Source organism: Chelon labrosus (genome assembly GCF_963514085.1).
Source record: "Chelon labrosus genome assembly, chromosome: 22".
Taxonomy (NCBI): domain Eukaryota; kingdom Metazoa; phylum Chordata; class Actinopteri; order Mugiliformes; family Mugilidae; genus Chelon; species Chelon labrosus.
In genome coordinates this window covers 11,252,504-11,362,600 of record NC_140355.1, presented here as the reverse complement: position 1 = coordinate 11,362,600, position 110,097 = coordinate 11,252,504, and the positions used below count along the sequence as shown (strand labels likewise).

Genomic DNA, 110,097 nt, shown 5'->3' with positions numbered 1-110,097 from the left:
AAGTTTAACACTCTTTGTCACGTAAACGTAATGTTATTCCCTAAAACTCACGACATTTTGTGGACATTTTAGTCGGCTGTTCATCATCGATATTAATTGTTAAGACTACATTTATTTCAACTGGACTTAGACCAAGGAGGCTTATTTTGCATCTGTGCAGTAAACGCCGAGATCAAGCAAAACTAGTGCAGTAATGTGAATGTGAAGCAAATTGAATATGCATATTCAATTTGTGAATAAAAAAATACTACTATAAATACTTGTTGCACTTTCATCGGAAGTGTCCATTAATGTGAGGCTCCAGAGAGATACCAAGAGTTATAAACTCTAAAAATGTTTAATATTTATTTGAGAAAGTGAAACATGGTGAAACATGGACAGGAATTGAAGCTACTTGGATGAGTGGCAAAACATCTTGGTAAAAAAAAAAAAACCTAAAAGTCTAGCAGTCCTTGTTTCAGTTTCTGTTTTGATTACTATGACCTGGATGACTGAAAACCTTCATGGACAATTTATTGTCTTGACTTTTTTTTATTTTTTCTGTGTAAGGCCAAATAAGCAAAAGGGGTCCCAAAGTGTCTATGTTAATTTAGAGACAGATGGTGGTAATTTGTTGTTTCATTAGTTAGCATAAGTCTCCAATCTGCTTATGACATCTCATATACATACATTAAGTCAGCCTCCTCACTGCAATATAACAGGTTTTGTCATTAACATAGTTTTGTGCCTCTGCTCCTGTCAGCCTCAAGCAGATGTGTCTCCCCATTTCATCTGGGTTATGCTCAAGGTTCCTTCCTGTTAAAATCTGGCCAAATATCTAATGTTTGTGTTAATTCAGGGTTAAATGAATCTTTACTTGAAATGTGGAAACAAGACACAAACTAAAAACATGTCAATTATTCTATCACATACTCAAAAAACCATCATTTTATTGTGTAAACGAGCTAAAATTACACTTTTAAGTAATATACACTTTTGCATTCATGACCTGCTACTGAATATTAAACTATTCTCTTTATAGAGTAACTATGCAGTAAACAGCTTATCCACTAGATGTCGCTGTCCTGACATTTACTGCCTACATTCTTTGTTGCCTATAAAGTGGAATTATAGTGCTGGTTGAGTCACAACTTAATATAAAAGGGACCACGCCTTGGCCAAGCAGCCTAACCTACAGAAGGAGCAGCCGTCTGTGTCGCTCTGTCTCATTTTGCTTTCATTGATTGCGTGGGCAGAAATTCTCAAAATTACCTTATTTAAAAGATGCTGCTCAGAGTAGACCTTCACAGTCTCGTTTTAAAGATACACGCTGAATGGAGTGAAAGAAGTTATTAGTTTGTCATAAGTTAGACACAATTTACTGGAAAACTGGAAAATTTGATTCTACGTCTTGAATCGATCATTATGGTGTGACTCACAGACAGTGAGGTACCCTATGATGCATTATCTCATCTTACCAAATGTTATCAGCATTACAGCTTCACAGCTCAGACATGTTCTTGCCTGCACTGATAGGTTTCATGGTAGTGCTGTTGCAACATTGGCCCATAACATCAGCATGACTTGTTTGACTAGCTGAGTTTCTCAACTTAATTTTAAGATACGAAACGACTATGCACTTTAAGGCCAGGTAGCACGTGATGGGAAGTGCTTCACACCTTAAACAAACACTTCAATAATATTTCCGGTTGATTTGGAGGAGTTTTGTCTTAGTTGCATTGTGGGTAATATACTTGTGAATAGTAATGGAAAGGACAAAAATAAGAATAGCTCACTGTTAACTGAACTGATGTTGTCCTTTAAAGTCCATCAGCTTTATATGGGATATGAAACACACTCCAATCCAGTACAAGAGCTATGTCTGATATTTTAACTTAACTATTACCGATGTTGAAGATGGCATTGTTGTTGTTTGTTTTGTCAACAGATGGGGTAAAACCTTGGAAAGATGCAGTTCAGCTCAACACTAGAGTTATAACTGTTTTGTATCTTTCATTTTAATTCCATTTAAGTTTACAATCAGTTAGTTTTCAGAGTGGGTTTCATCAGAATTTATTGTTTAAAAAATTTTCACTTGTTTGGTTTTTATTATTAGCTTTTAGGTATTTTAATATATTTTTGTTCTATTTTATTTATTTTAAACTACATGACCAATTTTAACTATACAGAAGGGTTTACAATTGTCTAAACTAGTTACTATGGGGGAGTTTAAATCGAAGGATTTTGAAGGATTGAGAAAGTAGCACTGTCAGTCAGTGTGACTTCTGCTAGATTTTTACTGTAATTGTTTATGAAATTGTACATGTTTTGTCTTCGGTCTTTACAGTATTTTGTATATGAACTTTGTCTTCACTTATTTGCATTGTGTGAGAGTTTTCTGCTGTTTGTATTGTTTGTGGTTATTATAATAACAATGTCATCAAATGCTTGCTACTCTCTTGGTCATCCCAGTGATCTCAGTGAGACCTTTACCTAATTGTTTAAATAATAAAAAATACTGTAATATTTATAATAGTGGTCTTCCTTCTCTTACGTGTTGCTTTGACATATTTGACTAAAACAAAAGACATTTACTGTTACAATTTATGTTAAAGACAAAAGTGTCTCTGTTATTTAGCCCAGCCCACTGACTAACACGTGTTGCTACAATACAATACAATTCAATAGTACTACAAATGACATCCTCCAAAATGAAAACACAGTTGAATTAACAGCTCGCTCAGGTATTTTAAACAAATGCTGAACACAGAATTAGCGCAGAACTGTTATACTAACATGAATTCGTTTTCACTAGCATACCCAATGAAATGGCAAATGCAAATACACAAAGTTCACACCTGGTTTTAGTTTTTCTATAATAACTTTATTATACTCCACTGCAAAAAAGTTAAAATCTATTGTTAGTTGTAGTTGGACCAACACCATCAGAGGGGTATTTAGACAAAGATTTATGGCTTAACGAGAAGCTAACGGCTAGGTAGCAATGTGTTTTGGTAGGAGTTGGTTGGTCATGGGAGTAAAGTGGTCTGGTGATAAATATTCTGAAATAATTACAAAAGGTATAAAATAAGTACCGGTAAGTATAAAGTAGGACTCAAATACTCAAAGATAAGTAAAAAGAAGTCTGCTATAGTTGCTAGCTCAAACAATGAATAGCCACTGCACAATTTGCACAGATATCACACTTTTATGGCACAGTAAAGTGATCGAGTTCTGGTGCGTGTGCTCTGCTAGGAGTAGGCTTGATCAAAGGCGTACCACGACTGAAAGTTATTATGTCTTAAACATTTATGGCTTAACCACAAACTAAGCACTAGCTTAGCAATATATTTTGATAAGGGAGTCATGGGAGTCAGGTTAAGTGGTCTGGTGAACTGTAACCTGAGACAATTACGTAACAGTAAATATCAAGCAGGACGCAAATACTTCCTACTATATAAGGAATAAAAAGTAGTCTGTTATAGCTGCTATAGCTCAAACAATGAGTGGTCACTGCACAGTTTACACTGTTTACACTGTGCCACAGGTATTGCACAGTAAAGATATTGAACATGAAATAAAATGATTGAGTTCTGCTGTGTGTGTGTTGTACCAAGAGTAGACTTGGTTAGAGAGGTTATATAAAAAAGAAAAAGAAATGTTTAACTGAACTACATCCTTGTGTGTTTTATTTTGTGGGGAGTATCCCTTTAACCTGAACATGAATGGGGCTCAGCGGAGAACAGAGGAGGGCTCGCTCACCGCGGTCACGAGAGCTCTGGCAGAGTGACGTCACTTTCCTGAACCGGGCAGCAGCGGCAGCAGCCGTTGAGCGTTGAGTCCAGAGAGAGGAGCAGGAGTCCACGAACGGACCAACTTTTTAATGTATGCGGGTCCCGGAGAGCCGCCGTGTAGCGCCGCACTGCTTTCTCCCCTCTTTATGCATCCCCCCGGTCGACTTCGCGTGGCTCCTTCCTCACTTGTTCGGTAGCTCGTCTGTTTTTTTGGCTCAAGAAGAAGAAGAAGAACAAGAGCGGTTTTTTTTTTTGTAGTCCTCCTGAGTTCCAAAATAGAACCGGGTAAGTTGGTCCACTCATTTTAAATCATGTAAGTTGTTTTGGTTGAAAGTATGCTTGTTTTTTAAAATTTATTTTAAGTATGAGTCTCACAACTTACTGTTTTGAGCCTTAGTGGTGAACTGAATAAGCACAGCTCCCAGCGGCGCAGCTACAGAGCGAATCAATCTGATTATGTTTGTTGTACAATGATGCACGTCGCCTGCATTTGAGCTGCAGCTTCACCTAAAATTTTGTTCACATATTCACTGGCTTCATGCAAAACTGCCCGAGGAGCAATATGCAAAGGGTTTGTAATTGATACAGCCAAGTATGAACCACACGGTGCAGCGATTCCTGCAACGGTAAGAGTTTGACAATGGATCCAGTTGTAAAGTTTGCTCTCCTTAAGGGTAGACAACACATTTTTATGATATTTCTTTTTGCAAACGAGTTCCTGACAAGCAAGAGGTTATACACACACTTAAAACTCAAGATCTGTTGAACTCTTTCTAACAGAAGTCCTTAAATAGTCTCAAAAACAAAGTAAACTAAACTGAGGGCAGCTAAAATTAAGTTGGTTCAACAGGAACTCAAACAAGTCCAGTTGCCTTTGTGTTAGCTTTGTATTTTGGATGACTATTTCCAACTTTTTTTTGTCTGCAAAGCCTTTATGAAAGCACACACTTTACAATGTTATTCTTTCAGACCAGATTGCCAGTGATCATTACACAGAGTCTCAAATTGCTTACGTGGTGCTCTCATTTAAAATACAAGTAAAGACACAGAGACCCTGGTAAAAACAATGAAGTAAGTAAGAAGCCTAACTTTGGCTGGAATGCTCCAAAGGATATTTTGCGGTTAAATCATCTACAAGGTCATTTCAGGTATGAGAGACTGGAAATTGCTTGGGGCACATAGGGTTCAAAAATACAGTCTCCAGACCCTCCCTAAGGGCTCTGTGGTGATTTATAGCATCCTTGTAGGAAATAATAAAGAGCCAGATACCAGTTATAACAACGGGCTTGAATTAGAACTGCATGCAACCCAAAAATACTCATTAATTCAAGATTGAAGTGGAATGTAGTTGAAGTATTGAACAGTTACTGTTTTAGTAGAAGTCTGCTTAATGAGGCTTTAATAAACACCGTATTCTTAGGATTATTAGTTGGGAAAATGGCGATTTACTCAGGCTGCAGACTGTTGCCACTGTAAATCCCTGCAAAAGCACTCAATGATTACAAGTCACATTGACTGGAACTTGTGTGGATAAAACGATATAACAAAATACTTCTTAAGTCAAGCAGTTCCGTCTTGAGAAACACTAAATCACATTTGAAATGGGAGATAACATTACAGAGGCTAAATTTAAACGTGTGTTTTTTTTTCCTTCACAGTCTCAACTGAGCGATTGATTGAGTGACTGCATGGCTCAGACTGAACATGAAGAGCCTCAAAGCCAAGTTTAGGAAAACCGATGTAAGTAGTGTAACGTGTTCACGACTATGTAGATTGTGTGTTCAAGACATGTGTGTACGTCTGCATGGATGAGTCGCTGTCTGTGCATGTGGGGCCTGAGCAGTTGTGAATGATTTCTGGCTTGAGTTTGGCGTCAGCAGCACCCGGTAGCTTGTTATATTTCCTCAGGAAAAACATAAATAGGTTTGAAAAATAAAACAAATAGCATTTACTGAAAACAGATAAAGTATGCCTGATTTCACAAGCATGACGGCTCTTAATGTGTGTGTCATGAGAATTTGAGGACCTGAATAAGAGGTCATAACACAACGAAACTATTATTTATGTTCTTAGCAATATGACAGGGACTTTTATAAAGACAGGCGGGAACAGAAACTAAACATTTCATACCGAATCACTTGCTCCAGATGAGGATTCAATCCTGCTGACAATGAATCAGTCTTTAGGGAGTAATTTCTCCATATTGTTTCACAGTCAGTCATTTGGTCACAGTCTGAGATGCTCCGCACTCACAGGAAGTGAGGCGTCTCCACAGCGTCTGACTCATCTGTTGTCACGGTGACCCTAATGACACAGAGCCAACCGGCAGACAGGAAAAGTCTGGAGGGTTTTTCGTGATGAATGAGTTTTAGGGAGGGCGTGTGAAAAGTCAGAAGTAGAGAAGTTGGCGAATGGGGTGCAGAACGCTGAGTAAATGAGACACTTGGCTTATGCAGACAGTTTCCGTGAGATTAAGAGTGTGCGGTGGGGCAGGATGGTGAGCTCTGGTTAAATGGTATGTTTGCCGTGTGAGAAAGAGGGAGAATTATGGGTGCCATTATTCAATTACACCCAAAACATACCAAAAGGGGTCTGCTAAGGGTACATGAACATCTAGGAAAACATTAAAACATGCTCTTAAAATTATAATAATAGCAAATCATGAACCAACTGCCTTTTACATGCCCCTACTGCCTAATATTGGTAAATTATTACAAATTCTCTGAGCTATGTGGAGGAGTACAATAGTGGCCATTGTTCTGGAAAATGTTGAATCCAGCACTGGGCTGCGAGGTCAAATAGCTCCTCCTTAGTGAGTAAAGCGGACGGTGTCTTGTCTCACCTTTACCGGGTGTTTTCCAGTCAGAACCATTAATATAGACTCACTTGCCACTACATTAGGTACACTAGTGAACATGAATGCATTGTAATATAACAGTCCTGCACTAAATCTTATCTTTATAAAGGTTATGGTATTCAGCATTTGTGTTAAATAACTGATATAGATGTTGCTTTAACTTTGTTTTAATTTGGGAGGCTGCAGTAGTACTATTATTGTATTCATTATGTTCACAACTCCATTTTAGTCAGATGTCTGGGTAAATAATAGAAACACTTTAATGTTTTATTCAATGTAGTTTAACAGCACCACAAACTACATCCTCCAAAATATTCATACAGGTGAATGGTTGCATTGTTTCAACACAAACAGTCACTGAGTCTGTTACAGGGAGATAACATGGAAAATTAGTGCAGGACTCTTGTATCAGAATGTGTTTGTTTTCATTAGTGTACCTAACGTTTTGACAAGTGAGAATACAGGACCAGTTTGAAACAGTTTTGATTTGCTTTGGGAATGAAATGCTCATCCTCGCTGAAATAGCGCGTCGTAGGCGGCATGAGAGAAGAAAGGGAAGAGCAGTGGATGTGAATGTTGCTTAGAAACACAACTGATGCCATTTGCCGTCATGCATTCCTTTGCAGACCTCCCACCCACATACAGTACATTGTCGCTCTTTGATCGCCTGGGTACTTGTTCTGTTTGTCTCCTGTTTTATATAATAATTCCCCATTTTCATACCTGTATGTTGATATAATACAGTAGTTTGGAACAGAAAAATAACCTCACCATTTTATTTACTGGTCATTAACAAACAAGACAGCATTTTCTGTCTTGCATTCTGTACAATTATATGATCAAAGGATGTTATTGTTTGGCTTAAGAGTATTGCATAATTTAACATTTCTGACTCCAAAAGCATCTTTATTTCTGCATATTTTGGGTTTCATGCAATGCCCTGCATGTCATCCAAGCCAATACAACAGCCTCAGTGTATGTGTGCCACGCATGTTTCCATTGATTATACTGTTCTATATTCAGAAAACATTGTTTCTGCTTTGTTGCATCCTGGAAAAGTACAGCATACGTAGCCAACTGTATTCTGAACATAGACTTCCAGTGAAATACACAGTCAGTTTTGTGCAGTGGAGCCCTTGGTGAAACGTCGATAGTATTGTAGCCCACACTTTGTTAAAATGAACGGTCATGATCCAGGTATGCAGTAAAATGAAAAGTTTCACAGGCCGACATGTTTATCCTAGCCAATAGTCATTCCACAACTTTTTATAGAAACCCTGAACAACCGTAATAGAAAGAAAATATCTCTTTGGTTCTATTTTAGGGAGTGTGTGTGTCAGTGACAGATTACCCAGGAATGTTTCTCCCCAAAAACCAGCCCTGCATTTCTTTCAACAAAATAACAGAAACTTGGTGCTTTTGTAAAAAGCTTTTTTTTTTTTTTTGAAAGACATTCCCAGATAATGTGCAATGGAATCTGTGGTTCAGTGTGAAGTCTTTACTAAATGCTTCTCTTTAAGTGTCCTTGTCCAGCATAGTGAACTGAATGCATCAGTCAGCCGAAGCTTTACTGAAACACCTCAAAAACACGCTGACGCCTAAATAAGGTAGACATGTGAAAAGACCTGGGAGGTGGTTGCAGCAGCCTAGCAGTGGTGTTCATGACTCACAGTGAACAGCCAGCGTTTTGTGTGCTCAACTTTTCATGTCGAATGCTACCGTCACATGCTATTGTGTTTACCGTGTTCACAAGTAAAGTCCACATCCGCAGTCCGCAGCAGTGTTCTCATGATTTGCGGCTGATGCTACCGCTTGAACGCCAAGCTTTTGGTGTACACGTCTTCCCATGTTGTAACCACATCATTTTAAAGCAGCAGTAATCATAAACTCACGGGTTCCAATGCCAGAACCCCGAAAACGCTAGACAGCACTCAAAAACACTAGTTATTACGCCTGTGCTTGCCCTGCTCTGAAAAGTTGTTCAAGAGAACATTTTCCCATCACAGCAAACACATAATCACATTAATTCATTTCACGTGCTTAAATCCATGTGGCTTAGACAGGGATCATTATCACGAAGCTCAGTGCAGACACACAGTTGAATTCTGAATCGTATTTCACATCGTGAGAAATATTTCGCGCTGAGCTGTAGAAATTGTGCAACACACGGCATGTAGAACCTTCTATTTAAAGCAGCCATAAATGATATCTTGAGTTTGAACAGTCATTAGGCAGGAGATAAGTAATGTGCACCAAGCCTGATTGGCCTTTATGCCATTGTGATAAACTCATCCTGTATACCTGTAAACATGCAACTTTATGGTTATAGACTATTTTAGGCCAAGAGGCGTATTTATCACTTTGGCTTATGCTACAATTCATGTTGTGAAGTGCCGAAAGAAAAAAGTCTTGATTGCCTAAGACACATACTGTGTCATTTCTTTTTATCCTTGCAGGAGATTACTGGCTCAGTAGGTGCAAATGTCACGATGAAATAAATCAAACATTACTGGCACATAAAGCTGCGTTTGAATGAGAGGCCATATCCCATCATTACTTGAGTCAACATTCGTTGGTCTCCACCATGGCTCTACTAAATTGATGTCAGAACAGACTTTTCTTCTTCCCACACAATGTTTGGTTAATGCTTTTTTACATTAGCTTTAACTACTTTTTCTGACCTGGCAGCATGTTTGATTATTGAGAAATACATCTGAATGTAGAAAGATGGAGCAAGCTAGCTTAAAGCTGCACAGCCAGGCACACTCAGCAGAATGTGTCACCAGGTTAAGTAGATCAGCTTTCTCCAATGTTGCGCTGTGAAAGCTCTGTGCAGCTAAGTAGTGTGAAAACGCCGCCTACGCTTAAAGTGCTCATGAATTTCCAAGTTTAATATCAAACAGCGTTAATGCTGCACTAGAGATTAACTGAGAAGACAACTAAATGTGTTATATCTTCATGGATTACAACGGCAGCAGTTAATTTCTGCTCTGGTACCATCATTGCCGTGTTTTGGGCATACCAGTGCGAAATAGGGAGCAGCACCAGTGTTGCTTTATCACAGTCTGTGAGCATCTGTGTAGTTTTGCGAGGTTAAAGTGAATCAGAGGAAATCTTGCAAGTGTTTGTGTGTCCATGTATGTTTGCGTGTCTGTCTGGTAGACTCTGTGTCTGCATTGGAGTATATCTTTTGGATATATTATTGACATTTTGGGATTTGTTTGTGGATCATTTCTGCAATGAACTATTAAGACAAACAAACAGAATAATAAGGGAGTTCCTGTGTGTATGTGCGGGTTGAAGAACAGTGTTTGAGGCAAGCAGACAGCATAATCTCTGGGAATGGGTTTGGCCAACAGCCACACCAAGACTTAGAGGCTTTCTGCTTCTGCCATGTCTGAACAGTCAGCTGTCAGAAATGACCTATGACCTGCAAGAATTATTCTCTTTGTAAAGGTAATATTTAAAAAAAAAGCCTTGATTAAATCTGAAATTAAATATCAATTTATTTTGTCTCTTAAATCCCACAATCTTTTGTAAAATAAAGTGATGTCAAAATGTGAGTGATGATGAGGCTTTCAGCTTATTAATAGCAATTTATACCCATTTCTAAACATTAGGTAAACTAGTGAAAACGAATGCATCCTAATATAACACTCCTGCACTAGATCTTAGCTTTGAGGTGTAAGAAAGGTAGTAATTCAACTGCATGATCATTTAGCCTGCTGACTAAAATGGGGTTGTCAAAATAATGTGTTGATACAGGCCTGTTTTATTAGAATGCATTCATTTTCACTAGTGTCCCTAATGTACAACATTTTTATTAGGTTTAGATGAAATAACACTGAGACATTGCTTAGTTCAGTTGCAATACCAAAATACTGCTTTTCTTGAACTGTAATTTGTGAAATATAAACATGGTTTTCTACAAACTTGTGCTTTTGTTTAACAAAAGGAGGATAAATCTCTAGTTTATACCCAGGCATCCGTAAGAGCCCAAAAATATAGTCAAAAACTGGCCAAACTCTGATTACATGGAATTTGACTACAAATCAGAACAAACATTCAGTTCCAGCTTTCAGTACTTGGTGCTATGAGCACATTTAGGTCTTAGAAAAACAGATACGTGTAATTAGCTTGAGAAATCTTAATTGAGTCTTGTAGTGTGCGTCGACCCTTTGAGACCACATTAACAGCTCCGTGCCTGCTGTTTGAGCAGAGCTTCTCGAAATGACTTAATTAGCTTTGATTATTATCTTACTCTCAGCCCGTTACTACCATCCCCCAGGCGCATTATTTCCAAGCTGCGCTGTTGCAAACGCACACACACGCACACACACACACCAAATCAGTGCATGTTATTGTCTGTGTACTCCATTGTTGACAGTAGTATCGAACGCTCACCCGACCCATCATACTGTCACACTGCTTAAAACTTCTCCCCCCAGCTGCTAGACTAATCGGGATTACTCAAGGCTTACACACACATGCATTCACATCCGTGTGCGTGGATCCACAACAGACGGACACACACACACACCCACCCTCCTCTTATCATCCCACCGTCTCTGTGTCTAATTGATGTGTGGATTATTCTGTCTCCTTTCACTCCACATCTGTTTCATAGCTTCTATTCATGTGAGCAACACGAGACTGGAGACTAAACTGCACATTTACCGTTTGCTGTATTTTTGGCAGCTTTGAAATGTATGAAGTCTGAATTGAGCTTTACCAATACGGGAGGAATGGAGCCCCTCTTATCAGGAGTTATGAAATGTGTCTGGTGTGCTAACTGGAGCAGAACTGCAAAGAAAAATCACATGATAAACATTTTTAAAAAATGCTTTGTGCAATGTGTGGTTGAATAAACCACAATATGACCCAGCATTCAAGGAAAATATAGCCCATTAGAGAAAAATGTTGCGCCCTACTTTTTCCAAAAAAGAGAAAACATAATACATTTGCAAAAAAATGTCATTATACTGCTGCAGTCCTACAATTATAAGAAGGTTTCTTTTTAACAGAACCACAGCCTGAAGTATCCCCTCTTGGCTGTGTTTGATTTGGCCCAGTCCGACTTGGTTTGGCATGTAATGGTTTGCTCTGGAGGGGTGTAGGGAAAGGGTATTAGTACTAGGAGTGACAGTAAAACCTCAGAGACAGCCTGGCATTAATCTGGGAGATGAGGTGGAGGAAGGGTGTGTGTGGCTGTCTATGTGTTGTCAATTGTTGGCAGGAAATAGAAGAGCAGAGATTACTATGACTCTTTTCACACTCACAACAAACAGTTTAAGATTGAATATTAACTTAATACCGATGCAAAAACCTGTAAAACCTGTCAATTTAATCATGACAGTCAGGAGCCTTAATGATCCAGCTGCCTACCAGCCCTTGAGCTGCTTAATCGGCTATTTGATGTAATGAAAGAAAGTCATCTATCTTTCCATCTAGACAATGTTGTTTTAGCTTAGGGGGCTTTCATGCTTATATTTTGTTCTGATTCAGAAAATGGTTTGGAGCATCAGCATTGAATGTGGACACTGGTATTTGTTGCTGTTTCGTGGTTCATGTACCTGTGCTCCGTATATGAAAAACACGTTTAGTTTGTTCGAGCATCTGTATGCTGAGACCCCTGAGGGAGAAGATGCCCTCTGGACGCATACAACAACCTATTCACCCAACATTTACATCAGTTAAACTGCTTAGCTATATAATTAAAACTTTATTATTATTAAATAATTATTCTAACATGATTTCTCACTGGGAAGCGATTGTAAGCAGGTTGAGACCATCCTCGATAACTGTTCTCAGCTCAGTTGATCTGTCTCAGTGCGATGTTCACACCATCCCAAACGAACCAACCTGCCGGGTAAATGCTCCTGGTTTCGGAACAACCCAGATGTGAAAGCACCGTCAGATAGTCTCATGAAAGTAAATCTCCGGAGTCTTTTCAATGTATTTTCTTGCTTACAGCAACTTATCATGCATGTCATGTCCAGCCCATCTATGCGGTTACTTTAGTCACCATAATTTAATTGCACTAGCGCCGGCTCTCATTATGCTAAAGTTTCACTCTTTTTTTTTCCATAATTATGCAAACAAATGTTAAAAACACAATTACAGACCTGACCAGTTTAAAGTCACAGAAAGTCAGGGGGAAATAGCTTAGGGTCTGTTTAAATGAGGATCCAATTAAAGCGGGAACTGCCCATGGGATCTCTTTATTCCTTATCGCCTGTGAACATGGACTATGGACACACAGCCAGGAAACCTGCTCGTCGTCAAATATAAAAAAACACTGAGTATGCTGAGAGAAGGCGGGTATGATCCTGGTGCCTGCATGTGTTTGCATGCTCATTTATGTGTGGGTGTGTGTTTGTGCTCGGGCTAGTTTGCTGTCTGATGTGGATTTGAAGACACAGTATTTCACACCTCTGTGTGGAAATCACAATAAACGTGAGTCTTCATGTATGTGACAGTTAGTTTGTGGAGATTTATTTATTAGTGAGTTCTTTAGAAAACTATATGCACTACATGCAGTATAGCATGACTCGCCAGACTGACACGAGTTGACCTTGCTCTGCACATGCAGATGAAGTAATGGTGTAAGACATAACTAATCACTGATAAAAACAGACAGAGTCAGATAAGGTGAGTGAGGGGAGTTCAGTTGAAAGGTTGAGGAGAAGGGGGATGAGCTGTAAGTAATAATGATAGAAGAGAGACACTGATGAAAAAATAATAAGGAAGAACTGGATAAAGGATGAGAAGATGAACAGATAATGATAAAGGAGGAGAGAGTGCAGATGATTGGGAAGTAAGTGTGCAAGAGAGGAACCCTGTTTGAGTGCTAAGAGCAGTCAAGGCTCCCCGCCCCCAGCTTGGTTCAGACGGGTTGTTTAGTTTGGCCTACTCTGAACAACTGGAACAATATTCATGCTAGGAGATGGATGGAGGGAGGGTTAGACTCAGTTCACCTGAAAAAAAACTACTCCTTTATAAGAGACTTTTGGTATTGTGGTACTTGATTTGCAACTTACTTCTGAGAACTGTTTTCACTTGCAAATGTTTGTGTTTTTAGTTTTGTCTAATGATTTAAAGTTTATGGATTCAACTTTAGAGAGCCAGTTTCCCGTTAGATGTCCGTTGTTCATGAGGCTATGTATGTCATGTTTTTCTTTTTTAATTTGACTCTACACTACTTTGAATTTTCGTACACAGTCTATGTGTGTTTGAACTGCCTTTCCTGTCTTGACTAAACGGAGTGATACAGTGTACCACCCCCTTGCACCACTGACTTTATGAGCATCCCTTGAGCGTAATGAGGCTGGTTGCTTTCCAGCTCCAACAGTGTTTATTTATAGGGCAGGAAAGGCTATTTGTGTCAGGAGGAAGTGTTGCACGAGAGCTATTTTTTACTGGAGGTCTTCTTGCACCCAAAAAGGTCCCTTGCCGGACATCTGCACCCGTCCTTCAGTTCTAAAATAGTCTATGAATACATTTAAAGGATTAAACCGTGTTTTTAAAGCGCTCCAGCTGTAAGATAATCTACTTGCTGGAGGTCTTTAATGCACTTGGGGCTTTACAGTCTAGTGCATATAATGTCTAAAAGTCTTTTCGCATTTAGCTAACGTTTGTATTCACAACATATGTGACTGAGTGCTCATCAGAGTCATGGTGGTCTCATAGTACTCCTGTAACTACACAAGTTGTTTATGAGAGGAACACTGTAAAGTGAAGTGAAGCTGTAAAATAAAAGGTAAACTAATTAGAGGTCAACTAATTTCAGTTGGGAGTTATTCACGAGTCAATGGCGAAGTCAAGAGAAGGAGCAGATGGTGTACTTTGTTTAATGGAAATACTGAGAAACAATATGATCTCATCCTGTCGTTAATTTATTAGTTAAAACGCATGAAGTAATAGTGCAGTTTTGGAAATACTGTGAAGAGTTAAGAATGAGCATAGTGCCATACTTGGCATGACGTCTTTTTAGGAACACTTCTCCCTTACTTAGATTTTATAGGAGTGTTAAATGTGCTATAAATACTGAATGACTGTTGGGTTTAGTAACACAAATGAAGGAAGGCTAAAAATAAGTTAAGCAAGGACAAAATGCTGCTTAATAATTTCTTATCGCATCCAAGACATAAATATTCTCCTTGGCAGTCTTGGTTCTTGGCAAAGTTGGCGCAAAAAAACTCCCTTGGCAGTCATTGGTGGTTAAAGCAGTGCCAGTTTAACTTGGTTCTCATTGGTGTATTCAAAGGGAAACATCTTAAGTCTGTGAACAGGTCTTGGGGAGCACTATGGCATATGTGAAAAAAATGAGTTGTTACAAGATTTATTAAAAAAAAAAAAAAACAATAATAATCTGTAGGTGTTATGTTAGAAAGAATTGCTCTTGCTTGCCATGAGGAACCAGATCATCGTATCTGCTTGATTCTCTCTAGGCTAAACACAGGCTTGGGAGCTTCTGGTTACCACATGTGTACTGCTAACATGAACTGGAAGTCACAAGAAACGAACTGCCAGGGAATGATTTTTGTTTAGAAGACGCCCGAGACTAACGGTTAGCAAGCTGGCGACCGTGTAATTAAATGTAGGAAATGCAAAGGTGTAATGAAAGCATGAGATTGCTGGGAATGGGTTGTTTCCTCAGACACATTCTTACGAAGAAGAGTCATTATGACTAAATTACAGCATGTTTACTTTCTATCTAGTCTCAATTTCAGAAAATGCAAACACCTCAAAAGACCTCTGACCTTTCCTGAAATTTTCCAAATCAAGAGAGGACAGTTGTGAAATTGTGGTTACTAGTCATATCTACAAAAACGCTTGGTTTATATATTAACATCGAAAGTAAGTCCTGAGAAGACTGCTGCTAGGCAACTGCTGGCATCAGGCTAAGCAGTTGTGCAAGCTTACAACTGGGTTACTAAATGTAGGAAACACAGTGACAACAGGAAGTAATTTTACTCATATATGTTATAAACACACAAAGAATCTACCATACAACTAAATTGCAATATGAATATGAAAACCTCAGTGTCATGTCACAACAACAGACTGTAGGAAAAGTGGACAACATGACAGCTCCTCAAAAGTGAAGCCAAAGCAAGTAGAGCTCCCCCTGGTCGCATAAGCTCCACCTTTCTCATGTTCGTGGATGGGACTTAGGCCAAACTAAAACACTAACATACTAACAATACACTAACAATTTTTATGTTTTTGCTTTTTAATTCAAAATCTGACCCAATTGTCAGTAGCTGAGTTGCATTGTGGGTAGTGGCACCGGGTCTTCACGATGCACATGTGTGATTGTGCTGCAATTGATTTTAAAACAATTTTGAATCTTGAATCTGACAAGGCTGTAGGAGGGCAAAGCTGGTACTCTTTAATTACTCTGTTGTAAAAGTGTAACTCTCATAATGTAAATTTGTCTCATTATCTAAACATGCAGTCCACATCAGGCAATATTGTGAAATACATGGCAGCATCTTTCATTTTAAGAGCAACCATCTGGTCTTTGTTTAACAGTTCTGTATACTAACTCTTTTAGTCTTGGTTTCAGAGTCTAGTAAACCATTGTGGCGTGTGTGTGTGTGGGTGTGTGTGTGTGCGTGTGTGTGTGTGTGTGTGCTGCAGAGGGCAGTAAGCGGTCTCAGCTGTGGCCCGAGAGAAAGGATGTATTGTTTGAGGATATTTGAGCATCTGCTTTGTTGCAGATAAGGGGTTTGAAGTTAACAGCGACTGCTGATCAAAGGGCAGAGATATTGTAGATGTGTCAATCTCTGTCTTCTGTTTCTCTTCCTTTCATTCTGTACATTGTTCACTCGTCCATCCTCTCCTCTGCTTCCTGCCTGTACCGCTCTCCTCTGTCTCTCAGCTACTCCTGAACAAAGAATATTCTTTGAACTTGTGTCGATGTTATTCCCCTCTGGAGTCAAATCTAGTTGTGTTCATGTCTGTCCTCCCATCTAGCCTACTTTCCTTTTGCATTTATTTAGCTTTATCGTTCATCTCTGCATGTAATCCCATAGACAACACAATTCCTATTCAGACAAAAGACAAATCTGCTTGAGTTGACTTCCTTTTTAGCGTTTTGGTAAGGCAATCTTTCTGTTGAACATCTATATTTACGTATTTCACTCACGTTCTCTCGTCACAACAAACTTTTTTTTTTTTTTTTTTCCTTGCCCGGCCAACATTTCAGCCTCGGTCTGGCAGTCTCTCCAACACTTCAGTCCAGAGCACGATTTCCTGACAGTTACAGGCCAGATCACCATGAAATTAGTTCGGGTATTTTTTTTCATCCCCACAGTATTATTAGCATGGATTTTGGTGCCACCGTCAGGTCAAATTTCCCTTTATTCCATGACAAGGCATCTGGAAAAGTAATTCCTGAACTTCCATGAAATTTGCCATGGATATGCAGTAGACTTGGGGGAGACCTGGGAATATGTTTTTTTTATTTTTCAAATGTACAGATCATGGAGGACTTTGCGTGTCTTCGCTTATCAGGTCAATTTTAATGTGGAACTAAACCAGTTTCATTGAAAAATCCGGCAGAGTTTCCCTCTTAAGGTTTTTAGGGCTTTCAGCCATAGTGAAAGTAAACAGGAGCACATAGAAAATGAAAGAAGAACAAACACATTTTGATCTGCAGATCAACAAAAATGTTATTTTGCCATTTTAGGAGGGAAGTACCAAAGCTTTTCTAAAGTAAATGTTTATCTGTGAAACTTCAGCTGCTCTTAGCAGTTAAACTTTCTAAACACGCAGAATATGATGTAGGATTTACTATTTCCTGAGCTTAGTTTGTTTTTCTGTCTGAGGGTTCAGAGAAACAGAAATGTTCATACGTCAGTCATTAGGTTGCTGGATATCTGTACAGTTTTTTGTGTATCGGTAGTAAAGACTGAATGCTAGAAGCTGCAGTTCTATAATTTGTTTCCAAGACTTAACAGTGAGTCCAGTCAAGAAGAGGGGATAGAAGGAAAGAGGTTAAGGAAGAATGAGTGTCTAAAATGTAGGCAGAGTTTATACCTCTGCGGGACATGGACGCCGTAACCTACGCCGGTGTGAGCCATTTATACTTGTGGGCTCATCAGTCTGGCTCGCCCTATATAAACACCACCTAAACGCTAATCGGTGCGGTGTCTTTTTTTGCCAGTCGGGTTCATTTTTGTTTCTACTTCCTGCTTCACTTTCAACAATGGCCAACCTCCTTAGTTAACCTTTCCTTGATGTGTTCCAACTTTACTGATCCAAAACAATCAATTCGAAAACTGCAAAGATGGAGAAGTAGCTGGAAATACTAAAGCTGAAATACGCTACTACCAAGCGGACAAATCACAGATTTTGCGCTCTGCGTCGCAGCAGTGCGTGGTTACATTTCTGAGGAGGTGCACATCAGTTACGCCGCTAAGCTCTGTTGGTGGTCTGGTCTGTCTTGTCGCCGTAGCCTCTGCGCCAACTTAACACAGAAATATAAATATAAACCGCCTGTAACTTTAAAGCAATACACAAGATATAATGCAAGTCATAAAAAGTCAGATTTATACCGCCCTCTCAACACGTCTTTCACGGTTAATTAATTTCTTTTACCTCTTTACTTCTTTCACATGGTGGCTCCTTGCTCTCTAGTCCTTGTCGCCAGCCTCGGGCCTGGACAAACAGGAAACTCTTAGTGTTATCAGCTCACTCTTTGTGTGTCTTAATGAGTGTCAGGCTAAAGACAGAGAAAGAACACACACCCTGATCTCACTGTAAACACACTTACTTACTGCAGCCAAAGAAACAGAAAGAGCAGGAGAACCTGAAGGGGAGGCAGGGGGACAAGAAAGAGCTGGAGGAAACTCAACTGAAAACAGCACTTCCTGGTGATACAAACAGAACCCCAGTGGTCTTACTGGTTTATAATCTCAGGATTTGTGACCCATGACCTCTGTGTTGGCAAAGCCTGCCGTACTCACTACCTGTAGATATGGTCCAAAAGTATTCCCGATTAAAGTGTTGTGCAACGATTTAACGGTGAAATGCAGTTGTTTCCCTGCTTGAACCTTACAGAATGAACTAAACAATTAAATTATTATTTTTCTTTGATTTGATTAGTCATTTGGTGTATAAAATCTATGGAAATCTTGTCCAAAACTCAGTTATTCGGTTTATAATCACATAACTGAAAGGAAAACCACAAAACCTTTATTTTCTCTCAACTTATTGATTTAGCTTAGTTGAGCAGACTGGAGACCAGGACTGGCCTGGTATTATAGATAAGATTTTATATTATGATAAATAATTCTGTCTGCGCATTTATTGGAATTGGTATTCTTGATTTAATCTAAATAACATTTTCCTGTATTGTGCTCTTTTTATTTTTGTGGTAGAAAACCTTTAAATATACTCTGAGTCTCGCCACCTTTTGTTGGCTCTGTGGTCTGTGCTGATTTAGCACCATCTCTGCAGGCGCATGATTATTTGATCAGCCTCCCCGCGATAACACTAGTTTTGTATGCGGCTGAAACTGGAGCAGTGCATTCCGCTCCACTTAAACCTGTCCAGCACAATGTAGTCGAATGCTATCGGTATCATGCTACTCTGTCACGACTGCCCTTCACTTTGTGTTCAGCCTGTTAAAATCACAGAGGTCATTAGGCTTGATCATGCTATAGAGCACATCAGCGTTTCACCCTCAAACTCTTTCCGTCAGTGCTCGTAGAGGGTATTTATTTTGGCAGGGCTCCAGTCTAGTTATTCCCCTGCATGCAGTCCTTGCTAATAAGCAATCACTGTTGACAGCATTTGGACAGGATGTTTTTTACTTTTATATAAGTTTGAAGAGTCAGAGTAAGAATGATCCACAAACCAAAACTTGCCGCCTGGTGTTTAATCAGTTATTTCCCTTTTGGTTGTTGCTGCTGTGGAGCGAGACGAATGTGATGCTTCAGTGTACAAAGAGGAAGTCCTGCTCAATATGAGTCAAACAAAATTAATCAGGAACACTGGGGCTGTGCACATGTTGATGGACTTGTTTTTCAGTCTTCCAAACCCTTGTGATAAACAGTAGCAGGGTATATTTCTGTTTGATATAGAAAGAGGGTGTTGACTCTGTTGACGCTGTAGATATAGTGGTGGTTCGGATGAGGTGATCAGAGTGAAACCTATGTCAACCAGGCAGCTGTTAAAAGAAATACTGTAGTGGACCTTCATTCCCTTTTCTTTGCCCTAAATGTTCTGCAGCTTCTTGAAACAAACAACAAGCGACAGCATGAACAAATCTCTACTGAAGCGAGCGTACAGAGAACCGGTAGTCTGGTGTTATTAGTGGTCTACTAGTAACAGTGAAAAGTTCTGAACCAAGAAACTTTGTTCTGGTTTTCTTGGAGTGTCCTCTGACGTTAACGTGACTCACTCACTTTGATCTCTCTCCTTAACGTCTGTAGATCCATTTCCCTTCTCATACCGCCAAAAAAATGTTTTTTCTCAATATCAGTACCATACTGTATCATCTGTGACATACTCTATTTGCTATTTGACCATGTCTGAATATTATGTTATTATATACCAGGTGTTAACATTTGCTGCTTGAGTGAAACCTGGATGCTGAGATGGCCAGATTCATGATGGTAATACATCATATTTTGCTCCTGCTGGATGCTCGTGTGCAGAAAAAGTCTCTCAGTGAAGCACAATGCAGTGTACTTATAAGAAATATTAAAAATTATATAAAACAGGATTTTAACATGGACTTAAGCATGAATGCAGCTACTCATCAACAGCAAGCACTGGATGAAAATCAACTTGACAAATGCCTGGTAAATCATTGGGTTTCACATAAAAAGGCAACGTAGGGGTTATGTTCAGGTTTTGATGAGATGAAAATGAGGAGATCAAATTATTACTGTACAAATTCCTGCAGCATCAAGGGAGCTCATAATTTTTTAATTTACCAAACTACTCCAATGCATATTAGAAAAGTTAGGCGTAAATTAAAGCGAATTAACTGGTAACAGTCACCATCCTCAAGATCTGACGGCTTCTGTTATTCAGTCGGCATCTGTAGGGCCGGGTTTGTTGTGCTGCTGTTTCCGGATCACAGAGGCACTCAATTACAGCAGTAGGTTCTGCCCTTCCTGGTATCCACACAACAAGATAAGAAGAGTGCTGCCCGCTGTTAAACAAGAACTGCCTCTGTTTCATTTAAACGTGCTCAACAAAGTAAACAAATTCCTGATGTTGCTTTTACGTTCTGTTTGAACGGTTTGCTGTGTTCACATGTATACACACAGTACGTCATGCCCTGTAGTGGTGTGTACTTCAACAATCTGTGAAGTGGAACTTCTGTAAGTTTAGTATTTGATTGCTTTAGCGCTCTGCCCACTGATTAAACAACTCATGAAAATCATGAGACTTTCCATACTGAGAGACAAATCCAGCCCAGCTCTGGGAAAAAAACAAAAAAAGGAAAGAAATCCTAACCACTACACCATATGGGATGTGTCTTTTATAATTCCAGCTATCTCCTACTGTGTCGTGTTTCACTGCACACCAACCATAGCGACAGACTCTCGCACTTCCTCTGCAGTTGCTACGTAAAACAGTTTCTGTACTCCTTTCTCCCGACAAGTTTGAGTTTTATTTTGTAAAAGTAGTTTCAGGTGAGGTTGCCGACAAATGCTATAAAATCTAAAATCTCAGTCTTCTGGTGGAAATGGAAGAAAAATTGTGCACATAATGAATCCAAGTGATGCATGACCACATATGTCTGTTGCAGATCTGATTGCATGATATGCTGTGAGAATAAAAGGTGGCCGTGAGTCCTCAAAGCACTGCACCTTCAACTACATTTAATGAATAGTTTGCCGTCTTGTCCTAATCGTGTGGTTTTATTGTGCGTTGCTACTTGTACTTTAACGTAACTTGCTGAAATCTTAGCACTGTGCATGCATGCAGTGTGGATGCTTTCCTGATCGCCTCGGTGAAGTATTTTTAGAGCACCTTGTAGATTTTCTATATCTTGTCACATGAATCTGTCAGTGTTCAGCTGTAAGCTCTTCTAACCAGTTTGTTTCTTCCAATCTGAGAGGACTTTCTCGCCTTACACCAACCTCTTACCTCTTGCTGTGTTGCTTTGAAGCCTGGATCACAGGGACTCACATATATTGTGTGCATGTGTGGGCATTGGTTTTCAGCTGGATAAGAATCTATTTTCTAGATCTCTCTGTGAGGAAAGCAAGAACACTATTCTCAGTCGTCTCAAGACTTTTAAGACACCAACAATGAAGTGTTTCTCACTTCCTCACCGATCCATGTTAATGACCCCGTGGCTTATGCTGCAGAGCTCAGTGGTCTTCCTAGCTGTCAGTGACAGAGTGGATTTTTATAGCCCTGCATGTTTCTACCAGCTGTGCAAAATGTATTGCAGTGGTTGCATTTGGGGGTTTGCCACCGAGGCTATGTACACCCTGTATAGCTATGCTGGTTTAAAAATAGGACGCAATTTGCCACCACTCCGAGTGTTTATGGAGTCAAAGAGTTCACCTCCTTATCACGTGTAGGTCACTAGGCTATCAGGTCAAATCTAATACTGTACTGCATCCTAATATGAACAGGTGTTTGCAGGGAGAGCTGACTAATGACCTCGTGTTGCCAACATGTTGGGGGTGGGGTGGGCGGTCGGTTTAGTTCTTTCCCTCACTCAGATTAAGGAAACATTTACGGCCTTTTCCTTTAACTAACACTTTTTATTTTGTCTTAAATTCTGTAAGTTCTCTTGGAAATGATATACCATATGTTTTTGGCCAGTTCACAGAGTTGGTCCGCTCTTCAGGCTTTCTGTTCAGTGTCTTGTACCAATGAGACTGCTGTGTAGCAAGATAGTCTCAGTATGAGATCATCCTCGAAGCTTTCCAAATGCTGACTTCTCTCTATCTGAACAGCTTGTCAGTGATGCAAATGTAAGGCCATTTGGTTTGTTTATGAGTGTGTCAGTGAGCATGTTGATGCTGTGTGTGTGTGTGTGCGTGCGTGTGTGTGTGTACCATGGCAGATCCAAAAACACTCTCCCCCTCTTAGAACTCTCTCTCTTAGAAACATTACTCACATTTAGGGCATCTCAGGCCATTTTGACTGCAAAGTAAGGTTTGCTCATGTGCCTTAATTTGCATCTAATGACACCATTAGATGTAAATTTTATTATGAGATCAAAGGTAAATGCAATGCATCATATTTTCATAGAACTCAAATTTATGAATAAAAAGCTTGTAAAACGCCCCTCCCCCATTCCAACCTACTTTCAGTATTATCTTTTGATATACATCTTCCTCGTTTTGTTCTTCTCCCTCATCCTCCCTCTTTATCTCTTTTCCGAACAAATCCAACAGGTCAACGAGTGGAACAAAAATGACGAACGCCTGCTTGCTGCGGTGGAGCATGGCGAGGTGGAGAAAGTGGCGGCGCTCCTCGCCAAGAAAGGTGCCAATGCCGTGAAGTTGGACAGCGAGGGGAAATCAGCGTAAGTCTACTTAGCATTAACTACTAGAGATAAGATCATTGTATAATCTTCTGCATGAATCCCAGAAGACTACCAGACCCAATTTACCCATGAGGGCCATAGAGTAAAGTCACAACAAAGCTTCTCCAGATAAATTACTACTTACAAGGCAGCAAAACTAAAAGCCAAATGAGAATGTAATATGGAGATCACCACAGTTTAGTCCAATGTGGACAGAAGTGGAAGAAAAGGGCAACATTTATTTAAGTAACAAAAGCTTGTGAGACCGAATGTTTTGGTGGTTAGACAATGAGAGGTGACATCATGGAAGAGCGTCTCAGTTGAAGGTAGCAGGGATAGGACGTAGGGAAAACAAGAAAAGAGTTGAATGTTAACGAGAGAAAGTTGAAAAGAGAGAATGGAGCAGCAGAAATGGCTCAAATTGATGGAACTTGTGAACAGATCCTCCTTGTTGAACCTTCATCTAAGCTGCATTCATATCTGACAAGCTCGTACACAATAAACGTGTGTAAAATGTTGGTGATTTTTTCAGTTTTCCTCTCAGTATAAAGGATTACACATACCTCTGCAGTGTATGCTCTGATTCTTAACTCTGGCGCTTATGAAACTACTTTCATGCTCCGCAGCACAGTGTTAAAAATGAATGGCCAATCTAAAAATACAGCTGTTTTCCTCAGCTCTTGACATTTTGCTGCCATTCTCTCGGTCTCCGCCATGACATTCGGGGTTTTGAGAGCCAGAGGCGGCTGTGGTGCTCCTCGTAAGCCTCACCGGTTGAGATTGTTGATAGCACAGAGGCTCAGTGTTAATATTTGACCTCTTTCTTTCTCTGAAACACAACACCCGCCGACCTGAATGTGTTCAGTAGCGCACACAAGAGCCAGGAAGATCAAAACATGTATGCAGATTCTCACACACCGAAACAAACACCGGGACTTTAGTAGTAGTAGTTCGCATCCTTGACCTTTTCTCCGAGTGAACACAAACACACACACAGATGCACACGCACGGGCTTTGTAAATCATCATGAATGTGATGGTTTGGGATCACAATGCTCCAATCTTTTCAGGACGCACAAAGGAGGAGTCTACAGTATCTCTATGGTGATAAAACCTGATTGAAAGGCATGTGGGCATAGTTGTGCGTGATCTATGCTGGGTGGGCATGTGTTGGGGTTTGTTTTTTTTTTCATTCTGCTCACTGAGCTGGAAAGGGGTTGTATTTATCTCCTGCAGCATACATATGCACAAACAATTCAGACAAGAGCTTTTTTATTTGCATACTAATGACGTATGACATTCCTGCATGCAAGGCAGTGCTTTACCTTTTATAGTCTAAATAATGTTGTGTGGTTTAAAATCTGAAAACTGTTAGTATACTGCTCTGTTTGATGGTTCCCAGACTGAGGAGTCCCTTTAATTGTTGTTAATTTTGTGAAACACACTGATTTCCTTTCTTGTGTAGAAGATCACAGGCTTCCACCCACCTTAAGTAACTGTACTGCTTACATTTTCAGTTTGACGTGTATAATTACACACTCATTGCTGACATACAGCTGATGCAGTTTACATGGATCAGCCACAACATTATGGCCACTGACAAGAGAAGTAAACAGCATTTCTCCATCTTGTGATAATACAATGTTGTGCTGGGAAACTTTTGGACCTGGCATTCATGGGGAAGTTACTTAGACATGTAGCACCCACCTAGACCAGACCGGGCACCCCCGCCCCATAGCAGTGACACTCTTTGATGGCAGCAGCCATCCCCAGCAGGACACAAAAAAACAGTTAAGGAACAACTCAAAAAAACATAAAGAACAGCGCAAGGTGTTGACCTGACCTCCAAATTCACTAGATCCCAAACTGATCAAGTATCTGTGGGATGATCCACAGAGGCCCCTCCCCTCAACCCATAGAACCCAAAGGCCTCCACTAAGGAACATGTTGCCTTACTGTGCGTATGACAGTGAACACTTTGAATCTTGAAGCTACAGCCAGCAGCCTATTAGTTTAGCTTAGCATAAAGACTGACCCTGTTTAGACTTGGTTTTAAAATTTGTTTTAGTGATCTGAACACAATGTGATGGCTGAGACACAATGCTGTTCACACCTGTGCGTCCATTTTTTCTAGATTTTGTTGTTACCTACATCATTTCTGAAGTTCAAGGGCTCCAAACACAGATACTAGGTGACTCTGTTACATATAGGGATGTACTAATACGCACGTACAGGCTATGCCACTATATATCTTTATCTTTTTGAGTGCTGATGCACTGTCACCAAAACGACCACCACTCCTCGGACTGATGACGTATTTTTCTGTCACGTCCTCGTCAGGAACGTCATCAAACTACAGCAGTATTGTGGTCAAAGGCGTCCTAGATCACCTTGACAAGTGGTGTGAATGTGTCTTGGTGGTTGTTGTCAAGTCGTCCAGTTGTGACACTAACACTTAAGTGTAAACAGGGCAGAGGGAAATGACTGGCCTGGCTCCTTCCAAAGGTTACACAATCTACCTTTAATTAACACCAGGAAATGAACGGTGACTATAGGAAGTGGCTGAGATGGCAAACAATTAATCCCTTGTAAAAATGCAAACACAAATTTTGTCACACTTTGGTTCTTGTGGGGATTAAAAAAGGGGAAGTAGAGGTTTTACATTCAGCAGAGTGTACAGTAATCTAAGGCAAGAGAGCAAATAACCGCAAATCTTTTATTCTAATGTCAGCTAGACAGTACAGTTTCAATCTTTATTGAAATGACAAATTTGTTGAATTGTTTAAAAATTGTGATTAACAATTAATAAATGTACTGTGTTCTCTAATTTGTTCTTTGGATTTGTGTTCAGTCTTCATGTAGCAGCTGCTCGTGGTCTCACAGACTGTCTGTCCCTCATCTTGGCTCATGGAGCTGACCTGTCAATCACTGACGCTGCTGGTATGTACTGCTGATGCAGGATACATGAGAAGTGTTTGAACTCTCCTGCATTTATTTGTAAATGTGAGCTTTCGTCTCTGTAAAGACTGTAAACAGAAACATATACTGCTTGTTTGTCACTAAAATCTTTAATTTAATGAAGGTCTTTACTTATGTTCAGGTTTTAGTCCGTTACACCTGGCTGCCAAAAACAATCATATCGAATGCTGCAGAAAGCTCATTCAGGTAAGCTTTAATCATGGAGGGGGATTTGATAAGTTTTGATTTTAATAACCTGTGCTACCAACACACAGTAAATGGACTGAACTAAACATTTTAGCTCTAGTGAAATGTTTTCAACAGAAAGTGCTAGAATATGAAAGTAAGAGTGTGTCAGTGTCACACAAGGATTCATTCTTGGATGTTAACGTGTGAAAACAGGAAAATGAAACCTATATTCTGGTATTGCCTGAAACAAGACTCTTTCACTGCTTCATTTCTTCTGTCTGCTGATTGTGTGAGGAGATCAGCAGATCATAGCGGGACCGACGCTATGATCTGCTCTGATCTGCTGACTGAACTCATGACAGTCTGCCCGGTCAGTTAGTTGTTGTCTGCTAGCTTCTTCTCCTTTTTTTTTTTTTTTTGGAAAAATCCCCATCAATATTAAATACTGCTTCTCAAAACATTTCAAACTGGTCATTACCGTTTGTAAACTATGTAGCATACAGAACAAGAGCATGTAAATACATAAACATACGCATGCCAAACCATAGAAAAGGAACTAAAAATCAAAGAACTACCGGCAGCCAAAAGCCAACTGTGACATTGCCTCACATCACCTGCAGTCTTGGTGGAAAAACTGTTTTGTCTACGGCTTGTTCTCTTTTTGATTTCATTAGGGGAAAGTGGTATTTACACTAATATTATGACAAATACTTAAAACCAAAATTAAATACAGGTACATTTTGATTTACCCATTTGGGGTATTTCAGGGAAATGTGGGAATTTACTAGATTTAATGGCACCGACAGCTGATCCTAGTGCTTTGAACTGTTGTACTTAATAAAAGTATGTGTTCTCTTTCACAATCCTGCAGTGTAAATGTCCCATCGATGCTGTAGACAGCTCAGGAAAGACCGCTCTCCATCATGCTGGTAAGTGTCTCTTAATTATGTAAAAGGGCTCAGAATATATTCCAAGATTAAGTTTAAGCTCTAAATGTATTCGGATACAATCCTCCATATTTGGAAATGACTGATTTCAGCCCAGTTAGTCTCAATCAAACATGCTTTCCTTCACTGTCTGATTTTTGTTTTATTTAATCCTCAGCTGCCAGCGGCAACATCCAGATTGTCCAACTGCTGTGTGAACAGAAAAGTCCCGTCAACCTGAAAGATGCAGTATGTGCTTTCATTCTTACTTCCACGCTATCCTCTCCAGACTTATTTTTCCTGGCATGACAGACAGAGGGTCTGAAACAGAGTCAAGACCACAAAAATGCTCCATTAAGTCTTGTTCTCATCACTTTCTGCTGTCATACTTCCAGAGGAGGAATTTCACTGTACACAGCAGACAAGATTTACTTGTCTGTTGAATATCTGCTGGCAGATATCTCATTCTGCTGATTTTAGTTTTGGCTGCATCTCTTGCTAAATGAACTGCAGTTATTTGTCACAATGGTTACAGTATGAAGGATCTTCATTAACTGACATTTCCTCTCCTCTTTTAAGATTGATCAGTGCTGTGTGTGTGTGTGTGAGGTAGAAGGTCAATGTGCTGTGGGAACTCTGTTCTCAGGCTGCTGCAGACATGTGGTCTCCATTGCCGTTACACACCATGCCTGTGGTTTTTACCCAGCCGGAGTGTGCGAGCATGAAATTGTGTGTGTTGAAGAAAAATGAGAGAAAAGAAATCAAGATTTTGCCCATTTATGTCCTTTTTGTTATTATGATGCCAGAGCTGGGCTGTAGGAGATCAACACTTAAAGGTGTCCTGACCTACATATAAATATATTGTTTCTAATGAACATTAATTTCTGTCTGTGCAAGTTAAATGTTCTGTCTTTTGGCTGTTAGGACTTTAAGGTTTAAAACCAGGTGCAGTCACAGCAGATCTCTGCAGACATGAATGTTTAGTTTTCCTGTGACATTTTCTTGTTGTCTTCAGATAATTCATTCATCTCAATCCAGAAATGATCAACCCAAATAATTACTTGTCTGGTCTTTTGGGAAACTCTAAGCAGCACAATTATGCACTTCACTCTGAATATGTGGGTTTTTTTTTACATTTACACAGTTTAACATTTACAGTGAATGTAAGAAAAGGCTGAGAAAGTCCGATGTCGCTTTCATGTAACAGCATTTACTGTTCCGACCATAATCATCTGCAAATGTGTAAGTGAGGTCTGAGCAGCTCTGTCTCCGGTTAGTGGACATATAGGCTGCCAACCTCAAAGTGGTCTGGAACATATTGCTGTTTCTGACGCGTTTCTACGCATGCCAGCTTGTTAGCCTCCAGCGTGTACATCATGGCTGTAACATATATCTGTACCTGCTCTATATTTGACTTAAATAAACACAATTTCTGGACAGAAATAGAGAAACATCTGCCAGGTCGAACGAATATCGGACAAAGAATGTTTATAGATAATCAAGTAAATGTAAACTTTAATTCTGCTCAGAGGCACAGTCAGGGATATGGACTATGAAATATTTCTGAGCAACTGCAAAAAGGCTTTGACTTGATAGAAATCAGAGACGCATTAATGAGTTGAAAACTCTTGGAAGACTGTGAAATATGCAGTGAAGGAATGTTACTGCACCACAGTGAAATACTGCCCCGCTATTACTCCACATAATACAACAGCCGACTGCCCAATACTACAACTGCATTGTATAGTATTAGTATATAGTTGGCACCACCTTTTCTTTTTTACTATACATACTTAACATACTTAAGTAACATTTATAAGTACAGGACTTTTACTTCTTTGGTAGCCATACATCTGAAGTTGGTTTATTTGTGTTTGTGAAGGGTTTTGCATTGTGGAAAACACACTCTGACTGTAAGCCATAACCCTATGACGTGTATTCCAGCCAGTACGTTCATAATTTAAGTATGAGTCAGTTATAAGCAGACACAGTGGACATCTATATACTTTAGTTTGGGGACAACAACCACTTCAATCACCTATCCTGTCATTTTCCAAGAGTAAGAGGAGACAAGAAAAAAAAACTTTCTAAAGTTGTCCGTCACGTTGCTGGACATATGAATTATTGGTTCACAAGCACAGACTTCATCTGTGTCTGAGTAGGAAAAGGAGAACTGAGAGCAACTGAGAAATCCTCTGGTTTTCTTAGGACCAATCTTATCTAATAGAATTTATTAAATCAGCAGGAAATTATATATTTGGCATTTCCACTGCTGTCCAACAGCAGCAAAAAGAAGGTAAAACAACAACAACCAGCTCACTAGATGCTGCTTAGTTTTAAGATCCAGCTGTTCATATGGTAGATGCTGAATCTAACAGACATTAGGGCATAGGATTTAAGGTCAGATGTGTGTGAAATGTGTGCAGTATTAACAATATTATGCTAAAAATAAAGCATTAATCTTAAAACAGGGGCAGCTTTATATGTATTTGTCCTGATAGTCAAGCCTCTCAGTTTTTAAACACTTGGTCATGATGAATGCTGCTTGCTCACCGCACTTCAGCTCTGCTCAGACTTTACACTGCTGTCCACATTAGAGCTTCAAACAGGGTGACAGCAAGTCGTAAACATAAGTAACACATGCGAGAAATAAGTAGTAATACACCTGCAGACATGCATACTGGATCTATTACCCAGAGAAGAATGAAATAATTCTTGTCTCTCAGATTCCAGAGAAGTAGAGGAACAGACTGAGCAGAGCAGAGCAGGGCTGGTAAAGTCTTCAGCTGAGCTCGGAGGAACCCAGAACATAGTTTTGTTCTCTGTGGTGCGTGGAGGCAGCAGCCTTGTAATAGAAAACACACAGCTATGCTGTTTCTTTTACTTTTTCCAGTTGGACGGGGCTTCAGAGTTTTTTTTTTTTATTTAACTTCATGTTTCACTGTTAATGTAAATGGTCTGTATAATGTCTGTTCATACAGTTTAATAATGCGTTCTTTATCGAAACCATGTCTTTATGCTTAAGTCGCAATTATTATTTCCTAACTTAATCTTGGCCCAGATGACATGGCTGGACGGAGCCTTCTCGTCTGGACACCGCCCTCCACAATTTTAGCCAATCAGCTGTTTAGGTTGGTCATGGGAGGCTAGGGTTAGGTTAAGGGTCATATTTGGGGTTAGGATCTATCAACCCTGGTTAAAAATGTGGCGTGTCTTATGAAATACCGTTCCAATAAACTCTAGAGACTATTCATTTAGAACAGTTACTGTATATAATTTGAGGGATTTTCCCTTGCTCATATGTCTGTCCTCTTAAAACATACAGCTCTGCGGGAAGCTAAACGGTGTTGCCCTTTCTGTTTATCTGCTGGAAAATTCACTGACAGTAGGAGACATTCACTCAGTTTTCACATGGATCTGAGATATCTCTCACCACACAAATAGCTGCCATAAGTCGAGACCCATGTCATGAGTTATATAGGTGTGTGTGTGTGTGTGTGTGTCCATATAAATCTGTTTTCATAGTGTGTGTTTGTTCCACAGGACGGCCTCACAGCCTTGCTGCTGTCAGCCAAACACAGTCAGCCTGAAGTCTGCAGCACTTTGCTGGACTGCAGTGCTGAAATCAACACTCCAGACAACAGTGGCAGGTAAAAACACAGTCAACCCAGAAAATTCACAAATGGCTTGCTGGACACATTCTTGAACATTAGTTATATGTCGAGTTGGTGTTCAGTGTACGTTTATGCATATGTACCTGGCTCCTCCGTTGTGTAGGACAGCCTTGATGCTTGCAGCCGAGTCCAGCGCAGTGTCAGTTGTTGAAGTGTTGGTTCAGCGAGGAGCAGACCTGTCAGCTGTCGATTCAGAAGGCCACGATGTCTTACATTACGTCAGGATGTCAGGAAACTCTGAAGCAAAAACTGCTCTCATGGTGGCTCTGAACCAACATCCTGTCTCAGGTGAGAGTGAAAAACACAGAAAACACGTGAGACATACACACATATACTTGTTTCATCTGTTTATTATTTCACCCCTTCTTTAAACCATGTCTGTCTATATCTGACCTCAGTCCAACCCTAACAAAACACCTAAACAGTTAATAGTTGATACTCGTTGCCTCTCACACAAAGGTATGGTCTCTGAGGGGTGTGTGAGATTTGTACCGCCATGATTTCGAGACAAAGTCAACACTGCCCTCTGCAGTAGAGCTCCTGCTACTTCTTCTGTTTAACATTATACTGTATGAATGTCTGCTGAGGTTAATATTTAAAGAGAAGTCTGAAATGATTACAACATTATCTTTAACATGCTTTCTACTGTTGTTTCCTGTTTCCTTCACCAGATACCAAATCTCTTCGAAGTCCTCAGGTGAGAAAATAAATCTCCTTTTCATCTCCTTTCACAAACAAAACTCAAAAACTTACAAATCAATCAATTATAAATTAAAGTGTAAATTTACAATTAATAATTTTAACATAGTATTTTTTAGAAAATGATGCTGCAAGAGCAAAAAATGATGACTAAAAGTAAAATTTTATTACTTTGTTTCTCAGCATTAGCTTCTCCAATCATGTCATTTTTGAAAAAGAAATCTTTTAGTTTTTGAAAACTTAATACTTACTGTAGCAATCACTGATCGACTCTCCTTTTACTAACCAGCACTGAATCCCACCTTTCCATTTCTCTTTCTCTCTGCCTCTTCCGCTGGCTCCTCAGCATGATCAAGTAGCTAAGCTAAGTGATGAACGGATCACAACTCCCAAAAAAAGAAAAGCACCTCCACCTCCCATTAGCCCACTGCAGGTAAATGCATGTCTCTCTGTTGGCTTGTATCAGTGTGCCACTCTATATTAATATGAATGCATGTCTGCAGTGTATTCATCAAGTAAGTACAGTTTGTGTGTTTATATATATACTATATCATCTGTTATGTCAGTGTTTTCTCAACAGAAATCAGGACATGACACCAACAGTGTCGGGCAGTTTCACATCCAGCTGGGCAGTTTTGAATTTTATTTAGTGGGTAAAAATAGAGTTGGGTGGGAATTGTTGCTGTATGATTTACATTTTTTTATGATAGGCTACACTAGTGTAAGCCATCTAGGTTGTCATAGCACTAAACAAAATCTTGGTTTGATATTTTCGGTGTGTTTTGTTGGCTTTTGAAGAACCTTCGAGCTGGGAATCATCAGCTCTATTTGGCCACACTGGTTATTAACGTGTGCCATTCGTGTACGATTTTAATTTATGTACTAATGTGTTTTGTTTTTCAAATTTTAAGATATAAAACTGTTCTCAGTGCAAACATCTAGGCCAGTACTAACTCTGCATAAGCTACTCACTGGTTTTTAACGTTAAAGTGTTTTAAAGATCAAGAAATAATCTTGTTATTTTTAAGACACGATGAGATATTATGAGGAAAATAAATTCAAACACTATCAACTCAATTCTTCTTCAGAGCTCTGGACCCTCCTCTCCTTCTGTCATGACATCTGCTGGGACTCCTGCATCCAACAAAAGTGACACTCCCAAGAGATTCAACTACAAGGTAATAGGAAAAACCTCCTAACTAAATAAAACTACATTATCTAGTATTTTCCATCTAGGTTTGTAGTTGTGTATATCATATACCAGTTAGCTAAATTCTCTCCTTCAGCCTTCATATGCTGTTCCCTCTCTCATCTGTTTTTCCTCTTCCCGCCACCCCTCGTTCCTTTCTCCTCCCCTCGTTTTAAAGGAGGATGAGATTAGAGGAACAGCACTGAAAGAGGAGTTGGAGAAGCTCCATGTGGAGAGAATCATGTTGCTGGAGACGATCGAAGACCTGAAGCAGACGGTGGAAACAGTGGCGGGTACTGAGCTGGAAACAAAGGTGACAATGACGCTGTGGTGACTCATTTATATTACGTAGGGACGGATTTTAAACCAGGTGCGTTGACTGAACGTACAGACTGAATTCTTTTCATCCAGTTGAAAAAGAAAATTGCTGTTTGAGTAAGCCAGTTACACACCTATATGGTGGGATTTTTAAACTCCTGATTCATCTTAAACTCTTTTCCTTTGTTTAGTAAGTTTACAAAAAGTCATTCTAGTTATGTTTTACTCAAACATTCCCAGCTTAGTGCTATTCTCTGACAACAGCTGAACTTTTTCACCTTCGGCATTCTTGGAGGTCTACCCAAAGCTTTAGACGTGTCAAGACTTGTGTTGTTTTTCAGCAGGTAGCTAGTGGTCCTTAACATTATCTTTATGCCTCTGTGTGGCATGTGAATGTATGTGTGTGTGTGTTCAGGAAGAGCACAACTTTACAGCATCTGCAGCTCTGGTTTCTGCCCTGCAAGCCAAGATCACAGCTCTGACTCTGGAGAATCAGCAACTTGCAAGTAAACTGAAGGTATGTAGCCCAATCATTCACACTGAACAAATGACTGAACATACTCAAAGTAATGGCAACCGAGTAAATGCGGCACGTTTTCAAATGAGAGGCAAATATAATAAAAAGTACAGCAAAACTTACAAATGACCTAACCGTGTGATGAGAGATATCGCATAAATAATAAAATATGATCCATAAAACAGAGCTTTAAAGTCAAAGGTTGTTTCAGATGTGGTTTCAGATCCGTCTCAACTTGAACAATTTGAAAAAATGCAAATCTATTATAATTTGATTAATTGCAGCTAGTGACTGGATGTACTGTTGATCTGCCAAATAGTTTTCTTTCATGAAAGGATTCACTGACAATGAATAAAATGACGAGATATTGATTTAGACTGTTTGTTGCAGCTGTGATGTCATGTAACTAGAAGTTTGGGTGTACCATCCTAAGTGTCTCTCCTAACTCTAAACCTCATAACCTTTCACTCACAGAAGCATCCGTCCCACCAAGGAAATGAGGACCTGAAGGAGGACAGTCGCCCAAACAGCATGACTTCCAACTCCTCCTTCCACTCCACCCAAGACGAGTTTGATCCACAAGTCCTTTCCACTGTCCAAGTAGAAGGGGAAGACCGTCCAGGAGTCGCTTCTGTCAGACTGGAGGAACAGGAAGACAGTGAAGGAGGAGGAGGAGGAGGAAGCAAAGAGGAGATCAGGCTGTTGATGCAGGCGCTAGAGAGCGTTCAAATAAAACTTCTTGAAACCAGGAAAGAAAACCGCTCGCTCCAGGCCCAGCTGAAACCTGAGCGAGGCAGAGAAAGAGAGGAGGATGAAAACGTGAGAGAGAAAGAGTTGGTGGAGAGTCTAGCAGAGTTGCAGGCCAAGCTGACAGACACTCAGGAGAGATACCACCAAGCTGTGGAAGAAGTGGAGAATCTGAGAGCACAGATGGGAAGAGGAGAAGGTGAACTGATGGATAAAGAAGAGGTCCAGAGACGGACGTCCTCCACGCTTGAACATGAAGTAAAACAGCTGAAGGCCCAGCTGGTCCAATCGGGAGCTGAGCAAGATAAAGCAGATCAACAAATCAGACACCTGGAAGAGGAGCTGAGGAGGATGGAGGAGGAGAGACGGATCATCAAGGAGAAAGAACAGAGGACTGCACGGATCGAGGAGCTGTACAAGGAGGCACAAGAGGAAGTCAGGATGCTGCAGGTAAATATAGGATCCTTCTTTTCTTTGAACATCTGGATGTCTGAAGAGGGGATACTCATACATCTTTCATGCCATTCATTCATTCCTTCCTTCTTGTCTTTTAGGAGGCTCTCAGAGGCACAGTGCCTGTTGAGGCTGCAGCCAAAGACTTTGAAGAGATGAAGGCCGAGCTCAACGAGGTAATTGCCGGGCTGCAGCGCCGCTTACTGGAACTCTCACACTCCTACAGCGAAACCAAGAGTCAGCTGAGTGCTGCTCAGAAACATCTGGCTGAGGCCCAAACCGAGAGCAGCGCAGCCTCATCCCCATCCTCAGAACAACAACAACAACAAGTCCAGCAGCTGAGCAGTAAGGTGGAGGAGCTGCAGACGCTGTTAGCCGAGGCTGAGAAGAAACACTCAGCCACTCAAGAGGAGATTTCACTACTGAGACAGGAGGCAGAGGCTCAGGCACAGAGCTCCGTGGCCCTCGCTGACCACATGCAGGTAATGTCCTCTCTGGGAAACGCCATCAAAGAGCTGGAAAGTGAGACAGAAGCCCTGAGAGAGCAGCTACGTCAGAAGACCATGCAGATGGAGGCGCTTCAGAACAGGTGAGGAGAGAATGAAAAATTTCACATGTGTGTTTCCACAACATTACTTTTACTAGGTTATTTTTCCATATTAGCAGAGGAGGTTTTAGTTAGTGAAATGTAAAAACAAACCTTGGATAACTATGACAGTGAGATCCAGCCTGCCGCAGTAAACAAACTAATTTGCCAGCTTGAATAAAATGTTCTCATCTGCTAGAATAAAATAAACTTCAGCTTCAGTTGCCATAATGTCCTTGTGTCTCTTCCACAAACAGACTGACAACAGAAAAAGACGTCACCTCAGATGACTCCGTGTCCCGTCTGGAGCACGACACCATGAAGGAGCAGCTGGAGGGCGAGGTGACCCATCTGACGCAGCTCCTCCAGGGGGCCCTCAGGAAGCAGGATGAGATGGCTCTGGAGGCTGCTGATGCATGGCAGAAGGTGGGAGGACAGTGGAAGAAAGGACATTTAAATGCTCTGTGTTATGTAGAAAAATGTGTATTTTATTTTACTTATTCATACCTTCATCCATCCACCACAAGGCACGGGACAACGGAGCAGAGCGGGAGGCCCTGCAGGAGCTGGTGATGTCGAGGGAGAAGGAGAACCACACGCTGACGTCCAGACTGGAGGAGTCCCAGGACGCTGTGTGTCAGCTCAAACAGCTGGTGGAGAATCACGTTGCCTCTGAGAGAGAGAAGAACAAAAGGGTAAGAAATAACCTATTATCATTCACTTCTGTAGTATCGTGTTTATTTATACATTCGGTCTAATCACAGCTTTTTTACATTCTCATCAAACTGTTTTATTTTACATTTTCCCTTTCAGATAGATGACCTGTCTCGGGAGGTGGGGAAACTAAAGGAGGCGTTAAACAGCCTATCACAGCTCTCCTACAGCTCATGTTCCCCCTCCAAGAGACAGCAGCAGCAAAACCAGCAGCTGGAGACGATGCAGCAACAAATCAAACAGCTGCAGTACCAGCTAGCTGTAAGATCACTTCAGATGCTACTCCTGCTACCTTTGATATCTATGACAGGGATAAGACGTCATATTTACAGCATGTTGTCTTTACAGGAGTCAAAGAAGCAGCACAATGAAATAGTGTCCGTCTATAGGATGCACCTCCTCTACGCTGTTCAGGTAAACCCATACGTTAGTTTATGTCTCTTATTCAGCTCCATCTCCTAAATGTTAACTTTTAATGGCTCATTATAAAAGAGATGATTTTATGTCTTAATCTTCAGGTATCAGGTTTTTTTAGTGGACTAGGATTCAAATAATTGATGTGATTTGTATAATCTTTAACTAACTAACCCTGCGCTGTGTGGCTTAAAGGGTCAGATGGACGAGGACGTGCAGAAAGCCTTGAAGCAGATCCTGATGATGTGCAAGATGCCAAGCCAAGCCAAGGAGGCCTGCTGAGACTTAGTGGGAACGGTTTGAAACTGGTTACAAGAAAGCCCACCACATGGTGCCTCTGGATGAACCTTGAGTATTTGTTTATCAAGAACTGGTTTACAGTCACGTTTTCATTACTTTTTCCTAATGTCATTTTGACCTGTTAAGATACAATATGTATACCTTGTATTAATGAGCAATCTGTTGAGCTGTGTCAAGTTGAAAAGAAGTTCAAAGGTCACCTGGATCCACTTCTAACTACCTTTCTAATTAAAGCAAGTATCAACCGTAAAAGCCCATAAAGATGAACTGCTCCCTTTGATGTTTGTTGGGAACTCGTCCATATCTCACCAAGTAACAACTTGAGGTTGGATTAAATCACAGGCACAATCACGACGAGAGCAATGAATCCAGATACAGATGGCGTGATCACACCAGGTGTAAATGGGGCACAAAGGTCATCACTGGCTACCATTATACGGACGACATTTTTTTTTCATTTCATTTCCTGCTTCATCATTTCAAACACTTGTTTAAAACTCATTGTTTTCTGTCCATCCTGGAAACTTGTCATGTCAGCTAATGTTTATGTTTGTTTTTAAGAATGGATTTATTCTAACCAGAGAGGAACAATCATATCAAGGGTTTACATAGTTACTTGGCACTTATACACAAGGTATGCACTGTGCTAAGAAAACGCGCCAGCTTTGGTAGAAATTGGAAAAATGACTAATCTTTCACCAGTTTTCAGTGTTGTTATTTCCTCCGCTGTAAACACACACACACTTGTTGTTTATGTTTTTCACATTTCTTTGACTAAGTTTCCAGTGTTCCTCTGCATTGAGATTGATTATCTAACCTAGCAACAGTAACATAGGAAATTGGGAACAGACAAAGGGTCGGTTCCCTCCGATTGGTGATCAGCAGACCAGTCAGTTCAGGCTGAGGTGGTTACATGAGGATTTTTTTACTCGGGACTCATTGGATGAATACTAGCGTCCGTGTAAACGAAGCCAGTGCTAAGATAGAAGATGTTTTTGTGAAACCTCTGCCCAGCGTACAGATATATATCAGCTACAGATCAGCCACGCATCCATTCAGATGACTCTTCTTCATCTTGTGCGTACCAGCCAAATGTACGATCTCAAAAATGTGCACATTAACAACACTACACCGAAACTGTGCAGTAAGTTTAACTCACATGCAGCCGCACGAGTGTGATAACTCGAACTTTATGTGCGTACTTATCAAAAAAAAGATTCTGTTACAGCGTGCACGTAAAAGAAATAAAAGGCTCGGTTTCTGTTTATAGTATCCGTTTTATGATACGACAGTGTTAGTGTTATTTGAAGTCCTCTCTAAATGTTTCATCCGTGTGACATTTTCCTGATACAATCTAAATTATTTGTGCCCTCTGAACAACGCATGTGCTCGACCCCAGCCCGAAAAATAAACGTTTCTTCCCGGCCGTTCGTCTTTGAAGAAAAAAAGCAACACCGTTTCTATGGATATTTTACCATTTGGCAAAAATGTGTGAAAATATATCTGACTGAACTGTATTGCCATGTTTTTTTTTTAAGTTACTGTATGTTAATGAAGAGCTGTGTTTTTGATGGCCTTGTTTTGTGTGAGTTTTGTGTGAATGAGAAGCTTTTTCCTCGAGTATAACGACGCACTATTTTTGCTCTAGTAGTGACACATGAATTAGTTTATTTTCCTGTTCATATTATTCATATTTTACATATAAGTGGTTGTTTAATGTAGTAAAACAACAAAACAGTACGGCCTCAATTTTTTTGTCTGGTTGACAGAGAGTTCTTACATTTCCTCTGGTCTTCTCCTACAGTCTGATCGTTTTTTTTTTTTGTGTACCACTTCTTGTGAAATACTTTGGCTGAAATCAAAAGTTTTACATAAAATAAGAGTGGTCTTGTGCCTGTAATCAGACAGTGTTCTCTCTGGCTCTACAGTAAACGTCACCATCTTATTAATTTATTTAAATTTTTACATTTATTAGGAATGTTTTTCCGGGAATATCTCATCTGTTCTGTGTAGGTACAAAAATACATTTCTTTTGAACTTGTCTTCGAGAGACTTCTGAACTGTTGTCACACCACACTCCTTTGCCTTAGCACTGTACCTAGAGCCATGCGCCCGTAGAGATCACCTTTCTACTGAACAGCGTTGGAGATGGTTCAAAATACAACAACTAACACTGTTTAACTGGAGTCAGATTATTTGAACTTGTATCTGAGTGACTCACCCTCATTCTCACTGAGGAGCAGGTTTTTTGTGTATTGTTTTTTTGTTTTTTACACCTGACTGACACTTGTTGGACCCCGAGTAGTGTCTTTGCACGTCTTCTTTATGTGTTGTAGTAAACGACATCCTTCTTCTTCTTCCTAGGCCTTGAATGAAATGTTTTTGTACTAAGAAAGGGAAAACGAAGAAACAGCTTTTCTGTTGGTTGTTTCAGTTTTGTAGTGACAAGAAAAATAAAATGCTTGATTCCCAACTGCATTTTGTCCACATTAATACATTTCCAAGACACTGTACCGTCACCTGTGTGTCATGACCATCAGTTATAAACCAAAATGTCTAAAACTGACCTGATTATAGCTAAAAGGTGATGTTATCCTATTTGGTTTACTATTGTCATGCATAAAGATTTAGTTTTCTCAAGTGTCTGCAAGCTCTGAGATGACCATGATTCCAAGTCAGAAAAACACGTACACAGTTGTAAAACAACAAAACAACACTGATACCTCCAAAAAGTAGTGTATTCACTTGAGAATTAAATATTTGCCCCGTTTTTCTGAATGAAAACATTATGTCGTCATTCTGAGAAGTTGTCATGAACACAAATCTGTGAATTAAAGAGAAGGAATGTCATAATTTTCCATTGATGGTCTCTCCGTGTAAACAATATCTAAATACTGATAAAATAAAAGCCCCTTCTACGTTATTTAAAGTTTATCCCAGTGTCTCAGACTCAGAACAAAATGAAACTACACTAAAAAAAAAAAACGCTGGGACATTGTTTGCTGTCAGGAATCAAACTCTCAAATAGCTTCTCTTGAGGTTTTGAAGATTTTAGTTAATTCAGAAAAACCAAACACACAGCTTTCATCTGTTTTCTACCTAAATATTTTCTTCATCTGCCAACTTCAATATCCTGAGGAAAAATACCAGCTCTCAACTACTAGTCTTTCTGGACAAATGAGTAGCAACACATGATTCAGATGGAGACAGTAACAACAAACGGGCACGTCCGTCAGCACTGACAGAATCTGCCAAGTTTCTTTGTTCATCATGGAGTCAGAGAGACACATTTACTCAAACGTACTTGTGACTGTTGGACTGGCGATACATGTCCACCAGATGGCATCCTTTGCCAACGTTGGGTTTCTTTTCTCTCTATGCGGTGGTCCCCACTCACATGTTTTACACATGTGAAATAATTACAAGAAAAAGTTAAATAAATGACCGGAGAAATATACACAAGGGGATATATTTTGGACGCTTTATCACTCTAGACTTACAACATTCACGACAAGTTGCACTGAAGCTGTTTCAGTAGCTCATTGTGACTCAACGTTAGATAAATTAAAAATCTTTCTGCACATGCATTTCCTTGACAGTCCTCCAAAATCGGGCAGGGTTCACGCTTCGGAGATTAAAATACTCTGCGAATAAAAAAAAAAAACATCAGATGAATTTGTTTTCCTGTTGGGTTAGGCACACCATCCTACATGTCAACACTCTGTCCTCCCTCAATGTCCACTCAGCTCCGGCTCTCAGAAGTCCTGCCAGCCCGACTCAGAGTAATTTATCTGCCGTTCTGTTTCCTCTAACCGGTGGCACAACCACTTCGTTTCCTGCCCTGGCCCTGTGTTCTGCCCGCTGGGCAAACACACACGTGTGCACGGAAGAAAACACACATACACACCTCTGCCTTTACCCAACGACTTCCTGTCAATCTTGCTTTCCCACACGGTCTGCCCTTGGCCTCGGGGTTTAGTGGAGAGAGATCTAGGGCTGTGATCCTAATCCAGTTAGGGCCTGTATTTGTCAAGCATCCTGGGATGCAGTAAAATATCAAAGTCTGGAGAATGTGAGTGGCAGGATGAAATCCGCTCGGCCACACTGAAATGTTTAATGTGATCAGATTTGACGAGGGCGGTCAAACATGGGACCTTTCTTTTTTCTTTTTGTTGTAATTTTAATTATTAATTGACATTTCACTGTTATTAATCAGGATTATGTTTCTTCAGGAAAACAAGTGTTACACGCAAGTATCACATTTTTTTTTTTTTTTTTTTAAATCTGCTTGTTTGATTAACTGTACAGCTGAGTATCCAAATGGATCACTCAGCGGGTTAACAGAATATTCATCTGTTAAATTTCAAATAATTTGCTGGCAAAAAGACTTCCCCTGATATTATCTATATACACAAAACTGCTGTTTCATTATGTCTCCCATGAAAGTAAACAGAATATTTTTATGTTTAAAAAAAATCATTTATTTATTGGAAACCTGCAGATTAATTTATGGTGAAAATAATTAACAGTGACTGGCCTAGTTCAAAGCAAAGATGTCTTTAAGTATTCAAAACCAGAAAACCCGAATTTAGAAAGGAGGCATTGTAATAAAAGCTTTAATAAAAGTAACATGGTAAAGTTTAGGGCGTTAATCTGAAGTAATGCCAAAAAATGGTAAATTATGAGGGGCCCCAGGAATGAACCCTGGGGAACACCAAAGCATAAATCAGGTATACTGTGGCTGGATACTCCACCAAAAGGAACACACAGCTTGCAGCACAGGAATCCAAAAAGCATTTGAAGTGATTTCCAAAAAATAAATGCTAATTACGTACAATAATTAAAAAAAAAAAAAAAAAAAGGTTAGCAGACAGTTTAGACGACGCAGAGGAGTCATACCAGAAGGTCAAAGCCCGGGAGAGGAAGACTGTGGCTGAAGCAGAACATTTGGGGAGGAAATGAGAGGAGGCTGAGGCCAAGAGAAAAATCACAGAGAAGCTGGAGTAGCAGAACAGGAGAGAGGGACAAGTGTATATGTTGAATCACTGGAAGGATGACTAATCCGCCACCGAGAAACTCTTCTGAAGTAGCATACAAACTCGAATCAGCTGCCAAGAGCTTGGAAGGAGCAGGTTGAGGAGAGGAAGCTGCTGATGAAGAGGTCAGCGTTTTAGTCTAGTTTTCTGGACAATCGTGTCTCTCTTGCGATTTAAAAACGGCACCAGGAAAGTAGCACAGTCTCAGCTGCCACCTCGCTACTGTTAGAACATTTTTTAAACGCTCTATCCGTGTCTTTGCTCACTATTTGTTTAGGCAGTGTATTCCCGACTAATCAGGGTTTGTGTGCTCAGTAAATATTATTGAATGGCTTCTTGCTAACGTGCGTCACAGGCGGTGTGCTTGCTCTCAGCGAGCTTGCCTCTGATATCTGCTGAAGTATTAGTACTTGAATCTGCCAATAGTGCGTATGTGTTTCTGTTGTTGTGTTAATTAGGAGTTTCCGAATATTTTTGGCTGGTAATAAAGACATCTGGTCCGGAATTCCTTTAGGTAACTGTGGCTCGTTTCTAGACGGATGTATCGACATACATTGTTGTGTTTGTTAGCAGGTGCGAGACAGAACCGACTGCAGCAACTCAAACCGGAAACCGGCAAAGCTTGGAGGTTCTTCCGCCTGCTGTCAGCTGAAACGCTGCAGCTGATCAAGCTGTGGTTAGTTTTACCCACAGTAAAATGTTCTATCAAAAAGACCAAACATCGCTCTGCTGACTGTGGTTCGCTTTTCCCAGCCGCCATGGGAACTATACAGATTGTCATCTGTACATGAAAAGACTTGTACACAGCAACACATGTGTCACTGCACTGAATGTTTGTGATTTTACAAGGCTTCAAACTTTTTCTTTTAGTTAATGTGTGTGTAGGGTTGCACAGCACGTCAGTACTATATCACAATAACAACAGCCAATGATATTGGTATAAATAAAAGATCCTATTGAGTAGGACTGTAGATCTTTTGGTACTTTTGGTAGAAAACTTGATTGTTCTGAACCACTGACGTCTAGTACAGCACAAACCTTTTGATTGAAGTCACACGTTGATCAGCAAGCCTCATGTTTGAAATAAAATCCAATTCCTTTTTTTTTAGCTGCTATCATTTTGTGATTTGTGGTCTGAACCTGAGTCACCTGGACTGGTTTATGTTAATCAAGACAAGGAATACGAATATGTCAGCTGCAAACCAGAAAACAGCGAAAATTTGAACATGGGGGAAGGAATACAGATCGTAGAGCGTCCCCATGACATCCTACAACAGCTACGGATATGTGCCACTCACTATTAGAACAGCGGAGGGGCTGTGAGTGACTCTCTTAGGTCCAGCTTCAGCAGCAGAACTTCATTCACAGCTGGAGAAAACTGCGCTGTGGAGGCTGTTAGAGCGGCATACTAATGTTTATGGTTTAAAGTAAGATTTTAACAACCACATAATGGTGTGGTGCTAAATTGTCCGCTTATTTTTGGACACATACTGTAAATACACCAATGAGCCACAACATTAAAACGAGAAAGAAGAAGTAAATAACGTTGCCCATTTTATGACAATACAAGGTTCTGCTGGGAAACTTTTGGACCTGGCATTCATGTGGATGTTACTTAGACATGTAGCACCCACCTAGACCAGACCAGACACCCCCACCCCATAGCAATGACGCTCCTTGATGGCAGCAGCCATCCCCAGCAGGATGCAGCCTGACACAGACACACACACAAAAACGGTTTAGGAACAACTAAAAAAACATAAAAGGTGTTGACCTGGCCTCCAAATTCACTAGATCCCAAACTGATCAAGTATCTGTGAGATGTACTGGAACAAGCCTGATCAACAGAGGCCCCCACTAACGACACTCTGTTGCCAGACACCACAGGACACCCTCAGAAGACCCATGTCCATTCTCTGATGAGTCACAACTGTTCTGGAGGCACACGGGAGACCTACACAATATTAGGAAGGTGGTCATAATGTTATGTCTGATGGGTGTGTGTTTTTGAGTCAGACACAATATCAAAACACAAACACCTGGTAATCCATAACCACTCAGGTGATTTAATCTGAGACCAGATTTAAATTTGGCAAAGACTGGTAAACAAGGTAATCTACTGAGTTTAACTGGCAGCTCCTCACAGGTAGAATAACTGACTCTACTGCGGCCATCGTCTACTTGCAGTGAGGAGATTGCTTCACACCAGTTTCCACTACGAAACTCAGTCCTTCTCGGTACACTCGCTGTCTCCATAAACAACACTTATGTGACTCTGCGTCTCCCACCGATGATTTGTTTGTTGATAATCTGATGAGTTCAGTTAAAATAATTCAGTAATTGTGACATTTAGTTGTGCCTCTCAGTAATGCTAGGGACAATTGGCATTTGGCATCCAGGCTCCTATAAACAGTTAAAGGTATGTCAGTAATTTCGTTCATGGTAACGACCTCCAAGTCGTGTTGTCATCAGAGTGATTGTCACTGACCCGTGGATCTCTCTTTTCTTAATTCACGTATCTGTTTTTCCACCTCCTCTCCTTTTGCTTCCTTCGGCTTCACGTCTCATTTGTCAACATTTGTAATGTGCCAATATTCTCTAATACAACCACATTTTATTGTCAAATAATTATCTGATGTGTGCAACATGTTGTTGCTGTGTTCAGCCACCAAGCCATCAAATGTTCTCAGTTTGTCTAATGCAGGCTGGCCTTGAAATAAGACCCTGCAGTAGACGAATGGAGGGGCGTAGGAGACGCATGCAGCTTAATTGCTGCAAGATGTAACCTCGCTCGCAGCCTACTGTGGCCCACAAACACACTCACACACATTCATGCATGAGAAAGCGCGCGCACATAGACACAAACACGCCAACACGTGCACACGTAGTATGCAAAGTAAAGGAAACACAAACTATTCTAAGTGTGGTACTAAATTGCAGCGTGCTCCGGGGTTTCGCCTGATACATTTTTGTGTTTGTTTTCTGGTGAAAAACAAGATTTTAATTCGACAACAACGCTGTCCTTTGATGGAGAACATTCAAAAGTATTTCTCTGTGAAGCAAACCAAATGGAATCAAACCAAATAAAACTGATGCAAAAACTTCGAGCTATTTCCTTAAGGCCTCGTAAGACGTGCTTTGAAGCAAAGTTTAATGGATAAAAGATGATGTTAATGCAAAGATGCCTCGGCATTACTGGAAAGAAATGATGACGGGGGTGAGATTGTAAGAAGACAGGATGGAGACCTGATTTGATCTTTAGTATGAGAAGCGCAGTGAGCTCCACCGAACCGCACCATCACAATATAAAATTTCCGCGTCTGCCGACTTCATAGACGACGTGAACATTTCAGAAACGATAAAAGACTCTGTGACCGGCTCAACGGTCCATAGAGAATCAATTGAGAAAGTTGGAAAAGCAGCATGTTGGAACATTTCCTTTGAGAAAACAAATATTTTACACCACTAAACGACTGCAAACATTTTTACAAAATCCTGCCTCGTCTTGATCGTCGCTCCAGGTGGTACGCCAGGATTACATCACAGATTACGGCTTTTCGGCTCTCTAGTTTCTCACACTGGATGAAAACAGAATTGGGTCCTTTGGAAAAAAAAAAGAGGAGATCTGATGGCGATACGCAGTGATGATAGCAGATGTGGTTCGTTAAATTGCGTGGTATTCCCCCTACGACCGCTGCACCATCCCTGGGCATGCTGATGATATTCCCTGACATCATAGCGCAGACTGCGGCGGTTGCCCAGGTCACCGAGATACAGTTACACTCATGACTGTGAAGACCGCAACACAGCAAACCACAGGAGAGCTTCAGCTGCAACGTCCTGCACTGAACTACTGGAAGTAGAGTGAACGATCATAAAAGCCATGGTCATATTCATCTCAGTTTAAATACTTGTGCGTCTGTCAGTCGTGATTTAAAATAAAAGCCACAAGATGTATCATCAGTTTTACAGCAAATATAAGGAGTTGGTGCATGTATGATCGCCTATTATCAATGTGCTGAATCACAGATCCAACATGTTGCTTTCCTCAGTAATAGATGTGGGATAGTTGGACGAGATCCCCGATCTGAAAGAGTTTTGGCTGCAGATCCAAACCCTAGAGATGTTTATTCCTGCATCTGATTTAGCGAAGAATGATTGCAGCAATACGGTCTGGAGGTGGGGTAATAACAGTGGGTAGGGCGAGGGCTTTGATCTGCCTGTTTTCTTGTTTATGTTTTACATTAAAGCATCTTGCAAATATGTTAATAGGGCCGCTGACTAACTTGTGTCCCAGGGCCTCTACACTTTAAAACCCAAACCAATCATTCAAGACAACATAATTACATGATCATTTGTATGTTGTTAAAAATATGCGCAAGCAAACATGAAAAAAGGAAAAGAAAAAAGAAACGTTTTGTACAGTGCGTTGATATTAAATCATGCGGAAGTGGTTAGGATACCAACTCTGACTTATTATTGTGCCAGCAGGAGAATGACTATTTGAGGCTGGAGCTATCTTTTTTTTCCCATGGGTCCGTTTTTATCCCTAACATACATTTTGAATTTTAATGTATCACTTAAGTGTATAACTGTGCACTGAAATAGCGGAGACCCTGTGATTTAATTACCTTGCCCTGTGCCGCCGTTCCCACTCTAGGCCAGGCTTCCCAGTTCCAGTCCCTCTCGTTCGCTCCGGCCTCCCCACATCAGGTTCTGATGAGCCTAACTGGAAACACGTGCTCCACGCTGGCTCCCCCGACAGATGGGACAATATCATATTATTAATGACAGAAAGAGAGAGATGGAGGGAGAGAGAGAAGGAAAATCCTCCCTCCTCAAAGGCCTGCTGGTCTTAAATAGCTCAACACTGAGCTGCCGACGCTTCTGAGGAAGTTTCTATAGGAAAACAGCACGCCTGTGTTTGCATATGGAAGATCCTCTCAATCTAACTCAATAGCCAGCAGGCTTAGCCCCATGTCACTCCTCTTAAAGCTGCTGAACTCTGAACCTTGATGCACACATTTAACTGGGGAAAAGATGTACACTTTATACCTGAACGTATGTAACCTTGTGTGTATTGTTGGCCTGGGGCTGGTCTGTTTTTAGTGTATTTTACCCAGAATGCAAAGCATTCCTATTAATTAGTCGAGCACTCAGGCACCGAGAAATGACACTGGACTGTGCAGGGATCATGAAGCACAACCGTAACTTTTGAATTCATCGTGTGATGCCTATTGAAAAGCTAAAGTTAAATATATTTTTCCGGGCATCAAAACAGAAATGATTCATTTCATTATCTGAATTTGATCTATTCCATTTCCACTTGGAAAGTCTAGCAGAGCCGTAAGATCAAGATTATTTTATCCCTTTCATGTGTGCAGAGAAGCAACAGGAAGTGAGTCGGCTGGGTCAGCGGAAGTCTTGCACGCGACTGCTGTCACCTGGGTTGACTGGAGAAGGAAGCTTATGCAAAAGCTCTATGGGCTCATAGTGGGGGATAAATTTTCGTATGCGATCTCTGAACGAAGCATCCCATTCGTAATAAACAAGGTAGCTTGGTCGAACAGAAGATTTTCTATCTGAAGTTTGAATATTAGTTGGATCTAAACCATAGTCAAAGTCTAGGTTTGTGAAACCGGGACCTGGATGTAACAGCCGACATTAGTATTCAACCTAATAAATGCCAAATGGGACAAAGTGTTATTTCAGATGTAGTCATTTTGGTTTTGAATGCCTCATTTTTAACAGTTTACCTTGTTTTGTTTTTGTTCTCATCTCTCTCTCGTCATCAGGTAATGCACTGTGCAAAGAAGTTAAGATGCAGGGTCTCCCATACAACGCTAACACTATGGTGGCCTGCCAGGGTCTAACTTACTCCGCTACTACTCCGCCATGGTCTCATAAGGAATCGGAAAAAGTTTTTCACGTTTCAAACAACATCGTGCTTGCGTTAGTTTTCCTATTGCTCCCGAAAAGCGTTTGTCCCTCCCTCCCCTCCCCAAAGCCATCTCCCCCCAGACCCTCCACACACACCGGTCGCTCACCTGTTCTGTAATGAATTTAAAATGACAGAGAAAAAGACACGTACAACTCATGTATTTATGTTGTTGTATCTCCCCTTTTTAAAACTCGACGTTGGTGCTTTTGATTTTTTACACCATGGAGATTTAGTTGAAGAGATTTGTTGAAAACCTGGAAGACGATGTAACTAGCTAAACTTTATAAGCGCTAACAAGCCAAGTTAAATTGAAAATCTATGAATTAGATTTATCCACTGATACTTTATCTAAACTTACATACATACGTCCATAGAATACCACGTATCAACAGCCTAATGTTTAATATTCCTATACATGAACTGATAAAATGCACAGACTGCTGCTATTTGTCGCTAAATCCAATTTGCGCATTATTACGGTAATTTAAAGACGGACAAAACGCATGCTCATATTTTGTGTCATATACTGCATAAATAGTTGGTGTAGCATCACAATTAGAAACAGTAGAAAGAACCTACCCCCTCACGCCCCCACACGCCCCCATACCCACAAACAAAAAACCAAAACGCCAGGGTCTCATGTAATTTTGTGGGAAACACTGGGATGCCTTAGAAAGCAATGTAGTGCCTCATATGTTTGCACAACACTGTGCATCACTTCAGTGCCCTGATTTTAGGATTACGAAGGAAGCATCCTTGTACTATAGGCTGAGTCACAAAGGCCAGATTCACCTGCACTGAATTACTCAAGGAGCCTAAGGCGACATATACAGCCAGTACAGGAAACACTGACTATGTACAGATCGCGGCGGCATGGGGGCAAAGCTCAGGAGAATGGACACGACCTCTTTCCTTTCAAGAAGCTAAGCTGAGCTCTTGTGGCTGAAAAGGAGCAAATCTCCGCAGGTTTTAAAGTCTTGTGGACAGCAGACGTTAGGAGAGAGCATCCTGTTGTAGCAGAATATTTGATTTGTGATAAGGTTGGTGCGTCCACACACATTTTTGTGTTCTGGTGAACTTAACTGCACCAAAAGCACATGCGGAGCGACAATTAGGTGGTCTACTGCCTTAATGGCTTCTTTTACCCCCAGTCACCACTGATTCACTCTGAATCAAAGCACCGGAAACAACATTAACACTGAGTCAAACCACCAGAAACCAGCTCTGCCTCGTTCTCACAAACACACACTTACAGTACCGCTGCGTATACACAGGAAGGGGTCTCCGAGTTTGCAGGCAAGTGACAAAGAATTTACAGGCGTGTTGTAAGGACCTGTAGATCTAAGTGGGTGTGTGTGTGACAGAGTGTGTGAGAGAGAAAGAAAGAAAAAAGATCTGACACTTGTCTATGAGTGCCTTATTAAAAAGGTGAGAAGTGAGTGCAGTGTCTGGAGGAGGGGGTTAATTGTGCTCTTAAAAGAGGACTTCAAAGGGAGGCTGGTGTCAGGGCTGAGGGGCATGGGAGCGAGAAAGGATGAAGAGGAAGAGGAGGAGGAGGAGAAGGAGGAGAAAAAAAGATACTGTAACTGATGTTGGGGGGTTAGGGGAATAGGCCAGGAAAGGACAGGAATCAGTGGAAGACTGAACATTTTGAGAAAAGTCTACTTCAAAATATATTTTTGTTGCATTTTTTATGTATATATATATATATATATATATATATATATATATATATGCTAAAATATTTCTAAAAGGATCTTAAAAAATAAGAACAAAGATAGCAAGAAGCACACAGTCTGAGCTTATGACCAAATCAAAGTTATAAAAAAAGAAACTAAGATTATACATTTAAGTTTTAATGAGGCCTTTTTTAAAAAAAAACATCCTGTTTTAGAAATAAATTCTCTGGTCATACTAACACAACTGAGATTGCATGACATGACCACTGATGAACAGCACACTGGACAGCGTTGGTTGCCTAGTTGTTGAAAATGCTACGGGGGAAAAGCAAACAGTAATGGAAAAAGATTTAGTCGCTTGGACCAAAAGCGAGTTGGAACCGATAACGCTGCCAGAGTTTTGGAGGTTTTTTCTTGCACCAGCTGAAACTTTTTGGACAGCTCTTCAGATGACAAAATCTGAAGGCCATCAGTGTACACAAATATTTTCACAGAATGAATAAACTAACTCACCAGCTTGATTCGGGGGAGACTCTTTCTCGCTAGTGCTAGGTTTTCTGGTGGTTCTTTTTGAATGACGATGAGTTATTTTTCTTCCTTTTGTGCCATCTAGCCACCGGCTGTAGTAGCGTGGTGAGTTCAAGTGCGGCGCAGTGTTGCCCAGAGACAGGTAACGTGAGGCGATGCCTTCTTTGCCGGTATTTTTTTTAATGTCTGTTTGGTGAGACCAGGCCTTAAAAAGCAAATCTAGCTTTTTAAAATCTAAAATTTCAGAACAACAGAAATGTGAAGAACTGACGTTTGATATTTCAGAGAATGTCTGACTTTGCAGATTTGTTTCTATTTGCTATAAGTTATAAAAGAGAAAGCTACTCAACCACTCATTTATCTCTCTGACAGCAACAGATCCTCTCATGAGCTTTGAGTCCTCATGCTCTCTGACCTCCTGATTGGTTCTGTTAGATGTTAGCTTAATGTAGCATAGATGATTGGACATTATCATTGTTCTAATTAGAGCCTCTGACAGGCAGCTGTAAAGCAGATGGTGGATTGCAGCTCTCAGACTAAACACTCCACAGCCAGAGGAGACGGGATTCACATTCTCTGATATCAGCGCTGCAGGCTGAAAACCTCGCAACTAAACTTACTGTACATTTACAGCCAGCTCCCTTGTTTGTTTGTTTTTTTTTTTTTACCATAATTCCAATAGAAATATTAAATTTTTCCTGGTTAAGATTTTACACATGAAATGTAGCAACAGCTAATAAAATCTATCACAAACTAAGGTACAATCTTATTGTAAAACAGTATGCAGTCTATCTACTTGGATTGGCAAAAATAGAAATGTTTCAGTAATGTACATTTATGAAGTAGGGATGTCTCGATCGGTATGGAGACATCAGCATCAAGGGCGATCTAGGCATTTATTTATTTTTTTAGATCAAATCAGATTGGTATCAGGCTTCACACAGGCCAGATCATTTGTAGTTATCAATTTAATATCTGCCATAAATCAAAACCATGGTCCCTGTAGCGTCGCGTCTTCATCCTCCTCTGTTTTAACTGCGGTTGGCCGGTGTCAAAGCTGCCAAAAAATTATCAAATCACAAGGAGAGGACTTAAAAGATCGGTATTGGATCAGGGGGCAAAAAACTTCGATCCTATTATGAAGACACGGTCATTATAAACGCGTATTTTTACTCTTCAGATCTGCAATAGCGGTCTACAAAAACAAAATGTAATGTAACCATTGCATTTCCCAGTGACACACCCAGCAGTTACAGAGCAATATTTTTAGCTATTAGAAGAACATTAACTCATCATTTGGCTCTCTATCTTTGGTCTCTAACAAATCCTAAATACCTTTCTAAAATCTCCTCCGTGTTTACAACCCTGTCATTAATTTTCTGTCTGTCTACTGTTTGTTGATAGGCAAGCAGTGTGCAGTCTATCTTTAGATCTTTTTTAACCGAAAACAGACGCCTAATGCATTTGGAAACTACGCTGATGAGAGCAGAGAGGGAGAAACAAAACAGTTAAGTTATGGGCCAGAAAACCAACACAGTGAGCTCCGTGGGGACTAAAAAAAAAAAATCCACAGAGCTGAGGGGAACTGCAGTGACATTTCTCAAATGGTTGAGATTTTAGATGCAAGACTTTTGACATTGTGGTGTCATTTCCATGTGACCAAAGTGGTGATTTCACATTTATTCATGTGTCCATGAATAAATGTGAAATCACCTTGAATAAAACCCTGTACGGGAGAGACACAGGCTCAAATGACTGAAGGTGTTTTAACATCTCAAGAAAGCAGCACACAGTGACAGGTGACATACCGAAATACCAAAAGTGGAGTCACAACAGAAACAACAAAGACGTTATCAGAATCAGAATCAGAATCAGAATACTTTATTAATCCTTCAAGGAAATTGTTTTGTTGCTGTTGCTCCCATAAAGTGACAGTTGCTAGTTGAATAAAGGTAATACAATCCTGAAAAACAACATTTTCTGTGCGGCAACTTCATACAAGCCGACTGAACCGCTGCTTAAAATTCAGAGTTCAGATTAGATCAGTTTCTAATCAGCTTTTGTATTTTTCCCCATGATTCACGGCTCATCCATGTTATTTCTCCTGACACTGATTAGTCTCCTCTTGGACAAATGCTTTCGCAGCAGTTGCGTTTTAACCAACCACAGCACCAAAAATTAAAAACATAATTTGGAGCCGATTCAACTTGGCCAGTGTCACTTGCGTTCCTTTTGAATAAGTATTCCAGCTTATATGTTACCAGGTAGGCCATCAAATATCTAAAGACGTTCATGGAGCGCCGACCACATAGTTGAGATAATTACAGCTTGCATGAATTCAAAATAATCTGTACTTGCATGACACCTGTGCTGAGGGCACTTCACCACCTAAGCGACGTTATTTTAATTCTCCATACGCACACAGCTGGCTCTGAAACTAAAGCAATGCCCATGTTTACATGACTTTATAATGTTGGCCTCCGAGGTACTCCCTCCCAGCACCCGTCTGACAATAATTACAATGATTCATTTACTTTTATTATAGAACAGACATCTCTCTTTGTGTGTGTCTTGGCCTGGGGAGGCCTAAGTGTCACTAAATGACAGGTCTTTAATTCCAAGAACAAACAAACGACACCACGTACATGTGTTCTGGTTTACTGTAATGAGGGAGACACCAGCACGAAAATAATGTTGTCATCGTACAAAGGATTACCGAGGCAGAGATATCAAATTCTCCGTCTTATCCCCCGTCTTGTTGTAAAAAGTAATCATCATTACTGTAAGTCTGGTAATCCAATCTGTTGATACTTTGATCCGCTGATGTCGATGAGGCCATGAATCTACATGTGCGTTCAGTAATGAATCAGATCTAGAGTATCTGGCCCTTAGATTCACTTCTCATCAGAGCCTTCCAGCAGTTTAACCATGTGTTTCTGATCACTTAAATTAATCACCGTTTATCTGGGCTAAGGTTAATTTCTCAGTGGGAAAAAGACAACACGCTTCAGATTCGTTTTTTTTTTTGTGTGTGTGTCCACACTGCGCTCTCTGTCTCTGTCACCTGCTGGAGCTCTGCTTGTCAAATGTTCCTTCGCAGAGAGGGGTTGAATTACAAACCAAACTTGGTCCGCGAGCAGCAGTCAGGTAACAGGCCAAAAGAGCATGAGAGCGGCAGGCACACATGTACTAAGTGGTGTTATCGTTGCTCTGTACGTGCCTGTGTAAATCTTATTTCTGTTGCACGTACGTGTGTGTGTGCGCAGCCCGACGAGTGTATGCAACCAGAAACAACAGGCGGCGTGAGTAATGCCTTAGCCTTTGGATGTCTCTCATAAGAGGCGACGTCAGAGCCGGTTAGTAAATGATTAATCAGCGATGTTATTTGGGCTAATGCTGTCTGATAGCATTTTTTCCTGGAAGCTCTGGAATTTGTCTTCACAGCTGGACTTTTACAAGATCTCCCTGCTCTGTGAAGGGAGTGACAAATGAAGAAATGCTTGAGCGCCACGGTGTTGCAACACTTGGACACCAAGAATAAGCTGATACTTAATCTATCAAAAAAAAACGGAGTTTAATCTCAGATCTCGAAACTCTGCACAGCACCGGAGAGCAACCGCCATTAATCAGAATGATAAAACAGTAACAAGAGAAACAAACTGAAAGTATAACGTTTTGACAAAGCTTGGATTTTCTACCTCGCCGACAAAGAACTAATACCGTCTGGAGGGTATCCTATAATGTATCCCAGTGGTGATGTATTTGTTGCATTTGCCCTCCCTCTCTATTTTTCTCTCTCCATCTTTCTTAGATAACAGCTTCACCACTTCTCTTTATCTCCCAGACAAATTGTTGTCCTGACATCGGAGGTTGTTTCATATATCATAGCCCACCCACCCATCTCAATACTCCCCCTTTTAACGCACGGTGCCCTGAGAGCTGACATCCCTAAAAGCTTTAGCTCATTGATTAGTTTGCAGCCAGCAGCCTTCAACATTTTTTTTTCCCTCTTCTCTGTTTTCTACTACACTTCAGGAGGATCCCTGCAGTATTCAAAGGTAAGATCTAAAAAAAAAAATCTAAAGACTTGTTTGTGTGATTTAAAAGCAACAATCTGAACTAAGGTGGTTTGAGTGGTAAGAATTGGCAAAGTAAAACTGCTGTTACTTTGTGAAAAGCAGTCTTCACAATGACTGCTCGAGTACAGAAATATCTACAGAAAAGTAGGAGATAGTTTTCCTCAGGTAAAGACGTGAAGGCACAGGAAATGTCTCATCATCTCCTAATTACATAATCTGTTATGTATACACCAGGGCAACATTCACAGCAATCTGTATCTCTCAAATGTGATCAAAACACTGACTAGTACATACATTATATGAATTAAGTACTGATAAGAAGACAGTTGTTGAAATTATGTACTTTGTTTGTTGTCACTGGTGGGGAGTCTTTTATAACCGAAGATACCACTTGTTTTAGTGGTGAAAAGTCTTCAAGAACTCAAACTACTCCAGTGGCTTTTGTTTTAAACGACGTGAAGGAATGTATCTTGGTTTACCGGCCATAACTGGGGCAAAAGAAGCAAAATCAGAATTGTATATCCTCTGAACTTTTTTTCCACCAACATCAAGAGGACTCCTCTTGATTTCACGCTTTTGGCTGGCTATGCTAGATGTGTGGGACGGACGTATATAACGTCAGACGTATTGACAGATTTACCACCAAGAGGATCACTGCATCTGTCGGGTTAATGCTGGAACAAATGCTGGGAAGTAGAGTTTTCGAGTCATTTCTAATTATTCAACACCAACTGGTGAAACTAGATTACAGTTTTCAGCAACGTGAAAGAAATGAAAAGTTAGCTAGCTGTAGGTTACCTTTCCTACAAAAAGGATATAGGTATAACCCTCTCTACTTACATGCTGAAATGAGTTGACATACAGATTCCAGATGGCTACACCAAACTGTTTATTAATTTTAATCAAAAAATATATTTAAGGCTTTACAGCTGATTTGAAATTCACTTCAGCCGTCTCTAAAAAACAGTACCTTTTAAAAGTGAAATATTCGTGAAGAAGCTGCATAATATTGCATCCTTCTCAAAAAGTAAATCTCATAATTACTGTGAGATGGGACACCTAATATATCAATGAACATTTGTCCCTGAGCTACAGGTGGTTGTCAGGTGGGTTAGCGCTCAATCCCCAGCTCATCTTGTCTACATATTATTAGGTAATTTTTAGACATTGAACCCTATATTACTCCTTTGTATTTACCAAGAGGAGGCTGGATTTGTGATTCCCATGTAATAAAATCATCTGGAGACACTGAATGTGAATAGGATAAGCCTAAACTATAGTCTCAACAACAGCCGACCTTTTGGCTGTGTTGAGATATGGGTGAGCATGTCTTTTGGTTTAAAGCAACAGATGTTTAAAATTCAAAATCAAGTCATGCTGCGTAATTTGTTCTAATATATATGCACATTACATTTTACAGTTCCCACTGCTCCCCCTTTACAGCTAATGGACATGACTCTATTTGGGCTAATTATTACAGACCCTACGGAGTTGTGTCTTCGATATCAACATTTTATTTTGTGGAGTTTTCTCGACTGATGTTGGGATATCTTTTTGGAGGACGGCTTCACAACATTCAGTGACAGGAAGGATGAAGTGACTTTTCAAGATTGGCCCTCAGGCACGATTCAGTAACAAATCTTTTAGCCCTTTTGCTGCACAGCAAACAAAAACAAACCTTAAATGATGGTGTGTTGCTGCATCTAGGAACACAACTGACAGGTTAGATTATTGAATATTTGATGTAAATGTGCAGCATTTTGTGCAGGTGTGGTGTTAGAGGAAAGCTCTCTAGAGCCTTCTCTGTTTCAATCTCCCTCCATGAATGCCCCATTTGAATGATCGCCATCTGGGATTGTAAACAGTTATACAGTGTTCAATCTAAATGTAATGCTATTAATAAATTTCACATGCGTGTTACGTGAATAAATCCAATCAGAAGCACAGCTGTCCGTCATCTTCGAGAGGTGAAAGAAGTCTGAAATGTGAGAACTCTGTTATGGATGAAGTTTCAGTGGACCGTTTTCCAGGTCCCTACTGTGTCAGCGGATGTCTTGTCTTGGCGCAGTGGACCGGTCAATGTCAGGTACAAGATTACACCCATAACCAGACACGATATAGTGAGGTTTCAAATCAGCAACCCACGGGACAGGGTACCGTAATCCGCGTCAGTGAAAAGGCTGAGTAGTCACTGAATCACGCGTGTTTGTTTTAGGCTCAGCGGGAAAACGACTAACTGTTCCAGTAATTTTATTTCTTAGATTATGTTGTTGCCTCTTGAAAAGCAAATGTTATCCATCAATGTTCATTATTCAGCTACCAATCGTATAAAAGACTAAGAGTTAATAAAATCGGTTAACAGTAAACACATGCCTTCTAGATGTAAAAGATCATGCATGGGAAATAAAATCTAATGTCTGCTAGAGTTCAAATAATTAATTTCCAGCGTGTTCTGTGTTCCCTATTTAGATGAATGAAAACCAGAGAGGAAGACAGCTCACGAACAGACAAAAAAAAGATCAAAAAGGAGTGAGGGAATGATGTTTCTACATGTGTGTAATATAGCTCTGGTTCGGAAAGAAGAATTAGGTGTTGAGAGGAAGAAACCAGCTGCATTAAAGACGTAGGTAGATTGGGAAAGCTTGTGAAGACTGAATCCAACACTAAGACCTCGCTCTGTGGAGCTTCTTCTGTTCAAAGACTTGTTGGTTTTTCTTTCAAATCATTCAATAAATTATATTAAATATTTATTTCATCATATCAACAGGTCATTGGGAAAATAAACCTGCATTAAAACATCTTGGAACAAAAGTTCAAACATTTTGGGGACACACATCTCGTATCATGCGAAACAGCAAAGTTGGACTGGTGAATATTTCTTTCTACAGGTCGGAAGTTGTAAATAAAGCACTCCTGAGATGATGCAACTTCAAGCATGAGGGTGGTATTAGAAGTGAAAATGTGGTAATTGTAAAACCTGGAAGGCCCAACCTTTTGGCAGTGACGGTAATTACATAAACACTGTTACGTGTGCGTATGACGTAAATCTTCAGTTCTCCAGTCTTTTCTCTTCTCTCACCGCTCCACAAAGTAGATAACAGCCGCACTGACATTAATCTATGTGTATCCCTGGCATAAATCCTTCCTTTTTAGACTGTATTTCTTCCTCATTTTATCTGAAGTATCTGAAACTTTACTCCTAAACCTTTATATAATAATCCTAGTTGCCGTACCTCAATCGTCATGGTTAATCACCAACTTAGCTCTGGCTAAACAAGTCTGGCTGACGCGAAATGCATTGATACTTTTGAACATACACCGTTTGAACTAATTTGGCAAGAGCCTACATGTAATGCGAAGTCACGTTTATATAAAAGTTCCACGCAGTCCTGCACAATAATGAGGCACGTGGCCAAGCCAGGCTAGAAGGCAAATTTTTGACCCACCACAACATTCACCTCCACCTGACTCCACACAACTTCCCTCCTCAGGTGAATGCGTATAAGGACAAATGTCTTGAAGGTAGGAAGACTGTAAGTTTGGTTAAACTCTATTTCTTATTTAAGGAAGCAGCTGACATTAGTTTCTATTTAGTTTTTCTGCTCCAATAACAATCACATCAAAAAGAACCCAAGTGACTGAAATCTATCCAGTAAGTCTGTTCTTTTTTATGTTGTTAGTGCAAACTTTAATGCAGAATTCAATAACAAAACCAAAGCAAACACTTACCCGTGCACATGCAAGCACTTTTACGCAATTTGTACGCGTTTCTCACAGCTTGCTCATGCATTTACAGGAAACACTGCCTTCCCTAGAGGCCGGCTATATAACTGTGAAAATGCAAAGTCTCAAGGCAGCAGGATTACAAGGGTTCCTGTTGAGTCAGCTGAGCTGCTGGAAAATTACACAACAGAGTAGAAAATGAAGGAAACCACTTCTGCAGAGTGTGTTGGGTGAATATAAGACCTGTCCATAACAGCAGCAGGTGGTTAATGGTGACACAGTTTAACTTCGTAGCTGGCTCAGCTGGCTCAGTCACTCAGTCGCATGACTAAAAAAGATGTGAAGCCAATGCTGGCTTGTTGGTCTACTGATGATATGCCTTACTTACAGCAGATGCTGGACAGATCACATCAAAGATACACCGCTGACTGCATCCAGCCTGCGTTGCTTTATTGTTATCTTGCCACATCTTAACAGAATGTGTGGAGCTGATGTAGGGGATTGAGGAAGCGGTATGCTATTTCCTCCATTATCTGCTTGAGGCTGATTTTTAAGGGTCGAGAATATATGTTGTAGTCGCCTGCTTTCTTCTCAATCCTGTACAATCCACAGAGAAAAGAGGAATACATTGAGGGAATCTGATTATTGCAGCAACTGCCCTAGTCTAAAAAGTAGATGTTGGAAGGTCCTCTGCTATTTCAACTGTAATTTCTACAAAGCTGTAAAAATGATGATACCAGTGATATGACATGCAATCTACAGACGTTTTGTGGACGAGAGGAAAACTTCAGATTACTAAATAAAAATATAAATGGATGAATGAATACAAGTACTTAGTTTTGACAGTGCTTAAGGAACAGACAGAGGCAAACGGGAAAGAACCTGAACTCAAGAAGTTACACAATAAGTAACGTGGCCTATTACTTCCAACCAGGATTCATACGACATGTACGCAACACACAAATACATAAATACAAGCTCCACAACACCGCGCCGTTTCTCTCTCTGGATGCTCCCAACTTTTCTCGTCACCCGTCAGAATCGCAGACACAACCGACAAACCAAACCACTAAACAAACAAATGCAACACAACATGTTTGTCTGTCGTGCAGAAGGTTCATGACCCGCACTGCAGCGATTCTTGTTAATCCTTTTCTATTCTATAAGGCATTAATCATCTCTTTGGGAAACATGTGGACTGAGTCGGGTCTGCATCCAAAACATCAAAGATCTCATTGTGTTGTTGCCTCCATATGAGGGAGTTGGCCTTGGCACAGCAGACACTTCTTTTTTTCCTTTTTCTTTTCTACAAACTGCAAAAGACTCTTGCCGACTGAGTGTGTGTGTGTGTGTGAGGGAGAAAGGCGGACAGACGGACAGACAATCCAGCAACCACAGTGTCAAATATGTTTTGTTGCCTCCATATGAGTAACTTGGCCAAAGTTGACATATATTTATAGTGACGATAGGGAAATTAACATGCCAGTTGCACTGGCCACCATATGAAAAGCCCCTTTGATATTCACACATAGCTCCAAACACTGTATGTCACTGTCATATCTGGACGAGAACATCCAGATCTGAAATAGCTTAGGGTATGGTATTATTAAAGGAATACCCTTTCGTACCATTTCCTTAGGTCAGAATAGACTATTCCTTCACAGACAACAGATGTGGTCGAGTTAGAGTCTAACCTACAGACTACAACTTTTCATAACTATGTAGGGTGCTGACAGCTTGATAGATGTAGTCACACATTTAAGTAAGTAAAGTGTGTATTTGTTGGAGATTTCCAGCAGTGTATATAGTATAATCACAAAATAAACGACACACTAGGGCTGAGTTAAGAAAGATTTTCCACTTCCAAATTTACTAGACTACTCTAGTGTAAGCAACCAGGGTGGTCAAAGTACTAATCAAAATACCGATCTAATACTTTGGATGGTTTTGTGTGCGTTTTGGCGGTTTTTTAACAGCTTTTAGGTTGGAAAACCATCCGTTGTATCTGGCACCACTGTGTGAGGGAGATCCAAAACATGAAAGAAGCTCCAACCATGAGAGCGCTCATGCTGATTGGATCTGTAGCTCGGAAAGCTGATTGAATCTAAAAAGTATGACAACGGGGAAAAAGAACTGGACAAAGGCAAAGCAGGATGTGCCAATTAGAGGCAAACTATTGTAGAAATACCACAAATGGTTAAAAATATAGCTCTACGGCACAAAGGAATACTACACAACTATATTTGGACGGACAAAAAGGGTAAGAAGGATCACTTCATTCTAAGTTTTGGTATTTCCGTGGGTTTAATTGACAATAAAAAATAGTGAAACCTGTATTTGATGCATTGTATGTGTGCACTATGATGTATATCTCAATGAGCAACGGTACCCAACATTTGTGTCTTGTGTTACACTTTAAAACAAAGCCTAATACTAATTATACTAACCCTGGAAAATCCACATTACTTTATTTTCCAATGTATTTCATCTACTTTTCTAATTTAGCATTCATCTCTGGACCCTTCAGATTTTATTTTTGGGCACTTTTGGTGCTCTTGAAACAGGGTATTGTGGGATTCACCTGCAGTCAGAGCATGTGAGGGACAACACCAATCCATGAGTCAAGACATCAGCAGCTAGACAAGGGGAAGCCCAGCCTCACTCCCTCCTCATTAGAAGCAACAGACCACTGTGATGATGAAGCGCGATGACTCCTTTTATGTGAGACCAAGTCTCATGTCTAATGGCCCTATCATTACTGGAGAGTGTAAACAGGAGAAAATACTACATACAGACATGGAATTAGTCCTGGAGTAAGTGTTTGTTGTGGTTTTAAAAAAACCGCAGGTTCATATGTGTGTTTTCTGTGTGTGCTGCTTCTTCTGACTGCTGTAGATGCATTTGCTGTCGTGAGCCTCAGTGTGGAATCAAAGTGACTTTGAGCACATGATCACAGGTGTTCACATTAGCTTTGTAAAAACTTGCAAGACAGTTAATTAAGACAAACGGTGAACCTATGTGATCTATTAGCCGTGAGTGAGGGACAATACAGTACAGATGTTAATGTGAATGTCTAAACAGATCATGTGTCTACCAAAGAAAGAGAAATGATATTTTGACTGTAGGGTTTTTTTGTAGATTACACACTATGCTACATGCTACAGTAGTTCTGTGATCAAATAATCACAAATTCTATGTTTAAGCATTTTCTATATACATCTTGCACCCTATTCGCATGTAGGGTGCAATGTTTTGTGGGTGTTGTTAACTGTATTTAGTAAACTTCTCAAAGACGATAAAAAAATATTAATGATTCATCCTGCAGGTACAATTGAGAGGCTGTCTGGAGTCTCCAAATGGCCAATTTTGGAAATGTCTTGACATATCTTTGATAAACACGTTTAAAATAATAGCTATATCTATATCAAATTTGACGGGGATTGACGTAAGGCTTAATGCCATGGTCCTGTAGTTTTTTCCAGGTTCCAGCCACAGTTATCTACAGGCATCTCTATAAAAAAACACATTAAGGCAGAAATTAAAGCCTTCGATTGTAGTCTATTCAAACATTCAGGGTATCCTTCTTTCGTTTTGGATCAGCAGCCACAGAGTAATGATGATCAGTTGCTCCTTTGTACATTGCTCCAGCAACTCTTCAGGGGGAGATTGAATGAATTCTCGTACACTGTTATCCATTACCAACAAAATCTGGCAACCTAGATAACAAAATTGTGGTTAACTTTACAAAAAAGAATGGTATCTCCCCATCCTGTACTACCTAGTATTAACCAACTGGCTAAACACAACCCTAGTGTTCGGACAGATCCTTGTGATTTATATTTATTCACTGTAATCCGGCGCCACTGGAAGGCAACTGCATACAAGCAGCGAACCCCAGGAAACCTTGGATGTGATCCCGAGCCAAATGCTCTAAACACTTTTCTCCGTCCCACCAACAAGCCTTTACAACAGACTCCCTAAAAGAATCTGCTGCTACACCTCACCGGGGACGCCACAAACATTTTTAGTCTAGCCTGTTTACCTCAAAACAAGAGCGTGTCCGCAAAAAAAAGGAAGAAAAAAAAAGAAAAATCTAAATAATGCTCTCTCAACAATAAGTTACTAATCATGTGTCACACTCCACTAACAGATACTATCACAAAACAAATACAAATACTATCACAGCCCAAGCGGACGAACACCCATTTTGTCACGACCCAATCAGTAGCAGTTACAATAACATAAAATGCTTGGATGGACCAACCAAATGAAAATTATGAATTTTCCGGAAATACTGTGGTGACTCAACCATAAAACACCCTGAATTCACTTACCGTAAATTCCGGACTATAAGCCGCTACTTTTGTCACTTGCTTTGGACCCTGCGGCTTATACAACGGCGGATGGATTTTTACAGCTAACGGTCACCAGGGGCGCACTATCATGTCATAGACGATGACACGAGGATTAAGAACTGACATTTCTGGTACAGTAGGCTGGATATTTTGATACAGTAAACCGTGTTACTGCACCTTTACTGCTGTGTTGGCTGTTTTGGAAAAAGATGCTGGTTATTTTGTTGAGCAGCCGGGTTACTGCACTTTTGCTGCCGTGTTACAGGCAAGCACTTTTAAAAACGAATTAAATTTAGCCATTTAACGTTATTGCCTCGTCAAGCGTTGTAAGCTTTGTTTTTTGTTATACTGCACTACTACGGTACTATGACTGCAGGAAGTGCGCTAGGAGTGCACCGTTGTATTATTTGTGCACTGCACGAATGCTGTTTGTAATGTCAAAGATGTGAAAGTTTGATCGATTGATTTTTTGTTTGATTGATCGAAAGATTTATGTTTGTCAAATGTAAATAAATGGGACGCTTTGCGTTTCCAAACAGTCATTTCTGTCCCGACAATCCCCTCCGTGGTAGAAGAAACTCTTACGGTAATTAAACATTAAAACACCAGCGGTTTATAGTTGGGTGCGGCTTATAGTCGGGTGCGGCTTATATATGGAACAATCTGTAGTTTCCCCAAAATTTTGCTGCTGCGGCTTATATTCAGGTGCGCCTTATAGTCTGGAAAATACGGTAAGTATTATTTTTAAAAGGATTATAATATTCATACTACTAGCTAGCAGATATTAATTGCCACACAAGTACGTAATAACCGTATGCTATGTTGTACGCTTTTAGCAAATTTTACATGAATGAACAGAAGGAAAACCGCTCCGGGCTTGGAGTTGTCTCTGCGCCTGGGAAAACAGAGAGTACGTCTTTAAAAACACACTCTATACACAAAAGAGAACTGTAAAACAATCTTGCTTGATTGATCTTGAAAGTAGAGTGCTCACTACACAGACAAGTACTTAACATGTTAATTCAAGTGCATTTCAAGTTCTTCAAAGTACTTTCAAAACATCTTCAGCTTAACATTTTTTTTATTTTTTTTTTTTGTTCTTGTCTTAACCTACTAAGGAATGTCTTCATCTTCTCTGTATGGACTCTTTTTGCTTTGGTTTGTTCGCGTGTCTAGACAGAATGCATTTCGCAGGGCTTTGAATTGGCTCTCTATTGTCTACCTGTGTACCTGGGGATGGCTGGATGGCTTCACCACATCACAGGGTTTTGTCTGCCCCAGTTTGTTCTCTCATCAGAGACCAGACAGAACTGCCTTTCAACTGCTGTCACATCTCTCCATACTCGCTAACGTGTTATACAGGCGAGGTGGGTCGTCTCCACCCGCCATACTTTCTTATATGTAGAGGATAAAGCTACAGGTACACTGGCCACGGGTACACTGGCCACCTGCTGACTGAGTGTGTGCAGAGAGGTTAAAAAAAAGGGAGAGAGGAGGGTGGTTGGTGGCTCATTTAAACCTGACACCTGAAATCCTACCTTGGCACATGGAACAAGACAGGTGTCTGGTTCCAACTATGGCCAAAGTAATGGACGAGAGTGGCGGAGGGGTGTGTGTGTGTTACACCCTGGTGTGGGAGGTTACAAAATCCTCTGTAACACTAGGAAGGAGCTGATGAACTTCCCATGTCTCACTCTTTCCTCTGACGTCTCACCCTCATCTGACCTTTACACAAAGGTGTGTTTATGCGTCAGTCAGTGTAGAGGGTAGGAGATGCGTGCATTTTTTTTGAAAGCATCAAGGTAAAAATAAAACACAGTGTTGTCTAAAGCGGGAGATTCCTCCCGTGTTTGAAAGGTCTGGGAGCATTTTGGGCAAATAACACTTGAACACACAAACACACACACACACACCTGGCCTCCATTTTACCTCCTGCCTGACGCAACACTGCACATCATGGCAGTCACTCAGATGTGTCCCGTACAGAGGAATTCTGGCTACTTGGAGCACGGTGGCCGAGATTATACCTGGAGAAACAATCTCTACTTTCACAGAACAGGATGTATTTATGTGTCAAAACAGACAAAAATAAGAGTTCAGTACCAAACGGTAGGACGTATGTACACAGTTTTGATGCTTAGAGTCCAATGCTGATCACAGGATGCTGACAAGCTCACAAAGCTCATTAAGACACAGCATGGGACAGCCACACCGCCAACGCTAACCAGCCGATGACGCTCTTCTCCCCTGTCCTCAGTGCCTAAACTGCAGCGGAGAAATCCAGGTTTAGCTTCCAGTACCTTTGTAGCTCTTATCTGAATCTCTGGGGTTTGGATTTGACTCCCATCTAACTGTATCAGGAAGATCTTTTATTTTAAAGGATTTATAGGACTTAGCAACGCTTCATTAGTAGAAGGAAGGAAAGTACTTTCTGTGTGGTGCAGTGGAAAAATACTTCAAGTATAAACTGATGGTTCAACTGATGGTGGCTGCTCACAGCACATTTCAGCACGATTAACAGTGGAAAAATCCCAAATAAATGCTGATATGTAACTGGTATAATGTTTATCAGTGTTGGTGCCAAAATGAGCAAATTAAGCAATAAACTTAATTTAAATTGAAATCAAAATATAAAAAATAGCTGAGATTTTCAGTCTCAACCAACATAAAGTGGTGGGCCACCATTACCTTCTATTGAGTGTGTTACTAATGGGGTTAAACACATAAGTTTATAAGTACGGCACTATACACTACTGCATCTGACAAAAAATTACATTAACAAAGCTGTGAATACATATGTAAGAAAACTACAGACTCAAAACACCTCATCTGTCTTGTCCCACCTTCTACTCAACTAGCATTTGATTGGTTCTGGCACTCATCTCGCCTTTTAACGATAACCACTGATTGGTCACAGGCCTGACTCTGCTTTCAACTTCTTGGCTTGTGGAATAAACAAGAAAGCCATGAGAATCATCAATCATCACAGACAATTACATCTCTCTTCCTCAGGCTCGTCTTCACCCCCCTTCTCAGTCCCAAAATCCTCCCCCTCCTCACTCGTCTTGTATACCTTTCCTTTAACTACATACTTGTCTGGGCTGTGACAGATGTGCCAGTTCATGTTGAATATCACTCTTCATTACTCTTGTGAAAAAGGTGCTTACTGGAGTCCCTCATATGTTGTCAATAAAACCTGGAAGGAATGATTCATATTAATTTTATCCCCCCAAATTAGGAAACTACAAACAATTTATTTATAGTCATTTATTTATGTTATTCCTGTAATGTTCAACTGATCACCTTTTCCATTTTTCGCCTCTAATTCTTTCTGAAAGCTGGATGGCCGCAGCTATAATGATTAATTTATCCATCCACTCGCTTTCTCTGAAACGAGAACTAATCCACCTGTTGCATTATTCACCCGGAACCAACACTCCCAGTCCCCGCATCAATATTTCAGTGAAGACCATGCACCTCCACTGGGCTTTGGTCAAACAGGTTTACAGATGGACAGGTGCACGGATCTAGCCAACACAGCATTTTATACAAAAATATTATAATTAGCACACATCTAGGGATTTATAACACAGTAAGTTATTATATTCAACTATAAAGACATGCAACTTTTTGGTCCAGACACAGGTGAAGTGAGAAGACGTTACATTTAGTTGCTGGGAGTTCTCTGATGGTGTGCACCGTCATGTTCTGTGCCGCCATTTTCCTCAGCCTCCAAAATGTCAGCTCAGTCTCAACTTTTCCGCGGGGAAATGGGGGCTTACATATTTCCATTCACGTTTCGAGCGCATGTAACAGCGCCTGTATAAACGAAGCCTCGGATCACCGAGTTCATTTCAGCGACTTAGGTGGCTTAAAGGCCAGCCAAGTGACAAACAATAGCATCCTCAGCAAAGCTTATGCATCATGAGCATCAGAATTCCAGTGACGGTTGAGTTTAACATTCCTGCTTTTTCGTCTCCTGCTTGGGCCGCACAGTAATGACTTCCATGTAGTTAGCATTATTAAAATATGGAAGTTGTTTCACCTCGTAGATGAAGACGAATTAGAAGAAGCTGTCAGCGGTGCACTGGGCAACGTTTCAAACTTTGGGTTTACATTTCAAAATGTAAACTTAATCCTAGACCCGGCACCAGCTGATACAGGGAATCATAGTTTGTAATCTAAGCAGATAGGAGACAAATTAAGTATGAAACTAGGTGCAGACGTATCTCATGAGATTTTATGACGTAAGATGGGATCAACTTGGGCCGATGAACAGTGCACTCTTTGCTTAAACGGCTTCTTGCTATAAAAAAAAAAAACAGGAGCAGTTTCATCTATTTAAAGTCTCTGACTGCCTTGTTTCCACTGACAATAATTCTTTATCCTGAACCACATTAAACGTTAATGATGATGTTAGTTTATACTGACCTCACCGAGCCAACACACAAAAGAAGCAACAAATACTTCCGATTGAGGAGCTCCACAGTCATTAATAAAATCAACACCGGCTGCACACACTTCCTATGGGCTCTGTGAAGTTAATATTTCTGAGCGGTGTTTGTTTGACTGTATGGCTCATTATGGCACCGATGCTGCTGGTGTATGGATGTATCTGTGAGGCAGATGTCAGAGGGTTTGTCTGTTTCGCAGATGTGATGTTCGGTGTCTAAAAAGCAAAATATGGCCACACTTTCCTTCATATGTATAATTAGCACTGTTATGACTTCATACTGAGTCATAGCTTTTGAGCGTGGCATTCATGTTTTGTACTAAACCGCTCCTTTAGTTGTTTGTAACTGCTTAGTAACTGCTTAGTCACCCACCTAGTTTAAGAGTCACCTGAAGAAATTGTTTCGGCCCTCCATCGCAACAAAAATGGTCCCCCCCCAACAAGAAACTACTCAAGAGTGACTCATTCGAATAATTTAATTTCTAAACAGTAAAAGATTCCAGTAAACGACAGTAAAAGACAGAAACCAGATTGGCCAACCATGTGTGACAATCTGACATTAACGAAAATAAATTATTAGCTGAAGACAGTGCTGCCTTGTGTGTTATTTGTAGCTTCGGGAAAGTCTTGCTCATGATTCAAAACTTTTTCATTTTTTTTTCTCCAAAATTAGCATGAGGAGACCATCGGAAATACTGCGGTGTCTCAACCATAAAACACCCTTAAAGCAAAGCTCTGGTCTTATTGTTCCATGTCACCATCTCAGAACATCTTTGTTTATGCGATCTGGAGGTCGTGTCTTTTTGCTCAGGAGTCTGGCAACCTTCTGAAGAGGTGTTTATTCATGTTTCTCTTATTGCTTCTGTTGACACGCTGATCCGTGTTCATTTCCATTTTAAGAGTATGTAGTGCATTCCAGATGGATGACAAAAAAATAATGCACTCCAGGGGGGAAAAGACAGAGCTTTAAAAGGACTGAACGCGGATTCGCTTAAAATGGTGACATTCTTTGCAATCAAAGTGCTCGGGATTATTAAGGTTGTCACTGATGGTTTGCATTCACGAGATTCAGCAGCTTGGCCGTAACTGTAGTTTATCTGTATGTTAGCTTATCGTAAGGCCTCCTTTTTTTTGCCTGTAAGTGCTTTAATGTGTCTGTAATTAAAGTTAACTGCCAGGGCCATTTTTGCCGAGCTGGTTTGAAGACCATAATGTGTTCAAAGCCACCAGCTCAACCGCAATGAAACAATTAGAAGCACTGAGCCAAACTGCTGGTCCCTAATGGCTTTCTCCTCCTAGGCATGAGCAATCAAGACTTATCCAAGGCATGACCAGCAGAGCCAGAGGGGGACCAGTGTCAACTCATCTGGGCTCGAGCCCGCAATGCCGCCGTCACTTACTGATCTAAAATCTTGCGGAGGTCTTAAGGAATGAAGAAGATCACGGGCTTTTGATTTGGGTGCTGACCCTGGATCACCACGACCACTCAGCAGGACTTTGAAGTGTGGCCTCAGATTGCAACGCTGGTTTAAGCCACAACCACGAGACAATGAGACTGACTCATTTCTATCCTAAGGGGAAGGGGTAAAAAAAATAAATAAAAAGATTTAGAGAAATATGCCCACATCTAAATGAAACTATTCATCTTCAGGATGCACTTTAATATTTTGACCTAAAAATAGGAAACAACTTCTGATAACGTAAATTCATTTTTGTAGTTTTTAAAAAAAAAAATTTGGTGTCACATTATCTACAAATCTAAAATGAACTGTACTTAGTCAAAAAAACACATTTTTGAAAACAAGTGTTGCTTAGGTAAACAACACTTGAATGATCTATTCCAGAGAGGGAAGCCCCCACAGCTTTCCTCAGAAGATCAAAAAAAAAAAAAAGCCCAATGTGTGGCGCTTCACTGAATCCAACAAATTGTTTTCTGGTGTGACGAAACATTTTTTCCCCTCATGGACAACTGACTTCCAACATCTGAGTCTTGTTAAGGACCTACACAGAACAACAAGTCTGCAGGGCAACGCAATGAAGAGATCAGTCAGAAATTGATCAGTGACTGATTATAAGTTCAATAGTAATTTGTGCTTACCATGACCACGGAGCGATGATTACACAGTCTGAAAACCTCAATGCAATGAAAGAAGGGTCAGTGACATCCTCTGTTGTGTGTGTGTTGTCAATCTACACCCCAAATTCAAGCCACAGAGCCACTGACCAGATGTTTTTTCTCCTCATTGCTCTATAGTTTGACAATTTTCCTGTCTCGTTTTCTCACTCGTTGATTTTTTCATTTTTTTTTTTCCCAGAGAATTTCCCCCTCCGTTTGCTTCACAATGGCCAGTTCATTCAGTTACAGCAGCAGGTTTAGTTCAGTGTTTATGAATGTGTTCAGAATGAGCTTCTATAATCAACATTATCCTCAAGGCTGACCTAGGATGCCACTGCCACATACTGACCTTAATAACAGTACAAACAAGAATTTAGACAGAGTTTTTTCATTATCTTTCCTTTATTTTTGTTCCTTTTTGGATTTTAAAGCGCAATGTGATGCATTTAAACTGCTTGGTTTAACACTTTATAATTGTATGATTGTATATAAATTAATCTTTTCATTATTTTTATTACTTGGCACACTGCTGGGCTTTGTTCATCTACTTCCAGCTTTTTTTTTTGTCTGTACTCCAGTTACTATCCTCAACAGACACAAAAACTGGGCAAGACACCAAGTAAAACACATCCTACATTTTACTGTAAGACAAAGATTCTCAATTACAGCATTAGCATGTTGGAGGACCACGTTGTAAAGTGCTGTCCGCGGTGCTGAATGTTGCCAACATGACATGTTAAAGGTTAATGATGTGAACATACTGTGTGTAGAGTGCATATAAGCTACTCTAATAAGTGACTAATAGTTTTAAGTTATCTTTCCAAACTAATTCAATTGCATATCTGTAGATTTTGAACTGCCGTTTGGTTTGCTGACAAACAAGCACCCTGAAGACGTCTTTTTGAGCTTTAAAACTTTAAAAACATTTTTTTTTTCCCACCAAACTGTCAATTCTTCCAGACAAAATCAGATTGTCTTATGACAGCTTATAATTAGTTGCATTTCTATTTTTCAGACAATGACATATTTAGCCTAGAGAAAAGGCAAAACCACTTTGTTGAGCACACGCAGTATTTTGTATCTCTTACATAAGAATAAGAACAATGATTGATCATCATTCTACTACAGCGTTTTGTACAGTGGTTGGTTTTCACCAAAACAAACCGTCAAATCAATCTTTAACATCTGCAAAGTCGGGCCCTCAGCGGGAACTAGAAATAAAGCTGACATGAATGACAGATTGTTGGCAGGAACCAACATCTGTCTATTCTCAGTCAGAGTTACCCCCGCAGAGGCAAATACTAGCTGACTAAGTGCACAGTTTTTTTTAGTTTTGTTTTTTTTTAGATGGTTATTCCTATCCGCAAACAGAATGGTTTGGAAATGTACTAATGCACAAACCAAATGGGTAGAAGCAACATAATAACTCAAACCTGTCTGCAGTTTACCATGGAAGACGAGAGAGGAGATATGGCTGTTGTCTGACAATGTGAAAAGGAAATTAAACAATACCGAAACCAGACAGTGGACCTAGATTCTTGAAAGGTGAAACACAGCAACGCACGTAAGGTACCACCTTCATCCAAAACACACAGAGATGTTTATCTGAAGACCAAACTCTAAATGATCAAGGTAAAGCAATCCCTGGATACTACTTGTCAAAACAGCTCGGGGGGGAAAAGGGGATTCGGCTCAAAACGTCTTGGTGGATTTTCAAATAAGAAAAAGAAACAGTTTAACATTTCCAGGCAATTGTGTGTCATGGAAGGGACAATAATTTTTTTTATGTTGTCTAAACACTACATGAGAAGAGCCAGAGTGGAAGATCTAATTTGTTTTTCACATATTTGGCTTCGTCATTTGGCTATAACTCATAAACTGGCCAAAGTTCGATTTGTCAGGAAAGACAAGACAGTCATATTCGGTCATTACATTGTTGATGCTTTGTTTCAAATTTAATATTAAAGAAATGTATGAAAAGGTATTAATTTAGTTCCATAAGTACAGAACTCATCAGGCCTCGTATTGAAATATTTTTGCAACCAATACCCAGCCCTGATAGGACAAAAACCCAAGGATGACGGACACGACAATGCTGCAAATGGAGAGAGGAAGAGATGAAGGGAGACTTTTCTTTCCATCTTTCTGACCTGCTCTGCTCAACTGCTGGGGTTTGGTCTGGAAATGGGAGGAGACAGAAGTGGGGGAGAGGGAGGGAAAGAGAAAACGGGGTGGGACAGACCACTGCATCCCACACCCCACTCTCCCGCACGCTCGCGCACACACACACACACATTTACATGTGCAGACACACACGCACACTCACACAAACGCACGCAGTTCTTCAAAGCCAAGTGGTTTTAATAGACATCCAATTACGCTAAGAGATGACATCTGGGGGAACTGCAGGAGATAAATAAGGTGAAAGGAAAGACAAGATTCAGTCACCTCAGAGAAACTCCAGATAACCAGGGAGAGCACTGCTGATAGAGATAGGAGAGAGGGAGAGGCAAAGGAAAGAGGGAGGGGGCCAAAGGAGAGAGAGCCACACACGGGAGGAAAGAGGAGAGGCAACGCACCGCTCCAGCATTCAGACTCTGAGAGGCAAGGACAGAGGACAGACAGGGAGCTCAGCTCACTGACAGACGCACAACGAGAGAAGGGGAAAAAGACGGGAGCTCGCGGGCTCAGTTACACACTCAAGTAACTTCAAACCAGCTCAGACAAAACAAGAGCAACAAAGACTGAAGAGAAGAAGAAAGTCGGGATTCTGTGACTATTTTTTTTTTTTGTGTGTTCTGCCTTGCGTGGATTTCTCTGGACATTTAATCAGAAGCAGCGTTAATCCATTTTTGGCTTCCTGTTTTTTTTATTTATTCACTTCGTACTAAGCACTTTGACATCTTTTATTTAACCACCTCTTACTGCATTCCTGTTATCCTCATCCCTGGACTGAAGGAGATAAATTGTCTGGGACACGTGCGTGTGTGTGGAGTGGGTTTTAGTAGCTTATATGAATGAACTGATAATGTGCGCTTGGATGTGAGAACGAGGGTGTACGTTTAAAACTTTAGGATTTTAAGCGTGTGTTTGTGTGAGCAACCGGGAGCAAAGAGCGGCAGTCTCGGGAGGAGAAGAGGGAGGTGAGAGGTCCTCGAGGAGAGCCCCCCCGTAGGTCTCGTTGTGAGGTGATCTGAGTTATGGATGTTGATGCATTCCTGTGGCACTTCTGAGGAATAAACAGCACCAGGAACTACAGCGGAGTCAGCCACAGGACGGCGGGCTCCACCATCACCACTGCCATTAATATTGCCGATAACTCTAAATCTGCTACCAAAAATCGGCCCGTCTGCAGCCATACTGTCTTCTCCCCAGGTTTTAACGCCTACAGTCCGGGCGAGGTTGTGGGTTCCCAGACAAAGGAGGTCGGTCAGGGGGGGTTTCTCCCACTCTTGCTCCCTCTCCCTGCACCCAGCTCAGCATGCCCCAGCCCCTGAGCACCTCCATAGCTCTCCCAGCTCCACTACCATGTGTAGATGGACAGTGACACAAGGTGCACCGGTCGCCTGGTTCTCCTCCTGCCCCCGCCGCAGAGCTCCTTCATTCCTCCTTTCCTTCACGTTGCTACTCCTGCTTCTCCTGCTCGGACCCTCCTCGTCCTCACCACTGTCCGCTTCATCCATAGACTCGGAAAAGAAGCAGAATGCACCGGGGGAGACTTCTCCTCACTTCTCCATCTCACATCCGTCACCTTCCTCATCACCCACGCCGCTTCACGCATCCTCCGCGAGGTTGCCACGGGCGACCAATGTGTCATCGTCGTCCGCGACGGTCGTCGGCCGTCACGTGCGGAGCAGCTACAAACATCTACAAGGAGATGTGCGCAGGAGGAAACTGTTCTCCTACCAGAAATTCTTCCTTCGCATCGATGGGGAAGGGAAGGTTAATGGCACCAAAAGCGAAGACGATCCATACAGTAAGTCTGACCCCCTTTTATCTTTTAATATGTTAGATTTAACCTCAGAAATAGAAACTTGGGAGAATTACAAATCGTTTTTTTAATACTTTCCCTAGATATTGAAGTTCCTGTATTACTTATGTGGCCTTGACAGTATCAAAAGAATCAGCTGTAACACAATTTACTTTCTTTTGGCTGAGACATTTAGCAGTAAAATGTGATCCAAGAGCAGCAAAAGGCCCCACTATCTCTCAGTGAAGATGCAATCGTAAAAGACGCACGCGTTATCTCTCACTCCATCTTGTGTGTTTACCTACGAAGACTGATGTTTCTTTTCTGGGCAACCGTGCAAATTAAGACAGGTGACTGGGCAAGAGAGCAAATAAAAAGAGCTGCGCGTTCCCAGTCTTTTCACCATGTGTAGAGGCAGGCACACTTGCCTGACTACAAAGAGTTCGGAAAGGCGAGCATGACACAAGAAGAGCAGAAGAGGAGAAAAAAAACAAAACAAGTAAGGCAGGCAGTTAAAAAAGAGAAATGATGCACTGGAATCAATTAGAAATTGCCCAGAGAAAGTTCTTCCTCTTTGAGGAAATATCTAAAACACAGCTATTACCAAAAACCCTGCGGACAGACACAAGTACGCTCCTTCCTTACTGCCATTGTGTTGCTGCTCTAATAGCAGTGGGCATATGCTAAGTATGAGGTTATACTGACTCAAATGTAAAGTAATAACCATGCAATTCCTGCTCCTTTTGCTGGTGCATTATGCGGGCTGAGAAGTATGATTTTAACCTTTATTTATCCTAAGAAGGGTCACTGAGCACACATGCTCGTTTGTCAGCGCCACTCAGCCTCACGTTCACACAGTTACACTCACTTTTTTGAGTGAGTCTTAGTTCTTATTTGTTCACTGCTCGGCACCAAGAAGCTCTGCTGGTACTTTTAAAGCACTTTTAAGTACCACAGCTGTGGTTTGTGATAAAGGAAAGTGTTTGATTGACTTAATCACGGGAAAATTCAATGCAAGTTGTAGTGCAATAAAATATCACTTAAGATGATTATGGCAAGTCGAACTGTACTTCAGTGACGATACAGTTTGCAAATCTCAACAAACATGTAGATATAAATGCTTTTAAGAATTTAAAGGCTCGTCAGAATCAGTTATGACTGATCCAGAACAGAAAATCAGCTGTTATCATTCTGTAGTCCACATCTTTATCTCCCAGTTAAACACATCTGGAAGTTCTCCAAGACTGCCACAGTCCTCTGGCTTGTGAGCAGCACAGAATAACTGCGCTGCCTGAGGCCGCATTGACAGTAGTTGTTGAGAGAGAGCAGAACATTACTTCCACATTTACCTGCCCAGAGTTTCCCTGCTTGTTCGCAGAATTAGATAGGCGACGTCTGAAGCGCGAGCTAATCACTTATAAAACAGGCTCTCGCTGCACAACGTCTACTGCATCTTTCTGATTCTGTCACAGCCTGACAAGATTGTGTGTCTGGGAATGTGATCTTTGTAAATAGGTCTTCAACACTCACACACCTTCATACACATGTCATAGGTTTGCATGCATCTGTCTGTGGTGCAGTACAAGCCTCTCCTGCTGAGCATGCACACACACACACACACACACGCTAGAGCACAGAGAGGCCAGTCTTGCACATGGCCTCCATATGGCAAAGCCCACTTTTATTAGGGCCAGGGCCAGTGTGAATATGTGTGTGTGCGCGTGTGTGTGTGTGTGTGTGTGTCACTCAGACACCAAGGCTCTGCCAGACATGGCTGAAGGAATTTCAATTAGCGTCTCTTCCTCCCTCCCCTTGCCTCTAACACACATATGCACATGTACACACACACACATGCGTGCACAGAAAAAGTTCAACCATTAGGGTGCAACGTGTCACTAACTATAATGGCATCGGGTCGTGGCATTAGAGGCACAATCCATCATTTTCAACACCTCTTGCCACTTGATTATGTTGGGAAATAGGTGAGAACTTTCCAGAGGGGGAAAAGAAATCTAAGTGTGACGACGTGGCTGCGTTGGCCACGCTGAGTGTTGGCAGCATCTTAAGTAAGCATGAATCTATATCTACCTGAGAGCAAGTGCAGATGTTGAACGTGTTTCAGATTAAGAGACGAGGGGCGAGTGATTTAGCTGCGATGAAATGATGATTAAATAATGCGTGTGTCTGCACATCATCAGGCCATACTGCACGTCCACACGCTTGTTCGCATATAGCATGCACGTAAGAGCGTTGTATACTCTCACCGTAATGCACAACCTCTGCTCGGAAATAAGCAAAGAACAAATTGTTCCCTTCAAACAAAACCAAACAGAACATAATTAAATCCTCGTCCTCTAACTGTGAACATGGATGTGGTTTTTGACATACAAGGCCCGTTTTTTTTTTATTTAGCATGACTGCTCCTCATCATGAGTGGATTTCCAGTGCGCATATCAAACTTTTGAGCACACTGTGTTTATTTTTAGATTTCTGATTATAACACTGTTCATACATATAGCGTGATAGTTATAGAGTCGATAGAACCAAAACAACCGCTTCAAAGCTACACGCAGACTTTTTTGGACAAATTAGTTCTTTGATGCATGTTTCTGGCCCAAGCTCATTAGAAACACATGGCTCTTTTGAGATAATTCAAAGACAGCTTGCAGGGTTTCTCTTGCATGTAACATACTATATCATAAAATCATGTAATAAATAACACTGTGCATTGAAGTTTGAGCTAACTCAGGTGTATATGTTGACCCAAGACCTTATTTGTCAAAAAGTAGGTCTTTTAGGAAAGCATTACATAAAAAAACTAGGGTGGGGAACTGCAGTGTTTATCATGCTCTAGTAGTCTGGTAATGTTCAGGAGGTCAGATTGCAAATGAGTGTCATTAGACAATGTCAGAGGTGATGAAGAAGTTTTAGCTCCAGCTCCGGGGTCGAGGCTCTCTTCCACTGCCGAGCATTTCTAATCATCTTGTCAAACTTGAGGTTGGTACATCCCTCAAGTTCTGAGGCATGTATTGTTAATTTATGCTCACCAGTGCATGTCTGTTTGTCTATTTGCGAGCGTGTGCTCAAAGCCCATCTATCCATCTCACCTCATAAGGCCTTCAAAACGAGGCGCTCCGGTCTCGGTTTGGAAATCTTGCGCGGCTGCCATGTGATTAGCATTGATCCTGCCAACTGACCATAAGCAACAAAAGTGTCCTTGTTTTCTTCCCGCCATGTTGACCACATCTTGTCACATCTTGGTTACAAACAAATCAATATAGCAATGAAACAAATGGACATGTGTTTGCAGTTGGACCGCAGACTTGTGCTCATCTGTAGCTCCATTACCATTGAATGGTGCCAACACGACTACAGTCGGAGCTTTGATTCTCACTGTGGCCACCCGGATTGTGAAAGCTACCACACACACTTACTAACATTAATCAGACATTGATCAGCGACATGGATGACGCTAACAAACCACAATTCACGGAGAGTCTAATACACTGAACATTATTCTGATTTAGTGCAGGTTTTCCGTGTCCAGGCTAATTACACAGGCCTTCCCCCCTCTGGTTTGACCTCTAACTATTGACCCAAGTCAGGAAGCTTTGTTAGTGGAAAGGTCAGCGCTACACAAAGGGCATCGCTTTTGGCTCTTCTGTTATTCTGCTGTTGTTAGTGTTGTGCAGCTGAGGGGTCGCAACTTGAACATTCACAAGTTTGCGAGACTAATTTGCAATGAGTGATGTGTGTGTCGACAAAAATGTGGGTTTAGAAGACAAAAAAAAAAAAAACCCGGTGCTGTAATGACGTTCCAGGCTCCCAGTACAAATCAACATCTTTCAAGACAATTTCAGGAGTCCAGACAAATAAGCCAGACTGTGCACAATAATTGAAGGAAATCACAACCAGTTCTTGAAAATTCCTGTTCAGATTATTTACTGAACAGGCAGTTTTTTTCACTACTTTTGGGACAATTTCACTCAAAATTGAGTGAAATTGAATTTTTGTAGTTACACAAAAAAGCAAAACGTATCAATAAATACCTCAGTCTCTTTCATTCACTTTCTCTTTTAGTAAATACAGACAGATTTTGACTTTCTTTAAAACTACAACAGTTTATCCTTGTCCTCTGTCTCATAAACCTCCAGTGACTCAGCAATGCTGACACAAAACAAAGGTGCAGCAAGCGCTCCTGCATTTTTTAATCTTTATCTTGAAATCAGTCCCAGGTTTTTTCCTTTTCTGTTTTTGGATGTCCCTATTTTGCCGCAAGTCTCCCCGTTTCGCTGCTTGATGAGCGAGTTTAGGTTTCTCGTGGGAAAAGGTAACAGTGTGGCCCATAAAAGAGAGTTATGAGGAGGTGCTGGATGCAGTAGAGGTTAGTGTCAGCGTTGCTTTTCATTTAAAGTTACTCTGACATCTTCATGGACTCCTCTCTCCAGCAGCCATAAATAAAAGGGCCGTGCAAACGTCACTGCAGGAGCTTGTTCAGGAAATACTGAATCGAGCGCTCTTAAAGCCAAGCGTTTACCATCAACAATTACATTCAGCTGTACTCTGAATGTACACAATAAACATATACTGCCTGCACACTTCTATACTTTTACTCCCTACTATTGACCTTCCCTCCGACTTCACTAACTTTAACGTTGCTCATGGGAGAAACAAACAGAACATTATTAAGAGAGCTAATGCTTGGTTGTAAACTAAAATAATGGAAAACCATTTAAGGTAATGAGTGATGATAACTTTGTCAAAACTCTTCACTTACTCAAACTGTCAGATCCTGAAGGAAACAATCTCCATGTATAAACAAGCAAGATCAATGAAATCATTTTGGTCCCTGCGTTATGTCGTTCAAATGAGGCAGGAGTCTGGATCAAAGTCAGTTCTGAATCATGACTCCTTTAACTGTAAGCTGTCGATGCCCTGTAGAAACATTACATTATACTTATTGTCTTAAATAACAGCAGTGTTACTGTAGCCGATAGATGGCTTTGTCTTGTACCTTGTGAAATTATTAAGTGGATAATGATATTAAATCAAAGCACTGATAATTTTGGCAACTAACAAAGCAGTTGTTACATAATAAAATCTCTGGCCTGTATTATTGCAAGAGGTGCAGATGTTTAGCGTCATTCATGAATGGTCTAAATGTTATTGTGAATAACTATAGTTATAAAACGATAGTTCTTGTATGTAAAACAACATCAGTTTCTGAAACGTTTGGCTCCCATAGCTGCCATTGATCTCCATTGACCTTTTCTACTGACCAAAAGTTGAACTATTTAGGCAATTTAAAATGTGTTGCAATTTTAAAAATCACATCATGTAGCTGTAATAAAAAAAAAAAAAAACATAGCGACTACTATCTCTGCAATCTACAAGGATCTCCTTCTGGCCAACGCACAGTTCAGTGTGAAAGTCAAGATGTGCAGGTGACCTTTAACCTCATTACTACTCACACAGGGTCATTTTTGGAGCATGTGTGTGGATGTTTCAAAAAAAATGCTGACTCACACGCCTCTGCATTTAATAAAAGCCTCCCATCAAGATATCAGTAAGGATATTTCTTCAGTTTTAAAGAGCTGTTTTTCCACCGAGTGTTGTTGCCAAGCATCACTGAAGACAATGACAGGATCTGTCTCATTTTTCCATCACTGTTTACATACTTCCTGTCATCAGCGCTTGATATTTTCCCCATAAATTCACTCCCTTGTCGATTAATGTGTCAGCTACAACGAGACTGAAATAAGAGCCAGATTTCTGCAGGCAGACTGAGGCAGTGCCGCCACAAACTCAACCAGTCAGGCACCACCTTAAACAAAAGTCTTTCAGCTGCAAATCATGTTTTCTGTAAGATCTTCTGATACTTTGGTGCGTTTTAGCTCTCTGTAGAGAAAAAAATGCTAACACGAAGAGTTGGTTATTGTCCGCAAAGACTCTTAAGTTTGACATCTCTGCGTTGATGGACGGCCCCTTTCATTGGGTATGTTATGTGGAGGATTCCTTTAGGGTGCAAGCATAGATGGAAAAACATATAAAAGAACGGGAGGTTAGCTCGAAGTAATTCAAACATGTTACCCATTCAGCACAGCTCATTTCGGTGATGTCCTAACAGCAGCCCAACAGTCTAAATAACAAATTACTGCAAAGTTCACTTTGGGATAAACAGTGATGGGAACTTGTTAGCATCATTTACATAACGGGAAATTGCACTATTCGGCACGTCAGCAACACACTCATCTCAGTAGATCTTTAACCAAAACTAGTACTTATTTCACTACAGACACAAATAGATCAGAGGAAAAATTTCAAGGGAAGCTAAAATCAATCCAAAACGTAAAGTCAGATTAGAAAAATACAATTCAGTCCGATCTAGAAGCTTTTCAGGCGTTGTCCTTCTCGTCGTAGTACTCTAAGCGGTCCATTAAACTCTCACACTTTCTTAGAGATAAAACGATTAGCCATCTGATTTAGTTGATTAATGAACTTACGGTATGAGACATAAGAATGATATCCATTCCACTCATGACCTTGAATGGATATCTAAATCAAAGCTCGGACAGAAATATTTAATTGTTTGCTTCCAACTCCTAAAATGTGAGGAGTTTTGTTCTTTTCTTTGTCACATTGAGCTTTGGAAATTAAAATTTTCTTTTTTTTAACATCTTCAACATCAAGCAAATAAAGTGTACTAAATTATACTTTACATTTTTTTCTCTGTGCCGGCAACTATGCTGAAAAATGCACCCGAAGCTTAATACTGAAAGTGTCATTTTGGTGTTAGGCCGGTGCCTGTGAACAGGCTGAATTAATGGCCAGTAAAGCAGTGGGAGGTGAAGAAAAGCATCTGTGACAGATAACATCCAGGGCTGCTGCCATACAGAGACCACGTGCTTTAGGAAAAGCCCCCAACCAAATACACACACACCTCATGTTCCTGCTCTCCTCCATGCTCACCCCTAACCCTGCTACGCACACAAACACACACACACTGCATGAAATGGAGTCATCAAAGGTAGAGCAGAGAGCTACGAGTCGAGTCCACAGAGGCATCTGGACAGTCTGGCTGTTTGAACAGAGCAGTAAGGAATGCCGGATAATTACTCTATGTGCGCGTGTTCAACATTAACGAATGTGCAGGGAGACACAAAGAAAGTGAAAGCGGCGAAACTGAGAGAGAATGTGACAAACTAAATAATGTTTGTGCATGTCCGTGCATAATATTTGTGGTGTAAAATAACAAGATTTCTAAAGCTGAAAGTCCATCGGTGACAAGTCAAGCCACAACAGTTGGGCAACATCGCTCTGGCAGCTGAACTGTAAATGAAAAATGTGTGAAATGCAGACAACCGTCGCGGCGCTTTACCCGAAAACATAACTCCTGTGAAATGTTTTGACAGAAACTCACAGCTTGGGCACTTTATCGGATTACAAAGGCAACAATGTTAAAGGAATCACAGTTTCTCAGGTGGTTAGATTTAATCTATTTCTCCTCTCAATCAAAATCACCATTAACATCTCTGCGAATTTCTTCTGGTTTCCTCCCAGCTGCTCTTGAATGTCTGTGACATAACTTAACTTGCCGTGATCTCAAATTCCTTGGGTACTAATGATGAGCCGCACCAACGAAAGTTAGTGCTATCTGTCTGTTGGTGTTTTAAAGAAAGCGATTTCACTCAGAATGATCTGGGTTTGGTTTTCTTTTCGTGTTGAAATCACAAACACGTTCGACAGTGCTCAGTTATGCGAGTGTTCCTGTCAAGAGAGGAAATAAAACCATTATGGGAGCAACAATAAGCTAAATAATACAGCGAGTCCAGGTCAAAACAGAACATTCGCACTGATGAAGACAACACGCACAGCGGCCAAACCCCATTATCTCTTTAATTCGACTTATAACCTAGAAGTTGTATCTCCACAAAATAAATTTTGACTAAAATAAATAAATAAAATCAGTTTACCAAAATTGTATTTGTAGAAAAATTTTGCCAGAACAAGTCCTCTGTTTTCTCAAACGCATCTGCCAAGCGAGCTTTGATGTGGCCACTTAGCACAGGATGATACTGTTGTCAACCACGTCAGTCTAAACCAATAAAATACATAAAAAACAGCCGTTTCTACTCCAACCAAACATCTTCACCAGCTCTCGACAAGCAATGTTCCCAGTCGAGAGATGTTTGTTCTTTCTCAGACTTCATAAAGAGCAGGAAATATTCAACTTGACTCGAAATGCAAATTGTTTAATCCTTTTAAAAACCGTGTGTGGCCTCAATCCTGTAGCCACTAAAATAAATGTACTGTATGCCCTAATAGATCAGAGTAGTTTCATATTTTTAATTCATATCTGATTTAAGCACTTTGGTGGTCCTTTTTTTTTTTTTTCTCTTTGAATTCCTCTATTCCATTGTATCTTTTTTTCCCTTCCCCTTTTGAGTCTTCGGTGGTTACACGGACGTAAACTCTCATGTCACAGTGAATACAAGACATCGTCTGTCACTCTAGTGCTTGCCTCAAAGAGAAAAAGGATCTCAGTGTTTTGTCCGAAACTCGTGGAAATCTGTTATTAAATCTTAAAAGTTGTTGTTTTTGCATTATCATTTTTTTGGTTGTTGTTGCATGTTTTTGTTTCACGGACGTTAAATTTGTATACGACGTCCAAAAACAGCGAGAGAATTAGTGCCTGCAGGAAAAACACTGGGAGTGCAGGGGTTCGTCCAAATATCTGAGTATTGGACGTAGAATAAAAGAACCCAAACCAGTTCCATTCCTCTCACAACGGGGAGTTCATGACACAAACTAGTCCACAAGTGACAATATTTCACAATACAGAGCGAGACCTCTCCAGGCTGTGGGCCCGCAGCAGACCCACTCACAGCTGGTCACCGTGTCGAGGTCACAAAGTGAACAACCGCAGTATAATCTTCAAAAAAAGCCCCTGGATAAACAGTGGAAACATTTTCACAACCTCCCTTAACCTTTAGGTTCAGTTGGAGTCTCCCTGACCATGTTTCCAAGGGGGCCAGACAGGGGTCGACGGGAGGTCTGCGCAAGTGTGTGTCCGTGTGTGTGCGTTTGTGAGGCTTTTAATATACGTATATGACTGAGCTGATCTTCCTGAGCGATGATTGTGTTACTAAAGTCAGAATCTACACAACAGTCTGGGACGAGGAAACAAACGTTCGTCGCCACAGACTGACGCGTACGTTATTGTGTTTTCTAAATTGTTTTCCACCGCTTTGTTTGAAGTTTGACTGGCGCTCTTTCGATTTCACCATTTCACTTTCTTCTTCCGCAGCGGTTTCGTGACAGTTTACTGGAGAATTAGCACAAATTGCTGTTCAAATTCAAATACTTGGTTAATGATGATGGACGGAAATATCCATGAAATGTGTGCTAGATCACGCTGAAAACTGGAAATGTGGATTTGACATGACAAGCATAAACTCAACCAACACCAAAAATCACAATCAGCTGATACTATTACCATAAAAATCAAACACTACAGCTTTGACCCGAGACACAGTGGAGCTAAAAAAGATTTGGCTAGAAAACCCATTAAACATCGTAATGGTCTTTACGAAGTGGTTAATGAACAGTTTCTCTCTTGTTTAAAGGCCAGGTTTTGTTTATTTGAACTTCTCCCGTCAGTGTTACGGCTTGGGTTTGACTGGCAAAGACCGTTTTGGCTTGCCGTCACGAAATTCATAGTGTTGCCCTGTTACACACAGGTGTTTGCCCTGGTGGTAGTTCCTTAAAAAATGTTGATAGCGGCAAATGTCCATGCCGTTTAAATTAAGTAAACCCTGTGCTATTTGTGCTTTCAGCGTTGGATCATAAAACTTAATAACATAAATTCATAGTAAAGATGTCGGGCTCAGATCCAGGTGGCATGGGGAGGGGAAAAAATGAGAAAGGAGAAATATACATAAACAACCTCAAGACACAAATAAGATGAGGTGTTGAATTAGAGAGTAGAATAATGTAATAAAGTTTTGAAGGTAAGAACTAGAAGAGGCTGAAGCTTACTGCGGAGTGTTCATCGCAAAAACCGAACGTGTGTGTCTGTTACACAAGCTCAGGTCCTGTTTTTCTCCCTTTCCTTGCCATAAACTGTGCTGCTGCAATCCAAGCCTTTTGTTGCAGCCAGGCTTTTTAACTCGCAAAGGGGCTGCTTCTGGTAACTGGTAAAGGGGCCATAAAAAAGCCCCGTGCTTTTGGTTTTTGACAAACCACATCAAACAGGAGGAGGGAAAAGGGTTTGAACAGGTGGACCGGCCTTTAGCGCAGATTTTTTTATTTTTTTTTTTATGCCTCACAGCTTAGAAATGTCAGCTGTGGAGCAGCGAGATGGAACATTTTGAACCTGATAGATCAGTGTTGTGTTGCGGTACACGTCTGGGTGAGTAATGGACTTAACATAGCATGCCAGCATGATGCACCAGGAGCGACGAGAAATCTTGTTTAAGTTTGGAAGTTTTAGGATGCCTTATTGACCAAAATGAGAGTACTGCGGAGATAGATAAATGCTTCAGCCAAGTACAAACAAGTGCAAACAGACACATGGCCAAAAACAATAAAAAAGAAGCAACGTAAACATGCACACAAGAGAAGACTGTCACTGCAGAACATCAAGTCAATTTTTATGCACTTCTTCGCCTCCAAATGGAAAACAGTCTGCCGCTGCTATTTGCAAAGTAATAGCATTTAAGAAATGCTGGGAGACGACAGTGACACATACTGTGGTTTTCAAGTAATACACATGTAAATGCAGACAGAGAAAAGCTCTTAAAATGTCATCCTCTTAATTCGGGCTATGAGAGAAACACACCAGGGCTGCAGGACGTTGCAAATCTCGAAAGAGGAGGGATGAGAGCAGGGAAAGCAGAAGGCGGTAAAAAGACAAATATTATTCATATAAGAGGACAAATTGAGGGGTTCTGCTTCTCCTATTAGTGGCAATTCAAATTTGTGAAATAGACCTCTGACATAGACCACCTCTGTCTCTTACTCTGTCCTTCTAACTATTCCTGCAAAAGGGCTTCACTTTCTACCGGCCCCTTCAGCTAATCCTCTCAAACCCCTGATAGTTTTATGGCTTGGTGTAACTGACTTAAGGATGAGAGAAGAAAGGGCCGGCGACCACAGCTTAAACCAGTAATTGGTTCAGGCTTGAAAAACGATACGGACGCCTTGACCTCTTGCCAGCCTGGCAGCCAGAAAGCCTCTCTCCGTTCTGTCCGTGTGCCTGCCTGTGCTCCCCTGGTCAGAAAAACAAACACAGAATGCAGAAATGTTTTTTTCCTGGCTTACACCTCGGTCCCAGGGCATGCAGCCCACAAGCAAACCAGCAAATGAGCAGGGGGCAAGAGGCCGGCCTGAGGTCTGTCACATAGTGAAGAAGAAAAAAAAAAAGAGGTACACGAGACTGGGCTTCACTTGTGAGGAAGAAATGAAGATAATTCGAGTTTTTCTTAGTTTTCATGATCTATAACATTATAGTAGCCTGGTGAGAAATTTAAATCCAAACATTTAACATTTCAAGCTAATATTACTTCTGCATAATGCCAACTACGGTCTGTTAGTCAGTGTCAAAGCAATTTAATTGAGTCATTTCCTCATTACACTTGTTGGTTCTTCTAGGAAAAAGAAATTTCTGCTTGCAGAGTCATAAGCAAATCAAAGAGGTCTGAAAAACTCTCAAGGGGCCTTATTTTTCTTCTATAAATAGTCTCTGCAGGATCTAATATCAGCTAAATAAAATGTAACACTATCTGAGGAAGTGAACCATACAAAGGTTTGACATATTTTGTCTCTCTGTCCCCACAGTTATTCTGGAGATCAAATCAGTGGATGTGGGAGTGGTGGCCATCAGGGGCCTCAGCAGCAACCACTACCTGGCAATCAGCAAGAAAGGAGATCTATACGGAGCGGTGAGTAACACTCTGTCTTTCTCAGTGACCTGTCTGTCCCTTTTTATTTAACGTATCTGACCTAAATTCCACGGGTAATTGTGTCAAAACAAGTGAACGAAGATTATTTTTCCATTTAAAGTGGCGACTCTGTGGGTTTGAAGTTTCTTGAAGGCTTTATAAAAACAATGGACAGGGCTGCAAGACGCACTATTCCAGAAATAGGAACCATAGCTGATCAATGCGAGCTCTCCTCTCTGCTACCTACCGCTCCTCTCCGCTCCTCTCCGCTCCATTCACAAACAGGGAACACAATCCTTCAGTTTCTCCATTCTGCTCCACTCCCTCTGGGGAGAACAGCCCTCGTTTCATCTGTTTTCTCTCACTCTCTCCCTCCTTTTCTTCATCTCACTCTCTCTCTCTCCCTCCCTTTTCCCCTTCTTTTCCTTACTTTGAAAGACCCAATTTTGAGCATGTCTCTCCGGAGTCACACCGCAGATGAAATGACACACGGTGGACGAGAAAGAAAAAGAGGCATTTTGTTGCATGGCCTGAAACTGAATTCCCATGACGTCTTCTGCTCGGCGCAACCGAAGCCATGGTAGCGCGGTGGAGAAGGGCTGAGGCTCAATTACACTTGATGGGTTTACACAGTGACTTCTTTATCCACTAGTAATCAATTGAAATCATTGTTTCATCATGACGCTTTAAGATTAAGACGGAAGTTATGATTGCCTTTAACTTTTACCATTTGTACCAGGGACTTTATCAGCAACGAAGGAAAGAAGACATGATCTAACCAGTCATTTAGTAAAATAGTACTAGAATTATTATTGCTCCCAATTAACCCAATTAGATTTTACTTGAAAGGTAGCCAGCACATCCACAGGCACAGTTGTATATCCATGACCCTTACTCTAATGGTCGCACCTAACCTAAAACATGTCTTCACCTTAAAGTTGAATGATTTACGCTATGTGGTCTTACCTGTCCTCATATAAAAGACCTGCTCTCATAATTTGACTTTTAGAACAGATCCACATCCCCACAAAATTACAAATACCTGGACCCCACATATACACACACACATATGTTTGGGTCGCACCAAGCAGCACTGTAAGTTAAAAAAGCTGCACAGTGTTCATAAAATATTCTCATTTTGCTTTGGGAACATTCAGTTTTACTCCTGGAACCAATTTGAACAGCTGTGGCCAGATACAGGGAGAGAGAGAGAGCGACACGCACACACACACACTAAGCATATGTGTGTTTGTGCGTGGGGCATGTACATTTTTTCTTTTTACGAATATCAACTGCATCCTGTTAAACTGGCTGTTTAAGTGACGTTCGCCCTAAGCGCAAGGGCAGCTTCCAGTAAACCGACAAATGTTTCTTTCCTTTCTCAGATCATTTTCTCTTCATTTACCAGTGGGTGGTCACGGCGGTAAAGCAAGCCACAAACATAGTGTCACGATGCTCTTTGGTGGCTGCGAGCTTAAACCTTTAAAATGTCACATGTTATGCTAACCCCTCTGCCCATTCACCACCCCCCCCCCCCAGCCCACTGACACACAAACAGCGCTGAAAACAATTCTCATTTTATGTGCGCTTTTTTTTACAATTGGGCTTGATTACACTGGGGATTGCTCTTAAGCAACGGATGACCATTTGTTGATCCACAAGTATCAGCCTGTTATTGCTCTGCTCTGACAAGACCCTTAAGAGTAACTTAAACTTTAGCTGGCATGAGCATAACAAAAAAAAGCTATAAAAGAGCAACAATGAAAGTCTGAGCTTAGGAATTAGTTGCAAACTTAACTTTGTAAAGGGACAAAAAAATTGAGCATGAGAATTTAACATTTCCCATGCAGCAACTTAGAGCATAACATTAATGGAAAGGCTGGCGTGTCTATATGTGCAGAAACAAAACTGCTTACAACTTTCAAATACACTGGATAGGAGTGTTGCAGTACTAGCCATTACAATCTGCTCTTGGGAGTCTTCACTTCAATTCTCGTCTGAAAAGCAACAGATGCTGAACCAACATGGAGTCAGTGAACATCAACCAACAATCAGACTAAACTTGGTGTAATACACAACTGGGCTCGTTCTTGTATATATTTTTTTCAAATTCGTTATTGTTTTTTGTATATATTCCTGTCAAATTCCGCGCTACTGTGACAAGGAAATTTCCCATACGTAGGATAAATAAACGTCTTATGTAATGGTCCAAATACTGGCGCTGTGGTCTCTTTGTTTTGAGGTCGGAAAGCCGGTGGATCTTCATTGTTTAGATGCTCCTGCACAGCGTCGGTGCCGCGGTGGTACACAGTTCTATTTCTCCAAAGTGTGCATTTTATTAGGTCTTTGTTTAAATGGCTCCCACACTTCTGACAAATAGGATCAGGCTTTTTCAGCACTCCTGGCAGAGAGAGACACTATCACTGCAGAAGAACGTAAACATTGTCAAGCGTCAAAGCTTTTCACACAGGATTGATGGGTTGTTGCAGCCCTGGATGAAAATTATTTGAAGAAAACAAATTTATTCAGTTTAAAACCAGACAAAGACAAACAATCACTGGGAAGGTAGAATTAGAAGATGTTTGGCTTTTTTGCACGAAAAGTGACTTTATCCGAATTGTTATGGAATAATTCTCCGCCTAGGAATTAATCAACAAACCGGGCTATTTACTTCAGCCACATGTACGTTCACTGTGTCACAGCCTAAAGTAGAGGTGGACTCATCAGAGTAGAAACAACCCCAGCACAAACATTAAATGTGATCTTTAATCTTTTGTATGCTGTACACAGTATATTCAGTTCATTTTTCCATTCATCACATCACTCTATATTCTCCTCCACAGGAGAAGTTTGGTCCAGACTGCCGTCTAATTGAACGCATCGAGGAGAACAAGTACAACACCTACGCTTCAGCTGAATGGCGCAACAAGAAGAGGCACATGTTTGTTGGACTGAACTCCAACGGGAAGCCAATGAAGGGAAAGAAGACGCGGAGGAAAAACACAGCCACTCACTTCCTGCCCCTTGTGGTACAACCACGATGACTTGACATATCAGCCAAGGGAGAGCTCTGCAGACTGCAGGGTACTGGACATTTTTGGAGTTACAGCGATGGAGCTACATTGGACAGATCTGAATCTGATCTGTATGATGCACTGAGGAGGAAAAGGAAGGAAACCTATAGACATTTGATATCTGTTGGAAAAAGACATTTCTATTTTTAAAGAAAGAAATAAGATATATCGGTATACAATGTATATATTATTTTCAGTTTTAAGTTATAAAGAACACTGGCACAGTAAAAACATGGAAAGAAATGACTTCTGTGCCAAATGTGATTTAGTAACTCACATTTCTAGATTTGTGTACATGTGAAAAGTGTGATTGGGGGGGGAACCAAAGTGATCAAGGACAGCAGATGTAAGGAAACAGAGGAGAGTAGAGGAAGTATTACTAGAACCCCGACTGATAGAGGAAGAGAAGACAAGAAAAGCAGGAAAGAAAAAGGTTGCAGAGAGCCGAGAAAGCACCGACACAGCGACAAGTCTAACACTATCATGTTTTTTTTTTTCTTTGAATTTATTTATTTTGTGTAATATTTAACAAAAAATGAACAAAAACACAAAAAAGACAAGTTTTTGTCTTTTTTTTACCATTTATGCTTCTCTTTTTGAATATTAATCATTTAAGCCTGAATAAATATAAAGAATATATTTGTCTTTAACTTGTTGAGTTTGATTCTTTTTAAAATACATTCACAGTTCACTTATCGCTTCGTCTTTTTCCACAGCAAAGACATTATAGAAACTAATAAATAAATAAATACATCAATAAAACATTCAAGGAAATTATTCAATGAACTGAACCACGGGATGAATTTAATATTAACCCTCCAAAAGCTGGGAATTGAAAGATAGAAGATGAAGTGACTAGTTCTATGCAAATAATGATATCAGGTTACATTAAAACATAGAGTTTCTCAAGACTTTTCACTTATGATTATTTAACTGCATTTTATGACAGATGAAATGTTGGGTTTCAATGTAGTATGCACTTAAGTCCCTATCCCATACCCTAGCTTTCTTCTGGATATTTCCTTCAATGTCTATATTGATCATTGAGGGTTATTTTCAACTTTTGATGTAGACGTTTGACAATATAATCTTAAATCACAGCACAAACAAGCCTTTTCTATAGCTTTCAACCCAATCTAATCTTGATCTTCATTGGTAGATTGACTCATTCAGTGATGAATACGGCGCCTGATTAACAGCGTCAGAGCTAATAAACGTGTCACGAGTTAATGTTATCACGAGTGACGTTTCACTTATGAGTAACAGCACATTTTGGAAACTTGAAAACATCTTAATCATCCGTCTAAGCAATCGCGGGTGTGACGAGTTGAGTCAGCAAGTAGAGTACTTTAAAAACCAAGGCGGGAATCAGGAATCTGTAAGAAATTAGGCATTTGAAAGAAGCCCAGCAGACGACCCGGCTGATTAGTTCAGAGGTTTTCATTTCTCTGTGCAAAAAAAAAAAACCTCTCGCTTACAAGTACACATGGCAAACATGGCTTCCTGGAGGATAAACACCGTCTTTTATGTGATAGCAACAAAGACAAAACAGGCTTTAGAAATGGCTGACACATGAATGGACACACAAACACACACACACACTTCGCGGGTTAAAGACGTGTGTGCATCAGTGTGGTCTAGCAGCTGGGGAAAAGCCTCCTCCTTGACCCTACGTGTCTGAAACCTGTTGCTGTACCCCCCGAGACAGAAAGACACATGGAGAAGGGCATATGGTATAACGTAAATATCACTCCTTTGTTTATCACCTGATTCTAATTAACTATGATGTCATGTTTTCTTTATTCTTCTTTTGGTTTCTCTCGCTTTTTTTTTTTTTTTTTTCCTTAAACACGTTCTCTTGTGTTGTTGCTGTCCCGGGTCCTCGCCTTTTTCTATTTTTCCACTGTAAACTTCAGTCACGTCTCGGTAAAGTTTCGAAAGATCCCAGCGCTTAATGGGATCAAACGCGGAGCAAGGTTATCGCACAAACACACGGCCTCCCTCTGCCCAGGACTGCAGCCGCTGTAATGTGGTCATTGCATCCGTCACTTTCAACTCTCTGCCATCTGTTTCTTTTTGTGTGTGTGTGTGTAAGTTAATTTCCGAGTATGATGGAATCCACCAGAGTCAGGTCCATCCCGCTGTGTTTATTACAAAAAGGTTCTCGATCCTCTTATTGTGCTCAGGAATCCTCAGCGTCTAACACTCACGTCAAAACGTGAGTAAGTATGATGCATCAGTGGGAGATTCAGATTTCCTTTCATCCTCCCAGGGCATCTATTCCTTTGTTTATATGATTACTTGGGTGTTCTGTAAACGACATATCAAGTACAATTACTTTGAAATGTGTTCAAGACACTGATACCCCTCCTCTTTCCCCCTTTCTCCCTCCCTCATAAAGTTCAAGGGCTGGCATTCCTAGCCCAAGATGTCTTTATTATTCGGTGATACAACTTCAGAGATGTAAAACATCCCATTTAAATCTGCATTAGGACACGGAAATCTGGACTGAAACTTTGATATCTGAGACAAATTCATCCACTTTTTCATTTGGAGAACCCCGAATCAAGTCTGCGTATATATAACATGTGTAGACGTCTTGGAATAGCTTGATGTATTTTTATTGCAACTTTAACATGACTTAATGCGCTCTTGCCTTTACCCATAATGGATAACAAGGCCAGACTTTAAAAGCAGGGCACTCATTCAAGACAGATGTTTCACACTGATTATCAACCTCAATGATATCTGAGTTGGTGTGTTCACCGGCACCACGCCACGCATCGCCTCTCCCGTTTCTGCAGTGCGCCTAACGTGCTTCTAAAAACTGTTTGCAGTGTCCCTTTTTTTTTTTTTTAATGTTGTGCTTGGGTATGTTTGATTAGTGCTTGGTTTGTTGAGGCATGCGGCGAGGCTCAGTATGCGGTTTCTGTTTTGACTACATCAGGATCTATCGGACCTGTGTCGGACCTCAAATGAAACGTACACCATTGGCTTCACACGTTCACAGCTCCTCTGTTTGCTCAGAGAGTCTTGTGGCTGTGCTACCTGACCGCAGCAGCAGCTGTGAATATTTTACATCCTGGTGAGAGGGGGAGAGAGAGCCGGAGAGACAGAGGAGGGGATAGAGGGAGCCAGAGGTAGCGAGCCCTGAATCGGAGAAAGACGTGCGGGTTTGGAGGAAAGGTGAATAACTGAAAGAACCACAGTCCTGGGGACGTTTACAGCCGTCAAGGGGGGGGGGAGAGCGCGAGAAAGAAAGGCAGGAGGGGAGATGTTTGCTGAGAGGGCAGCAGTTTGAACGGGATGCCAAAGGGTGAAAGGAGGGGGAGAGCGGGTGAGAGGAAGAAGGGGTGATGGGGCCGATTAAAGGAGTTGCCAGAAAATTTGGGGCTGGCAGTCGGGGGTAGGGGGGGTGACTTGAAGGGATATTTGCAGAAGTAAAGAGGGCTGGGGGGGTGAAGGGGGCTTGGGAGCAATCATTGGAAGCAGACCAAGGGAGTTCCTGGAACCCAGAAGGTGAACCTGGAGTTCTCCTCTCATGTTCAGCTCATTTTACTTAATTTCTTTTTTTCATAATTTAGTCCTTCAAAGAGCAACTACTCTGTCTTCCTTATCCCCGCTGACACACCACACGTTTCCCATGAAATTAACACTGAGTTAATCAATATTTTCGACTCAAATTAATTCAAACCTAAATCGATTCAAATTAACGCACACTTCTTGAAACAAGCAAACACTTTAACAGCTCTGATCAACCCACAGTCTCCTAACTAACCAGCAACAAACAGATAAACAAAGTTTCAATTAAGTGCTGAATTAAAAGGGCAGCAGGACACCGGTAGATACTAGCAGCGACTGTCGGGAGAAATTCAGTGATTTGCAGCGATGATAGGCAAAAAAAAAAAAAAAAGGCTTGGTGACCTGAAGTGAGCAGGTGCCACGATGAAATAATCTCAACTTTGAACAATTAATTGACGTGACGTAAATACAGAGTTCTCCAAATTTACCGCAAGGAAACACCCAGCCCATAACTTCGGTTTAAACTTACAAATTCACCATGTCGAAAGCCGACTCGGAGAGTCGAGTGAACCCAGATGGAGTGGCTTCGTTGGCAGTAGGTTTTTTTTTTTTTTTTTTTTTTTTTTTTTTCAAATAGAGAATAGTCATAGCAAGAAGAGCTAGTTCATGGTGATCCATAATGTAAAGCTTTTATCCTTTATTTACAAAACTAAATAAATCAGGAAACGATGTGAATGCTCTGTGTTCAAGCATGGGAGGCTCTTCACTCTGAAACATATGGAATGGGACATATACAAAAGGGTTACCTAGGCAACCAGAGCCTGGAACGTCCACTAGCGATCAAGTGATGGCTTTGGCAGAGTTGTGTTCGCCACCTTACGTTAACTTTTAAGCACGATTTGAGGCTATGCAATGCATGTGCACGTTATAGCAACACAGACTACACCAGCTGTGATTAGTTTTAAATGCATTTCCATGTTCTTGTCTCTCATAGATTGTACAATGGTGGAATATTCTGCCCGCTACAAACCATCTGCTCAGATGTCTTTTCTATTCAGTAAAGGTTAAAGCTGATACGGATTTATTAGCTCCAACTTCATCGTGAGCTAGTCGGTTGCAGTCGCTATTGTGTGAAGTACACAGAAAAACTGAACATAGTCGACTAGATGCCAACAAGTGTTTTGCCGGTGTAAATTACAAAATGATACTGACACACCAGCGCACAGGTATAAATGCAAAAACTGGTATAGCTCATTACAGCTCTGCAAAGACCCTTTGCAGGAATGCAGACCCTTTATTTTGTCTCTTCAGCTTGATGTTGTTATTTGTTACATACGCTGATATTATTTGACACTTAAATATGGATTTGTTTGAATCAATGTCAAACGTAAGTTTAAGTCGCACCCAGTAGTTAAGAGTTCTTTACTTATAAATAAATCTTTAGTTGTTGAAATTCATTTTCTCGTCTTTCTTATTTAGTGTGGCACGAACAGAAGCACGTTGAAACTTTGCCACAGCAATAAGCCTAATTCCATCTTATTTGTAAATGTGTTTTTACACGCAATGTCACATCAAGTAGTTCACCCCCTGCCTGCCTCTTGAAACAAACACACACACACACACACACACACACACACACACACACACACACACACACACACACACACACACACACACACACACACACACACAGTGGTGCGTTTTCGGTTTTCCTCTCTGTTCTGGTTCACAGCCTCAGCTCTAGCTCCATCTTAACATCTCCTGAGGGCTTCAAGTTTCCTGCAACAGGTGGCTCAAACATTTGACTTGGCTCGCAGTGAGGTGAGGCCTCTGTTTATCGATTCGGAAAGAGTGAGGAGAGTTGGGAGAAGGAGGGAAAGACAGAAATAAAAAGGTAGGGGGAAAAAAGATAAATTGAGCGCGTGTCAGCAGGAGCAAGAAACATTCAGGGAAAATCATCCTGACGGAGGAGTCCTAAATGTGAGTCACTGTGTGTTTCATCGTAATGCATTTGCTACGCTGAGATAAAAAAAAAACAAGAATGTAAACATTTTGTATTAATATTTTAGTCGAGGCTGTGATAAACTTATAAAACATTTTCCAGAGCTGGAGCCAGGATGAGACCAAATTATTCTCCTCTCGTTTTCTCTTCTCATCTACCTTACTTAATCTTTCTTATTTCTACTTTTAATCCTCTGCTCTGCTTTAACTCTCTTCTCTTTTCCTCACCTTTACGCCTCCACCCCCTACTCTCCAGAGGAATATGCCTGCAGTCTAAATGAAAATATATTTGTTGTTTTTGTTGGCCTTCTCTCCTCAAACTCCACTGGCGCAATTTAGCCTTAGACCCAGGGTCGCTGGAAGCGGCTATGGCAGCAGAAAGCCTCTATTAGTCCTTGATCACTGGCTGCCTGACAGCAGAGTCAACATGCAGGGCATTAGGGCCTGACATGGGATCAAATAAAGACTAATTTATTGGCTGCTTGCATACAGTAAAACCACATTAACCATTGCGTTTCCCAGTTCTGGTTTTTAATAATTAAATTTGTTGTAATTAATAAAGGACATGACCAACTGAACAAGAGGGGAAGTTATTCTTACCACAGCAAAATGAATTCTTGTTGTTTCCATTCATTCACCTTGTATTAAAATTAGAGATTCATTCAGTGATCATCATGATGCTTCAATTTTAAGACCAACTGCCTGCCAACTATTCCTTTTCCATCGAAGGTATTTGCTGATTCAAAAGAGGTCTGGTTAAATGTCATGTTTACATTGCAGAGCGAAGATTCTGGTCTGCAGCATTTAAAGCTGTTATGACAGAGAACACTGATAACATCTGCTATTGATTTGTGTTGATTCACACGTAGACAATAGTTGGATTAAAAGCACAATATCACCCTCACTTTGTTTTTCCCTGCACAGACCTCCAAACTTGATAGCGAGGTGTTTGTAGGAAGGATTAAATGCATTTACACATCAAAATACCAGACACTCACACAGTAATAATAAAAAGCTTATACAAGGTCATTGTAATTGTAATACTGTCTCTGTTCTTCATCATGTACCACATGGACCAAGTACCAAGCTATCAAACAAAAGTGCACCCTGTGGTTCCAAGAGATATTTTTTTCCAACCCATAAACTTGTTACCTCCACCAAGGAGACTGATATACTTGGGCACAGTATACGTATACACTGATCTACCACAACATTAAAACCACTGGGCTTTTTAAGGTGAGTCAGTGACTGAGTTTACATGGCCTTTAGTATCCCGATTTTGAGGCGTATCCCGGCTTTGAGCATACCCGGGATATGGTGTTTACATGGAACACAGAGAAACCCGGTTATTCATATCCCCGTATACATGATAAATACCGGTAACCCGTTTTCCGATCGCTGCATCCTATCTGCGCATGCGTGTTTTACGTCTTTTTTGATGTTTTCCAACGCGACCTAACTTGTTCAACGGAGCGAGGTGGAAAACCAGCGTCACGTAGCTTTTCCGCAACAGATTTGAATACATCAGCATTTCGGTGCCATCTAAAAACGTCGTTATGTTTAGTTCTTTCATTACTTTAAGGGAAAATTCTGTCTCTTCGTCGCTCCAAAAGTTCTCGTTGCCGCCATGTTGTTTGTATATCTAGTGCGTCACTTGGCGTCACTCGCGCCTGGGCAGACAGTGAGCAGCCGTCAGAAATCGGGATAAGGTGTATACATGCTCCAGTATCCCGGCTTCTATCGGAGTACTCCAGGTAGCAAAACCGGGTTTCTTGAAATCGGGAAATGGGCATATCCCGATTTCTGAATTTGGGATATGGTGTTTACATGGACAAACACAAAAACGGGATACTTCAAAAACCCGATCAAAACCGGGATACTAAAGACCATGTAAACATGGTCAGTGATAATCCTGTTACAATGCGTGGAAATTCATTTAACATTATCCAACCTCCTGTTTTACATTGTTGAAGACCAACCACACCATTCAACAACCATGGCAACAGCAGCAGTCTCACCCAACAGAACAACGCACAGGAACGGTACAAATGGTACAAACCGCGCAGATCCCGATAGCCCAATCCAATCTAACAACTATTGGGTTTGCCGGAACAAACCAATCCATAGAAACCAAGTAGTCTCTATTAGGTAGATGGCTTTAACGTTGTATATTGTAAACATATGTTCTCTAGTAGTATGAAGTGCAGCATGCAGTATGTGAAAAATACCAGTTTTATATGGAAACAATTACCTGGCAGCTGACTACAATAAAAAAACAGCATATTCTTACATAGGAATCTGCATGAAATTGTAGATATGAGATCACATCATGTGCAGATGGTGATTGATATATAGGTATTAACTAATGTAATAGTTTCACATTGCAAGAACATATTATTATTATTTGCCACAGGTCGTCATTTGTACAAAAATATCTTTTTAGCAATTGTATGTGCTACCATTTGCTTGTCTCCCCTGCAGACTTTTTGAAGTGTTTTTCATTTTTGTCTGACATTACTAAGTTTTTAAATGACTGCGATGCACTATGAGATGCAGTACATCACCGAAATAACTCATGTGCAGATCTTGGGAATTTGGTCAGCGTTGTATGTCATTCTGATATTGTTGACATACTGTAAATGTCCACGTTTGTCTCCTTCTACTATTTGTGGTCAGAATCATACCAGTAGGAGACAGTATGCCATTTTGAAAATAAGCATTATGTTTTTAGGGCTTTCCAAAAAGTTCCAGATTTACATAACACTTGGTTAAAAGGTAACACCACAGCCAAGGCAAAGCTTTTGTTGGTGTTGGCGTCATTCATCAAGTACTAGGTTTTATTCAAAACTCTCTAAACAACGTTGAGGCCAGAATGCTTCTACAGGTGCGTGAGAGACAGTTGAATGGCGTCTTCCCAATGCCACACCTTTACCATGTTGGAACTGGTAAGGGTTGCAACAAATGTTTTAACTCTCCAATAATCCCCCATTTCACGCAGCAACTGGACATGAATAAAACTAAAACTCTCAGGTTATCCCCAAGTACAACACTATTGATATCTTATGAGAGGCCATCTAAAAATATACTTAATTAACCTATAATTATTATAGATCTATCTTAGTTCACATAAAATACTATAATCCTTAAAGGAATCCTCCATCTTAAAGGATTCCTGCACATATCAAACACAAAGCTATGATGCTGTTCTGTTGGTCAAAAAATTAGTTGGAATAAACATTTGTTTTGGATAATCCAAAGCTCTGATATTTCCGCCCTTTATGTATTTCACTTTGCACTTATTGTCTAACATACAGTATACAGCGGTGAGAATGGCAGCCACCCATAATCTTCCTCTGGTCAGGCGGCTGGTGGCATAAGGGGTCTGTGGCTAGGGCTGGTGTGTCGTATGTGGTAAGGATCAAGTAAAGTAAGAACAGACTGAATGTGCGCAACATGAGGTAAGGTGGCAAAATAAGTGAGTGGGATTTTTTTTTGTGGTAGTGTGGGGAGATTGCTGTGGTACAGGCCCAGAGGAGGGTTGTGGCAGGAGTGAGCCATTTTACAGGGTTCAGCGTGTGTGTGTGTGTGTGTGTGTTTTGGATCTTGTTAATCCTACACTTTTCCTGAATAGCTGTGTAAAATACAAAAGAGAACTGCGCATTTAAAGAAAGAGAAATGTGCTCTGTTTTAAATATACTGCACTCGAAACTGTCTTCAGGCCATCTTTTTTTCATTTCAAAATTTGCATGCACAAACTCAGACATTCAGTCCTTTTGTTTCCTTTCCGTGAGTTTGAAATTTGCCCCATTCTACAGCCTCCCTTCCTCAGTAACCGGATCGAAAACTTCGGTCATTTTGTTCTCTACCACAATGATTTTCTTTCCGTCTTTGAATAGTCGGCGGTCGTTAATTTGCAATAAAATGCGTCTCTGAAAGTACAAATATCTACCGGCACCCATTGTACTTTACTTTGCTAATAATGTACTTGAGAACCATTACTCACTAAGGCCTATGAGAGTGGGAGTAAAGCGATTTCTTTCTTTTTTTAGTTTGTTCTCATTTATTGCCACTTTAGCTAAGCTCTCGCTGGCTCTTGCTCCAATTGAGCTCATTCTTCAGACTCCTCAACTACTTCATTACACACAAGCCAAGAAAATCAATAAATGAAAAAAAGGAGATTCAAATACAGAGTTTTACAGTCCGTCATGCACCATTACAAACGCTGCTGGACCCAAGACTCCCTCTGTATCTATTTGACTCGATGGTTTATATCAGGCGGGGTTAAATTTGCAGTAAATAATGGTCCGATATTATACAGTATTAGACTGTGTGGTAAGAAGCAATAAGATGTGACTGTGTACCACCATATTGGGGGTTTAGATGTCATGGTGGAGTCTTAAGTCTTGAGCCAAAGGAAAAATACACTGAATTTTAATTGTAATATATCTATGAGAGGCTTTTTATCAAAACACCAAATAATTTTCTCTTAGTCTGGAGTAACTTCTAAAACTAGCGTAAAGCATTTTGTTTTCTATTAATTTAAATTAACAAGTGTAACAATTTACCAAATTACCCAACTAACACTGATTTATATTTGATTTTAGAGTGGTATCCAATGATGAAAGCACATTTCATTTATTTTTTATTTATTTTAATTCTTTGAAACTCTTTAAAGTTCCAATGTTTCCAGCTGAAATTTTATAGAAAGTTGGATCAGACTGTTTTGACATAACCTGCTTGGGATTGGATAACTTGCAGTGACCATAATTATATGATCTGCTGCAGTACAAACCACCACTGTGAGACCAAAAGGACGGGGTTAAGCCTCAAGTCAACTTGGAAACCCACTAAGCTCACGTGGTGAGACAATAATTTTACCCGTTTCTTTCCCCTCCTCACTTGCTTCGTCTCTGCTTAAAAAAAAAAAAAAAAAAAAGCCTTCTTCATTTTGTCCAAGCATGCTCCTGCTGGGCCTCACAAAAGGGGTAATCATGAAGATGAGTCCTGTGATGGTTTGGTTGTGGTGTCTGAATGCACACATGTGCGTACATGTATGATGTGGCCTCAGCAGCACCAGGCTCACAGGATCCTTGATGAGGTTTTCAGTGATGCAGTTAGCCTTTCAGCACAGTAGATGATGTCCCATTGATGTCATAGTCTGCGTGTGCTCCGTGCCAGCAGGGTTTTCCTGACCATACAAAAGATTCAGCGAAGCGACAAAGTATTTTTTGTGGAACGCCTACAGTCAAATGAATGAATTCTGAATGGCCGTTACAACCACTGGCTCCAACAAGCTAGTCGATAAAGGAAGCCTATTTATTGTAGAAATAAAGAAACCAAAGCTACATAGATATTCACATGCCGGGTTGCATAAGCTAGCAAAACTAGTTGATTTTACATAAATATTCCTGGACTGAACATTAGTACACGTGTGTGAAGGTTCTCAGTGATCCAGGTCATGGTATATCCAAAAATGTTAAAGAAAACTCGACTTGTAGAGTTTCTTCAAGACATTTCGCAAGTCATCCAAGTCGCTTCTTCTGTTTTAGTAAGGGGTGGAGGGTTGGGGTTTAAATAGAAACATCTGTGGGTGTAACCCATCAGAAACTCAACTTGACTAGTGTCGGTTAACGACCAGACACTTTCCAGACTAGTGTCTGACAACGGCTAGATATTCACCTATTGTACATTAATACAGTTTCTAACATGGCTAAACATAGCCTGCGTTCACTCGTTTTCTGATAAAAACAGCGTTTTATTATGATCATAATTTATCCTTAGGTAGAGGTAACATGGTAGATTGGCTAGCGACTAAATAAACACCAACCAGAAACTTTTAGGACTTGTCCCGTTTAAATGTAAAAATAAATATTGGGGATGCAGCTTTAGTGTAATGTCACATAGTTAACTCTCTGATTCAAACATCCCTAACATCTCCAGGTTTAACATTGCTATGTAACATGACAGGCACCTCTTGTTATCAATAAGACATCAAAAAAATCCCAAATGTTAGAAGTACAGTAGGGCATTTTTATTTTATTTTTTCTGCAGAGTAGCAGGAGCAACTTGGCATATGTATTTCAATATGTTTAATTCTTCCTGGGTGTAAAATAAGGTACTCATTACTAGGGATGGCTCGATCCAACTTTTTCATGTCCGATACCGATACTGCAATTTGGAGTATCTGCCCATACCGATATCAATCCGATACCTTCTTTTCTCCTCTGTTAAGTTGTTTATGATACATATAGTTTGTATAGATGTACTTTGCTTAATATGGACATCTAAAAACACCATGGTCAAACTGTGCAACAAATATTCTGCTCCCCTAAGGGAAGAAATAAAATAGCCCACGATGTGCCTCACGCCATAAGCTCTTTATTTAAACTTCAAATCAGTGCAAACTGCAAACTTGAATGTTTCTTCTTTCACATGTAACCTCTGGGGTTGAACTGTATGTAAAACACCCATATCAAACTAGATATAGAATTGACTCAGTTCCAATGTTCCATTGAAGACTGTAGGACAGGGGTGCCCACACTTCTTTGGCTTGCGAGCTGCTTTTACAATGAACAAGTCAAAGTGATCTACCTATCCTAAGTCATATTGATTGTTGCTACAGTGTTAAAAGCTCTATCCATCTTTGTTTTTATTTTTATCAAGAAAAACTGGTGCACTGCACCTTTAGAAAAATAGCACTGTCTCTTTAAGAAAGACGGTAGTCTTGAGTTGTGGTTGAAGTTGTGCGTGGCTGTGGATGTGTGCCGTTGAACTGAGGGCATGTTGCAAATATAAAGTAAAATAAATAAAGATGAACGTTTGTCTTGCTGTTTGTTTTGGAGGTGCAATAGATAATGTTAAGCCAGACTAACATCTAAAACATTTTATTTTTTCCAATAGCACGCGATCTACCCGCACCGGTCGATCGCGATCGACGTAATGGGCACCCTGCTATAGGACATATAGCTGCTTTAAGTGACTGCTAACTTTAAAAAAACTGTCACAAACACTTGCGTCCAGTGCTGCTGCCACCTCTTGAGACACTCGCGTTGCACAAGTTGCATTCGGCTCTTTTACTTTTCTCTTCCTTGCTGCAAAGTAACTCCACACAGCTGACATGATAAGAGCGCTGGCTAATTCACTGTCACGAGGTTCTGTTTACACACGCGTGCAGCAGCTGCTCTCTGTTTACGGCATGTCGCGCAAAGTTAAATGGAGCATTTGGGTATCGGATCGGACGGCCTATAGTTATTTTTTCCGATATCCGATCCTGAAATTTTGACCAATATCGGGCCGATACCGATCCTAAGTATCGGATCGGGACGTCCCTACTCATTACATCTCAAGCATGTTATTTTGTGAAATACAAGTCCTGCAAGCCTCATTTCACAAATATGGCAAGGAGAGTGGGTCAAACAAAACAGAAGAATTTACAATAATTTACGACCCCCGCCACCCCCTGGAACCACAACCGCCCTCTGAAAAACCCTGGCTAGTGCATTATTGCTGGACTAAGCTCCATTATAATACATGTTCAAGATGCTTAGTAGAACACAGGCACTTGCAAGGCCTTTAATAAGAGTCCAAATCTGTAATTTATGATGTGAGTGTGTTTCGCTATTGAGGCATCCCAAACTACATTTGTTTATACTGACATGACAATCAAATCGCAGTCCACTAATCAAAAGCAGCCAAATCAAGTTACATGATGAATTATAAACACAACACAGCCATCCTCATGTAGGTGAGCCTTACACCGTTTTGCAATTCTATATTTTGTTCCAATTTAGATTTTTGTGTTGTTTCACTGTAATCCAGTTACACTGAAACAACACAAGAAAATCATAATATATAGGTGTACTAACAAATAATAACAGCAGTACTGGCAAGGTGAGGATGTCTCAGTGGTAAGAGCACGCTGACTGTACATATTACAGTAAAAAAAACAAATCTTGTGGCAAATGCGAAACACATGTTGGCTCCATATGAAAGCAATAAACAGCTTCTGGCCCTATGTCCCCAATTCCAGCCGTCACACAGGGCGAGCGTAGATAATAGCAACAGTGACTGTCCAAAACACATTTATTGCATTTAATTATTAAGTATGGAGCTTTCAAGCCCCCAAGGTTATGTGAGACGTAATAATTCACTGCTAATCACACAGTTTGAAATCCTAATCAAAGTCACGTGTGAAGGTTTTAGTGTAATCTTAGTAATGAGTTGAGTTTTCGATAGAAGTAGATAGTCATGCTGCCATGCTGCAGAAATTAATTATTTTTTTGTTTGCGAGTTTAGTCATGCCATATTGTCCACCAACATAAAGTTTACATTATGAGGTCAAATAAAAATATTTTCCGTCATAAACTGTTTTTACTTGATCATAACCGCTTTCCTATTTTACTACAGATTATTTTTCTTCAAAGTAGATGCAGGTGATTTCACTACACAACTTGTGAGCTTGCTGATAATGATAATGACAATGATAATAAACAGCGATATTGCATCCTAAGCAGATATTGGCTAGCCTTTCCCTTCAGGACACCATAATTCACACACAGACACCCAAATCATTACGGCCACAGCTTTAACAAATAAAATGAAAGACAAACAATTCCAAACGACATTCTTGCTTGTATTTTTTTTAGACACTGTGGACAATAGCACCAGAATTTAACTTCAAAAGCAAAGCTTAAAACAAAAGGAAAATCCGTTCCCGAGATGATCTGCCTTTATTAAGCTGTCAAGAATGATGGCCGGCTAATAGGAACCGCAGGTCGCTGGAGGCTTTGCGGCCTCAGTCCAATGCAGTCAGCCTTGCAGTCTTTTTCCCATGGAGAAAACAGTGGTTATGGCAGAACAAGAATAGGATGGCCGACCACAGTGTCACTCACAGCACTGTGCCCAGACTCAATAAGCGCCTGTGCTGCGTGCACATCTGTGGGTGTCTAAATATGTGTGCATGCATGCATTTCGCCTCTAATCTGACATCTAAAGCTGCAGCGGGACAACCAACATCCCCACTGTTTGATCATTACAGTGTAAATACCGTGTAAGGACAGTGCTGGTTCAGACTGGCATTCTCGTCTGTCCCCCCAGGTGACCTACAGATTCAGACGTGATAGCTCGTAGACCTGCAGTGACTCTGGTGGCGTCAAAGTCTTTTTAGTTCGCAGCTGCTGAAATTGGCTGAGAGTGTATTTTGCCAGAATTAGTTAACCTTTTTTTCCAATAAGGTGGGTGTGCGTGTCCCATGAAGGATGTCAGACTATTTCATAAAGGGCTCCTAAACGCTGGGCTGCTGCTGGCTGTTTGTTTAGAGAGAAAACAAGCCGAATGAGACAGAGGAAAGAGACTCTTCAATTTCCTTATCTCTGATTCTCTCTGGTAACTGTCCAATATCCTCGGTGTGTGTGTGTGTGTGCGTGTGCGTGTACTCCATCTTCTCCCGCAGAGTCCAGTCTGTGCAACCTGCGTTCACAAGCAGACCTTTCTGCTTTGCTTTCCACAGTAACAACCTCCATATGGCAGCCGTTATGATGTGGGGATTTTTCTTGCATGAAATGGACCAGATAGAAATGATGATGGCTTGACGTTACGTCACACACACACACACTCGCACACACAAAAAATCCATGGTTAATGAGACAGTTACAGCCACACAAACATTGGCAAGTGTACAATAAACTAGAAGAAGAAAAAAAAGACATGCACAATTAAGCTCACACACAGCAAATATGCATTCACACACCAATTTAAGATGCACATGCGTAGTAGATGCAAGACTGATCAACCAATTACTGTATCCCTCTCTTGGTCTACTATAACACTGATGTTTAAAATGACTAATTCTGTCTTTTTTGTATTTAATCTATATCTAACAGGAAGTCTTAGTATCCCTGGGCATGTCTTTTGAAAGGAAGACCTGGCCAATACAACTGAAACGCAAATACTGGTTCAGACATGTCAATAATAAAAGGGGGACAGAGAGAAACTAACACTGTGGAAGTAGTTGGTGACTTTACCACTTTCATGAAAAAAAAAAAAGGAGAAATTACATTGACTTACTGAAGCTAGTGGAACAGAGACAAGCCAGAACATGACTTTGGCTATATATATATAAAACACATCTTTCCGACTTTGGTTTTGGTTTGAGGGACACTTAAAAGTGCAGTGTGTAGGATTCTGTGGGATCTAGAAGTGAGTTTGCCTCTAGACCCAACCTTCGCTTTACCCATCCCCATCTAAGCATAGAGGACAAAAAAATAGGCCATAAAAACGCAGATATGCTGCTACAGAAACATGGCAGCGCAACATGGTGGGGGCCATAGAGGAAGACCTGCTTTCTCGGTAGAGATGAAGGCCTTATTCGCCTTTGGCTAAGCCCCGCCCCCCCTTAGTTACTGTTGCTACGCCCGACATTCTCTTCTGGGCTGTGGTTTTCTGGTTATCTATAAGGCTCTGGTATCAACATGGCTTATGCTGTGACAGCTCTTCCTGCTGAACTTTTGTCAAACTTTTATAAAGCAGCAAATAAAGTGTCCGATAGAAGTAGGCAAAAGGGGCTGCAATATGCGTTCGAAGGCTATATTCAGGACATACAAGTGAAACGCAACGAACAACAAGGCATCCAAACAGAGGCAAAAGCATACCGGTCACAGTCAAAAAATGAACCACCGCATATCCTATTAATCGAGACGGAGGCTGGGACTGACAATATCAAGGAGCAACACTGTTCATGCAAAGCTGGGTACGTCTCTATTCACTTCTATAATCGTTATTACGAAGCAAACGGACTAACGTTACGCACGTATAACGTTGTATTTCTTCAGCGTGTGCTAGCGTATCAACAACTATGCAACTTAAGCTGTAACGGTGATGTTTTGGTTAGCTCCACAGGGTTTTGCACGCACATCATTGGGGGTTTTGAGGGGTTGAGCTGACTGTGAGGACGTCCACACAGTTTAATCCAAAGACGACACTTGTCAGGATTTGACTTCGGTTTTGGGAAGGGGAAAAAACGGACACCCCCTTCCAACCTTTCTGGGAAACGCGTATCTGTGTTACAAATGCCCCAGGCACAACGTTTAACCATATTTTTGATAAACTACGACAGTATAGCCTGCCGAGACCGAAAATATGAAACGCCTGCGTTAAAGTCAATGGAGCGCTGTGAAAAAGTGTCGGACCCCTGTGGGAGCTCTCTTGGCTGGGCTGTGATTGGTCAATCTACATTCTAGGGTGTGGCTTAGCCAAAGGCGAATTCTTACTTTCAGGTAATTATAAACTAATGTAAACATGATTAATATTATATTCCTACTCTGCCAGCAGATTCCCCCTAGATCCTACATACTGGGCTATTTATACGCAGCTAATCTCCCTCAGAGCAAGAAGATGTGCGTTAACAAGCTCTTAGTTCATATTTCCTACTTCGTCTGACCTTCTTGCCATGTTTTCAGCCAACTCCCCCTTCTCTATACTGTTTTCCTCACTTTCTGGTCTTGCTCATCATGCTCTGCCTGCAGCTGCCCTCACCCTGACATCTGACTGGCTCTCTCCCCTTCGTTCTGTCTCCGGTTGTTTTACTAGCAGAGCTCTCCCAGCCAGATGTACTCTATATTCAGAGTTTATCTTACCTTGGCTTTAAAACTCTGCTGCTCTACATGATTAAAAAGAGTCAAGGACTGAGAGCAGACTTCAAACGTGGAGGATGAGGCACCTCAGGGAGAGAAGGACACAGGGAAGGAGGGACAGACTGAGCACTTAATGATGATGATGTTTATTTCCCAGTGTGTATTTGCTTCCTGCACTGATGCTACTTGCTATCACTGTCAAGAGCAAATGAAAATACACTGTAGCATTTACAGTATATCTTTGTGCTATTATTGTATAAATCGTATTGTCTTGTTAGAATACATGTTATCATAAGTATCTGATAAAAGCACCGCTCCTGATGTCATTCCTAAAATCCTTTCTGTGTCTTTACTGATGCTTTGCAACAACCTGTTATGAATTATAAATCCTATAGCTACATACATTACTGCTGCTGCTGTATGAAGTATTAATAGCTTCAGGGTTGGCATCCTGCTAGAAACAGCTGTCCAGCTGCAAACTTTGCACCATGATCCCCGTGACTTCTTTACATTTTAGGAATGAAGCCATCAGAAGACAGCTTCATGCTCCACTCTTACATTACACAGTATCCTCAGATCAAGACCCAGGATTTCCAAGGTTAATATAATACAATGCACAGAGGCCCACAGAAACACTAAAACAACACCTTTACAGTATGAAAAATGGCACATATATATTTTTTTGTGATTAGGGAGATATTGTAAACGGTAAGTTGTCATAACTTGATAATAAATAGAAACAGATAATAAGAATAGCCTGGATGCCACTGTAATGTACATCTAAATGTTGCTGTCTATTTTATATCAACACAAACTGTACTGAATGTTGAGTTAAATTGATTTATACAGGTATTCAAACAAATCACTCCTGCATTGATTATTTCACTGCAGTGATCTACAAACAGAAGAGCAAGGACAGCCAGAAGTTGCAGGATTTAGTTATTTACGCTGTGGCAGGCACCCTCCGGGAGGCTTCCTCCCCTTTGTATTGTATGTGGCCACAAACCTTGAGGTGTCTTCGACCTATAATCGAACAAAGCTGGGTGAATGAAAAGTCCAAGCACCGCTGCCACACTCAAACTCCCCATAGGGCTGTGATGTGGTCTTGTTCTTAATTCCTGTTTGAACACCAACTAAAAGTTGTTCAGGCAAAATGGAAGCAAAGCTGACAACTGGAGAAGATGGGAGTAACTGATGAATCCAACACTGACAGTTTCAGCTTTGTTTATGTGCTCCAGCATGATTGCTCTACACATACCGCCGTGTAGCCATGTGGATCTAGTGCGGAAACGTAATCCTTGTCTTCTGATCAAGGTCGATGCATTGCTGAACATGCATGTGACTGAGAGTTACTGGGACACCCATTTGTTTTCCAAACTAAAGCTCAGACATTAGTGTTATCAGTATATGAATTTGTCATAAGCCCATTTAAAAGTTGCTCCTTGAGAACGCGTTATATTTCAGAAAGTTACGAGTCAGATCTTGCAACACAAGTAATAAATACCTCGCTTCATCTACAGTTGTAGAACATGCAGCTGTACGTATGGTATAAAGTTATGTTTTACAACGCATCCATCCTCCTGAAAAAATGAGGGCCAGGGGCCTAATTACAGATCAGCTGAAACTTTGAAACCCAAATCCCCTCTAGTGCACCGAAGAACACACACATTTACATATACACAAGTACACACAGACGCACACAATTCAGCTAAATCTAATAAGTAAACAGGGACGTCTGTTGGCTGAATATGACAGCGGTAATATGCAGATGTAGAAAACCATATGGTGGATGGAATATATCTTTTTGTGAACATATTCACCTCAGGTATCCATTTGCGTGTGTTTACATGAAACCTGGTAATCTGATAATCAGCTAATTTCTCACTCTAACTAAAAAGAGGGTCTGACAGCTAGTCTTTACCAAAATGGGAGGAGATACATTCAGCATCCAAATGTATGGGATAAATAAATGGGGGATCGAGTCTATCAAGTCGTATCTGACAGTATCGGCTTTTAAATTACATGAGTCCAGGACGGACTAGGCTGTGTGAAAATTCAAGGACTTGACCATAAACAGGTCCTAGATGAGCTGTTGAGTGCAAAATGTTTATGAATTGTATTTACTTAAATGGCTCTGGGCCTGGCCCTAGATTCTGAGTGGTCATGAGAGGAAAAATATCTGATAACATGGGCAATACTGAACTCGAAACGAGGAGGAAACATGCTAAGTTTTCCCCGGGTTAGCAAGTTTTATATTACTGAAATGTTATATTTTGTATGGCACACAGTTATTGCTAAGTGAGTGCATATTTCTAGAGTTATGTAGCGTTACCATCATTGCTGCTAAATGATTTAGCACTGGGCTAGCTTAGCTGTCATTTAACAAATCCAGCTAATCTGGAAGTTGTCTTTAAATTAAGCTTTGTGCTAAGGTAGATCTGGCCGTTGTGTCAAATTATTTTGTGATTCATCCTGTTTATCTTCTCAATCAATCACTTCATCTATAAAATGTCATAAAATTGTCCAAAACCCCAACATATTAGGTATACAATGCCACAAAACGTCTTATTGGAGGAGCTGTATTATTGCTGTGTTCTTAAGTTGGTGTTTTGCTGAATAGCTCTTTAGGAATGCTGCGCTGCTGTGACGCAATGTGGGTGAGCCATGGAGGCTGACCATAAGAGACTACTTGTGCGCAGGTCATACTGGATCTGTTATTGTTTGTTATTAAGTTTTGTCTCTCTTGGGTTTGAGTACAACTTTTCAAGGAGTAAACAACTTTTAAGATGTTTCTGTTATGTGTTTGTCGCATTGCTTCAGCACTTATGTAGGTGAAACCTGCTATATGCAGTCTAAAAATATGCAAGCAGTGACGTCAACTTCCGCAGATAGTATTCTGCATAAAATATTACATGCAACAGGTTTATTCGCATTAATAAGGTTACCCCATTATCCCTAGTTTAAACAGTCAATGACAAGTGAGTCTCATGAGCATATCACACTGCCTGTAGCATATGCTCCCCAGGTCACCAGCAGCTATACATTTCCTCAAGTTCCCGGTATTGACGTACTCTGACGTGGTAGAGACAGATGCAATGCGTGGAAAACGACAATCACCAGCATGCAACTCATCTTACAGAACTCAGTCCAGAGTTTTGGACCAACCTGCTCATCAAAGACAGAGGGGGAATTACCCCGGCCTGGTGAACACACACACATCCACACACACACACACAGGCAAAGACAGACACAGGTCTAATGAGTCCCAGCTGTGTATGGTTGCGTGATACTGCAAGACAACAATTAATGTGGAGAAGAGGCAGGACATGTTGACCCACTAAACAGAGAGAGAGACGGTAGAGTAATAAGGCATGAGAGGGAGATGCAAAGATGGAGGGAAGGTGACAGATTGAGAAGACAGAAGAAGGGCAAGAAATTCAAATTAACTTGAAGACACGCAGATAAAATTATGTACTACAGGAGAAATCAATAACAACCATGCGCAAGTGATAAAAGACTACACTAAATACTTCATTGTACACACATTTAACAGTTAATATAAAACATTACAGAGTGACTACATCCCAAAGCAGCTGAAGCATGTAAGTCAATGTCAGCTTAATCACTCCTGACAACCTCCATACTGAAGAGAAAAGCCACTCTAAACAGAATTACCATGTGTTATTGTGAAGGTCTGACGCAGCCCTGGACAGTCATTATGAACACAAAGGTCTCACTAGCCTGAAGCCAGAGAAATTAAGAAAGAACTTAAGGCTGGATGTTTCCGTGTTTGAACTTTATTTTGCATCCTTCAGTTCACTGTAGTGCTGACAACTCCTGACCATAGAATGTGCCCATATGGTCTTAAAAAACATCCCTCAGCGCAGTCAATGCCTGTGAAGTCAGTTTTTCATTATCCGTCAAAGGAGCAAATGTTGACTTTAACTTACAAACTTTGCAGGTCTTGACTTTACATTACACACAGAAGGTTTGTGTGTTTAACCTCTGTCTGTAAGCTCCAAGTGAAGAAAAGCTACAGTACATTGTTCACAAGTCGGAGAGGAAAATATATCTTTTTTTTTTCCTTTTACATTGTATTACTTGTCCATATTCCATTTATGCGTGCAGAAAAATGTGATTTTTATGAAGCCCTGAACAAGTAATAACCAAGTAAAGCATAGCCCACAGCTAAATTCTGTAGTTCTGCTTTGTCAGAAACATGAAACCACAATAACACCAACATACTGTGTGTGTGTATGTGACTGCTTGTGTCCCCAAAGCCCGATGTCATTCCTTATACCTCTTATACCTCTATCTGGCAGTCTGTCCGTAAGAACGTAATCTGGGCTCACTTCCAAACCAGGCTTGGAAAAATAAAAAATAATTAATTTCCATGTGTCTGCGGGACTGCAGAAGTATGTCAGGGTAAACACATTATTCTCATTTAGAAGACTGTTGATGTTTAACTGGCAAACAACTTAATAAAGGGAAAGTTGAGAATGTAAGAGTGGGGGGGCGCTGAATATTGACTTGGGGCCAGTGTACGCAGCCATTTGTTCCGGTAAAAACAGACAGTTCAGCGCTGCCACATTTCTCTTTCGGTTTAAAGAAAGGCATTGATACTTTTTAAAGCATTCCTTTATTCTACACTATTGTTGTTATCTAAACCAGTGGCCCCCAACCTTTTTTGCGCCACGGACCGGTTTAATGTCAGACAGTATTTTCACGGACCGGTCTAAAGGTGTAGCAGATAAAAACTAAATAAAAAGATAAGACCGGCATAAAAACTGTAGTATTTTCTTTATAAAATAATAATAATAATAATAATAATAATAAACGTAAATCCACTGTGTATTCATGTGCAACTTTATTAGCAGCGTCCTCGTAACGCCACACCAACAACAGAACATGACACGAGTAACATCCTCTCTGCCCCAACGCTCTCTGGTCGCTATGGTAACGTTAAACATGCCTTCAAAATAAGACACACCACAAAAACAAAAAGTGCATGAAAATACTAGCTGCACACAATAGCAGTGAATCAGTGGGAGCCCTGAGTTTGTTTTGCTGCAACAAGACGGTCCCATCTTGGGGTAATGGGAGACAATGAAACCCCAAGTGTGTTGCTTCGTCTGCTCCGTAATTTTGTTTTGGTTGCTGTCACTGCAGAAAACCCTGCTTCACACAGATAAGATGTGGGAAATGGCAACAGCGTTTTC

At 40.7% G+C, this 110,097-nt stretch overlaps 2 protein-coding genes across 3 annotated transcripts; both read left to right on the top strand.

Moving 5' to 3' along the window:
- The first annotated feature begins 3,154 nt into the window (after positions 1-3,154).
- Positions 3,155-39,458, top strand: rai14 (retinoic acid induced 14). 2 transcript variants are annotated; one of them, XM_084572350.1, is made up of 21 exons: positions 3,155-4,058; positions 5,432-5,513; positions 23,016-23,146; positions 25,997-26,085; positions 26,246-26,310; positions 27,164-27,221; positions 27,397-27,467; positions 30,762-30,868; positions 30,996-31,180; positions 31,564-31,589; positions 31,938-32,024; positions 32,680-32,769; positions 32,959-33,093; positions 33,514-33,615; positions 34,090-34,812; positions 34,917-35,404; positions 35,659-35,827; positions 35,929-36,096; positions 36,215-36,376; positions 36,464-36,529; positions 36,725-39,458. In XM_084572350.1, exons 2-21 carry the CDS (start codon positions 5,478-5,480, stop codon positions 36,809-36,811), a joined length of 3,045 nt encoding a protein of 1,014 aa, XP_084428476.1. In that variant the 5' UTR covers positions 3,155-4,058; positions 5,432-5,477; the 3' UTR covers positions 36,812-39,458. The 2 variants fall into 2 exon arrangements, with proteins under 2 accessions (XP_084428476.1, XP_084428477.1); XM_084572351.1 differs by lacking the exon at positions 3,155-4,058 and having other exon boundaries at positions 4,720-5,513.
- A 31,895-nt stretch (positions 39,459-71,353) lies between these two features.
- On the top strand, positions 71,354-88,116 carry fgf10a (fibroblast growth factor 10a). The gene is made up of 3 exons (XM_084572140.1): positions 71,354-72,715; positions 84,548-84,651; positions 87,495-88,116. Exons 1-3 carry the CDS (start codon positions 72,268-72,270, stop codon positions 87,693-87,695), a joined length of 753 nt encoding a protein of 250 aa, XP_084428266.1. The 5' UTR covers positions 71,354-72,267; the 3' UTR covers positions 87,696-88,116.
- The last annotated feature ends 21,981 nt before the right edge of the window (positions 88,117-110,097 follow it).

Bases quoted from the DNA above. Each gene is read 5' to 3' on its own strand.
- rai14 (XM_084572350.1), top strand. From the start codon at position 5,478: ATGAAGAGCCTCAAAGCCAAGTTTAGGAAAACCGAT. The intron at 5,514-23,015 runs GTAAGTAGTGTA...CAAATCCAACAG, and splicing joins CCAAGTTTAGGAAAACCGAT to GTCAACGAGTGGAACAAAAA. The intron at 36,097-36,214 runs GTAAGAAATAAC...TTTCCCTTTCAG, and splicing joins AGAGAGAGAAGAACAAAAGG to ATAGATGACCTGTCTCGGGA.
- fgf10a (XM_084572140.1), top strand. From the start codon at position 72,268: ATGTGTAGATGGACAGTGACACAAGGTGCACCGGTCGCCTGGTTCTCC. The intron at 72,716-84,547 runs GTAAGTCTGACC...CTGTCCCCACAG, and splicing joins AAGCGAAGACGATCCATACA to TTATTCTGGAGATCAAATCA. The intron at 84,652-87,494 runs GTGAGTAACACT...TCTCCTCCACAG, and splicing joins AAGGAGATCTATACGGAGCG to GAGAAGTTTGGTCCAGACTG.